The sequence below is a fragment of the Cimex lectularius genome, unplaced genomic scaffold (assembly GCF_000648675.2).
Source record: "Cimex lectularius strain Harlan isolate CLEC.00 unplaced genomic scaffold, Clec_2.1 scaffold52, whole genome shotgun sequence".
Lineage (NCBI taxonomy): Eukaryota > Metazoa > Arthropoda > Insecta > Hemiptera > Cimicidae > Cimex > Cimex lectularius.
The window spans coordinates 2,026,797-2,131,467 of NW_019392742.1; the positions used below are offsets into that span (position 1 = coordinate 2,026,797).

Sequence of the window (104,671 nt, forward strand, 5' to 3'; positions counted from 1 at the left end):
ACTCCTAGCAAGATGCCCCCATACATTTTCGATGATATTAAAATCCGGGGACCTAGCCGGCCAATCTATAATTCTGATCCTTTCTTTTCTAAAAAATTCTTTTGCAACTTTTGCCGTGTGAACTGGAGCATTATCTTGCTGAAAAATTACGTTCTCTTTAGGAACAAGTTCAAAATATTTTTTTAATTGGTTTTCTAACAAATTAACATATTGTTGGCTGTTCATTCGACCAGAAATAAACACAATATCAGTTTTGTGATCATAGCCAATACCACCCCATATCATGACGCTGCCTCCTCCCATTTGCCTCTTGGAAAATACTTTTTCTTCTTTCCGTAGGTCATGGTAATAGTGAGCCATCGGGACCGTCGAGATTGGATTTTTTTTCATCGGTGAACAGGATATCCTTCCATTCGTCTTTCCATTGCACATGTTCACGGGCAAACTCATTTCTTCTTTCTTTATGCGCCGTGCTTAGAGGTGGAATGCCTTTCATTTTCATTCTTTTGATGTGAGGAGCTGCACGAACGATCCTTTGGACTACACCAGCCCTCGCAGCAATTTGACGGGCCGTTAAAGTTGAGTTGGATGCAACCCTTAAAATTGCCCGTTTTTCCCGTGTTGTTAAGGCCGGTGGTCTTCCAGGAGATTTCTTCGTCCCATAGATTTCTGGAGACTTCAAAAAATTTAAAATTACTTTCCTACTCCTACCGGTATTTTTTGAAATACTGGAAATACAAAATCCTCGATTTTTCATTCGCTGAATATTTCTTTTAGCTGGTGTTAATGGTTTTGCTCGTCCCATCGCACTAATTATACACGAATGCAGAAACTGAACTGAATTAGCCTTGTTTACTCAGAAGGATTTGGTTTTGTTTGTAAATAAACAACAAGTGTGCTATCTTTTTGTCTCACCCTAAATCAAGTATTATTCACTAATTCTTACAAAGTATTTTTGTTTTAGTTCCTAATAGAGAAAATCGGTTCAAAATAAATTTAAAAAATTATATCAATAAAAAAATTAATTAAAAAAATTATATCAATGGTTAAAATTGATTAAGAGAAAAAATGTTGGGTGGGCTATCTTTTTGTCCCGGATCTTATTTTGTAGCGATACTCTCCAGTAATACGTCTCTTTCATCGCTCGAAATATTGTTCTCTGTTGTTCAAAGACAGGGATGATGTTCCTTCCAAAATTATTTCACTGAAGAAACTACTGATTTCTATCTTTTTTGATTAGCTTGTACGTGGATATGCTGTGGATATGAGTTAGTAACCGTTTACTCATTTCAGTCACAAACTAGTTCCATTTATTTAGAGTAGCTCCGTACAACTTTAAAAAGCATACAGTTCCATTCACCCATCCATTCTGTCCGTACAGGATTCCCCCAAATTAGTATTCTTGGTCTAATCCTTTACGTAATAAATACTGCTGACATGCCTAATCACCCAAATACGTCCTTTTTCATATTTGAGATGACAATGTAATCCTGCCCTTGCCGTTCATTCACTGCAGTCTCACCTTCCCATCCTTCAGCCTTGGCTAAAAAAATTGAGGATAAAAATAAATGCCAATATTTTAATAACACAATACGGTGAGCAATCCTTCCTTCTGTATACCTCAACCGTGTTCCTCTACCGACGACAAACTGCATTCGCTACTTAGACTATACATGGAGAGACAGAAACAAACTGTGGAAAAACCATCTATCACTCATGGCTCCAAGAGATGACATGAACAGGATGTTTGAATTTAACCAAAAATTCCGAATACATCTGGGCACCAAAAAGGAATGGGAAAGAAAGGGAAATAACTCCCTTAAAAATGGCACCATCCTTTGGTACACAGATGGATCTAGAACACAAGAAGGTACGGGGGCAGGAGTATTTGGACCCGGAACCAAATACTCAGAACCCATGGGAAAACACACCAGTATCTTCCAAGCTGAGATTCACGCAATTGAAAGATGTATCCAATTCAATCTAAATAAAGGATACAAAAACAAGAATATAGCTATCATGTCAGATAGCCAAGCAGCCATCAAAGCACTAAGCTCAAATACCATTAGTTCAAGGATGGTGCTGAACTGCAAAACCAAACTAAATATATTAGGTATGCAGAATAAAGTCAGCCTCTGCTGGGTCCCAGGACACATGGGAGTAGAAGGCAACGAGAAAGCGGACACCCTTGCAAGGAAAGGGGCTGCCACACCGCTGATAGGACCCGAACCCTTCTGTGGCATAGGAATCCACACTATTAACGAATATCTCAGACAGAAGGACAAAAAGAAAATGAGGGAACTTTGGAATTCACTTATTGGACATAGACAATCCAAGAATCTTCTAACCAATTTTGGCAAGAAAGAAATCACAGAATGTGTCAAAGGAAGCAGGAATAGACTGCGAATCCTAACAGGATTCCTGACAGGACACTGTAGATTAAATGGACATCTAAAGAAAATTGGAATAATCCAAGATGGCACATGTAGATTCTGCAAGGAAGCAGAAGAGACACCAACACACTTACTAACAGACTGCGGAGCTACATTAGCCCGCAGGAGGAAGTGTTTTGGGATGTACAATGTGACCATAGAAGAGCTTCAACCACTGAAACCGGGCCTATTAATCAAGTTTCTTGATGAAATAGGACCCACCGATGTGCTTTAGGCAGAGCACGGGGGATATAATAGCTCTTAAAGGGCGTAGTATACTATACCCTGAAATTACATCTACATCTACATCTACATCTAGACGATACATCAACAAACGTCCCACATCGAATCCGCGTACTATACTTAAACGACAAGTATTCAATATACTGTTCAAATCCATTACAGTTCGAGGTCTGCTTGACCAATTAACATTTTTCAATTAATTAATATTTTATGAAAGGTATTGGTTGAGATATAAAGTGTCACGAGCGGTATTCGAACTCACGGCCTTCGGCTAAATACGCCGCTGCTCTACCACTTGAGCTATCGTATACTTCAATTCACTCGGACAACTTCCTATCTCAACCCCACCTTTTGAATTTTCCCACCTGTGCAAACTTCTTTCTCGACTTTTAGACAGACGATCCAGTAAAATCCTAATCTACACATTACTCAAACCGACATGGACTGATTGTTTGGAAGTATGGGGCTCAATGCGGGAATCACCTGTTGTTAACAAGTTATTACAGCTTCAACAATGTTCTTACCTTCCACGCTGCAGCTAATGAGCTTGCTGCAGCTCTGTATATAAGCAGGGGCTCAACCTTCTTATTTCAAATAAATCGACTAGATTTCAACTCTCACTAATAGACCAAACCCATAGCACTAGCCTGTATTACAAGGGTACTCGCAGCATCGTCTCTCGCACTCTCAACATCCGACGTGACTGCCTGCTGCAAGTCCAGAGGCTACCGACTCCCGCTGCATCGATCATGCACTCACTTATATATATATATATATATATATATATATATATATATATATATAATGCAGGGTGGGCGACCGAGACCCGAGGGGTTAAAAGCCTAGGTAGGCCCGTACCCCATCCCTAAAAGGTCCGGGACTTGGTCGGCTCACGAGTCCTGCATAAACCTCTTGGACCTGTTTACAAACCCCAAGATTTTGGACCATTTTATCTTGGGGAGTGATTTGTCAATGTCCTCTCCTTCAAAAGTTTCAAATCTATCCCTGGCATACCTATCACATTCTGCGAGGTAGTGTCGAGCCGTTTCTTCTTTTATTTCACAGAAGCGGCAAAAGGGGTCTGGTAGGATACCCATTATGAAGAGGTGTCTTCTCAAGGGGCAATGGCCCGTTAGGATACCTATCAGCCTCCTAATTCCCCTCCTTGAGTTAGAGAATAACCATTTCGCTTCTTTTGGTTTGATTTCCTTCAGAAACTCCTTCGATTGCCTATGTCCGGGGGACAGATTCCATTCTTTAAGGAATTGTTTCATGCCCCAGCAATTAATACTCTCTTTCGCTGTGCTTATAGAGTGGGGTAATACCGGTTGTGGCCCGACAAACGCGGTATTTGAGCCTTCTTTGGCCAGGCTGTCCGCCTCTTCATTGCCATAGTGCCCCTTATGAGCTGGTATCCATATGAGGGTTACCCTATTCTCGTACCTGGTAGTAATCCTATTAATAAGTTCAACGGTTTCCTCTACCAGCCTAGATGTTGATAACTCTTTTTGTAATGACTTAAGACTGGCCTGACTGTCGGAAAAAATTCTAATATCTTTTCCCTTAATCTTGTTCCCCATGAGTGTTCTGCAGCAAACATTGATGGCCCAGACCTCCGCCTGAAAGACTGAGGTGTTATTACCAAGAGGGGAGGAGATGCTGATCCCTAATTTAGGTATATGTATTCCAGCACCGCTTCCCTTGTCCTTAATGAGTGAGCCATCGGTGAAGCAGTCTAGGCTACGATGGTCATCATCCGCACTATAGTTGTAATCACAGGGAGCACTCACTCATAACACCGATCCTTCTCAGGGCTTCCAAAAGCACCTGGTCACTAAACCAAGCTAGAGGAAGGCAGATTGTACGAAGAACAGAATTAAATAGATATGTAATGAATGTGATGACCTTTTTTGGAAGGAGCATTTTCGGGCTAATAACATCAAAAGCTGGCGCTTTCTTTAATTTTAGATGTTATATGGAAGAATGAACAGAAGGTGAAAAAGGTTTAGGATAGAGGGATAATGAAATCTGGGAGTTTAATAATCCTCAATAAGTTGTGAATAAGTACGGTCTATGATGTTGGCATGTGGGGTAACACTGTGGACAGGTAAAAAGCAAGAGCATTCGCTTTGTCCTCTTTTCACTTGGACCAACTGCCGACGACCTGGCGAAGTCGTGTAGATTTTTTGTGGTAAGGTAAGAGGGTTTTAGCTACCGCCCAGAGCTATTATCTGTTCTTAGTAATTCAATATTTCTGAATAGGTCGGAAGGGTAAGCTTGTTTTTTTGTTGTCAATTGATGTGTTATTTACTCAGTTTATATCTATCAGAAGGATAGCGAGTTTTTTCCATTCCTTACAAGATTGTCTCTTTGATCTTGTTGAGGAAGTTTGTATATAAACATTCTAATATGATTTTTTATTGACTTCTTATTTTGTAACTTTTTAATTCTTTTGAAAAGTTTTCTTAGTCTATAGTTTATCATATGAAGGATTTCATCAAATTAGTTATTTAAAAACTATATTTGTGAATTTTGGCCTGTCAAGCGCGTTTCGGCTTTTCGCCATTGTCAATGATGAGCTTGTATTCTGAAACGGGTTTACAGACCAAACAAGCGAGGACAGACAGCCCAAATTAACCTGAACGGTCAAATTACATAGTTTATAATTGGCATGTAAAAATTTCCGGTGATAAATATTTATTTGACAAGTAGCATTGAGAATTTCAATTGCTTCCATTGCTTTTGTAAACTAAATCTAGTACTTTTTCTATTGTATTTATATTGTAAAAAATGTCTTTTTCATTGATGTAACAATTGGTTGTCTCTAGTTTCCGGTGGATTTGAGCTTTTGCTGCCACCAAACGATTTGCGATTAATCGACACCGTTATTCTGTCGGATATGCCGCCCCTGCGATCGATTCCAGCGGCAACGCCTTAATCCTAAACCCCAACCCCCCCAGCAAACACAATGGCGGAAGTTGTGTCACATTGAAGGGGTGTATGATCGTCGGGGTCTATCCTCTTGTTAAATATGCCTCGGGTCGTTATGTCGCAGCTGGACGACGCGGCGTTTGAACCGTTCAGCAAGTTCCTCATCCACGAGTTCGGCTAGAAACCCAGCCGGGGAGTACACAGTTCGACAACAAAAAACCGAATCTGAATACCTATTGATTTTCTCCGCATACATCCCTCAATATCGTCCTAGACGAAGGATACGAACGTAAGAAAATGAAGAAGGTCTTGAATTTCGTCAAGGGCAAGAAGGACGACAAGAAAGACCAAAGGGCCAACCCTCAGATATCCGTGGAAATCACCAACCCGTCGGGGCAGAAGATAACGACGGACGACGAGCACATCATCGGATTGCAGCAAGGATACGGCTACAACATCGATGTCAACGGCAAAGACAAGTCCTTGTCGAAAATCCACAAAGCCGCCTGGTATGGCAACTTGGACAAGTTGAAGCTCCACTCGAAGAAAATAGACATCAACACACCAGACTATCTAAGCAGGACTTGTTTACATCTGGCGGTTGCACAAGGCCATACAGAAGTTGCATGGTATCTGTTAAACAACAACGCGTCAATTACAGCCTGCGACCACGACGGGCTCACTCCTTTCCTAAAGGTACCCTACTACAATAAGTATCCAAGTTAATTGCTTAAGGCAAAATGTACGGAGCCGGCGTTTTAATGTACCATCGTTAAATGATAGCCAAGGTCGTATATACAGCATGACCCAGACAAGTCTGTCGTGTCCTCTCCACTGGTCATCAACCACCATTCACAACCTTTGTTCTCCCCCCTTCAGCTGGGGGGAGTTCAATGACCTTCATACATGATATTCATTGGCATCGAGTTTTTTTTTTCTAGATCTCACGTTACACATGTCAATCTTTTTTCTTTAGTTTTTGCTTCATAAAGAACAGCTTAAAAAAGAAGACCATCCATTTTATATTAATTTCATTTATAATTGAATAATATATAGGTAATTCCATTAACTCTCTGATCTTTATCAAGAAATTCTGTTTACACTACAATCACTCACTATTCAACACATAATATACTTNAGAAATTCTGTTTACACTACAATCACTCACTATTCAACACATAATATACTTGCAGCATAGGTGCTTGTTTTGTAGTGTTAAGAACTTAGCTAAAATTCCAAAACTTATGAAACAAGTTGTAAATGTTTTGTAAACAATTCTGTGCCAGCTCAAATGAAATTTTATTCTATTCCACTAAAACATTTTATATAATAATTAAAACATAAGTATCCACTTGATTTTGTTAACACTTGTTGGGCAATTCAATTAAACAATTCAAAAGACGGTCATATCTATCTGTTTTTCTAAGGTTTTGTATATTTTCATGCCATGGCTAGTTCAATGTTTTATATTTTATTTTATAATGATATAACATTGTTGTTAATTTTAGAAATTATGATTTAAACTTTAAGAGTTTAAAAAGTTTGAAAAGTTTATACGTATAATTTATGTCAACCACACATTTTATTGTATAATAAAGGACCCAACAGGGGTGTCGGTGGCCACAAGGTTTATATGACCTCTGCTGTTGCGTACCCTCATAAAAAATAAATAAATAAATAAATAATAAAGGACTCAGTATCTCTCAAATGCTTCAAGCTATGGAATATGTGTTTACCAAATCTTAACAGTGGATAACTCACCTTTTTAACTCACTAGTAGTTCAGTGTTATAAAACTCTCAAAATACATCTCGATAGCACAATATATTTATTAATCTGGATAAGCTCAGCTAAGCATATGTATGTACACACACATACGTGTGTGTGAGGAGTCGAATGTATCGCTTCTCTGAGCCTGCCGGCAATTCCAGGTTTTTAAATTTACAATAAATTAACAGTAGGCCTCAAGAATCACCCACCCTGAATGTGGGCAGGACCTGGTCTTATCCATCCAACTGAAATTGAGCTCCAGGGGCTATGAACAGCTAGGTCATTTCAGCCCTTAACATAAGTAATCTCTAAATTCAAACCAATGTTAAATACATTCTTTCCTATGTACACACCATACACTACACATATTCACCTAGATAGATTGGTGGAGTGTTTGATATTCATGATCTGGTTCTTGGTATGATCTGAACAATTTTAAGGTCATCACCAAGATCTTAAAGATGTCTACAAATTGACATAATTAAGTTTTTAATAAATGGTATCAGATTCCGTTGAAGATAGACTTAGTTATATTGCCAAGGATTGTAACACTATTAATTGTCGGAATTGACAGATTGTCAATAGTGTTACAGTCCTTGACAAGTTGGGACTGATTGTGAGTATATCTTCAAAGAAATTTGAAATCATCTGTGCAAAACTTATGTCATTCTGCAGACAAATTTAAGTTTGTTTTGCCCTGATGATGGCCTTAAAATTGGTCAAAAGCTTGGCAGCAACAACTAAAATTGCTTTTTCATCAAGACCATAACATCATCCAGAGTATCCGGGGATATAAAATTTTAATAATTGTGAAGTTGTCATGAATAGATTTTAAAAACAAAACAGATGTAACAAAAAATTAAATATTTACCTACTACCTTTTGAAACCGTAACATCCATATATTTTCTTTTTTTTTATATATAACCTATAAAGTTTCTGCCTATTTAAATGTTCAGTCTGTTTATTTATTTATTTATTAAATAGCTAATTTATTTTATTTATTTATTATTAGGCTGTTCATTTTTGTTTTCTTTTTATGGATAGTTTTATTTCTTCATTATTTTTAGGGCATTCTTGATGAAGGGTAAAATAAGTAGTTTTTTCTTGCAACAAGCAGCAAGTTTCATGTAATTAATATAGTATAAAACTAAAAATATGATTTTTTTTTTTTTAATTTTGGAGAATCAAGGGCCATTGGTATAATTTTATATTTCAGGCAGTTGAATGTGGACACAAAGACTGCACGAATCTACTGATAGAATGTGGTGTTGACGTCAACTGCTGCGACAAACAGGGTAACACTGCACTTCATATAGCTGCCAGATCTGGCTTCTATAACATAGCTTCGCTTCTTCTCAAAGAAGGGGCAAACATCAATGTTTCAAACAATGTAAGCTTCGTTTTAACCTTTTCTTCTTCTTCTTTTTTTGTTTATTTACTTTTACTTGTTTTAATAGGCAGGTGAATTTGCCCTCCACATGGCAACAAACTGTGATCATAGAGAGATGGTTGAACTTCTTATACGCTATAGTGCCAATGTAGATGTACTGGACAGGGAAAGAAGAACACCGCTGATGTTGGCTGCTAGGAATGGCTTTTCAACAATCATAAAAGTCCTCATTGACAGTGGAGCTCTTTTGGATGCAGCAGATTCAAATGGTATTTCATTTAATTTTTTTTTTCCTTTTTAGTTGCATCTTTTATTTGTATTGTTACTTTAGTAGTAGAAACTATGTTATTTTATTATAACATTTGTAAAGTTTTTGTTGAGTTGTTTATTTATATAATTGTTCAATATTAAACGATTTTGGTTATATTGTATTTTATTATTATTTTCTCCCTCTAATAGTATTGCATGCAAAAGTGCTCATTTCTTTTAAACGATTACAACCTATTTGGAATTGTTACAAATAAAACAACATAAATGCTTGCATTGCATGTTTTTATTGATCACATTTTGCTTGAGTTAATGATTAATTATGTCTCTTTAAAATATAATATTCTGTACATAAAATTCAATTTTAAGATAAATTTTATTTTTATTATTTATTTTATTTACAACCTATTTTTAAATCAATTTACCGAATTTTGTGTGGTTATTAGTGACCGTTAGTGGATGATTATTCAGAAATCGTGTGATGCGGTCTGGTGTGATGTAGGCTTCAGAAAAACATTTTATTTATCGTGCCAACATTTCAATCTTTATTGAGATCATCTTCAGTGCCTGGGATTTACAAACATTGTTTAAATTTAACAAAAACATGTAGTATGAGGAAAAAAGTGAATTTATACAATGAAAAAATATTTTTTATATTCAATCAAAGTATTTCTATTCAGTCAAAATGTTTGTTTTCTGCATAAATAGAGTAGAAATACTTGATTGAATATGAAAAAAAATTTTTTTTTTTTTGCGTTGAATAAATTCACTTTTTTCCATATCCTACATGTTTTTGTTAAATTTAAACAATGTTTGTAAATCCCAGGACCTAAAGAATTTTTTTTCTGAAACCTACATCACACCAGACCGTATCACACGATTTCTGAATAATAATTACCGAATTTTCTTGAACAATATTATAATATTAATTGATTGCAGAATTTAGTAAAATATACTGTTAGTTAACTGTATTAAACTCTTTTTTTTAATATAATTCTTTCTCTGTAGTGATTCAAAGCAGAAAAACTGTTAGCTGTAGATAATTTAGCAAAAAGTAATATAGGATTTCTAAATAAAGTTTAATTGACATAACTCAAAGTTTGTGCTTTATCAGTGAACACATAGAAAATTATATTTCTATTTATTGATTTAACCATTTTGACAATAGTGATTGCAAAAAGAGCTAATTTTCTTAAGATGACTTTGAAAGCCATTTTTACCTTTTTATAGGTGATAATTTTTCCATACTTCATTTTAATTCAAAGAACGACTTTAATTAGAAAAATGCCTTTTCTTAGTAGTATTGGTTTTGAATGAGTTTAATAATCCTAGGATGGACAGCAGAAGATTATGCACAATTTGGGGGGCATCAAGATCTTGTTGATCTCTTGAAAGTGCTCAAAAATGAAGATGTGGCACTTGACCATAGTGACAAGCTGAGTGTGCAATCTTCAGATCCTTCTGAGCATGTAAACTTTGAGGTAAACTTTAAAACAAAATGAGGTCTAGCCTAAATTCTAGTTTCTTCAGTTTTATTATTTATTTCTTTTAGAATATCCCTGAACAGAGTGAAACAAATGAAGAAATACAAGATTCTCCAAAATCTTGTGTTATCCCTCCGGCCTTAGAACCTCCGAAAAGTTGGGACCTCATCCAATCAGGAGTTATAGACCAGGTAAAGTAGAATACTTTAAAAAAAACATAAAGTTATTTATGTTATTCAAACTAGGATGGAGTTGAGAGAAGAAAAGGAATGCTTACTCTTACTTTGAAAAGAGATGAATGTGGAAGTAGTGAGTTGGTATCACCATCTGCTCTAAGCCCAGCAGGTAAATTTAGTAAAATTCACTTTACACAAACATAATTCACTTTATTTGTGGTTTGCCAGGAGACTTCATCCCTACGGATATGAGATTAAGTCCTGATCCAAATAAAGAACTTGTTCCCACACCCGAAAGAAGAACTCGTTCACCATTAGAACGGGCCCATTCTCTTGATTTGTCTTCTGATCAAGATTCACCTATTCAAGTAACTCTCTTATTTAAATTGTGTTTTACAGTTTGAAGATGCTAATTATTTATCATTTGTAGGAAAGAAAAAATGAAGACTTTGAAGTGAAAATAGTACATGAAATATTAAAGGAGAAACCCAATTCTGATAATAACAACACAGTTTTATTGGATAACACGAAACCCACAGAGACATTTTTATCAGCAAATAACAATAATGAGCTTAACACAACAAAGACAGATTTAAATTTAAACAATCAAACTGTAATTGAGGATAATGTTAAAAAGTCCAATGATGAGAAGATGCCACATATGGAAACATGTCAGTCATATGACAATTTAGAGGAACGGAGTTATGAGACAGGTGTTTCAGCTTCTCTGGATAACTTAGATGACATTGATGGGAAAAGTTTAAGCATTGAAATAATTCAATCCACAGGTAATCTAGATGAAACATTATCCATATGTACCGTCCCGACAAAAAATTTATTCAGAGAATCCCATTCATTAGAGTTGTTAGAAAATAACACTGATGATAGTAAATCTTATAAAAATAAGAGACATAATAGAAATAAATCTATTACACTTTCTGGGCAGCCGCAATTTTGGAAAAGTGTTGATGTACTTCACAAGCCAGCAAGTTTTGATAAAGGGAGTATAGATGCGCAATTGGTGTGTTATGATGAAGCATTGAGGCAACTAGCAAAAGTTACCATGCCCAAACCCAAAGAACCACTAAAACTAGATCAAGAAATAAATCTGAAAATTGAGGACAAATCATCAACAATGCAAGAACGCAACCACAATAACAGCATAGATTTTGATAATGTTGAAGAAATAGCCGATATGTCGATGGAAAGTGGAATCCAATTTATCTCATATCCTGACCAAAGTAATGATAATGAACTTGATTCTCTAGAAAGAGATACTGTTTTCCCTCCACCGCCAATACACTTTCTTCAAAATGACGATAACGAAATTATAGGACTGCATTGCGAAGAAAACCATGAAATTCTTGAAGTCAGCTTACCCCCACCGATCTCTATGCTTACTCCTATTAAAGAAAATCAGCAAGAAACTGATTCAGTATCTATAAATGCAGACAGCAATGCAAGTGAAAGTTCTACAGATCAAATAATACCTTTAAATCAATACAATGAACTTCCAAGCTGTGAAAGTCCTCAATACTTAGTCGACGACGTGTTTGTGGAGGATGGTCAAATTCCTGAAAGCTATGATAAATACTTTGTTGATGTAAAAGCTTTAAACATCCAGCCAGCGATTGTAGATCTCAGCCAGGTCTTGTTTCCAGCTAACAGTCCTAGTCCTAATTCGAAACAACAAGAACAAAACAACAATTCAGCTGAAGTTCGAGATGATAAGCCATCAAGTAAGTTTCCCTCTTTAAATTTTGTCATTGGTGGTATATGTAATGTAAGCTGTAACAGAACAGCAACAGGTTTAATTAACTTGGATAAATCAGATAGCGAGTCGGAGCCTGTTACTCGACCCCTAAAGAGAAAGCGTAAGCTCCTTCTCGCTATGAGGGGTGCAGGGGTCGGCGGCTCAAAAGATACTGATAATGACATTGATGATGTTGAAGACATTGACGAAGACTCGGATGAAGAGGACCCACCATTTTGGCATAGCACGGAAAAAGGTGGCTACTTCATACGACAGAACACAGTCGTCCCAGTTTCTTTAGTGGAAGCAGATGAAGCAACTGTAACCAGGTAAATTTTATAACAACAGAAAAACAATAGTAATGGTATAAACCCCCTAAACAATGCAAAATTTACATTATTTATGTTTAGAAGCATAAACTCTTAAAAGTTATAGCAATATTACATTATTACAATATAATATATGATTATCATATTATTTTAATGCAATATATAAAGCATGCGCAGTGTTTATTTTAAAATATTGCAAGTGCGATTAATTACAGATAATTCACTAATTTCGTGGTCTGCTTGACCAACGAATATATTACAATTAATCAAGGTTTTTAGTTGAGATAAAAAAGTCAATGGCATGAGCGGGATTCGAGCCCACGATCTTCGGCTTGATACGCCGCTGCTCTACCACTTGAGCTATCGTGACCTCGATCCACTCGGACCCCAACTTCCCATCTCAACCACACCTTTTGAATTTTCCCTCCTTTTTGCTATTTTTCAAATGTGTAATCGGGTTGGATTCTCAACGGCTCGTGCCATTGACTTTTTTATCTCAACTAAAAACCTTGATTAATTGTAATATATTAATTGGTCAAGCTGGCCACGAAATTAGTGAATTTATTGATTAAAAATGAAGTATACTTCACTAAAGCTCTCCGTGGCCATTTCATTTGTTGTCGAGAATCCAACCCGATTACACGACATTTGAAAAATGGCAAAAAGGAGGGAAAATTCAAAAGGTGCAGTTGAGTTGGGAAGTTGGTGTCCGAGTGGATCGAGGTCACGATAGCTCAAGTGGTAGAGCAGCGGCGTATCAAGCCGAAGATCGTGGGTTCGAATCCCGCTCGTGCCATTGACTTTTTTATCTCAACTAAAATCCTTGATTAATTGTAATTACAGATAATATTTACATAAACTTTTAAATATTTATTTTGAATAATGGTTTATTGGCACCTTATACATTGAAGCTCAATAAAATAAGGTCCTAATAAACCATTATTCAAAATAAATATTTAATAGAAACCTTAGCATAATTAACAAAATGATTTAATAAACTTTTAAGTATATGCATATTTAGTTGCATTAAAATGACGGGTTTCTTCAATTGTTATAGATATAGTCAAAGAGTAAAAAAAGTTTAACATTTCAAAACAGTCTTGTTTTAGTTTTAATGAAACACTATTAAATTTGTGATGTTCAATTTAGTCACATATTCCAGTGATATTACGTTGGCATAATATAATACAAAGGAAAAGATTAAATTCTAGACAGAATTTGAATCATCTAGAACTTTAATATTTTAATTGCCAATCAATTATTTTTGAGATTTAAATGTAGTTTGGTTTTTATTAAAAAAGATTCCAACTGCTAGATCAGGATTTCACAACCTTGCTTCAAATAAACAATGATAGCTCCAAAACTAAAAGTTGTTACCATTGAAAACCGCATTAAATTTCCAATAAGATGGGATCAATAATAAACTTATAAAATTTCGGGAAATAAGTGTTTTAGAAGCGAGAACTTTGAAAAAAAAATTTCAAAATTGAATAATTTACCATAATAATTCTAAACTTCTACTTCCAAACCTAGAGAGCAGCAAAATTTCAGAAAACGTACTGCATTTAATATCCCTTTTAATGGTGTAATTTCTTTTTTAATTACTTTTTCAAAGATGAAGTAATTGATGGAGGAAAGGAAATAATAAACAGAATGGTAAGGTGGAAAATTTAAACAAAAATTTTTGAATGAATTTATTAAAGTTTTTTTAATTGGGTTCGAAAAAGTGCAAGTTTTCTTATTTACCAACAGGATGGGAACTTTGATTAAAGGATTATTTTATTATTATTCTCCGGAATAAAAGTTTTAAAGATTCAAAATTTTTTCTATGTAACACTATGGCTACTTTTTCTAATGAAGAATACGCTGACATACATTTTATGTACGGGTTTTGCAGGTTTAATGCGATGGCGGTGCGTCCAAAATTCTATGCGGAGGGTGGTTTCGAATCAAAATTAAAAACCGTTTAATAAATTTATTCAATTTTTTTAATTGTTATTAATCTTTCCACCTTATCAATCTTTCAACCACGTTTTTTCTTTTCCTTCGTCAATTACTTCATCTTTGAAAAAAGCAATTAAAAAAGGTGACAGACTCTCTGCTCATAGATCCCGCGGTCGTGGGTTCGATTCGCACTGTTGTCCCTGGCCCTTTTTTTCATGCTACCCTTCCCCCAGCTACATATATATATGACAAAACAAATACATACGCACTATGGCCATTTAAAAACTAGTATTTAATGATTGTGTATTGAATTCCCAAGAGTGCGGAATCATACAAACTGAACAACTAATGTTGAACTTTATAGGAGATGTACGTCATTAACATTATTCATTTGTTCCAATAAATATGCTCCTTCTTTCTTTTTCCATTTTGAATGCTTTCCTGTGTAGGTTGTTTTGTTAATATTCGTTCTGAACTGAATTTTTGTAGACTAGATTTATTTCGTTTGAATTCATTTGAGATATGATCCATTGTGTCGTTAGAATGTTTCTCTATTTTCATTGTATCAACAGAATGTTTTTTTGGTTTTATTGCGTCTAAGGAGCGCTTCTCCGATTTCACTGTATCAATGGAATGTTTCTCAGATTTGACAGTGTCAGTAGATCGTTTCTCTGATAACATCGTATCAATAGAGCGTTTCTCAGCTCTCAACGTTTCAATGGATCGTTTCTCTGTTATCAATGTATCAATTGATTGCTTCTCCATTCTCAACCCATCCATTGACGGTTGTTGTCGTTTAATTGCATCATGTGAACCTTGTTCGTTTACAGCATACAAGTCCATGTATTCATCAGAAGAATCTGAAATGGCTCTATAAAGAGGGCATCCGCATTCAGATTTTAGTGCAAATTTCTCGATATCTTCTTTCATTCTCTTTGTCAGCCTTCGGCCGAGATTGAGTTTTGGGTATTTTTCAAGAGTGTTATCAAGGAAATTCGTATTGGATTTCATTATGGAACATTTAGTTATGACAATTTTTTTAGTTGGTGCTCCACTAGCCGTACCATACTCTTCAATCTAAAAACAAATCTAATTAATCTTTGTTGTTTTGCAATAAATTTTAACATAAAACTAACACTGCTCAATGTTCCTAAACTGAGAACAACTCTTCCAAAGACTGTAAATTCTTTATTGCATATTTCCAGTTTTCGAAAGGAAATCATGAATTGCGAGTGATTATGGCCTGGTTTCAGTGAGAATGATGAGACAACACCTAATGAGCAATTATAAATGTGTAAAAACAGTTAGCTCAGATACAAAAGAAAATTTTACCTGGACCGTTAAACTGTAAATAGTTATTTTCATTTGGATAACATTCGTCATAAATTGAGTAGACGCCTAATCCTGTCTTTTTTGTGACATCGCCTGAGACACAAGCAAACCCTTTTTGAATTCTATGAAATGGACTGCCTACATAAGATTTGCCATTGAACCCCCTAACGAGATTTAAAAAATGGTCTCCCTGTTTTGGCGCCCAGTCACGGTAAACTTCAATAAGCAGTTTACCCAATTTCCTAAGACCCATTTTATCTTCAATACCGATGTGGAACAAACATCTGACCCTCTTTGGTTCCCCGTGAGGAAGAAGGTTGGGCTTAGTTATTGCAGGATTTATAATATCCCATCGTTCCAACGGCAATAGGAAATACTCTTCATTATAAAATTCTGGGTGTCGTGAAGCAAATACCACATTTTCCAAATTTCTCGCATAGTCTTTCTCAAGCTCTTTACGGCTATAGTAAGTGCCCTAAAACTCAATATTTTATTTTGCTTTTTTTTTACTATGAAAATATAATTTTCTGATACTGGTCCTAGAGTTTAAAAAAAAAAACTTATATACCTTGTTCATCAAAAGATTATAAAATAACTTATTTTCTTTTTCAATTTTCTTATTGTTATGCACTCGGCCATAAAAGTTTGTAGATCTCAATAGAGTTGGAAAACTCGAATCAACTTTTCCCTGTAATATTAACGAAATATATAACTTTTTTAAAATGTTTTTTTGAGGGAAGGAAATTGATATATACAATAGTCCTATAAATGGTGTTGATATGTTTTAACAGATTCATATTTTTACTGTCTATTTCATCAATTCTTCTTGTATCATTGTCTAAATTTCCTGCATCATAATAAAAGGCAACTGGAAGTGGTGGTGCAGAATTATTTATTTTGGATTGTGGGTTTTTTATCTGCAAAACAAAGAAAAGGTTAAATCTTTTTGAGTTTATTTGCATTCAGAACTCAATACGCTGTTATGGATAAGATTATCACCCTTAAAAGATGTTCTTTGTAAACCTTCCGTTGCTCCAAATTCCTCTTCCCATCGAAATTCATTGATATTTTTTGTCGATTCATTTTTAAAAGTTATCAGTACAATTACAACAATAACATAACAATGGTATTAGAAAATTTATGTATATTAAATAATTTAGATGTTTGTGATGTTTGTTCTTCAAGTAACTTGAAGTATTTTTATGTTGATTTAATAAAATGTAGAACGCACACATGTTTAAAAATTCTCTTTTAATATTAACTGATTTACAAAAAAAATTATAAAAATATCCCAATTTTGTTGTAACTAAAATATTATCATTGACAAATTAATAATTAATTTAATTGGGCAGAAAATTAATTGAATATATTTTAAAGTAAACACATTGGTGTTCAATAGAAATAATAATATTAAGCTTAATATGTCCTAAGCATTATAATAATTTTGGTGGCCTCAACGGTTTAGGCGTTGACTCAGCGCTCATTATTGTAAGGTAAAAGTACCAAGTTCGAATCCTACATCCGAACCTGACATACTTACAAACAGGCTTTTTTCAAAAACACTGACACCCTGAGGTTTGACATGACCTCTGCATTTTCAAACCATTGTTTAATTTTTTTTAACAAAAAAATGTAAAAGTAAAATTCTAAATTTATTATGTTAAATGTAGATTTATAGTTGCTAAAAGCACAAATTAAGTAAAAATGTGAGCAACATTAAGTGAAATATTTTTGTGTGATTGAGACTTGTTCAGAAGTTTCTTAGGGTTGCTGAGTCGTAAAATTATATTTTATTAAATTGTCAGAAAAAATAATTCTCATTTCCACAAATTTCTCCTGAAATAAAAATCCAATTTAATTATTTACAGTAAAGGGGAATATCAATTAGCTGGCCCTTCACAATCACAAGTAAGAGGTAATAACAGGTAAAATGTTAAAATTTTAACTAAGAAATTGTTGAAGTGTGAATACAATTTTTAGGAACTGGTTCAGGCAGTAGTGAAGGCGAGACAGCAAGTGCATCAGATACACCAAAACATTCCACATCTCCCTTGGTAATTCAATTACAAATACTGAAAATAATAAAAATATTTACTTATTTTAAATAATTGGATAGCCGATAAAAGGACCATTACATCCTTTCCATTGTGAAGCATTCGCTGAGAAAGAGAAACTCGAAGAAACTGCTGCCAGTCTTTTGAATAAAGCAGAACGATTGAAATATGAACTCGAAGATTGCAGGCAAGCAGAAGCGTCAAGGGATGACAAAATTTCCATTTTGCAAACTCAGGTATTTGGAAACTTTTATACACAATGCTAAATGGTTAAATTCATGGGTCATTTGGTTTACTTTAGCTGACTAGGCTGGAATGCCGGTATGCAAAAGCTCAGGAAGAGTTGTGCATGCTGAGACAAAGAGCAAGCACTGCAGAACATGAGCTCAATCATTTAAGAGAACTCTGTTCTAATGTAAATTGTGATATACACTTTTTTAAGTAATGTAGTTGAATTAAACTTTTCAAATTTTAGCTGACGAGAGATAAAGCTGAGATGTATAAGGAGTTATCGAAACAGTTCGATATTGCAAGCCTGTATACAAATGCAGATCAAACGGATGAAGTAACTGATGGAGAGTCTCCTCAGAGTCGTATGCATTTTATGATAGTAAGTATTTAATGGTTTTGATCGATTAAAACACAGTATTATCTATTAAGACAATTTTTATGAAACTTCAGAAGCATCTTGAAGAAGCTAAAAGACAAGAAGAGGAAAAAACCCAACGCCTGGTGCATCATTTGGAAGAAGTACTGCTCACAAATCAAAGTATGCTATCTGAAAGAGAAGCTCTCATTGCCCAAAACATCGCTGACGTTCAAAAGCTACAAGAAGACACAATATGTTGGAAAGAAAGGTGATGATGAGTGCAGTGTTAAAACCATTGAAAACATACATATCTGTTTTGCTGTCTTTATGAGAGTACATAAAAATTTGTTTTGAACTGCAATCAAAATATTTTTGTTAACAATCTCAAGTATGAACAACGTGAATTGCCTTAGAGGGTCTTTTTAGACCCAATAATTTTTTAAATGAAAAACTACAATAATAAGTTTTTTAATAATTTTTCAGTTAATTAATATTTATGGAAGGTATTGGTTGAGATAGAAAAGTCAGTGTCACGAGCGGGATTCGAACCCACGACCTTCAGCTTGATACGCTGCTACTCTACCTCAATAGCTCAAGTGGTAGAGTAGCGGCGTATCAAGCCGAAGGTCGTGGGTTCGAATCTCGCTCGTGACACTAACTTCCCATCTCAACCCCACCTTTTGAATTTTCCCTCCTTTTTGCCATTTTTGAAATGTTGTGTAATCAATTCGATTCTCGGCGACAAATGAAATGAGATAAAAAGAGAATCATTTTCTATCCCAACCAATACCTTACATAAAGATTAATTAATGGAAAAAAAAAGTTATTTGGTCAATTGGACCACGAACTCTAATGGATTTAATCAGTAAAATGAAGTATATCTTCACTAAAGCTCCGAGTGGATCGAAGTCCCGGTAGCTCAAGTGGTACAGCAGCGGCGTATTTGGCCGAAGGTCGTGGGTTCGAATCCCGCTCGTGACACTGACTTTTCTATCTCAACCAATACCTTCCATAAATATTAATTAATTGAAAAATTATAATTGGTCAATCAGACCACGAACTGTAATGGATGTTTTTATAATGTTCCTTTATTTATTATGTATATAGTTGACATAAATAACAATTTTCATGAGTATTTTAAATTTTATTAACATTATTTAATAGACAACGGGGTAAGGGATTAGGATGCAAGTAGTAGGGCTTAAGCCAACCCTTTTTACTACGTGAGCGAGTAAAAGTGATTTATATTAACACTTATTGTAGTTGAACAATACCAAAAAAAAATTGTACTTACAAAAATTATGATGAGGGCTGCGATATTTATGAGTAATAAAAATTACATTTTTAATTCAACTACCACAGAATACTGGTTTCTTTCAACCTAATATTCGTCATTAGAAAAGTATTATCTATCTCACCATGGATGTCTTAGCATTATGAATAATTCACTAGTTTTTGTGGTCCGCTTGACCAATTAATAGCTTTCAATTATTTAAGGTTTTTAGTTGAGATAAAAAAAGTCAGTGTCACCAGCAGGATTCGAACCCACGATCTTCGTCTTGATACGCCGCTGCTCTACCACTTGAGCTATCGTGACCTCGATCCCATCTATCGTGACCCAGGGAAAATTCAAAAGGTAGGGTTGAGATGGGAAATTAATGTCCAAGGGGATCGAGGTCACGATAGTTCAAGTGGTAGAGCAGCGGCGTATCAAGCCGAAGATCGTGGGTTCGAATCCCGCTCGTGACACTGACTTTTTTATCTCAACTAAAAACCTTAATTAATTGAAAGATATTATGAATAATTACATTTTTGTTCAACATTTTCAAATAAAATTACAGAAAAGGCCTAGTAGAGGAGTCGACCAGACAGTATATTAAAAAATAATAATTAGACAACACATGAAAAAAAAAAATGCTCAGGGTCTTAAAAGAACCTTGACAGTGGGGCGAGTGTTAAAACAAATCTTCTTATATTATAATAAATATATATTTAAATAAATTCACTTACAATATAAGTCATAATGACTGAATGTAATGGGTGATATTAAGGCCCATTACATTACATTTTGTTTTTATAATAAAACTATTATTTTCCTGTTCTGTTAATTTTCAATTGTACTAGAAAAAAATCTTTTTACGGGTATGAATTGTACAATTTAATCTTTTATATAGATATGAAGAACTGGCTGCAAAACTGGAAATGGTGGAAAACCACAAGGACCCAAGGTTAATAGAGGCTCAAGACACAATTGCAACTTTAAAGAGGACAATCACAATTCTTCAACAGGAAAAATCACTGATTAACCCAAGGCTCTTTGTAAGTAAAATGTATTCTGATTTTCCTAATTTTATTTAAAATATATAAATATATATTAGTGCTGCAAATCAGATAATATTGTATAAAATTGCTTGCAAATTTTAATTACTTTTGAAACCCAAGTTCTTTCCAATTGGCCTTTCTTCTCATTGTAGGGTGTGTTAGATGTATGAATTAGGTTCATAGTTAATCACTCTACAATTAATTAAGGTTTTTAGTTGAGATGAAAAAAAGTTAATGGCACGAGCGGGATTCGAACCCACGATCTTCGGCTAGATACGCCGCTGCTCTACCACTTGAGCTATTGTACCTCGATCCACTCGGATATCAACTTCCTATCTCAACCCCACCTTATGAGTTTTCCCTCCTTTTTGTTATTTTTTCATCTCAACTAAAAACCTTAATTAATTGTAATGTATTAATTGGTCAAGCGGAATTAGTGAAGTTAATCACTGTTTTAAAAAAACAAAATGTGAAACTAAAACATCAAGGTTTCTTTTCTAGTTCACACCGTATGATATGAAGAAATTTTGATATCCATAATTTATCATGTGTTCTATTCGTAAAATGTAAATTTTATTTTTCTCTTTTTTTGTTTTAAAATTAAAAATAGTACATTTTTTACACTGTAAATACACAATGATTTTAAATTTTGATGTAGTATATGCTACCAAATTGTTAATATTTATTACGTCTAAGAAAAAAACATAGCTTGAAGATAATCCTGTTAATGTGAGTAACTTGTTTTATTTATTCTGAAACTGAGTGTTTCGTGCAGAAAACAATGCATTTTCCATACGGCCTCTTGATATCTTCTGTGTTAAAGGAATTTTTTTTAGGTTCGGCATGTCCGATGAAGAGACTGGTGGCCCCTCACGTTATGAAACAAATTATTCCATACCCAGTGTGAATAGTGAATGGAACAATGTAGTTGAACTTTTCCACGAACTTAAAAGTTTGCTTGACAACTGCAACAGAGAAGCACAACACTCTTGGGCAATCATCGACAAAGTCAAAAGGAGTGCTTCTATTATTACATTAGAGCTTGAAGATCTGGGGAAAGAGATCAGCGATATAGGAATATGCAATAAAAGCAGTGAGACTTCTACATATATAGGAATTGAACCTTACAGCGACCATCTTTTAGGATCATTACAATGTAGAAAAAACTGTGGCAAATTGTCTTCTGGCAGAGCTATAACATCCTCAGATTCAGACCCGTCAGCCAATAATGAAAATAACAATGTGGAAAACCGAGATAAAGACAATGTAAATGAACCGAGTGAAAAATTTGAATGCAACAACAGCTGTTATTTAATTGAAACAAATGCATGTGAAAATTCAACTGATGGTCAAGCTTCTTATGACAGCGAAGGAAGTCATTTTACATCAGCCAGATACAATGGCATCTCAAATCGATTTTCTTCAAGGAAAAATTGGAGATTATCATCCCTTGCAGAATCGGATGAGGGAATTTCTATCGTCTCAAAGGAAAAAGAAGAAATTCTTAAAAATATTAAAAAACCTAAAAATGATGTTATAAACGTGAAACTGAACTGTAAAAATAATAAAATTAAAAGTTATGATGAATCAAAACCTGATTCGGAAAATTCTTCAGACAGCGTGCCAATAAAAGCGCAGCAAGTGAAACCAAATATTAAAGCAGAAATTCTTCACAATACTGACAAACTACAATCATCAGAGGGTTCTACAATTGAAGATGGCAGTGATTTTACTGTGCAAAGTGACGAAAAAAATATTGCATCACAAAATTGCTCCCAAACGACAACAACAGAAGAACAATCCGTTATTAATACATCCCGATGTAATAATAATGATAAGCCGCAATTATTAAATTCTATAAGCAATTTGACTGAAGAGGATGTTAAAGATGAAGTGAGCCAAGAATCTAAAAGCGTTGTTTCTAATGATGCAGAGTTGAAAGAAAGTAAAATAGCAGATCCAGATATTTGTGCCCAAGCAAAAAAAGAAAAAAGTACTAGTGAACAAGAGGATAATTTAAAACCTCCAGTTAACTATTTTCCAGAAAGTGATGATTATATAGAAACAATATTGTCTCCAAATTGTGAAAAGGCTATGTTTGGTCAGAAGAAACCGATAAAAAAATATTTTGAAACTGAAAACGAGTATTTGAAACCTAATAAGAATATCATTGTGAATCCTTCATATAATGATGAAAAAGAACAATACAATATACAGTTTTGTGTCCCTTTCACTGACAGAGTTTGTTATAGTGCTTTAACAAAAACTAATTGTACCAATGTTAATCCTTATTATAAAGATGATACCCAGTTATCAGGACAAACACAAAAACTTCCTCCAATTCCTCAAAGAAGAATACCTGTTAAATACTGTGAATTTTCAAATGTCAAATCTATAGAAGGGAAAAAAACTGTTGTCGGGTGTGTAAAAAGTCAAAAAAATAGTCTTAGACCTATTTACAAAGTAAAAAATATGCCAAGTGAAGTAAAATTCATTGCCACAGTATATCCTACTAGTGTAAGTATGGAAAACAATACTTCAACAACTGTGACTCGGCATAATATGCAAAGAGGATATGTTTCAACATTCAGAGTCAATCCAGAAAAAAAACCACGAATGACTCCTTATGGCACCACCATTTATTCTCATCAAACTTTAGCAAATAAACCAAATTTTAAATTGGTTACACCTAAATATCATCATCGTTCAGCACCATTTCAAAAACATCAATTGGTTAACATTAATCAACAAAAATGTATTGAATACCCACAAAATTATAATGAGAGTTGTTCACCCAGAAGAAATAGTCAAAAGCAAAGCAATGAAATAGAAACTATGCCCGTTTTAAACAGACGCTATTCTAGTGTAAAATCCAGAACTTCACCGTCTGCAAAAATCCATTCGATAAATGACGATCAATATATTTGTGAAGATGACCAACAAGTGTTTGCAAGAATAAATCCAAATGGTATGTGTGAAGTAGACAATCAAAAGATGATGGCAGGAAGAGTGACCCAAGTTGATGAGTGTGATAAATACGATCAACAGGTCATTGCAGGAAGATTGCCTCAGGCTGATTTTTGTGAAGACGAACAGGTAAAGACAGCTAAAGTGAGTCAAGATAATAATTGTAAGGAAGATGAACAGATGATAAGAGAAAGAACGAGTCAATCTGTAATTTATGAAGATGTTCAACAGGGGCCATCGACGGCTGAAAGAAGTTTTCAAGGAAAGTACAGATTTACTTCACAAGAAATGAAACGTGAAAGCGTAGTTCAAAAAGAGAGAAGCTTTTCTCCCCCTGAAATAAAGAGGAGAAAATTGTCATCAAATAAATCTGAAAAGCAATACTCAGCAAATGAGAATTGTGACCCACCGTACCCACATGAATCGAAGAAAACTTTTCAACCAAGTGATGAACAGATGATAACAGAAAGAACGAGTCAATCTGTTATTTATGAAAATGTTCAACAGGGGACGTCAACGGTTGATAGGAGTTTTCAAGGAAAGTACAGATATCTAGAAACTGATTGTGAAATCATACCATATGAAGGCAACAAATTTACTTTACAAGAGATGAGACGTGAAAGCGTAGTTCAAAAAGAGAGAAGCTTTTCTCCCCCTGAAATAAAGTTGAGAAGATTGCCATTAAATAAATCTGAAAATAATCAATACTCAGCTAATGAAAACAATTGTGACCCACCGTACCTGCATGAATCGAAGAAAAACTCTTGCGATTCTTCTGTTAGAGAAGCTTTTGATAATACTTCAGAACAACGAGTTACTGTACCTTCAGATGTTACGTTGTTTCAAGATATAAAATCAATTGCAGAGGACTGGAATGGAGAAAGCGAAAATTATATGCCAAGAAAGCAATCTAGTCGACAAAGAATAGAAAATATTGATAACGATTCAGTAATAAGAACGACGAATAATAAAAGCTGTGGAATAAATACTTCTGAGTTAGAACGACCAACAGAAGCATTATGCGACTGTAAAAGATACGGCTGTGATAAATATTGTAATTTAAAAAAGAGAGACAACAGTTCATCAATTGCAACTGAATCTCAGTTAGGTAAGGTAGCGAGTAAACCACACAGTGAAACAACAGAAAATAACCCTACCATATGTAATGTTTCCACTGAACAAAACCAGTTACAGATTAGAAAACAAAATAACTTCTTCCGAGTACAAAAGATGGTTAATTTTGCCCAACAAAAGTTTTTAACTTCAAAAAACTTAGAAGAAAGCACATGCAAAATTAATTTCTTATCTTTTCCAAACAAAATGGCTAAAGATAAAAGATCCATTTATAAACTCTCTTCAACCAGTACCACTGAATTGAGTGATTCTGAGTTAACAGATATGCCTGTTCAGCCTTACGATACCACACATGCGTCTGTATGTGATAAACAATCCCAATGTAATTCTGTCATTGCTGAAAAAAGTCAGGTACTTTTTAAGTTGAGCAGCTTGGATGCTTCATATCCTCTCAAACAGAACAAAACTGCAGGTACGCTTTGTCAAACAGAGATTCTGTCGGATAGAAAAAGTGACTCAAATCCAATAAATTCACCACCAAAAATTGAAGAGGATTTATGTCTTTATGGTAATAGTAAACGATCCACATTGAAATTAAAATCTCACTTTATGTGCCAAACGGAAAATAGACCTATTCTTGAACAAAATGAAAAAAATAAAGGAATGGTTGTAAACCCAGTTGTAGAAAGTCCAACTGTAAATTTTGAAATTTCATCAAATGACAAACTGTTAATTACTACATTTACACAGTATGAAGCAGACACAGGCAAACCAGATAACCCAGCAAATCAAATGGAAACAGTACCGTGTAAAAAAACAAAAGAAGTTAAAACAATTAGTACAGAAACCAGTACGGTATATCAATACACAAAACTTAGTAAACCCCCTGCAGTGGAGAAAGTTGACAAATGTGAAAATACTATGCTTAAGTTTAACATAAAAAGCCCAAAATTAACAAATTCATTGACAATTTACGATAAACGTATTAAAAAAGACCATTTAAAAAGTCAAGAGCATCACACAAGCAAAATTAATAGTGAAGTCAAATCTAATAACAATCCTATAGTGTCAAATGTATCTATTAAACACCAAGAGACTAATACAGATAAAACTTTTGGCTGCAATGAACTTAATAAAGTTTGCACTAATAAAGAAAATTCAGAAAAAGTAGGAAGAGCTTGTACATATGTTAACACTTCTACTAGCATGGAAGATGATCTTTTAGAAAGGTATACTTCCTATGGAAAACCTAAATATTTATCTAATTCAAATGTTTTTCTAATCAAGAATTTGTCGAAAAGATGTCGACCCAAAGAATCATTATTAAATCAACGTATGAGAAAAAGTACTATGTACAGACTGAAAGATTCAATAGCAAGTAAATGTAAACACAAACGTAAACATAAACACAAACAGAAACGCAGGCGTAAATCCAAATGTACTTCTTTAAATACAATTGAATTGCTTTGTACCGACAATAATGTAAATGATATCAATAATGATTGTAATTTGGAAAATATCAATCGGTTCATGACAAACTCAGTCTGTTGTCCTATAAACATTGGAAATTCGAATGGTGGCAATTTACCACATTTTACCAATCAAGAACTACCGTCAGATTGTGTAAATACTGAAAATAAGTTTAATATACCACATAGCTTTAAGAACTATGTTTCCACATACATAAACCAAAATATTTTGCCAATGTTATTATCCAACAATTTAATAAATCTTGACCAAATAAATCAGAAAGTAGTCCAAGATGCTAGAGAAACTTTAATGAATAAGTTATTTCCTGAAGATTGTGAGGATAAAAAAAATGTCAATTTGCATGACACAACAGATAATCAGTCATTAAACAATAATGGAACTTCACTAAACCCTGATATTGATTCCAATAAACAAAATAAATCACAGTCAAATTCATTGCCGTCAGAAACATCAGATATTGTACATAATACTGATTCCAAAGCAACTGTGAATTTTGTGGTTATGAAAGACACAAAAGAAGGATATGCTGCAGATTTAGTAAGTAGTACTTCTTTCTCATTGAAAAAGAATGTTAAACAAAGCAAAAGTGCAACATCCATGTCTGTTAGTTCAAAACACAGCTCAGACATTATCAAAGTTACATCACACCAAAATTTAAAATCTGCCTCTGGTTTACAATCTGAAAATGAGTCGAAACATGGTAGAATTGAAAAGAAGAATGTGAAGCCCAGTTCACACGATAGCATAACTCCCAAACCTAATGCCAAATTAATAAACTACAACAAACTTAAGAAAATAATTGCAGAATATTCAAGTCGAAATGTCTGCAAGGGTGATTCCACCAAAAAATTCCCATCTGATCATGCTCGAGAAAGAAAGCATTCTGTAACACCAGGTCATATCAAATTAGGTGAAACGGATAGTATTACAAAAAAATATGGTTTTCAAAGGAGTGAGAGTAACAACTCTAGAAAGGTGAATACAATTGGTAAAAACCTGTCAAAGCAGAAGTCGACGTCAATAGAGAATACATTTAATAAATTCCATAGCTCTAAATCTCAGTTCTCGTATAGAAAGCCGATCAAAGAACTGCCTGCCGAATTATCCATGTACAAGCCACAAAATGATGCAAAACTAAATAAATCATCAATGACGCAACATTTCAACAAATCTTCCCTAAATAATTACAAAGAAAAAACATTACAAGCAAACAAAAGTGGTAAAATTTGTGGTAACAATGGAAAGACTGTAAATCAAAAGCAGGATAGTACAAAACAAAAATCTAAAAATTATTGCAATCCTCATCTAAAAGATTATAACTCCCTATCCTTCAGGGATTATATTTCTAAACAGCAAACAATCTGTGAAGCAGAAGTAGCTAACATGCTGAAAATTATGTCTAAAAGAAATGGTAAAGTTTTAAATAAACATGATTTAAAAGGAAATAGCAGATTTTGGATTTCAAATTGTCATGTCAAACTACTGAAATCTATTAAAAAACTGTACTCAAATGATTTCAATTCTGACCATAGTACAGCAGAATTGAAGAAAAAATTATTTTCCAAAGATGCTAAAGAAATTCTAAGGAAGATTGGAAAGGGTAAAACTGATAGATCAGATCAAACTGAGGCTTGTAGCAAGCAAAAGGGTGGAAATAGATACAGTCAAACTTCCAAAGAAAATGACTTTACTCTTCTGGCAATGAACAAGAGAGGTAAATACAATAGTTTTCTAAAACCTAACATTCATACAAAAAAGCTATTGAAGGAAAATTGTATTCAAAATTATGAAAATAAAAATACTAATCCTTATGAAGATACCGATCAACTTAAAAGAACTGATTCTATAAAAAAGTTAAAAATGTGTATTGAACAAATAGAAAATAAACTACCGCACTTTATCATCGAGAAAAAACATAAAGTGAGTGAAAATAAAATACAGAGAAAAAGGGATAAGACCTTGCAAACACATTCTGTTTCATTGAACACCACTAAAATACAAACAGTTTGTACTTGTATTCAGAACTATGAAATGCATGAAAGTGACATTCCCAATAATAAAACAAAGTTAGAAGCAAATCCTTTGAGTAAGCGTGAAAACATAGTTGAATCTTCAACAGAGGACAAAGTTGGAATAATTCAAACTGATAATCTTAACCATGACGAGAGTTTTAACTTTTTTGAAGATTCAATCAATGCCAAGAAAGTCACTTCAGATAATAAAATAATTAAATGCAACAAATCAGATATCAAGGGTAACACTTATATGTTGAAAACTGCAGAAGTGCAAACACAAGTTGGCGAAATTGCAGTACACCAAATAACAACAATTGAAAATTACGATGTTGATCAAAAAATGAAACCTATACTTATAGAAGAATTGGAAATGCTTGACCAATCAAATATTTCAACATCCAGGCAAAGAATAAGGCCCCCTCTAACAGCACAAGATTTTGAATTAAGCGAAAAAATGCCCTTAACTAAGTCATTTTCTTGGATAAATAATCTGAGAGGGTTCGATTCAAAAGAGAAATTAACCAGCAAAAAACTTTCGGAAGTGCTTTGCAACGTGGAATCTAAAACTATAGAAGAGGAACTGAATCAACAAATAGAAAAAACTAATTTAGCAACGAGATCCGAGAGCCCAGCAAAAGCAAAGCTTATTACAAGACAAAGAAGTAAAACAACCTGCAACATTAATGAATCAAGTTTAAAATTCAATAAAGAGGAATCAAAATTAATGCGAGATGAAAGAGAAAGACTGGAAATAAAAGAAAGTAATGAAAAACAGCAGAGTCGTCAATCTTCATCAATTGAAAATCAACTTGCCTTCCTGCGTCAAAGAAGAGAAGACTACATCGAGAAAATAAACAGTGCTCTTAAAAACTGCGAAGAAAATGCTAAAGTAACATACGATTTTAATGAAAAATTTCAAGGAAGACAGTCAGACTGCATAAAAAGTACATATAAAACCAGTTTTGATACAATTCTTTTAAATGAGTCAAAGGACAGTGTGACTCCAATTATCCCTGAACAGAAATTAACCCTGTTAACTTTACCGCATTTAGAAACTCAAGAAGAGACTTCATCTTTCATGGAAACGTCTCAAAAGACGGATAAAAAAGAAACTTCTAACACCTCTGTTAATTCAATTAAAGATATGGGGTCATCAACAAAAATAAATAGAGAAAAGCCTAGTTCTGAAAACATTAAAATTGTAGAAATTAGGGAGGTTGATGATTCAAATTACCATCTTGCAAAGGATTCTTTTAGTGTTAACATATTAGCAGAAATTGTACAAGAGCAAAGCGATAAAGCTTTAAATGAAGCTGACCAAAGTGACAAACATGTTGAAAATAAAAACAATGATGAGCAAAACAGTGAAAATGTTGAATATCGTACAAGTCAAAATGAAACAATCAATTATTCCCAAATTCTTATCAGTGGTGAACAGAGTAGGGAAAACATCCAAAAACCGTTACTGAATGAAGAAAATAATATCTGGCAAAATCAGAAAAACATAATCGAACAAATAAAAAACCTTAGTAGCAAACATTCGCAAAACCTGGTAAGTCAGAATGAACTAAAAGAAGAATGTATCCAAAACCAAGGAAGCAAAGATGAAAATATTAAAACTTCACAAGATATGATAAATCAGAGTGTAGTAGGTTCCAGTCAGTTGAATATGCATGAACAAAATAGCAATAAAAACCTAATAAGCGATAATGAACAAAATGAAGAAAACATGCAAAAACAAACCAATAATGAAACAAATATGCACAACCAGGAATGCAAAGTGGAAGACCAAAACAAAACTATTGAAAATCAAACTTGTGAACATACGCAGAGTAGAAAATATACCGAAAATGAAATAAACAAGACTGATCAAAGTTCCAAAGTTGGTTTTCTTAGTCCTAATACACAAAAAAATGAAACTGAGGTAGCCAAACAAATTGATCAAACTAACTGCCGTGATAGCAAACATGATTTACAAACTGCAGATAACAAAAATCAAAATGTTAGCCAGAAAGTTGAAACAAGCCAAGCTAATGTAAGTGATAACTCAAATCGCACAAACTTTTTAAGTTTTCAAGAATTCCAACGAGAAATTAGTGAAATGAAAAAACGAGTACAAAGAACAATGAGCCAAGATAGGGAAAATAAACCACTTACATGCAAATCGGATGATCATGAAAATCCCTTACCAAGTGGTAAGACTATTGAAAATGATGTCCCAGAATCATTAGATTCTATTCAATTTTGGAAACAGAGTCAAAATAAAAACTTTGCTAATAATAAAGTTAAAAAGCCTTTAACAAGCAGTAGTAATGATGATTTAAATACAACCAAAGCCAAAAATTGTGATAAAGTCATAACTGAAGATACCAAAAGCAAGGAAACTGATCACCAACCTGTTATAATGACTCCTTCAGAGTTTAAATCAAGAACCGAAAGAAAAAAATTATCAAATACTTATAAATCATGTAGAAAAGATGAAATTATAAACAGTGATCCGATGACTAGCCAAGGGGTTAAGAAAACCGAGAGCTCGCTACAAACAAGCAATTTTACTTTTCCATTAGTTTCACAATTACCTTTTGAGCATGAAAAACAGGACAGTGAAGAAGAAAGAAAAAACACTGACAAAATAAATTCTGTAAATTCACAACCACTGATTGAAATTCGTAGAATTAACTCGAAAAATATTTTAACAGAATTAGATATGTATCACAATAGCATAGCCAAGTGGCAAATGACACCAAGTATTGAAGAAATTATGAAAAACTCTAAAGGCACAGGATCTACTTCGAGAAAACGGGTTGATAAGTCAGCACTGAAAGAGCGAACAAAGGAAGGGAAAATAATCAAACGGAAAACAAATAAATTGAAAAGTGATGGTCAAAAACAAATCGTATCTAAATTAAATGCACAACAAAAAGAAAAAGTTCACGAAAAGGCTAGAAAAGGGTTTACCATGCCTATAGATTCTAGAAAAGATTGCAACAGCTTACCGATTAAGTGTGATTCCTATAAAGTTCTCATAGTTACTAATGCGAAGCACAAAGAGCCCGGTACAAGCATTGTTCATGAGACTAGAGTTAAAGGAAAACATAAGGTTGAGGTAGCACAAAAAGGAACTGTAAAACCTCATTCAAAGCTGACAAAACATGAAGACAGAAAGCTCTTGTCACCATCGCCTGCCAGGGCAAAATCTACAGACCGATCTACTCCAAAAGGTGATTGCAGTCGTGGACTATCTCAGCAAACACCTCCAAAACTAATGCCTTTCGAGCTCTATAAAATAAATCAATTTTTAACTCTTGATAACAACAAGAAAAATTTGTCAAAAACTTCAGTAGATTCTTATTTGAAGTTATTACGACAACTGTCTACCACTATTGAAGATCTTATTACTCTTATGAAACTCGCATTTAAAAAAGAAAATGTAAAACTAATCAATAAATTCTATTCGAGGTCCAAAAACCAATATATCAAAGAAAAATCAAAGCAGCTGTATAAGCATTTAGTGACTGCGGACACTAAAAAAATTACAAAACAAAAAATGTGCGGTGACTATGTAAGTTAATACATTATTTATAAATTCATCATTTATCATTATAGTCCTTGTACTAAGACAAAAAAAGGACATGCACAAAATACTATGTGCTGAGATAGAAAGGTCGATGTTGCTCGCTAAGGTATTTAGAGCATTGGGTACAGTTCTGAAGACAGTGGGTTCGAATCCGATTTGTGTCAATGGCTTTTTTATCTAAAATTTCGTGTTTAAAAATTAATTTGTATATAATGAATGTGACTGATAAAAAAAGACCTAAGACAATTTTATAAAAGAAATTATTTATTCATTATTCATATATAATTTCTTCTTTTGACTCTCTTGTTAGGAAATTGGAATAACAATTGGCCAAATTTTTCCACAATTTGTCTTATTTATATTTTCCATTGTTCTGACCATTGCCTGTTATTACCAATTTGACACAAATCGCAATATTTATTGTGAAATAGTTTTTGGGCACGAAACCAACTATATCACAGATGGTAAGAGTGTTACCTTGTTATAGGTCATAATTCATCATTTAACTGATCCAATTGCAGTATTAAGTGTTTAACATATAAAAATATTGTATAGTATGGTCTGCAAAGTGACCTGCAGCTTGAACAGTCACAATCATCTTGGTCTACCTAATCTCACCGATTTTACCCATCAGATATGTGCATTTTACTATCTTTGAGGATAAAACAGACCAACTACTGAAGAGGGGAACGCGGTAGCTGAGTGGTTAAGACGTCAGACTCTTGGCTAGTAGATCCTGCGGTCGTGGATTCAATCCCCACCGTCGCCTCTGGGCTTTTTCTGATCCCTAAGGGGACCGGTGGCTGCAATTGAACGAAATTGACATGGCACTCATCAATGGAAGGGGCAGGATCAGATCTCAGCGACCCTGAATTTGGTCCCAACCCCCTTCAAAAATGAGTTTCTTCTATGGAAGAACACCAGCACACCATGGGCTCAAATTTAGACTTGTGTAGCGAGCCCCCAAAAAATGGAGCCAGGGCTAAAGTACAATAAGCTGTACAGCTGCAGTGCTCATGAGGAACTCCTCCAGTAAAAAAAAAAAAAAAAAAAAAAACAACTGAAGATTGTTAGATATTAAAATATCTCTGTCTTACAATGATAATAAATCCAGTATGAATAGGAGGGCTAGGATGATTGAAGACAAGCTAAAATACAATTTAATATAACAGTACATAACTTATTTAAAATTTCATATGAATTAAATTTGAGTTTTAGAATTAAGTTTTATCGTTTAAATTCTAGGATGCTGCAACTAGCACTTCATCACCAAAGACAATGTCTCTACCTGCTAAGAATGAATCACAGAAAATTAGTGATTCAGCACTTAGGGTGACAAAGACTACACTTGAGTATGTGTATAAAGAGCTAACAATGTTGAAGACACAAATCAACCAAACAATGTTTGTTGAAGTTCGGAACCAAATAGCAAGCAATAAATCTCTCAGTAAATCTGAGGTGAGATTATATAATTTTGCCATCGCTGAGTTTAAAAAAAAAATTTTAAAACCATTGAGTTGTTTCTTTTTCTAGAATGAAAAAATGGTTCAAGCCATTGACTTAGAGTTGAATAAAATAAAATCACTGGGAAATCAAATTGATATGCTTTCACGTGACCTGAAGGTACTTTTGCTTGGAACACCTTTAAATTTTTAACTTTTTAAAACAAATTTCAATAAATTTCGATGCAATGCGATTTCAGCAACGGATAGAGATGGAAGGAGATTTGGATGAATTTCATACAAGGCTTGAAAAAAGTTATGTTTCCAAGTTTGAACACGAATGCACAAAACTCAGTCAGGATGAGGCGATGAAGAAATTGAAACACGAGGCAATAATAGAGACTAAAACCCAACTAAACGATAAGCTAAATGAAATCAACAATCTTATTCAGCATCAGGTATGAGCTAAGCAACAATTTATTTAATTTGATTTTTTTTTAAACAGAATTTCATTTTTAGATCCAAGAGCAATCGCGTCAAGAAAAAGCAAGGAGCACCAGTGAAGTGTCATTGAGGAAAAAATTAGAACATATTGGCGAAGTCTTGCAGACGGAACTGAATAATATTCAAGCAGTTTTGGCAGGTTTGTTCTAGAATATGATCTATAATCATGATATAAACTAAATATTTATCTGCTTTAATTTTAACATAGGAAATCAAGTCGATCTGAAAGAAAATAATGAAAAAATTAAGGAAGACAGTAAAAATAAGTACGTGCACAGGAAAAGAAATATGTTCGAGAAGACTTGTTCACTTGATGAGAGGTGAATATCTACATAAGATAACTGAAATAATCATAATAAATACAGTACTCAAACTGTTTGTTAGTTGAACATCTATCGAAGTTTAATAATTAGTATATTAAAAATGCCCATAAGGGCAAAGTCAAATTGTAAATACAACTTCACTAATTTCGTGGTCCGCTTGACCAATTAATATATTACAATTAATTAAGGTTTTTAGTTGAAAAAGTCAATGGCACGAGCGGGATTTGAACCCACGATCTTCGGCTAGATACGCCGCTGCTCTACCACTTGAGTTATCGTGACCTCGATCCACTCGGACACCAACTTCCCATCTCAACCCCACCTTTTGAATTTTCCCTCCTTTTTGCCATTTTTCAAATGTCGTGTAATCAGATTGGATTCTTGGCGACAAATGAGAATCCAATCCGATTACACGACATTTGAAAAATGGCAAAAAGGAGGGAAGATTCAAAAGGTAGGGTTGAGATAGGAAGTTGGTGTCCAAGTGGATCGAGGTCACGATAGCTCAAGTGGTAGAGCAGCGGCGTATCAAGCCGAAGATCGTGGGTTCGAATCCCGCTCGTGCCATTGACTTTTTTATCTCAACTAAAAACCTTAATTAATTGTAAATACATTTCTCTGACAATGATAAATATTTTAGATACCAAAATTGTTAAGTACTATTAAAAAAAAAGTCTAGTTAAATCAACAACCATTTACTTTAAGCTTTATGATTTAAATAAAACTTTTATTGGTAAAATAAAAAAAGTTTATTAATATTTACACAATTTGAATCGAACAATAATGCAAACCCAAAACTTTACATTTACAAACTTCTATAAATTTCAGAATTGAGAAAGGCCCCTTTAAGCCATTAGAAACATCTCCAAAGCATGGAATTGGTAACTATATCTAAATAAATAATAAAAACAGCATGCATATTTGAACAACCAATTATACAAAAATGACTTTCAGGAGGGAATGTTGTAAAAGCCAAACAGTCACTAGAGGAAAAAATGAATGAAGATCTAAAAGAGAAATATTTGAAAAAGAAGTGATGTACCAACTATGCAAATGTGTGAATCGTGAAACAATAATTTTTTTTGTTTTCGCCCATGTACACTTTTTTTTTTCTTTTGATGTTTCAAGCAGTAAATAAAATATATAAAACCAATTATCATAAATTCAACAGTTCAATTATAAGATAATCAATATTTATATTTTAATCGTATACTTAGTAGAATAATTATGAAATAGTTTTAGTGTGAAATTAGTAATTTATTGTGAGATAAAAATTTCCGAGTTCACTTTTTGACTAATAAGTGAACTTAACAGTACATTTGATTTAAGCCGTTAAATTTTTAGATGGCGCAAGAAATAATCCAACAGGCTGATTCCTCGTACTTTGTAACAATGTTTCATAGTCTGGAGTAATGATAATCATTTAAATTTTTGTTGAACCGATTAAAAAGAAAATCTAATTATGGCAATATTTTTGACATTCACTTAGTAATTCTTATTAGGCAATAGTTTAAGACTAATGTAGTTTTTGACATTAGGGTTAGATCAATATCACCATTTTACTTCAATTTCATGTATAGTAACTATTAATCAAATGTTTAACATGCTACAATGGTAAAAATACTATAAAAATAATCTAAGTAGATAATATGAAACTGTATTTAACTCTATGAAACTAAATTACATTTTTTTTAAATAGATGTGATTGAATTCAGTGATATGTGTTAAATATTATTATTACTTTTAAGTACTAACACAGGACTTTAAAAATGTCTTCTAGTAATATGCACATAGTATAGTTCCTTTTTGTAAATAAATAGATGATAACGGGTCGTTTTTATATTTGTATTGCAAGATATAAATTCTTAAGTCAAATCCTGTTTCTGATAGTTGTGGATTGTGTTTAACAATAATTTAAAATATTCTACAGTATTGTAGGACCACTGTTTATACATATTAGAGTTATAGCACAATTTATTTATATAGTATTTTGTTAAATATAGAAACAAAATTTTTATTTTATATATTAAAAACTCCATTGTTTTTCTGAATAGAAAGGGGTTTCATGTATTGATGAGCACATTGTGATCTTGTTTGTTAATATTATTTAAGAAATATTAAGTATTCCATTTTTCTGAAACAATTTTGATATAGCTTTTGTTAAACTGCGTTAAGTTGGAAATGTGTGGCCTACTAATTTTGGCCTTGTCCTTTATTAGCGTTCAATTTGTTTATTTTTGCTTGACGTCTTCCAACTTTAGTATTTGAAATTATATTCGAGAAAATGTTTTCAAGTGACGTATATGCTCAATTTTGTGAATTGTTCAAAATGGTGTTGCTAATTTATTTTCCATTATACTTTTTTATTATAATATTTTATTTCAACTGAAATTTTTAACTGCTATTAATTTGGGATATATTGTTAAATATAAATAGGGAATATCTATTTTAAATATTTTTATATGTTTAAGAAGGCACAAAGATTAGAGCATTATATAAATGAAAGTTATATAAATTTTAAATCTATTTTATTTTTTTATTTTTTAGATGCCAATTCTGACATGAATGAAACAATGAATCGTCCTTTAAAACAGTTTAAATGTAAGTTTACTGGAAAAGTCGTTTTATATTACAAATAACTAAGTTACAAAATTAGAAAAAAAAAGATTTTTCTGATTAGGATTTACATTTTATATTTTATGATGTATAAAAGAAATTAAATACAAAATGTTTTGTGCTCAAATTGATAATTCATATCACCATAACCACACATAGATTTTAGTTTAACAGCATTAAGAATTAAATTTAAACAAGTGTACATAATGAAAACCTCTTAATCTTCCCTATTAATTATAATGGCTAAGATACATATTTTTAAGAAAAATGTTTTAAATATTTCCAATGTGAATCGAATCAGTATTGTTACTAGCCAAAGACAAATTATGTTAATAAATAAAATTTATTATCTAGTTACGTAATACACAGTAGTGAACTGCAATAGTCAATGGCAAAGCTAAAAGTATTTTACCTCCATAAAATTGTTAATCATGTTTTGAAATATATTTTGTAAATAGCATGTTGATTATGAAGTTGTAGCTCAGTCGTACATGCAATACAGAATGTTGTAGTTAAATAAATCTCCAATTAGTAAATACAGTTATTGTTCAAACCCTTTTCCAGTTATTACCAGGCTAGCGTTTTGCAAAGCCACTGAAATAAGTGTCTAAATATTACTATTACTTCTTTATAAGTAAAAGTGTTGAAACTTTTCAAATAATATAAGCTAGGCAAAGTCAACAAATTTGTCTTGTCCCAGAACGTCAATGACTCATCATTGAGCCACAAGGAACCATACACCATGGGGTGGACCTTTCTCCTAAGCGTTTCCATATGAAATTATGCCCATCTGAATATCTTAGGCCAATTCTCTCTCACCTCACTGTAAAGAGAACTCTCCCCAATCTTTCAATATCCAATTCACGCGTTCCCGTGCAAGTTTGCATTTGCTGCGGTTTTGTAGAGCCTGATGATGGATGACAATTCTAATCTTGAATTTATTGGTTACAATTATTACAAAAATATATTGATGCCCTACCCAAAGATAAACAATACTTTTTTCTTTTTGTTTTAAATTAAAGGGCCTCCGACTCCTACAGCTTGGTCATTACAGCCCCAAGATTTATAATCAATTTATTAATATTACTTTTTAAATTAAAAATTGAGTCTTTTTGTGTAATTATTCTTATTATTGTTAAATTCGATGTTTTCATAGAAGTAAGCCAATTTAAGTAAAAGTGTATTTACAAGCATATATGCTACGCTATGCTATGTTAAACCAGCACGACCGATCCGTCATGTGGGGTTTTAATCTATACAAGCCTTAAGGGCCTTGCAAAGAAATTACATATTAGGATTTTCTTCTTTTCAAGAAAGTCAAACCAAACTTTAAAAAAATTAAAATTAAAAAAGAGAAAAGTTTTTGGTCTGTGAATTCTTAAATTCACCGACATGAAAAGTTTTTGGACTGTGAATTCTTAAATTCACTGACATATCCGCAATATTAAAGAAGAGAGAAACCAGAAAAAATAACGAGATCAAGATGATTGGAGAGAAATAAAGAAGACATCACTTTGCTGACTTCACCGCACTTTTTCCAAACTTAAGTTAAAAGCAAGAAAATTCGACAATTTGAGAGCCAAATTTTGGTAATGTGGACCAAAATGATTTTGAATTTTGAGCCTTATTCAGTTCAAATACCATGTGACAAATTTGAATTCAGTTTTATTTCCACCCATGCAATGAATTTTTCAATAAAACTTTTAACCTTGATTCACAATGCATTATTTAAATCTACTTTACATAGCTAGGAATTACATCGAACAATAGTTTTAGGAAAGTGTAACAGAACTTCTTTAAAACCAAAAGACACTTTTAATTATAATAAAACTATGACACAACAGTAAATTTTGCTGGATGCAGTAAGTACCACGATCTTTATTTTAATAGTGATCTTTGAACTTCAGTATTTTTTACAATTTTTTCCAACTAGAATCATCCTCATTTATAAAAAAAAATATTCAACTTGAGATCAATTATTTTAGTTTTTGTACCACAAGTAACATATTTTAAAAGATTTTGCCAGCAATGCAGTAAATGTTATTGTACAATAACCTTAATAAATTACAATTTCTCTTCAGGACTGAAATACACAGAGAGAGAGAGAGAGAGAGAGAGAGAGAGAGAGAGAGAGAGAGAGAGAGAGAGAGAGAGAGATAGATAGAGAGAGAGAGAGCTTAGCTAATAAATAAAATTCAATTGGCATAAAAGAAAGATAGATTAACACTTTCATTCAAATCATTGTTTACTAGTTTACACAAAAAACCATATAGCATGCTTAATATAAAAAACTTACAATCCAAATTTTTTTTGTTATTACAGTACATGTAAATATTACATAAATAAACCATATGGCTTGACCAGACAAGAACGTTCAAAGTCAATTTATCTTTTAACAGTTTTTTTATCAATAAGTTGATAAAGAATGCAAGCACTGGAAAATGTAATCAACTGTGTTTCCGTTTTTTTCTCAAATTATAAAATTTGTACATTTATATATTTAACTTTGTTTTCATAAAATATATAAGTAATAAATATATATTCATTGGAGATCCCTTCTAAATTAATTTTAAAATAACCTGTAGGTTTTCTAAATACATTTATTAGATTGTATAAGCATTTAAATATATTTAAACATAATTTTTAAGATTAATTAAGGTTTTTAGTTGAGATAAAAAAGTCAATGGCACAAGCGGGATTCGAACCCACGATCTTCGGCTTGATACACCGCTGCTCTACCACTTGAGCTATTGTGACCTCGATCCACTCGGACACTAACTTCCCATCTCAACCCCACCTTTTGAATTTTCCCTACTTTTTGCCATTTTTCTTTTTTATCTCAACTAAAAACCTTAATTAATTGTAATATATTAATTGGTCAAGCGGACCACGAAATTAGTGAATTTAATTATTTTTAAGTATTGTTTGTAGTATATCTAACCAACATTTAAGAAAACATTAAAAATAAGAAAATGACATCAAATATAACAACAATATATTTTATATCTAAATAAATGGAATAAAACATCTAACTTAACTTTTGTGGTTCATGCATGGCTAGAAATGTTTCCTTCACCAAAGCTATATTGTACTCATGATTTTCAATTTGGTTTTTGTTTTTTAGTTGTAGGTTTTTGAAAAAAGGAAAGGATCATGGTAGTATTGATTAGTGTTTTATGTAGAATATATAGTACTGTAAAAGTGATGTTCTTTGATGATGGGATCATTCAATACTATAGCTATTACTGCCATACAGTACATTTGAACATAAATGAGCAACAGGCAATCAGTTCAACAAAAATAAATAAATAACTTTCATTGTTAAAAGTACAGTTAAATTACTCTATTAAATAACAATGTTTATTTATTCCGTGAGAAAGTAAAGTTTGTTAGAAAAGACTCCGTATGTCTAAAGCAAAATAAAGTGGACAAAAGTATAAATTGAAAGCTCCATATATTTCCTTAAGGCATTTCATCAAGTTTATTATGTTATTTCTGCAAGTATTGATATCAATTTTTATTAACCTTTTAGGTTGTAATGGCTGGAAAAAAGTTAAAGAAGAGTGGCCAAAAGCTAATTCCTAGCTTAAATTCACAGACAAATTTAAATTCATCAGATACAGAATTGAATCAAGAATGGACCAATGTCATGTCACTTTATACAGAGCTTCAAAGGTTGATGCAAACATGTAACCTTAATTCAGATACATTACACAAAAAAAAGAAAATACCTAACACACTAGAATCTGGTGGTTTAAACCATGAACTTGGTAATTCAAGAAGTAAAAGTACAAAAAGTGGAGTAAAATTGAGTAGAAATATAGTCAGAAAAAATAAAGTTGTATGTAAACATCAATTGAAAACATTTCAAAAATTGAGCTCTACTGACACATTTTGTAATAAAAGCAAATGTGATATTGCAAAATCAAATGCCCATGTAATTAAACCAAGGGAAATTCAGGCAAATACATCTTCTGAGAACGTATGCGAAAATAATCAAAAAGAAAATAAAGAGCAAAACCCACAGATCTCTATAAAAGAAGAAAGAAATATTCTTGAAGATACTAATCCTAACAAATTAGAAAATAATCCAGAAAAGCCATGTCCAATAGGAAGAAAAGAAGAAGTCAATTTTTTTTCTAAGGTAGATAATAATAATATGAATATTGAACATATTAAGCAATTCTGTCTAGCTAGTGGAGGTTTAGAGACCCAAATGAGAAAATTGGGAGGTCGTAATAATAACTCTTTTGGAATAAAATTTTCTAAAGGTGTCATTCAACAACTTTATAATAAGATATATTATTACAATGATGTTATAAAAAGTGATAATGAAAATGTGACATCTGTACGTTTCAATCTCTCGTACGAATCTTGCTTAAATAATACTTTGAAGAACGAGGAATCCCTAATTGAAAATAAGAGACTATGTATTTCCTGTCGTAAATCTAAGTCTATGGGAGATCTACTTCCATTAATCGAACAAAAAGCACCATTAAGGCTAACCACTGGTTGCAATAATAGTTTTTCCAGTGGAAACATTCAATTCTATTCCCTTGTGAACAAAGAATTTGAAGCAAACATTGGAAAATTGATTCAACAAATAAATTATGACTGCAATAGTAGAGAAGAGAACAACCCTGAACTTTTACAAACGTTGATATCCCCGTGTTGGAATCACGAAGTCTATACTGTGGATTCGTATGATCATTTGAATATGGGAATAAATGAGATTTGTGTGCAGACTGCAATGGGTTCCTATTCAAACAGTAGGTATAATAAAGATGATCCTTGTATTGACTCATATGGTAATTACATATGTCCTCAGTCAAGTAGTATTGAACCCAAATCGACTGATTCACAGAAAATATTAACTTCACCTAAACGTGTATATCAAACCAAAGATTACAGAGGGAATTCTCGTGCACAAAAAGTACCTTATAAGTCACGAAGTGTATCCCCTTCACAAGTACATAAAAAAACTGTTTATGCCACTGATGAGACGTATGGGACTCAAAACATCCAAACTAATCAAAGAAATGAAGAGCAAAATATCCTTTATGATGATCAAAATGTAATTTATCAACCTCAAGAGCCTTATCCTGGTGTCAATATGGATTTTTCACCACCTAGAAATCAACCTAACGCCATGTATCAACCAGAATATGACCAACAAATTTATTATCCACAACAAGGTTACCCAATAGATGATGGATATAGGAGGACTACCGATGGAAGTGACAATGTTACGATACTATATAAACCAGATGATCCTAAGAATTTGGTTTATGAACCAGGAGATGTTTACCAAGCAAATAATAAAAATCAAACATACAGTTATGGAGAACCTCAAGCATATCCAAATAATAAATACGCACAAGGAAATGCCCAAGAGATACCAGCAACCTATAATGTAACTGATTTACCAGAGAAACAACAACAAGATGAATCGACCTGTCGTTCTGAAGCCAAATGTACTTGCTGTAAATTTTGTGAATGCTATAAACGTCAAAATAATGAAGAATATGATTCACATGATTACAATAAAAACTCAATTAAAAGTGAAAAATCAACTAAAAGTAAGAGTGCTACTGCTAGTGCAAAAGAACATGTTGACTGGGATTATCCAGATGCAGAAAATCTAGAAAATAGTTATAAATCAATTAAAAGCGAAAAGTATGATGATTTTCTGCAAGACACATATGGTGATTCCCCTGACAATGCATCAAAAGAAAGTTCTAAGCATCCTAAATCAGGAACACATTCTGATGAAAAAAATTCAACTGATGGTTTATTAGATACCTATACATACGAGCAAGGAACAGAAGCTGACGAACCTTACGATGAAACATTACTTAAGGAAGAAAGTTTGGCCAGCAGTCATAAAAGCATTCCTAGCAAACATAGTGAAAACCAAAAAGACATTACTCCAACACATCATAAAATGACACAGAATGAACATGATTATAATGGAGATGATATAAATCCTGAAGATATGGAAGATGTGGGCGATATGGAAGAAGAAGATGAGGATGGATGTGAAACCAAAGGTGAAGCATGCGATATTTTTCCATTAGGAAAAAAAAAAGAAAAGAAGAAGAAGAAGGAGAAAAAGAAAAGTGTACGTGAACCACCACCATCAGAATCCAAACGAAATTTTATTTATGAACCAAAACCACGAAACACACCTGCAATGATAGGACCTTTTGTTGTCCCTAAGCCTTGTATTCCAAGCATTCCAGCACCTTGCTATTTTCCTCCATGTTGTCCCGTCCCTTGTACACCATGTCCACCTAAATGTCCCCCTGTCGTTTGTCCTCCAAAATGTCCCCCAAAATGTCCTCCTCCTCCTTGTCCCTCTCCGAACCAAACAGCATTAACTAGAACAACACAATTTCAACTTCCAAGTGGATCGTCAAATGGTAAAAATACTTTTTTGAACAGGAGCAAGCTTAATTCAATATGTGCTTACAATGTTGTTGGTACTAAACCAAAGTTGACATTGGGCAATGTAAAAGTTATGAAAAAATTCGAACCAAGAAAAAATGCAGCAGACAATAGCACTAATGCAAAAAAAGGCATAACGTGTGAAACAGTTGTAACTTCTAAAGGCCGTGTTACTGTGTGTAAATGGGATAATGAAGAGCTAAATGATCCACATGATGAAGAAAATTTGTATAGCAACAATCATGTAAAAAATTACAAAGTTCGGCCCAGTAAGTCAGACAGTATGTTAGCACAAGCTAAAAATCATAATTTCAAATGTTTAACCTATGAAATAAAAGATCCTATAACTAAAATAAACAAAAAATCTAAAATTTGTTTTGAAAACGGACATGACATTGTAAACTATCTATCTAAAGGGGTTCAAACTCAGTTAGTATTACCTTTAAAATTGACTAAAAATTCCCCAGTGCACAATGAGCCAAAACATCGGTTCAGTTGTAAAAATAATAAGCCACAAATAAATAAAAATACATCCCCGATACGTAAATCCATAGAGCCACAGAAAAAGGAGAAAACATGGTATTCACATCACAGAATGGATTCAGTTGAAACTCAAACTAATAGATCCTACAATCCACAAAAAAATCGTTCTTTTCCACTACCAGCAAAAACAATTAGGAAAAGATATATCTATGTACCTAAATATATTCGTAACAAAGGAAATTTAAATGAAATAATGAACATGGAAAACAAGTCACATTCTTTGAATTCTGACAAAATGAAGCCGAATGTAGACTACCTTACTGATATAAATAAAATCAACATAGATGGGAATATTGAAAGGATACCTCGAACAGTGTCTACTGGAATGAATACTGACATTTCTAAAATAACACGAACTGTATGCACATACACCAATGAGAATGACTGTGCTAATAAAAAATCCTCTAATCCTAGTGTAGGATTGAATTTAAGAGAAAGTAATTCAGTTTACAAAATAAATATCACAACATCTGCTATTAAAGAAAAGGAATCAAATATTCCTGTAAAAAAAAACAAGAGTAGTATGCAAATGCAAAGAATAAATTCACAAATGAACAAAGAGAAAGAAAAATATGTGGTTAAGATGTGTGGTACTGATCCTATTACCAAGGTATCGAAGGGCACCCAAATGTATTTTCAAAAAATTGATAAAGTTCCTAGTAAGACGTTAATACCGAATGTTGTTTTTGAACCACCGGCTGAACAAAGAGAAAATGAAAATCCTTTACTAAACACAATCAATGGAATAAACAACTATATTTTAGATTATCTTAAACCTAAAGGAGTCAATGAAAATAAAGGAGATCAAAAGTCTAGAAGTAAATCGATGCATAAAATACAATTTGAATGTTCGCTAAATGACAGTGGCAAGCCGCATTGTTATGCTGTCCATAGAAACCTAAGTCCAACTTCAGAAATAACTCTTCCATCTGTCGTTACTCCAGAACATACAATTAAAAATCAAATTAATAAAAATGAAGCCAATAAAAAATTTGGAAACATCATTTGCCAACATTTTATACATAAAGACCTAAATGAGAATTTTATTCATCCAAATAGCAATGAAAACATCGTTAATCTAATTAATGATCTCAACACTAGAAAAGACTCTAAGAAAAGTTTAAAAGATGACGTTTTGTTAGAAACAAATATTATTGATGGCAAAAAAGATGACGTTTTGTTAGAAACAAATACTATTGATGGCAAAAAAGATGACGTTTTGTTAGAAACAAATACTACTGATGGCAAATTAAAAGAAAATAATGCAACAAGTCTATGTAAACCACACGACACTGTTAAATTCTGCTGTCCCGGGTGTTCAAGTGACTATCAATGTTGTAAAGAAACAACCCAACACAATAAAAATGAAGAAAAAAACACTGATGAAGATTCTGCAAAACTAAAAGAGAAAAAATTAAGCAGTGGCATGGATAATATCTGTGTTAACGTTGATGATATAACAAAAAAGCAATTGTCCTTGTACACAGCTTGTTGTTCTAAAAATAAAAAAGAAGAAAATAGACCATCAGTAGATAGCACACTATACAAAAATGGCCAGAAGTTTAGATTAGGGAACAAGGCAACAAATACATGTAGTGGATGTTCTATTTTGCCAGCAAAAAAAGTTAACCGTGGTTGTTCAGCTTTTGACGTTTCACCAAAGACTAATACTTCAACAAGTATGTCTCAAAATGACATGTTTCCAAAAGAAAACGTACAACCTATTAATGAGAATAAGCCAAATAATAAAATTTTTGATACTTTAGACTTCACTGATGGTTTAACACACCTCTTTTTGAAATACCTTAATCAAAATGCAAGGCGATTGGTTTTTGACAGGATTAATCAAGATAACTCTATTTCTTCAATAGAAGACATAATGGAAAACATTCTTAATTCAGCTTTTGTAGTTAAAACAAAAGTACAAAAATCTAAAAAACTAAAAAAAGAGAGCAATGCCTACAAAAGAAAGCGGAAATTACTTAAAATAAAAGCGAAATTAAAACAACAAAAAAGTAGGAACACCAGCAAAGAGAGTACAGATTTTAATCAATCAATACAATCAATCAAACAAAGTAGTGCAGAATTAAATAAGGAACACAGAATTAAATTAGCCGAATGCAACTCTCACCAGTCTTCAAACAATAAAGAGGTGGTCGCTAAGATTTTGACAAAGAATGAATCACCAAAAGAAAATAAAAGCGATTTCATACAAAATGTTTCCAAGCAACAAGCATTGTGTGAAACCGAAATAATTAAAACTCTTAGTGAAATGACTATTAGATCAAGTAAAAAAACAATCCAAAGCAACGTCAGCCAGCCGAATTCTTCAACTAATAAATTTTCTAATAATCGCAGAAGTCAAATTAAATTAATTACATCCTTACAACAGCTATATGGAAAACATTTATCCTCTGATCAAAAAAAGAGAGAAAAGTCAAAAATTTCTAGTTCAAATGATAAAACATTAAAGGAAAAAATAAAAAGAGAAGATACTGAGCATGAAGCTGCAAAATTAGAAAATACACCTAAACCAGAAACATCTAATTTAAATACCAATGCAACAAATCTTTCAGAAAATATTAATATGTATTATTCATCCCAAAAAGAGTGTTTGTCAATGGATCAGAACAGCGTAACTGATTATGACAAAAAACAAATAGAAACTTTCAGTTTCAATAGTCAAAACGTGAGTAATAATGAGAAATTACCAGACAGAGGACAAAGTGATTATATTAGTGAACATATTTTTGGCAGAACTAAACCAAACTATTTTTTCAACAATATTTTAGATCATTTATTATCATCAAATAAGCCATCACTGAATGAATTTAATAGAGATGAATCTAGCGATAACTGCCAGTTTAGCATTGCGGATGGCAAAACTTGTGATGAAGACATCCAATTGTCAATCCAAAAATTAGAATCTTATGGAGAAACTGCAGACTTAAAGAGTAAAGTAAGTATAGAAACTGAAAAAGGCGATAAAGGAATATCAATTGAAAACAACAAAACTCAAACAAACGTCATCAGCCATGACAATGTTCCTGTACACAATGTTGGCCATAAGGACTGGCATAGTCCACAAATGCCTGGTGCATTTAAAAAAAATGAAACACTAACAACTTTTACGGAAAGAAACATATGTTCCCAAAGATACCTGACAGATACAACAAAGACCTGCCAGGATGACATTAGAAAAATTGACGTATTGGTTAAAAAACAAAAAACCGAAGGATTAGAACATAGGAAAAACAAGCATGATGAAAAAATACAGATTAATACCAATTTTGCTGAGGTATCAAATGAAAATGATTATTTTATAAACAAGACACATAATATTGTGGATGCTAAGATTCAATATGTCAGAAATGTTAATGCTGGGCATAAAAACTGGTGCAATAACATAACTACTAAAAAAAGGGATGAAGATTTGGATCAAAAGCCAGCTGTAGTTACAGAGAAAAAGACACTAAATAATAATGAATCAATGGCCCCAACATTAAGCCAAGAAAATATTAAGTCATCCAAATCCATTATCTCAAATGATAATAAAACTAAAGAAAGTGACACACAAAGTGGTATCCAGTCAAGCTCAAAACCCCAAAAATCTTCTCCCACAACGCCTTTCAATCATTCAAAAGAAGTGCCAGTTAATTCTAAAATTTCTATTGAAGACAAGTTAACTATAAAAATAGACAATTTGGAAAAAGATATTCTCAACAGTAGTTACCTTCAATTAGGTGCAAATAGCACACTTGTTAACCCTGGTAATAACGACAACACACAAACAAGCTCCTACAAGCAAAGCAACACATTATCAGAAAACACTTCTCAAAAAAAAGTTACCGATAGAGAATCCCCTTTATCTGAAAAGAGGCAGTTAGACCGACCATCAGAATCATCTTTTCAGAACAGAACATCTCCTCCTTTGCAAAATGATTATGATTCAGAATTATACCTGACACCTTGGGTTTTAGGTGTCCCATATAATACTGCCAAACCATATAAAAATGAAGATTTAAATGATAAAGATGCAATGACAAATATAAATGTAACCAAGTATCATGATAAAAATAGTATTCAGAACACAGATATCGTCAATACGGGTGATTGTACAACTGGAATGACTGGGTTCACGAATACTAATAAAAACGACATCAAGCAATCAAACATTGTACATGAAACCACAAAAATAACCGAAATCATATACAATGACAGAGACAAAACTAAACACACAAACATTGAAGAAGCAGATAAACATGAAATGGCAAAAATAAATGAACTCAAAGATAATGATAAGTTCTCCAAGCAAACAAATAATAGCAATGAAAAAGATGACTATGAAATATCAACAATAGGCAAAGTAAAAACTACTAATATTGTTACTAATAACAGTGGTAGTAATACAGATATGCTTAATATAACAGAAGTGAACACAAACACTGGCAAAGATAACACAAAGGAAAAAACAATTGCCAATGATACTGATGAATATAAGACAGCAGGAATGACTGAAAACAAACTAACAGCTAAAGAAGAATTTTTAAATATTGATAACGTATCAGATAAAATGGAGTCTAAATATCCTAGTACTGATAAAATTACAATACATTCAACTGACATAATGAATTTTCATCAAGGTGTTACTGAAAATGAAAATTCTACAACTAAAAATAACAATTCAACAAGCGATACAAATCAAGACCACTTAAAAACCAATGAAATAGAGAATGATTTGAAAGAAACAAACCAGAGTTACAATCATGAAATTGATTGTGAAATTTGCAATCAGTATAAGAATGACCTCAAATTTACATTTAAGCACAATAAAGATCAGTCTGGAAAAGATTCAATTAAATCACCGGATATTCAGCCCTGTATTCCAGAAGAAAAATTAATGCTAAAACAGCCTTCATCAGTCGGCAGCTATGAACGGTTAGGAGATAAAAGTAACCACTTCCTCGAGCAAATTACAGCTGCTCTAGAAGCAGAATGTAAAAAACAAGCAGAACAAAACTCTAACAAATACAAGCACAAATTCAAAGAATTTCACTATAATAGGAAACGCCAAGAAAATGACAAACAAGAAAATGTGTTGCTTAAAACATTTAATAAAAACAGACTTAATCCACACCAAAATAAAACAAACGACACTTTGAAACAACTAAATATTGATGTTTTGCACAGACAAGAAAACAACACAATTATTAATCAGGTAATTACTTCAACTAAAAAGACACCTCAAATATTCATAAAAGAAAATAAAGACTTAGTTGCTTGTGAGCCCAAGTCACAAATAAAGGAAAAACAATTAAAAAATAAAAATGATTCCAAAAATGAACATCATTGCAACCAACTTGCATGCTTGGTTTGTAGTAGAGAAGAAAATGAGATTTTATGTTTTCGGCCTTCAACAAGTAAAGCACCAACCAAACCTGGTCAAGATTTTTTTGTTTCGTCTAATCAATTGAACTCCCTGAAACAAAATATGCAAGATGTCCAAGGTGAATCAAAGCGTCAATGTAAGAGTACAAAATTAGAAAGTGAACTCACTAATATGGCTCAAGATCGATTTGTTCATAGTCATACACCAACAGTAAAAATTGAAATAAAAAACAACACAAAAGAACAATGTAGAACTGAAAACGATTATGGTACTTACTACGCTCAACCTATCGCAAAATGGCAAGTCACTCCAAGTATTGAAAGCATTTTAAAATGTACTCAAGGGCCAAGCCAGCACAAATCAAAGAAGAATGACAAATTGAATGGTATGGAGAAAAATACAAAAATTAGAGATGAGCAAATTGCAAAAAGAAAATCTTCAAAAAAGAAAACTGAACAACTTTTAGATAACATTAAATTAGAGAAAAGGAAAAAGAGCCATAAAATTTCTAATGACCAGGACTCTTTTTTTCCTATATTTGAGTCAGAATCATATAAAAATTTTGTAAGTACAATGGTAGGAAGTGGTCATCAACCTAAATCAAATGAATTAAATATGCCAAAGTTGAGTTCTAAGAAAACTAAAAATCCAATTTATTCTACAATAACAAAGACCAAGACTCCTTCATGTTCATACAGTACTAGTTCAGCCAGCAGAATTCAGCCAAGAGCAGAAGGAGATTCATTTCAACAGACAAGCACTTACGTGACATTCCCATGCTTTACAATAAATGATCTATTTTCATTTTCATTGGATTCGACAGAAAAAAGTCATTTGTCTAAGACAGCCATCGACACATATTTGAAATCACTGCATGAGCTGTCAAGTACACTAGATGATCAGTTGAAACTAATGAAGTTTGCTTTAGACGAAGAAAACCTAAAGCTCATAAGCCATTTTCATGCTAATTCTTCTTCTGGATATAGCAAAGAAAGATCGCGGCAATTGTACATGCATCTAGTTAGTGTTGACAAATCTACAAAACAAAGAAATCAAGATTGTGTAAGATCTACTATATTTTTAACGGTTACAAAACAAGTTTAATAATAGTAATTTAGCATTATAACTAATAACATTGTAAAAAATAACATAATGGTTTATTTTAGGATGGTGTCTCTTCACCAAGATTAGCTGATTTTAGCCAGGCACAATATTCAAAATATGATTCCAACTCTCAGAAAAGCAATTCAAAATACAAAGTTAGCAAAAGTACTATGCTTTATGTCCAAAAAGAGCTGTCTACTTTAAAATCTCAAATTGATCAAACTCCATATTTACATCTCCGTGAAGAGATCATTTCAAATAAATCACTTACAGACATTGAGGTTAAATTTGCAATTTTTCAAGTTTTGATTATATATTTTTTAATTTTATATGCAATTTCAGCATAAATACCTGATTAAGTCAATAGATGAGCAACTAGAAAAACTCAAGTCTATTGAGAAAGAGATAGATGATCTTATTCATGAGTTGAAGGTAATTAGTAATAATTTTTTACTGATGAAACAGAACATTACAATCAATGAAATTTAGTTTACAGGTTAATTAATTTTTTATTTCCACAACTTCAGCTTTTCTCCCTCTTTACCCTAACACAATTATGCTGTAACAAATTTTTTGTGAGCAGATTTATGGTTGTCATATTCATCATAGTTTAATCTACAACTCCTCCTTTCACTCAGTGGTTTATTGTTTACTAATTACTAATTTATATAAGCTCAAATCTGCACAAGTATGTACATAATGCTGGGTGATTATGTACATACAATAAACTACCTTGTGTTACCCTCTCAATATTTTATCTAGGCTTTCTAGTAATTGGATTTTTTTTTTTTTTTAACTAATTGTTTTAATGCTGTTTTAATACAGTTTTAGCATGTAGAAGGACATTTACACTCTAATTTTGACAGCTGGTTTACTTTCAGAGAAACTGCAATTGTAGTGAACTCAACAGATATTTTTTTTATCTTCTTAGATTAAAAATTGTTCTAACTTTTCTATTATTTTTCAGCATAGTATAGAGGGCGATAAAGATTATTCGTTAAGTAATGGACCAGCAGAAAAAAATGTATTCCTTCAATATATTTAATAAACTATAAAATAGATTTAAATTATTACACTGTGATATTTGCAGAATTGTTTAAAAGTAGAAAGTAGTAAAAATGAAATTACTTTTCAAGAAAGACTTAAACACATTGAAGAGATTTTACAAAACGAACTTATTCGAATTCAAACAGCCCTCAAAGGTATATTAATATTAGATGAACATTTAGTATATTTTTTCCAAAAGGTAGATTGGGGATGAGGCCAGGAAGACAGAAACAACATTTATTTTCTTGTCGAGCTTTTGGCAGAATATATCGCCTTCATCAGGACTTTGAAAAAAATCAAAAATTTTTTTTTCGAAGTCCTGATGAAGGCGATATATTCCGCTGAAAGCTCGACAAGAAAATAAATGTTGTTTCTGTCTTCCTGGCCTCATCCCCAATCTACCTTTTGGAAAGAAAAAAATATATTTAAACTGAGAAGGCTGATCAATCACCAAAGAAAATATGAACATTTAGTGGTTTTGTTTTTCATTTATGAACTTATTTGCTTTATGTGTTTTACTTTTTTTCCAGAGAATGAAGAACTAACAGAAAGTTCGAGCAAAGAAACTAAGAATTATTTAAAGATAACCACTGGAGCTCGCAAAAGGTACAGATATCCGCAAATAATTGATTTTTACAATTCTAATAAATCTTATCGCATTAGGCACAGAGAGAGAGCAGCAAAAGATAGATCAAATGCAAAAAAAGGTACAAAGTTCAAGTATTAAATGACAATTCTTTATAATAACGCTTGTTACCAAATTCTAGAGAGTTTCATTGAAAAATTTAGACGGCGGTTTTCTGATAAAACGAAAAATTCTCTCAATACAAGAAAAAAGTAAATACGTATTAATGTCCACCAGATCTAGAAATGCCCATTATGTATATCATATTCAATAAAAAATTATATCAACACCTAATAAGTTTTAACTGTTATGTAGTACAATAGAAAAATTAAGTAATGAAAAACCTACTTTAATTTTATTTGTGTGGTGTTTAATGTTTAATTTTATTAACAACTGGAAAATTAATTGAAGGGGCATTTGCTCTAAAATTAATAAACTCCCAATCATTTAAAACAATATTTAATTTGATAACTCTTGCATACCATAATTAAAATTAATTAAATGTCTGATTAACAGTTGTAAAAGAGAAGTATAATAATTGGTGCAATAACTAACAATAAATTGAAATTGAATTTTCTAGCCTTTTTTAATATCCCAACTCTTGTACACTACCGAGTGTGTACTTCTTTTTAAATTAGACCATGATTTCTTATGTCGTCTTAATTATTTTGGCAACCATGATTTTTGAAAATAATTAAGACGACATAAGAAATCATGGTCTAATTAAAAAGAAGTTCACACTCGGTAGTGTACAAGAGTTGGGATTTTAAAAAAAGCTTTATTAAAAAAAGTACAACAGATATTGGTACCCTGACAGGTCTTGAATGTAAGATGGTCCAGATAATCACTCAAAAACCCCAATTTAGTTTCAAACAAGATGAGCTTAATTAAATATGAACAAATATACGAATAAATATATGACTATCATAGCAGATAGCAAAGTAATCAGGATGATTTGGTGATTTGATCATTTTCAAAAGCGAACTAAACAGATTATTAAAATATAAAATCGACCCCCTCTGTTAATTACACAATTAGAAAAGAGACCCTTGCATGAAAAGGACTGGCACACATTTCACCTATCATGTGATAAACATACACAGTATACAAAGTCTATAAATCATAAGAGATGAGGACCAACTGAAATTGCTATGCATTGGATGTAGGCAATAAAAATCTCCTAGCAAAACATGTTGAAATATTAAAAGTAATAAATGGAAGTAGGAAGCAACTCAGAATTGTAACAGGTTTTTATAACTGACAGATGAAACTCCAAAACTTGTAACTGTGGATTCTGCTGGAAAAACCGTTGTTTTTTTTTTTTTTTACATAACCATTGATGTTAGTGGTTAGGGTAGGATAATCAAATTTATAGATGACCTGAAGTATGAGACAAAGGTTCTGTAGCTCTTCAAGAGCGCAGAATATAAGTATATACTTACTGAAGGCTTAATAGACTAAGTTTGTAAATTTTAATTTGAACTTCACCCCACAGTGATTGGTTTAAATCGATTGAGTGTTTATAATTTAAAATGGATTTTCAAGCATCATGTGTAATGTTTTTATTTATTTTTATATTCATGAACATTTATAAAACAGACACTTACATGAAATATCACAAATCTACATAAAAATCCGTTTTAACACACTCTACCATTACAGTTTCGATGTTTAGTATGAGACAAGAGTTTATGAACAATCGGTGCAGCATTAACTGTTTAAAATTGAGATTTTGCAAAACATTCATTATGAACCAATAGAGCAAATAAAAAAGAAAAAACAAGGTAAGTGGAAAAATGATTATCTAGCTTAAAAATTTCTGGAATATAACAAGATAAAAACATTTCATAAGCAATGAAAAAGTTAGATCTTCATACTTTGTCAAACATAATGTAAAAAAATAACAAATACCTAGAGTTCAAAAATTGTATCACCTTATTTTATTGCATTTTTATCTTTGTTTGTTGCAATTATCAGATGAAATTTAATCCTTTTTTTAATGAAACTTAATCCTGCAGTATTTTAGTAGTTAGTTGTCACTAAATCAAAGTTTAAATAGTTTTCTATCTACAGTATTACATGTTATTTTTTTAAGTCATGTTAAATATATAATGTGGAAGTTTAGAGGCCAACAAACAGCTGAGGTTATCGCTGGCCTGACATCTTGTAAAATTCCATTCTTGAAGCTTAAGTTAAAATTTATAAACATAAGTACATAGATGTTAAGTAAAGTAATTTTATCCATTACTGTATACTATAAAATTTTAATTCTTTATAAATAAATACAAAATCAATTTGTTGTAAGCAAACTATGTATTTTATAAAATCCACTTCCGCTTTTTTCAAGGTTTCCTCCTCTGCTCTATCTCAAAATAATGGATCTCTTGAAGAAAGACGAATTGACACAATTACTTTCACAGATGAACATCGAGGTAAATAATGAATGGAGTAATGTTCTTGAGCTCCACCAAGAACTCCAAAAATTGCTGAACAGCTGTAACACAGAAGCACGACATTCTTGGGCAATTATCGATAAAGTAAGAAGAAGTGCTTCGACGGTCACACTTGAGCTGAGCGATTTAGAAAAGGAGTTGAGCAATGACATTACACTATCGACAAATTATAGATTCACCTCCGATGTCGATTCGTCAAATTCACATCCAAAATCTGATTTGAAATATGTCAAAACTTCTTCTTGCCACACGTCCCTTCTATCACTGTTTCATCTACCCATGCCAGAAAGTGATACTTTAACAAAAAATGTTGAAGGACTTGCTGAAGCAGATTTGAGACAAATGCAATTTCAGTTTGAACAGGAGGGTAATTTCGAACAATGCAAATCCAGCGACGGCCCCTGTAAAAACTGTATGGAAAGCTTTATGGAAGATGGTAAGAGCCATGAAGTTAATACAAAAAATTTAGATGGAGTTTTAACAAATGACAGTAATAGCATTTGGTTGACAGATGAAAGCAAAAACAGCTGCCAAAAAAGCACAGCTATCAGTATCATAAAAGATGATTTTTTAAAATGTGAAAATGAATACATTCATCAGCTCAGACGACAATACCTTGAAAAAAGAGACAATGATACAATGTTGGATAAAAATAGACTGTTTTACAAAATGGCAAACAATTATAAACCTATTGGGTACAATTCAATAGGAATAGAGAGTTCTCAGACAAATTCCAATAATGTTGAAAGTGACACAACTAACAATACTGTACATTTATATAAAGAGCATACATTGTACAAAGTTTGTTTGCCACCAGAGATAATCGATTCCCCCCAAACAAACAATCTATTTTTAAGGAACTGTAAATCACTAAATGATCTGTATAGTTCAAGTGATGAAGTATTTGAACAGACATCTACCACTGTACTCAATGTAGAACAAATCAGAGAAAAAAGAAGTTACGAATGCCCAAAATGGTTTGAAATTCCAAAGTGTATAAGCGAAATATGTGTCCAATCAGCAAGATGCTACTTTCCAGGGAAAACTTGTAAATTGGGCAATGTTAGCGGTTTAACAAAACCAAAACTCAAAAAATCAGAAGGTAAATGTTGCATAAGGTGTAAAAAATCGATACAAGATATCAATCGTGTAAAATGGGAAAATGAAACTGAAGTTCGCTACATTGGGGAGAAAGATTACAATTTGTTCAATTCTTTCCATTCGGTTTTGCCATTTAATAATATACAGAAGAATTGCTACAGATGTAAGAAAGCAATGCCAGATGCAGAACCGCAAAGTTCATTTCCTGAATGCCAACAACCGGGAAAAAATGTAGAGGACCAAGATTGTGCCAATTCCCCTAAAAACCAAGAGTTACCACCAATACAACTGCCAAAAACACAAGATCAATGTTGCTACGTTGAACAAAATCATCTGTTAGGTAATAATGCTGATAAGGAACTGAAGGATCAGTTTTGCCAGACAGACACTATTTGTGATGTTTGTCAAGAAAAAAAACAATGTATGTACACCTTAATAAATAAAGAAAAACCTGATGCCACAAAAAATAGTGTTGCTTGTCAAAATGATGAAACTGAACGCCAACAAAATAATACACATCTTTCTACAGCAGCATCTGGCATCATAAATGATTTAAAAGATTTATCTGCTTCTAAACTTTGTAGCTGCCCATCTGAGTTAATCAAGATTAAAGCGTTTCCTATTCCATTTGAAAAAGACTTTAAACCTTCTAAGGAAGATTCTAAACCGGGCGAATTGTGTGTAAGTGTATTAAATGCTAGCACAAATAAATATAACCAAAAATCCTTAGGAATAAGCAAAAAAGAAGCTTTAAGGGATAAATGCGTTTCAGACAGAGAAAAAAATACCAGGGTATGTGAGGGTGAAAAAAAAGACATACAACCTACAAATCCAACATCATTTGCTGAAAAAAACAAATCGCTCTGTACTGATGGTACAACAATGTATAATCCATATTTAGATAAGGATAAAATAAACAAAAAATGTGAACAGCCCAGACAAGAAAATATTCAAAGATCACCCAGTTCTGACAATGTTCCTGCAACTTTTCATGGAAGACCACATGATTTGTATAAATTCAACAATAGTTGTTACCAGCAATCGCCTTATGGCAAAGTTCCCAACGTTTTAACAGTAGATATGGATAAATTAACTAGAACAGATGTATTTACAAACCCTATTTATTCAATTAAATATGACAATTGCAATACAGAAGATGGAGACATGATTCATGACACAACTAGCATAAAATGTACATTTGAATCAGAACCTATTACAGAACGAACTGGCCCAGAAATTTGTTGCGATAATATAGAGAATGTAAGAAACATAGAGGAATGTGGATTTAAAAGAAAGCAAGATATGGGAGACTGTGGAAAGTTGCTTGGAGACCAACATGAAGATAAAAAGAAAAAAACAAATAAAACCGGAAAAGGCAAAATTAAACAAAAAAATATACAAAATCCAAAAGTTAATGTATGTTCCGTAAAACCTAAAACGCAAAAATATTCAAACTTAGCAAGTGACAAGGGAAACACATGTATTTCTGGTACAGACAATAAAAAAAATGTTGAAGAATGGCCACCCGAACCTATGCCATGTAATGAAACAAAGTTACAGAAATTATGTAAATGTCCTTGTAGGCCAAAAACATATGTCTCCCCAGCAAAATTTGATATGAATTCCATATGCCTTAAAGATGATCCCACTGTTCCAATATTGGAAAATATTCCCGACAGTACAAAATTATATGATGGGTGCCAATGCCAGAAGGAAAACCAAGATATAACAGAAAAACAGTTTTATTTTGAAAACCAAGATGAAAGTTTATTACTTCAAAATGAAAATATGAATGAATATGAATGTGGGAGTACAAAAACATCCCCCCATTCAGGTGAAGAAACTAAACAAGAATGTCCCAGTTACTTTCCCTCGCCATGTGGAGTAAAAATAAACTCAGGATATGAAAACATATGTAATCTAAAGAAAAATTCGGTTTGCAATGCAAGTGATACACGTAAACCAATTCAACTAAAACAAAGCTGTAATGCTGGTGTAAATGGTAAAGATTTTGATGAAGGCCTAAAACATGAAATGGAAAATGAACAAAAAATTACACCCTTTACTGATGAAAGTACTGATTTTACTAAATGCAATTTTATAAGGCCAACCGATGGTTGCACAGGTGGTAAAAATATTGAAAAAAATGATATATGTGACCAAGTGAGCGAAGATGTGAATGAACCTTACAATGTAAAACCAACATGTATTTTATCTGGTAACAACGCTGAATTGGAATCACCATATGATCTTGATGGGGTAAATGATAAAGGGAATGAGAATTCCACTGATAGTAAAAATGATAAAAGGAAGAGGAATTCTGTTAACCGACTAAACGATAACACTAAATGTAATTATTTTAATCGAGCGAAAGATAATTATCTAAGCAAAATGTCATACAGAAGTGTGTCAGCAAATCAGAGCACCACATGCAAGTACAATGCTCAAATGTCGGAAGACGGTCCAAACAGAAAATATAATTGCTCATCTTGGAACATTGGACAGCTATGTAGAAGTGGCCAGTTTCCTGCAAACCAAAAATGTACAATTGGAGGGCAATTTGGAACTAGTGATTATCTAAGGCAATCATGCTGGCAAAAAAGTGAAGAATGTGACAAAATTGCTCAGCTGCAGGAGTGTCTTAAGTTTAGAATTAATTCTGTTTGTAAACAGTCACAACAGCGCAAGAAGAAATGTAACTGTAAACAGCTTAGAAACAATTCAAACTGTCCAGATCCAAAAAAGTTAGCTTATCGTTATTGTAAATGTAAAAGAAATTCCAAAAATGCTAAACAAATTCAACATTGCAAATTTTCACCACCAAATGATAGTTTTTTTAAAACAAATGGAAGTAAAAAAGTTTTTGTTTCAAAGACTTTCTGTGCACACAATGATATGAAAGTTTATGCTACTACTTGCTTTACAGATAATTCATCTATACAACAATTGCAGAATATTATAGAGAAATCACAAAATGAAAGAAATAATGATCATGACACGGCCCAACCAATCAATGATCAAAATAATGACCCCGGTCCAAGTAATAATGAAATAGACAATGTGAACAGCTTGAGTAAATTTCCATTTTATAACGAAACTTTATCTCAGTCTGAAAATTATGAATGTTCCAACAAAATAGTTAAAAGGGTTTTACATATTTCTAAATGTGGTGGTTCAAAAATAAAATCCAATTTTACTTCCAAATTAACCAAATATAAACGTCATTCTTATTTGAAAAACATTAAGCATATTAGAACTAGAAAGACAACTTTTTTACGGACAAATATTCCTATCCAAGGAAATATTAAATTGAGTAAGTCAAAACAAATGGGAACAAGTCAAAGCATTGTAAATAATGAGTCAGTTGCTAATGTCGGTAATGATCTTTGGCAAAACTCCAACACTAAGAAAAAGGACACATTAAGTTATGTAGCATTAACACCATTCCACACAAATAAAGGACAATATGCCAATTCAAAATCATGTCTTTGTTTAACTAGTTTCTGTAATAGTTTCTCAAAAAAACAGCCACCAATGTGGCAAACGGGTTGTATGCCTAATAATGTATCACAACTTTCAGTTTACAAAAAAGACAATTGCCCAAAACCAACAATAATTTGCATGCAACCCACAACAAATTATTCTTCTACTTGTAATTGTCAATGCAATAAAAATATATGTCCATTCAAATATGGAGCAAACATGACAGGAAATAACTGTGACCAAACAAAGCCATATGACTTTGCAAGGAAAGAAGACGGTGGGAAAATTACACAGAAAAGACAATTTGGAAAAAGGACAGAAGTATGTGGTGATAAATCAGAGCAATATATCGTTAAGCAGAATTGTGAAGATCAGATTATAGGACAAGAAATCTCCCCCAATGGAAATCGAAATTACAATCTAACGGCAAAAGCGTCAGGTCGGTACAACAAAACGAATGCCAAACAAGGTTATGGTAACTCAAGAAATAATGGGGCATTTTCTACATGTCCGACTGAATCCCGTTCAACAGAAGATCAGTACATATGCCCAGATAAGATGCGCCAGAATAATAATTTTTCATCACCAAGAGGAAAACGTGGTCCTTACAGTACCACAGTCCGTGCTGATAAAAAAGGTGAACAAACCCAAAACAATTTTTGCAACAACCCTTGTCCAAATAAACCTACTAGTGGAGCATGTCCATACCAAGGCGGTCAAGTATGTCCAGTTTACAATTTTGGGCAGAATCGCGATGAACAAAATTTTCAAGTATGTACAGACAGCTCTGGACAACAAATGATTATGGATGAATGTGGTCGACCAATTCCATATCCCAAAGATGATGGCTGCAACGCCCTCGCAAAACAGAAAAAAAAGAAAAATGTATGTCCCTCAAGCTGTGTAAAAGATATTTCTACTCCAATGCCGGTTAACTGCATCGAAAATCGTTCGAATAAACTTAGGCAATTAATGAAAAAAATTAAATCCTGCCCACCTAAGCCTTCAGGTTGCTTTACTTCTTGCCCATTAAGCCCAAAGTGTGCACAGACAAATCCTTGTAGTAAAATGCCAACCACCACATGTCAACCTCTGTCTCAGCTATTTAAAAAGAGATTTGCTTGTGTCAAACCACCATCAAACAAAACTATGTGTCCATTTTATCCACCAATTCCTGGTAGGCAATTAATGGTGGCATCTGGTCAGTGTGGTAGAATAAGTCAAAATTGCCTCAATTCCTTAAAAACATGTGAAAATTTTGGATTTTCAAATTATAGAAACAAAATATGTAACACTGCGACTATTTTTAATGACAAAAGTGATACAGTCGATTCGGCTAATATTTGTAATGTATTAGCATTATGTGAAAATGTTTTTGGAGACTCAGATGAGAGATTTAAATATGTTTTTTCAAATAAAAGAAACCCAAAAATAAATAAGAGCAACCCAAAAATAAATATGTCAGTTACGAATAGTGATGTATCTCCAGCATCTAAGTCATCTGCTGAACACAGTCCACTTAGAATGGTCTCAAAGATTGTACGAAAGACAAAAACACAACTGTGTCAAACAGAAATTAGCATTCCTAAAGAAGCTGGTCAGTCAATATCAAATCCTCTTGACTCTCTTGTGAAGAGTGATCGTGAGAAGCCGCAAAATTTTGTAGTTAAATCGGATGATATTAATTTGTCTGAATTTAACAAATTCGATTCAATTAACAAACAGACATTTGATGAACTACCAAATAGTAATTCTACAGATATTCAATTGAGCGAATCACCAGATTATAACTTCAAAATTTCATTTCAAATACAAAAGCAATGTATGAATAACATTGCCAATGCTGATGAGGAAACAAAAAAAATAGATAATAAGCTTAAATCTGTTATTGAATCAATCGAGAATAAAATGAGCATAAATAGATCAGATAAAATGAAAGAGGAAAATTTATATCTGAATTGCAAAAATTTAAACGTTAGGAAAAACATTTCAACTTTTTGTTCACAAACTGATGACTATAAGTTATCACTAAGTGACTTGCATTCAAAAAAAGCCAGGAGATTAAAGGAACATCGAAAAACTTCTTCTAGTGTTAAAAGTAAAAAAAGGCATACTGACAAAGTAAATATTAGGACCAATAGCAGTATAAATAGTACTTTTACACAAAATGAAGGAACGTATAAATTTTCTGAAAATTTTTTGGTAATGCCTTGTAGCTATTCAGGTGTTAAAAACAACAAACAACAACAAGAATGTGAACTCAATGTTTCCTCTTTTCAACTGAAAACACAGTGCAAGGATGATCTGTCAGATATCTCCGAGGAAATGTCCAGAACAAGCTTTGCATGTGATTGTTTGCCTACAGAAAATAGAAATAAAAATGCAGTCAATAAAACACCAAGTAAATGTTTTTGTAAAGAAGTGCAAACTGAAATAAATTTTCTTAGTGCAGATAGTAATTTGAGTAAATCTAAAAGTACCTGCGCACAAACAGATGCTTGTGAGTGTTTTGCGAGAGATGCATGTGAACTCCTTGATATAATAACATCATCGCTCTCCAAACAAAACAAACTAGTATCAACAATGAATGACAAAAATGCTCAATGTAATACATTGTCATCATCAGACTCTTCAAGTCAACAAACAACATCATCAGATACAAGCACAAGTCAACATAAAATTAGTAATAATTTAAATACAAATGGTAATTCAACTGAAGAAAACAGCCAACAAAATCAACAATCATTAGCTTTTAATTGTACATCACACTGTACATTCACTAAAAATCATGAATTTCCTTCTGAAAATTGCAATTCAAAACCATTCTTTATGTCAAATGGACATAAATGTGAGCTTGCTGTACAAACTTCCCTCACTGACCAAGTCTCAGTCGTGCCGTCAGCAGTTACACTATTTAATAGTCCTATTACCAGTGGCAACCATTGCACATTTTACACTAAACAATGTGTGGCAGAAAGTTCCAAACAACTAGTTACACAAGAACAATTGAAGTCATTTAAACCTGACTCTACTATTTTACCAAATACACACAATTTAGAACCCAATGTTACTAGTGATTCTGGATCTGATGCTAAGAATGAAAAAAGTCCTTCTTTTCCTGAGAAAGTATCTATTGTCAGTGAAACCAATTTTGCGGCATGGACTCTACCAGACTTAAGAACAGTAAAAAATGACTTACCAAGTAAACCTATTTCCAGAAAAACCAAATATCAAAATGAATCTTTTTTCAGTCCTGCCAAAAAAAAGAAAATAGAAGTTTTAACTTCAGATTCAGTAAATTCAGGAAAAGATAGATATTACACATCTTCCTTTGCAAAATGGTCCTTACCCGATCATAGGACTTTCACGTCTCAATCTACTTTTAATATACCCATAATTGATTTTGAAGCTTCAGAGAATATGGCAGGTCATGTAAGTAAATCATGTCCTCACTACCAAACTGGTACTACATCACTGAATGAAAAAGAAAATTCCTCTGATGAAAATGAAAATGAAATAGCTGAAGAATTAAGCTCTGAACATGAAAATAATGTCAATGCTAACGATCTTCCTGAAAGTGAGAGTAAAGTAACACAAGGCACCAATACAGCAGGCAAGAACATTTTTGAAGGAAATAATGATTATCAACTGATGCCACTTCTTATTGAGAATTGTTCTCCTGCCTCAAAATATAATCAAGATTCAAGTCAAACAGACAGCTTAGACCAAGATGAAATTATCACAGGGTTAAAACATTGTAAGCAACATTGTTCAGAATTGAAGTTGATATCATGTGGTTGTCTTCCCTTTGACCCGAAAGAAGGTTTATATACTAAATCAGAAAACAATAAAGTATGTGAAAATGAAAATTATGCCCATATGAATCATGGCATTTGTTCTAAACAAAAACTACCTGGTCGAAATTCAGACAAAAGATCTAAACTAAAGTTGCTAGAAACTGCAAAAGTAATAGATTCTAAAGATAGAAAACGCAAGAAAAAAATGTTAACAGATACAATCTATCATTCTTTAGATAGAAATATTCATAAGAAGAGAAACCATGACAGTATTGAAAAGCAAAAAGTTTATTTGTTAAATATGAACAAAGATAGATTGTATCCATATCTAATGCCATTAAAAGCAAAGAGAACAAAAAAAATCTCAAACAACCCAAATACATGTTTGTTTCCAAATGAGCAAATTGAGAAAATGGTATACGTTCAACAATTGGCTTTCAACGAACAGATAAAAAATACAGGCATTCCTTCATATATTTCCAAAAAAAACCACAAACAGTGGATACGATATCAGGCTAAAAACACACCAACAAAATCAACAATAATGAATTTGGACAAAAATGTGTTGGCCCTTAAAAAAAAATGCTTGAAAGAAAGGTTGGCACGGCTGACACAAACAGACAGTGAAATTAAAAAAAATAACAAAAGAGGACACTTAAATAAAATACGGTTTGAATGCGAAAAAGAAGATTGTGATCACACAATTGGCCGAAAACAAAATTTCAGTACGGATAGCATTCAGTGTTGCATTGAAATTAAAGGTAATCCAAAATATCCAGAATCCATAGAGAATAGTTCAGTATCCAAAGTCCCTATCCAGTCACACAGTACTCAATACGAGCCAATAGAATTGTCCAAGGAATGCAAAGACAAAATCACAAAAGATGTTTCAACAAGTATTTCTAAAGGACAGCTAACACAAGCATGTACAAAACCATGCATAAAAATGACAAGTTCAATAAGCTTGCATAAGACCAAGCTAAAGAGAGCAGAAAGTGACATAACACAGGTCACCCATAATTCCCATCACAACAATTCTTTGAAGTACTTAGTAGATCATAATAGTAGAAACAATGTAGGTCATAATACATCCAGTGATACTGAAACTATGAAAACCATCCTTGAGAAAAAAATACGTTCACATTCTACTGTTAGAGCAAAAAGTGCAGAACACCTAGACAAGAAAGGTAAGACTGAACACAATAAACTTTTAAATGCCAACATTAGCAAAAAGAGTTGTATAGTTCTAGAAAGGGTAAAGGATGGCAATGTATTAACCAATAATAAAAAAGTTGAAAATTCAGTTAAATACAGCAAAATGATTCAAACCACCTCAGATTTTGCCAATAAAGAGATAAACAAAAGTAGTTCAAATATTAAAAGAACTGGTGAAGTAAGTTTGCAAACGGACACTGATTGGCAAGAAAATTATCGCAAAAAAAAGGAAGAAGAAGAAGAGAATCAAAAAAGTTGCTCTACTCAAAAAAATAAAGCACATATTTCAAAGAGTAATGCATCAAATCAGGTAGATAAAGCATTAGATTTAAGAAAAAATAAGTTCCCCAAGGAATCTAAACATTGCTCGAGTGAATCTTGCCCAGCAAATTTTTACAATCAGAGTTCTTACTTAGAAGAAATTAAAAAAAGACTAGACAGTCTCAATTGGTTGGAATCAAATCCAACAGGCCAAGAAAAAGACCCAACGAAAACAATGATGGATTTCCTTTTCAACCTTATTTCTCCACCTTTACCACAAAAGGGATTAAAAAAGAATGAAAATTTAAATTCAAAATGTAATGACAGTACTAATCTAGACAGAAGTAAGGATAAAAAGAATGTTGAATCCCTGAAGGGTAACAACGAATATCAAATCAAAGATTATAAAACATCATTAAACCAAGTAAAAAATTCCAAAGTTAAATTAAATTCAGGACCTTCTACTCTCTATAAAGCTTCCATTCAAATGAAAGAAACCAGAAATATTAAAACATCTAATAATATAAATAAAATAAACGACAAAATAAAATTACTACCAAAAAAGAATGGTGAAAGTTCTTTTAAATTAAAAGGATTCAGGACAGACATAAATTTAGAAAACAAATCAAATTTGAGCAGTAAAGGAAAATCGATTATTAAGTCAGATAAAAGCAAAGACCATAAGTTCAAAAATCATAAAACACCTATAAATATTGAACAACTACCAAACTGTGGGATTCAAAACAGTCAAATGACAGACTTTTCAACAGACATGAAGCCATGTGGAAATAATGTTTTCAAGATTATCTCTGTATTACCAGAAGAAGGAAGGACTGTAAACACCAGCAATATTGAGTTTCCTGAAACAGGTTCTTTTAATGGTAAATCAGCTCATTTATTGTCACAGCGTAATGATGAAGTAAGATTGTTGTCACGTAATGTAGTAAATAGAGGAGTATCAACATACAACAACAAATTGCCTCAGAAAGAAGATATTGTGGCAGCCATTGATTCGAGTCCAACTGAAAATATATTGAAAACGAAAATATACAATCCAATACTTGGTAGATATACTGAAATATTTAGAACTATACAAGTAGATAACAACAAAGTCAAACCAAACGCCCCGCCTCATTGGATATATGACATTACAGACAACACAATTAAACTAGTGAAAAATGAACTCTCAAATAAGACAAGATCACTTTCTCTTCCTCATACAACTGTCAACAATAATGATCTTAATAGAAGCAAACGAAGCTTAAGTTGTTCTCACAGGCTTAGAGAGAAACATAAAATAGAAAGTTTTAATAATTTCAAAATTATTAATATAAGCAAAGACTCCATTGCTTATGAAAAACAGCCTCAATTAAAAAATCCACAAAGTGAAAACATATCCAATAAAAGTACCAAAGATCTCCATAATAGGTCGGATAAATCCATAAAGTATAAAAGTGGAAATCAACAAAATAGTAATAAAGCATGTATAAAAAAAGTGGACTCATTTACTTGCATTGAAGAGAATAGCGCAAATGGTAGCATCAGTAGGAGATATATTTTAGACAATATAAATCCTCAGGAAGTTGAAGAAGAGAACAAAAGCTTTTACCGGAACCATAACAGTATATCTCGATTGGCAGAGCCTGATTTCAACTTCAGAGATTGCTATGAGAGAGAGCAATTAAGTAGAATTGACGGTGGTTTCGCTATTTGGAGAATGGAGGCCACGTATGAGCAATTAAATGAAAAAAGCGAAAATATTTTTGACAAAATTGCTCATAATTATTGTAAAAGAAATGAAGAATGCACAAAAGATACAAATTCAACTTCTGACAAAAGAGTAAATCATGATCAAAGCCAAAATTTTAATAAAAAAAGTGAAACTATTTTTAAGAAAATTGTACATGATAGTTGTAATAGAATTCACGAATATGCAGAAGATTCAGATTCAACTTCTCGCAACAGTGTAAGTCATGGTCACAGCCAGAGTTCAGATAAAAACGGTAAAATTAAATACGATAAAATTGTACATAATTGCTGTATTGGGACACAAGACTGTACAGAAAATACAGATTCAATTACTGATGAAACTGTAGATCACAATCTAAGCCATAGTTCTAATAAAAAAAGTGAAAATCTTTTTGAGAAAATAGTAAATGCTAGTTGTAATAAAACTCAAGAATGTACAGAAGTCTCAGATTCAACTTCTGGTAAAAGTGTAAATAATAATCAAAGCCAAAGTTCAAACAGAAACTATGAAAATATTTATGAGAAAATTGCACATGATAGTGGTAATAGAACTCAAGAACTTATAGAAGATACAGATTCAGCTTCTGGCAAAAGTGTAAATCATGATAAAAGCAAAAGTTCTAATAAGAAAAATAAAAATATTTATGAGAAAATTGTACATGATAGTTTTAATATAACTCAAGAATGTACAGAAAATACAGATTCAACTTCTAGCAAAAGTGTAAGTCTGGATAAAAGCAAAAGTTCTAATAAGAAAAGTAAAAATATTTATGAGAAAACTGTACATGACAGTTTTAATAGAATTCAAGAATGCGCAGAAGATACAGATTCAACTTCTGGCAAAAGTGTAAATCATGTTCAAAGCCAAGGCTCTAATAAGAAAAGTAAAAATATTTTTGACAAAATTGTACATGATAGTTGTCATGTAGCTCAAGAATGCTCAGAAGATATGGATTCAACTTCTGGCAAAAGCGTAAGTCAAGATCAAAGCCAAGGCTCTAATAAGAAAAGTGAAAATATTTTTGACAAAATTGTACACGATGGTTGTAATGCAGCTCAAGAATGTTCAGAAGATGCAGATTCAACTTCTAGCAAAAGTGTAAATCATGATCAAAGCCAAAGTTCTAATAAGAAAAGTGTCAATATTTATGAGCAAATTTTACATGATGGTTTCAATAGAACACAAGAATATACAGAAGATTCAGATTCAACTTCTCGCAAAAGTATAAATCATGATCAAAAAATCCAAAGTTTTAACAAAAAAAGTGAAAATATTTTTAAGAAAATTTTACATGATGATAATAATAGAACTGAAAAATGTACAGAAGTCACAGATTCAACTTCTGGCCAAAATGTAAATCAAATCAATCACGATCAAAGCCAAAGTTTTAATAAAAAAAGTGAAAATATTTTTGAAAAAATTGTACATTGTTGTAATAAAACTCACGACTGTATGGAGGACAGAGCTTCAATTTATGGTAGAAATGAAAGTTGCAATAAAAACCAAAATTCTAATAAAGCCAGTGAAAATACTACTGAAAGTTATTCTGAACAAGGTACTTGTACAAAAACACCTACTGTTACATGTGAAATGAATTTTAGGACTTTAAGCAGTAGCAGTAATAATGAACTGTTAGTTATTAAACCAGCCGAAAAATGGCAAATGACGCCAAGTATGGTCAGTATAATGAAAAAACCAAGCCAAGGACCATTTCAAGATGGGAATGTCGTTCGAAGAAAAACAAATCTGAAACATGGTTTGAATACTACTAGCCAAAACAATGTACGAATTAAACAAAAAAGATTGAAAAAACTAGCGACTAATAAAAAAACAGACAAATCAAATAAAAATATTTTGATAAATATGAAATCAAAAAGTAAAAATCGCACTGGTAAAAATATGCTATTGAAAAATCAGTTAGTCACAATTTCAAGGAATGAAGAATTAGCAATCTCGAGAACAAAAGAAAACACAGAATATCCACAAAAAGAAAAATACTGTTTCTCAGTTCCACCATATTCTAATTGTCCAAATGTTTTGCAATATGCAGATACAGCAAATGTAGAAGGGGACTATTTTTCAAAGTGCAGAGGGTTAGACCAGTTTTTCAATAAAGTTCTAGAAATCGGTTGCTCGCCAATAGATAGAAAAAGCCAGACAAAACCAATATTGGGAAACTATTTAAAGGCTTTGAATAAACTCTCATATAAACTAAGTAAACATATACGCTCAATGAAACTTGCCTTGGAACAAGAAAATCAGTTGGAAATTATTAAAGGATTTTCAGCAATAAACCCATGTTTGACCAGCTCTAATGGCTCATGTCTGCCGAGAAAATGTTATGTAAGTATAATTCAACACACATATATTAGCTAATGTATAACTACAATGGATTACGATATAATATTTATTAACATTATTTTGATTAAAGCTTAAAGAAGCTAAGAATTCTAAGAAAAGGCTCACATTATTTAACATTCACAAGGAGCTTTCAAATTTAAAATATAAAATTAATCACGTATATGCGCATTTTCTGAAATTGAAAACTTGCCTTTTTCATGTATTTAAGAAAAGAGATGAGGTAAAGTATTATTTTCTTAAAATATATCATTTTGTTAAGTCTGTTAAAATCAGCTAGTAATTATTACCTTAAAACATTTTCAGCAAGAGAAGATCTTAAAAATGGTTGAAGTTGAATTGTCCAAACTTAGATCAATTGAAAAACAAATTGTTTATTTTTTGGAAGATATAAAGGCAAATTTAAATGCATTATTTTTTATCTATCATATTTTAATTAAATCTAATTGCAAATTTTTAGAACCAGTTAACCAAACAAATTCATTATGTTCCCCATCGTGCTATTTGTGACAATAATGACAAATGTCTAAAAGAAGAAATGTTGGTAAAAGCAAAACTGGAGAAACTTGCCAAAACTAAAACCCGCCTCAATGAGAAATTGCAAAAAATCAACACACTCATTGTAACCCAAGTGAGTCACATACTATAAAAATCCTGATAAACAATATGAGAAATAATTATTATTATTTAAAGATGTGGAACGAGTCAAACCCAGAAAAGATGAAGACTAGTGAGATCATATTAAAAAAAAAGCTGGAACACATTGGAGCAGCCTTGAGAACTGAACTGGCAAATATTAGCAAAGTTTTAAAGGTGCAGCAAATTTTAAATAGATATTTTCTTGTTTAAGCAGTTAAAGCACATAAGTTATCAGGGGATGGTGGTGCAGAGTGATTAAGGTTTCAGACCCGTATTTGCCACACTAGTGGTTCTGGGATCGAATCCCAGAAGTGCCCGTGGCTTTTTAATTAATAATAGTATGAAAAAAGTGTCACGTCCACAACACCCAATAGGTAATTGGACACTAGGCCCTCTGAATTTTTTTTTTTTTAATTTAACCAAAGTTATGAAAAAACAACATAGTAGAGAATTTGCGATAGATTAAAAATATAATAATTAGATATTGTACAATTGATATTGATTTACTAAAATTAATAAATAAAAAAATCTTTCTTAATTAGTTAATTAATTATAGTTAATCTTTATTGATGAATAATCATGATGGAACATAGTTTCATAAAGCTAACAAGTCTTTTTAAACTTATATAATCACTGTTATGAGGCAAAACAATTAAATTAAAGTTTACTTAGTTCAATTCAATCATTTTTTGCACCTGCAACAAATAGCAAATTGAAAATCAGTGTAAAACATAATTAATTAGTTTGAACTTTTTAATTTCATTTCAGTTTAATTATAGTTATCTTATTAGAGAGATATGTATTGACAGCTGCATTAATGTATTATTATATAATTTATTACACTTAATTCCTGTATTACTAAATTCTATAATTTTTAATTTGTCATAAATTATAAATCAAATTTTCAGGAGGACAAAGGCAATTTGAGGAACCGTGCAATTGACTAATAATCAGTTTTGAAGAGAGACAAAAAAAACCCGTAATTGTTAACGTTATTGTTTGTGTAAAATAAATACAGAAATATACCCTCAGTTATATCCAATTTAGTTACCTATCTTGTAACAAGTATATAATATACTCTCAAAGACATTTTTAGTGCTTTAATCTAAAAAAATACATTCATTCTCAACACAAACCAGGATCTTTAATGCTGTTGATACATGAGAGCTCTGGTGATCTGACCCATCGAAGCTGCAAGCATCTTTTAACCATGATTTTTATTGCATTCTTAGCATCAGAGGGACAGATCACAATGGTTAAGTCCAGAGGTTGGGATGTCCAAACATCGGCCGCCTTTTTATTACCCACCAGACCTATGTGTCCAGGTCCCACCAGGACCCAGACAACAACCACCGTTTAGCCAAGATGCTCCAGTTGGAAATCTCTCCAACAAAAACACTATGAGAAGGTCGACAGAAAATCTGTCACAGACAGCAGTAACTGCGCTGAGAGAATCGGTGCAGGCTAGGTAGGCAGAGCCATTATCGTCCCAAATCACACCAAGCATGTGCCAAATCACATGTACTTCTGCTGTATAAACACTACAGTGCAGCGGGAGCAACCACAAAGTGAACGTACACTCTGTAAATATGAGCCAAAAACCAGTGTACCTACACCTAAGCTCCATGAACTTAGCTTGGTAAAGGTGCAGTAGAGACCTGGCTAACACAGTGAAATCTTCCTGGACGAGTATAGCCAGGAGGACCCAGGCAGAGTCGGTCGGTTGCTCTGTTCAAGTACTGTTCCAAGTGTCATCTCTGCCCTCCCTAAGGCTTTGCCGAAGTGTATTCCTAGAGGCTGTGTCTGGGTGTGAGGTCACTCATTTATTCTACTGTGGCATCTAAGGATGTACCGGTTTGGCAAGGAACCTTCATGCTAGGATGAACTGCTCCCTCTGAAATCCAGCTCGCAGAATATCATTCTCGAGGAAGCAGGCATGATCAATTGCAGAACTATGCCTATGGAATACTGCATGATACTGACTGTAAACCACTTTTGTCTCAAGAAACCAGGTCAAACGACCATTTAACATGGACGCCAGTAGTTTACTCAGGAAAGGTCAGGGATATCTAACTCATGGCCAGACTCGGGTCCCTGCTCCAAGGACAGGAATGACACTGCCAACAGTTGGGATAGGTTGAAGTAGTATGTAGTTGAAGAATTCCAACAGGCTATGCTTCACACCCTGGGGAAAGTGTCATAGCATTTTACATGGGATACCATCACGACCAGGCTTTGAATTTCTGGCGCACTCCAGTACACCATCCAATTCTTCAATAGTTAGTGGAAAATTATACATTTCCCTCTTCTCACCATCAAAGTCAATTCGTATTTATTCTGCAAAAGCTGTCGGAGTAAGCTGCGGAACTTGACACAAGTGCGAAGTATTCTGCCAATTCGTCATCAACATCTGACGCCTCAGTCACGTTACCATGTTTCCATACTTAGTATTGGCACGAATGGAATCCTAGTTCGTCCAGGGAAAGCCCATCTTTCACCAGGCTTCCCCAATTGAGGTAAGAGAATTGAAACTCTCCACATATTTTGCTAGAGATTCTCTTTTGGCTTGGGACAGTATACCTGGCCTCTCTTCTCTTTTAACTTTGTTCAAAATCAAATTTTCTTCCATCGGGCGCCTTCTGAAGTGGAAAAAACCCCACTTCTTTGTGTGTTCAAGCTCATCAATCCTCGCTCCACTATGATACATGATGTGTACAGGTCTGAGAGACCAATTTTTACATATTTTTCAATTTATATATGTAAATTATAAAATCCTTTTTAAAAATGCATAACTATTTTTTTAAAATTTTTTACTTGTATATTTGTTAAAACATAAATACATGCAAGTACATAAATGTACTTATTNCGAGAGCTATACAAGCTCAATTTTTAACAAAAGAAATATATTTTTATTTTATTTTATAAAAGTAGGAGTGTTCAAAGCCCCACCCTGTGGTTAATTAAGCGATAAGCAACTGTGACATTCTAGGGTTAAGTCTAGAAACGTAACACCTTTTGACTCTTTCACATCTCTTTTTGACGCTTTCTAAGGCAATGCCTTAGTTTAAAAAAATAAATAAATAAAACATAAAAAATAAATAGATAAATAAATTTCTTCACTATTGAAATCCTTCCTTTTCTTTTTATAGAAGAAAATTGTCTTTTTGGTAAGCCCAATTTTGAAGATGATTCGTAGTATTAATTAGTATTTTTCATTTTGTTTTCACATTTATTATTCATTCTTCTCTTCTTTTCTCATTTTCTTTTCTTCTTTCTTTCTTTTTCTTTCTTCATTCTCCCGACAGACAAATTGTTACCCATAACTATGTTCATGGTTGATAATTTGCTTTTATAACTAAATAAACATTAAAATCTAACTATTATTTCATTTAAAAAAGTTGACGCCTGACAAATAATGTTGCTATTTTGAGTATTTTCTTATAGAAATATTTTATAAATTTTAATGGTACATGCATCGTTCCTCTTCTTTCAATTGGGGTCTGTTTGCCACTAAAAATGTTTTTAGCTGTTTTTAAATAACAGCCGTTTCAATCAGTTATTCCCATAAAGACTTCTCAAAAATCGGAAAAATTTTAGTGATCAAAAATTGAGTAATTTTAATTCAAACAAAAATTTACATTGAGAGGCCTCTAGAGGGCTAAAATGAAATTTCATATTAGTTTAAAAAAAAGGTTTTTATTTATTTTTATTTAAAAAATACGTCGTTTTTAGAAATTTTTTAGTTATTGATCAACTTTGATGGCTTTTGCTTGTTGTTTAGTGCAATCTACTTAAAAATGTTAAATTAACATGATCAAGTAGCAGGACAAAATAAAAATATTAAAAAATAGAAAATTTCAACTTTCAAAATTTTTTTGGCGAAACCAGGGCCTAATCAAAAGAAGTGGCGTATTCGTGTCCGATGTGTGTATTTTCGAGTGTGGAATCACTAAAAAAAGTCTGGTCCAAATTCGTGACCCACCAACCAGTCGTCCCCTTGTTAGTGAATGGTATGTAAAAGCAGGAAAGAAAAACATTTTTTGCATTGTATAAATTCACTTTTCACCATCCTAAATGTATTTCTCAAATGTAAACAATGTTTGTAAATCCCAGGCCCTGAAGATGATCTCAATACAGATCGAAACGTTGGCACGATAAAGAAAATGTTTTTCTGAAACCTACATCACACCCGACCGCATCTCACGATTTCTGAATAACTATCGATTAACGGTCACTAATTTCTATACATTAAAAATTTACAAACATTTGTTTACAACATTAAAATTTATGGCTTCTACCATAATGCATTTATGAGATTAGCTTAAGAGTGTGGACGAGATCTACCACCCAGAAGTAGAATGGATGGGCGACTAGCTAAACTCATAAATTCGTTAATCTTTGTTTTTGAATCTATAATTTTTAACTTTGTATTTATATTTATTGACCGTGTAAATCATTAGAAATAGTTTCAAACTCCTGATGAAGGGGATAAATTCCTCCAAATCTTGACGAAGGCATTGAGTATTTTCTTCAAATTTTCCTTACACATGTGTGCACAAAATATCCAGAATACATAATATTTCTTAACAATGGGTATAATTATTAATTAAAATATTTTATTATCCCATTTAAAAGGTCCCTCTAGGTTCTAATCACATAATCTCATCCCTACCAAGTCTATATCGTTCGCTCTCTTACGTTTTTTTCTCTCTCAATCCTTTCACCTATTGTATTTGCTCAATTTACTCAATCAATCTATTTCTCGTACTTGTTATGTTCAATGATTTGTCTGAATTATATAATGTGGGAAATTTAAGGTCCAACAAACAGCTGAGGTCATCGCCGACCGTCTGCGTTTTGTAGTTCTTTTCCTGGTATTTCACGCGCATTTTTCAGCCTGCAGTCAATAAATCGACATAATCCCAACACCCTATACAAACATAGAAGACGTCACATTCTCTCCCTCAGCGTACTCGATGTCTCCGGTTGCGGTTAAACAACCCCCTTTCTTTCACGCTAATAATTTACTTTCGTTTCAATAAATAAGCGTAAACACAACAAACGTATTAAATTTATAAACAACATATCTGACAAAATACTTTCCTAGTAATGGCTGTTGATACCATTTAAACATGTAAACAGTTCATTTTCAAAAAGACTAGTTTGCTGGAAGAATTTTAACCGGGGCAGAGACAAAATAGGACTGAACTACTAAAGTGAACTATGTCCTCGACCTCTCTTAAATTACATAAGAGGCATAGGCGACAGTGATTAGAATGAAAAGGTCTATAATTTAAAAACAAAATTTCGCTTCTGGCGTTTAAAATCAATCAAAGATGAGTCGGTCTTAAAGGAAATTTGACATCGCCTTCAAAAAACTTAAATCTGTAAACATATTTAAGATGTCTTTTCAGAGGATCTTCGGAAGAGGTCAAAACAGAGAAAACTTCCTTACGGTTACTTCTTGTATCCAGCAGGTCGATAATCTAGTTCATCGTTATATTTAAGATGGTTTTACTCTGATGATGACGTTAAAATAGTATAACTTCTGATTTTTACTTCTTGAAGGTGGGATAATAGGTCATCTCAAAAAAACCACGACCAGTTTTTATCCACAACGTTTCGGATTTATTTTAATCCTTCCTCAGGTGTTAACGCAATGGTTAAAACAGTGGTCGTCAGTCATTAATATTTTATAACAGTTTATTTTAAAAAAGAGCCAGTCTTTCAAACTCCGAACAAACGTTTCTATATTTTTCCAAACAAAAATATATGTATATATGTACACAATAAATCCGAAACGTTGTGGATAAAAACTGGTTGTGGTTTTTTTGAGATGACCTATTATCCCACCTTCAAGAAAGAAAAATCATAAATTAAACTGTTGAGGTCGAAATATAAGAACACATCCTTAAAATAGTTGAAAGCTTGGCAGCAACAATTGGATTTTCTTTTATCTTCAAGACTATACTTAACCTAATATCAACTTAACAAGCTCATAGGATCTCTTGGACCTAGTTTAAATTGAATTTCAATTTGGGGTTAATTTTATGATATTGGTTACTGTCCATAATTCTGCATTTATTGTTCCATCTATTTCTAGCTTAATAATTAACTTTTGTAAATTGCATGACCCTGTTTCGACGGAATTATCATAAAAATTCTAAATGTACGTCATAAATTGCCCATATTCCACTGCAATCACCCAAATCCTGAATTTTTTTTTTTTTTTTTTTTGGCGTTATGAACTATGCATATTAGCCATGTGACAAATTCGTATATGTGTGTTCAAATTTGGGGAAAAAAGGGCCAGGGGCAACGGTGGGAATCGAACGCACGACCGCGGCGTGAGAGTCTCTCATGCTAACCACTCGGCTACCGCGGTCCCCAACACGTTGACGTTGAATAAAAAGTTAGTCTGGTTAATAAAAAGTTAAACGTATCAAGTCGATAAAAACATACTTGAAGCGACATCATTTTATATTAAACTTGAAATTTTACCGTTATATATGAAGAGACATGTTATTTTATAGGCCTTTAGACCAACTTCGATATGTGGTTGTAAAATGATGATGTTGACAAGTGAATCAGAACAACAGACAGTACAAATTCGATTATGAGTTTTAACACTTACACAATAGTATGCAAAAAGTACAGTTGTAAACTTAGACTTGGACTTGACTAGAAATAATGTACTCCGACTTGTCCAGCGCGTCCACTACGGCGAAATGTGTGGTGTTTAATGACGGTTAGTTAATGATTATTTGGAGATCGTGAGATGCGGTCTGGTGTGACGTAGGTTTTATAAAAAATTTTCTTTATCGTGCCAACGTTTCGATCTTGACTGAGATCATCTTCAGTGCCTGGGATTTATAAACATTGTTTAAATTATACAAATACATGTAGGATTTGAAAAAAGTGAATTTATTCAATGGTACAAATTTTTGACTCAAGCAAAGTGTTTGTTTTCTGTGTAGCTGTGTCATTATCAACAATATCTCACCGGCACTCTCAACACGACACCCAATAATGACACATCAATACAGAAAACAAATACTTTGAGTGAGTATAAATTCTTTGATTGAGTTTAAAATTCCTAGCATTGTGTGGTGATTAGTGACCGTTAATCGATATTTATTTAGAAATCGTGAGATGCGGTCTGGTGTGATGTAGGTTTCAGAAAAACATTTTCTTTATCGTNAAACACAGCATCAATTACAGAACAGATACATGCAAACTCAGTCGCAGCTACGCCAATATCATTAATCAAATACAATACAAATAACATACATACATCATTACATTACATTCCACACATCAAATATTTTTCACATAGTCTAATTTCCCAACAATTTAGCTTTCCTTTTCCTATTTTATCCCTTTCTATATAATCCTGAAAGGATAATCTGACCGAACTATTACCAACGCATTATTTCCCTTCGTCGGCTCTTTTCACCTCAAAGAAGCCGACGCCTTATACAAAAATGTCTTTTCTATACCGAGATCCTTCCCCACCCCTTCAAAATCCAACGTATATAAACACAAAATAGCAAAATCTCACTGGCACTCTCGACACGACCCACAAGAATGGCACAATTACACAGAAGACAAATACTTTGATTGAATATATAAAAAAATATATTTTGCATTGTATAAATTCACCAAATGTAAACAATGTTTTTTAAATCCCAGGCTCTGAAGATGATCTCAATAAAGATCGAAACGTTGGCACGATAAAGAAATTTTTTTCTGAAGCCTACATCACACCAGACCGCATCTCACGATTTCTAAATAAATATTCCTAGCATTGTATAAATTCACTTTTTTCACATCCTACATGTATAATTTAAACAATGTTTATAAATCCCAGGCCAAAAGAATGTAGCATTTATTCGACAGAACTCTACGCGATATCAAATGCCCTTAGTTATATTGGGTCAGTAAATGGAGAAAAAAATTTTATACTCACAGATTCGCTTAGTTCAATTCAAAAACTAGGACAAAAGAAATGGAAATTTAACGATAACCATGTGATTTTGGAGATACTAAAAAAGATACATCTAGGTCAAAATAAAATAGTCACAATAACTTGGATAAGGGCACAGGCAGGTTTAGCGTTTAATGAACGGGCAGATGCATTAGCCAAACAGGCCGCAGAAGGTACTCGCTTTTTAAAGTACACTTCGAGGATTTGATCCCAATTATTAGAGAATTCGCTCGGCAAGAATGGCAGATGAAATATCAAGAATCGACGAAAGGTGAATTTTACAAGCAGATTCAGCTAAATGTTTGTAGAGAAAGTTGGTTCAAAAAGGACAATGTAGGGAAAACATTCGGTAAAACCATAAATACGTTAAAGTGTAACCATGCAGTGTGTAAACAATATTTAGCAAAATTAGGTTTAATTCCATCAGCACTCCGCGAGTACTGCATGGAAGAAGAATCGATGGAGCATATATTTATGAAATGTGTAAAATACAGAGAGTCAAGAAACGAATTATTTGATGCGCTAGGGAAAATTGTGGATGACTTTTGACTACAGGGCGTTATTATGTTCAGGGAGTATAAATGTGTATATCTTGTTATTTAATTATTTAACTAAAATTCATCACAATGTATAAAGGGAAGCATTAGGAGAATCGGGTGGTGGTGGGGCTGTGGCCGCTGCTCCGGGCGGTACTTCGATGACTGCCAGTGCTCTGGGTTGTGTTTCTACCCCTGACTGGTGAAGGATGTGAATGGCATGGTACACATGCACATTCTTCGAAAACAGTCAGCCACGGTTTATAAAACAAGCAAAATACAGTAAGAAAAAAGGAGAGATTGCTAGCTTTCATGGGGTGCAATGCTGGGGGTCGATGAATTCACATGGTTTATGGCTATAAAGCCAATACCAAAAAAAAAAATTCCAGGCCCTGAAGATGATCTCAATAAAGAGCGAAACGTTGGCACGAGAAAATATTTTTCTAAAACTTACATCACACCAGACCGCAACTCACGTTCTCCACATAACTATAGCGAAATACCGAAATGCGTTTAACGGACCAGCTCAGTGAGGATAAAATCGGATAACAATATGTTAATATAAATTCATTATAGATATAATAAAAATTAATTTCCCCCAGATTAAGTAAAGAAAGTCTCCATCCTTATCAACTTGAAGTTTGTCAAATTCTTAGTGTTCTTAACAAACAACGTGTTTTGTATGTTAGTTTTTTCTTGTTGTTTCTGTTGTACACTGTGTAACAGATTCGTAACAGGAACAAGGGTACGAACTCATCTTTGGAATAAAAGAAGAAAAAAAGAAGCCAGATAACATATTAATGGAGGATACAAACGCAGATAATGAGTGTCATATATGAAATTCCTTTGTAGACTAATGCCCAAATCATTTATAAATCTTATCTTGTTCCGTTTCATTTTGCGGTGATATGCATAGATTTTTCTTCCATTAATTTTTTTTTTAATTTAAACTCTGCGAAAGAGGTCAAAGATGAACCAAGGATAAGGATGTTTATCGGCTAGAGTCTAATATTTTGTACTTTTCCTCTCCTCCGGACGTAAAATGAGATTTTGCAGTACGGCCAACATTTGGAGGAGTGGGATGCGAACAAAGAGACCAGTTCTAGTGGCCGAACAGAAAAAAAAAGAAACAAAATCGACGTTCAACAGAAAACAAAAAAAACAAAGTTTGGCACCAGTGCCAACAAATGTAAAGCTTTACAAATCTCCGTTTTACGTAACTGTATGACGCGTTGTCGGTAGGGCGTTGTCTTTTTTGATAACCCAACGGATTTCAGTTCACAAATTGGATATATAACGATAAGAGTGAAAATAAAATTACTCGGTCATGTTGATAGGATATAAAAATAGTCATATTTCGTTTAAATAGTGTTTAAATAACTACATACAATCCCTTTTTGTCTAGGTTATCACAAAACCTCTTGACTATGGAATTTTTACATTCACACTATTAATCCTTGTTTGTCTCTTTCTTTGTATGATTTATACGATATATTCAATTATTTCTTCTGCCTTTAGTCCAATTATATAACTTAGTCGTATTTGCATTTATTTGTGATTATGTAATTAAATGCCAGAAGATGAAAATCTTGATGCGCGGCCTTCTTAGACCGTTAATGGAAAAAATGACTTTATACAAAGTATGTAGCTGACGAAATGGGTAATTTGATTTTAAATGATGCCGTCAAATTTTCGTATGAGCCATGATCAGGTAGATCATATTAAATATTCGTTGATTATCTGCTTACATTTGGACTCCGAATGTACCTTCATAGAAAACCAGTTGTACGGAACATCTGGCCAATACTAGTTTCACGTAATTTGCCGGTTCAAAGAGGGTCTTCAGTGAAAAGTATTCTAATCGAAGATTCGATAGAAAGTGTTTGAAGTTTGTTTAGTACTTTGATCTAGACGCCAGGACGATTAATTATGATCTTTAAATTAAATAAAGTTTATGTATTAAAAGCAAAATCACCGCTTTGATCAATGATAACCATGCTAAACAAGATAACACGCATATATTTGGAGTTTACCAGCAAATTTTACTTGAAATGGAATGAGTTTGCGATCGCCACTCCCTCCTTATAACCCTATCGTTATAATCTTGACTTGCTGATTTTTTAAATTTTTAATGAGTGAATTATTGGGAGATAAATCATAAGGGCAGATTTTTATTCTTTTCGATCCAAAACTTAGACAATAGATTTCACGTTTATATTTAAGTGTTATATTCCGTGGTCCGATTGACCTTCAGTTAATTAATCTTTATGTAAGGTATTAGTTGAAATGAAAAAGTTAGCGTCACGAGCGGGATTCGAACCCACGACCTTCGGCAAAATACGCCGCTGCTCTACCACTTGAGCTATCGTGACTTCGATCCACTTGGCCACTAACTTTCCATCTCAACCCCACCTTTTGAATTTTCCTTCCTTTTTGCCATTTTTGAAATGTCGTGTAATCAGGATTCGATTCTCGTCGACAAATGAAATGGCCACGGAGAGCTTTAGTGAAGATATACTTCGTTTTACTTATTAAATCCATTATATTTCGTGGTCCGCTTGATCAAATAAGTTCTTTCAATTAATTAATTGAAAGATATCTGTACAACGTTTTTCCAAAAGACTCGTACGGAGATGATTGATGCAAAGTGGAACATTTTATAAAGATCTTGCCAAGTGTAGGCACTGGCAAGACTAGAAGATGAAATGGAAGGAGCTTTTTGCCTCTCCCTGTTTATAGTCAGGACGTCGAGCGATGTGGCGACTTTGGTTTTTCATTGATAGAAGTTTTTTATAAGAATCTGAAATTAGGTTGCGGAAAATTTATCTCGCGGTTAAAGTGGCTGAAGATAATGGGCCATTTTTTATTTTTTCAATAAATGCATGGAAGAGTAAATATCAGGTTTGATATTAATTATTGAATAGAACTGTTTTAATGCTGAAAAACGGTAGAACGTAGTAATGATAACATACCAATAAATTGTAAAATGGAATTACCCCTTGTAAATAATTGACGAACACAATTTCGAAGTAAAAAACGTAAATTTAAAACGTGAAAAAATTAATTAATTTATAAAGTGATATATGACTTTTTAATGGGTGTGTATTAAAAGCACACAAACTTATGTTTGTCCTGGAAGAAAAGAGAAAAGAGCAAAGAGAAGAGAAGAGAGAGAGAGATAGATAGAGAGAGAGAGAGAGAGAGAGAGGAGAGAGAAAGGAGAGAGAGAGAGAGAGAGAGAGAGAGAGAGAGAAAGTGTGTGAGTGAAAGGGGAAGGCAGGAAAAGACAGAAAGGAGAAAAAGGGGAAGCTATCAATATAAAGATTATTTATTTCATTATCACAAAAAAATTGATTACCGTCTTTACTGTGTTGAGTCTTTATTTATAAATTTCTCCTTTTTCGTGTTTTCTACGCTTATCTTGCTCTTAATTTAATTTTTTTTATTGCTGTGAATTTGGTCCTAGTGGGTGGAACATTCGACAGGAAATTCAAGCATTCACTCACGAATGTTTGTTTCCGATGAGTTCATCGACACAAAAATCGATAATCCCATAATCGTTTAATCATGGAATTTCCTGAGTTTTATCTAGTCAGGATTTTTTATCCGGTTCAATTCAGAATAATCAGTGTGAAGGAAAGATTAATTAGTGAAACGATGGAAGAGACGATGGAATGGCCACGGAATTTTGATCAATTTTGTCTTCGGAATTAGTTTAAATAAAATGTCTCTTTGTGGAAATTATTGCAGATAAGTGTTTGAAGTTCGCCAGCCATGATATCTGACCTAATTGTCATCTGTATGAACTTCACCCATCCAAGAAAAAAATCTTTACTAGTTTTTTCTGTATTTTGTTAAGCGTCAACAATGATATGGACGATTTTTTCACTTGTTGATCAAACGTGCTACCCGGGCAAAGTTTGTCTTTCAAGGCCGACTAAGAACGGAACATAAATCCAGAAAGTTGGAACAAACAACAACAAACAACGTTTGTATAAACAGTAAGTAAAAAATCAAATTATTGATTTATATATCTTATCTAGTGGGTGTTTAATTTTCTGAAGACTTTAAACGCCGAGTGGAAAATTTTTAAACACTATAAAAAATCTTGGGTTTATCAAAACCTCCTCGTTTAACTCATTCTAGACATATACGATAATTATGTTTAAAAAACACCCCTAGTAAAACATAACTATCTTAGATAATATCTGAAAACTTCTAATTCAATATATATAATTCAATTATATGCCACCAGATGAAGTTTTTGGATTTTGTTTTTAAACTTTTGCGTGCTCACGGAGATCAATAAAACCCGCAATTTTGTAGATAATTATGAGCGAAAATAATGAGAAAACGTGAAATGAAGAATAACAATAAAATACTTATATAAATTAATTGTAGAAAACTGATAAATATGAAAGAATGAATGCTATCAAATCACTACCTACTGCTCAGAAAGGAAGTCGTGGGGGCATTCCACTAATGACACTTTATGGGATTTTAGGGATGGGTTCTATTGGACAAGGCCAGGGTGATGGGGGAGATTATTGTCGAACTTGGTAATCTTAATTTTGGGGAGTTAATTTTTGGATAAATGGGATTTTAAGGTCGTTTGGAGGGAGGTATTGGAGACATAATTGGGAGCATTTTTGGCTGATTTGAGGACTTTTGACAAAGGATTGGAGACTTTGGATATTGGAAGGTTTGGAAGGTTAAGCAGTTCCGCAGTTTTATACCTTACGGCATAATTGGGAGCATTTATGACTTGAGGACTTTTGACAAAGGATTGGAGACGTTGGATGTTGGAAGGTTTAGCAGTTCCGCACAGCTTTATACCTTAGGTTCAAATTTGTTGTAGCAGCGTTTTATAGATTGTAAGTTTGTTTTCCATCGATAGCTTGGATTGCCGTCCTGTTCGTAAGTTTGTAGAGCAGACCGTAGTGTCTGTTTAGGTCTTGAGGTCTTGTCGTTTCAGTCGTGCATGCTGATTCCTTGTCAAGCGCGAGTCTAGTTGGAACCTAATGAACGCAGTCGGATTTGAGGAAAGAAACATTACTGTAGTACAGTGTTAAACTTGCTTCGGAGTCTAAACGTGACATGGTCGCACTTGGCTTTATTTATCTTCCTTTTCCATTGTCCACATCAATCTGCTACATATGCAATACGTCTGTACAGATTTTCCGAAGCAACCGCAGCATGAGGGTTAGAGGACCGAGCAGGAGGTTAGTACCGCTGTGACTTCGGCAAGAGATGCAAGGAAGGTGGTAGGTTTAGTGTGAACATCTTCAGTTTAAAGGATATAGAGGAATGGTCTGAGCACACTGCCCTGCGGTACTCCCGCGGCCAGAGGACGGTATTCAGAGATATCTGATCATTATCGAACCCGACAGAACCGTTCTGTTAGATAAGAGCGGAGGATTAAATAAAGGGCGTTTGGAAGGATTCGCTTTAATTTGTGCAGGATACCCTAGTGCCACAGATGATTACATTTAAATGATATATTGTTTGGACTGTATATGATGACAAAAGTTCGAGTGAATTTGCAATTTTTCTTATTTAAGTACAATATCCTAAACGTATTTATTGTATGATGATCAGGTAAAATGGTTACATTACACTTATCACTTCGGTTTGCAACATAACAAATATTTATGAGCTAATTTTTTTTTTTTTGCTTTGTTTTGGAACATTCAGCAAGAGTACGGACCTATGAAATATCAAATTCCATTTTTTAACCTGACTTGAAATTCATAAAGCAATAAATAAATAACAAGTAACGAGAGAAATAAAGATTGATCGACACAATAAGTACTAAGAATAATAAAAAATTCGGTGCGAAAACAACAACAGCAAAGGATAACAACAACATAAATAAATAAAGGAGCAGACCTACCAAATAACGAATTACATTTTGACAAAACTAACAATTTGAAGACACAAACTAATAAATAAATAACAAGTAACAGATGCAATAATTAACTATCAACTAACTACAATAAATACTACAGATCAAACGCTCGGGAAGCTAATAGCCGTCCTTTGAGGAGGGGATCTCTGCCGGCTGCAGAAAGCCATCCCCGGGGAGGCTCTCGTCCACAGTTTTACACAATTTAAAAGGCTACTGTTCTTCATAAAACGGGTGTTTCAGGAGGATGTGGATAAAAACCATTTACAAAAGATGACGCATTGTCCTATGGAAAAGTCCACATCCCCCCACATCCCGGGTGCCCAGCGCGTTTAGAGAGCCCTACCCGAAGACAGCTCCGCATCCGGGCTGAACCCCAAGGGGATTGAACCGACCTCTACCTTAACGATTTCACGTTTACACGTTGATGCTACTATTTTGTAAGAAGGAATATATGACCTGGTATACGTCCACTCTGTTAAGAGCAAGTAGGCTCTCCCAGCTGACCGGTTTGTTGATTTATTTTATGTTGTACAGATTTTCAAGGAAGTCTATTCTGGTAGACTCGTATTCTAGACACTCTAAAATCAAATGCTTGATAGTTTCTGGTTAATCACAGGTGGCACAGTTTGGGGACGCTCTACGATTTATTTTGTGCAAATAAGCCCCGCAAATGTAGCAAATGATAAAAAATTGAATAAAATCTAACAAACAAATTATGTTTACAACAATTAACCATGTCAAGGTCCATTACTTCTACCAGAAGAACTGAAACGAATATTTACAAGAATGTACCAAATGTTTAAAGATTATTAGCAGAAGTAGCTTTTTCCAGGTGAGTACGAACCTGTAATGGAAATTAAATCTTTATAAAAATGCGTACATAACCATTTCTAGCACAGTTGGAACGTGTATTTTGTTGGTTTGTATTTTCCACTTGACTGGGTGATAACAAGTGATAATGGTTTTATTTGTTTAATTAAATAGTGGTTAAATATTTAATTTTATTTATGTCTGTATTGAAGAAGTTTCACGCTTATTCGCAATAGTTTTTCCCTGTCCCTGGTTTGATTTTTGTTAAGAATTGTTTTTGACAACTTAAAGAAGAAGTTCACTAGTTTTCGTGGTCCGCTTGACCAATTAATATCCATAATTAATTAGCATTGATTATATGATATTAATTAGTCAAGCGGACCAATAAAACTAGTGAATTTAATAGGAAGTATAACTTCACTAAAGCTCTCCGTGGTGATTTCATTTGTCGCCGAGAATCAAATAGATTACACGACATTTGAAAAATGGCAAAAAGGAGGGAAAATTCGAAAAGTGGGGGTTGAGATTGGAAGTTAGTGTCCGAGAGGATCGAAGTCACGATAGCTCAAGTGGTAGAGCAGCCGATGGTCGTGGGTTCCAATTCAGCTCGTGACGCTGACTTTTTTTTATCTCAACTACAGTTACAATTTATTAAAGAATAAGGTTAAACCTAATCATTCATAAACATTGAATTAAACGAATAAAATCTAACTGGCTACTAATTTCGATATATGTTAGTCATTTAAGGGAGATAATAAATATCAGCCAGATCGGTGATCAAATCGTTGACTATGTCTGAATATTATTATTATACGATCTGTTGTTTCCCTTATCATTTGCCATTGTTAGCTTCGCTAAGAAATGCAAAGGTTAAATTCCAAGCTGTAATTCCTACTCCTGGGAAAGGAAAAGCCTCGAAGAATTACACAGCCACACTTTGGAATCTGACAAAAATTCTAACGATGAGCTCTAGATAATAATGTCGGTAACACAATAGATCAATATTGCTTGTGGTGCGTAAGGTCATAAAGACTCCTTTAACCTTAACCTTCATGCTGCAGGCTCATCGTATATACGCACCCTACCTTACGGTAATATACAACAATAAATAACTATTTTTTTAATAATTTAAAATATTCTTTTTAGGACGCATCAGAGGATCTAAACTTTACAAGCCAGCTGTGAAGGTCAGAGCATTTCTGATTTTACCATGTTGTCAATTGTGTTGGCTCTGAATTATTATGCATTTCACATTCTTATGTTAACCTAACTGTGCAATAACGAACTATCTACTCTCATAAAAAATACATCAATGTCAAATCGATGGTATAAGGCTTTCCTTTATTTATATCAAAACTATTTTTTATAATATGAAAGGACATCGAAAATTGTGAAATTTAAATATCCTGGTAAGAGCTAAAATTTAATTTTATTTTCACACGTGTGTCCGGCGTGTTCAAGGTAAATCAGAAAAACCTGGAATAGATTCAAGGTGTTATGCAATTGTTATGCCCATATCTTTGAACCAACGACAAATCCTTGTATTTTTTGAGAAAAGGGAAAAGAAAACCCATTACAAACATCATATTCTGATCTTTCATAAAGATTGAGAACGTAAGATTTTATAGCTTATAATTCAAATAATCAAACACAATTAAAATATGATCATTTCATAAAAGTTATGATCAAATCAATAATTACTATCAATTTTTGTACTGTTGTTTATTACCAATATATTGCAACATAACAAGTATAAAAAAATTATAATAAAGTTTTTAAAATGATCGTATTATTTATTCACTTTGATTATTTAAATCTTAAGATATAAAAATTTGCGTGCTCATTGCAACACCCAGAACATAATGTTTGCGATGCGTTTTCTCCTTTTTTCGTTAAAAATAAAAGGATTTGTCGTTCGTTAAGTGCTATGATTCACAGATATGTGCATATCAATTGCATAACACCTTGAACCCATTCTAGGATTTTTCTGATCTACTTTGTACACGCTAGAAACACGTGTGAAAATAAAATTACACATTATCTCTTAAAAATACCACCCTTTTCGATATATTATAAAACATAAATAAAACATAAAATTGTAACATAATGTTATAAAAACAACCATGAATGAAATAGTTGAAAATCATCGTGTGATTCATAACAACCATTAACCGATCTTACCCTAACAATCTCTAAAAAATTATGCGCTTCTTAAACACTTATTTGTACGTTTTTTGATAAAAGAGTGGTGTATTTATTGTTCTATTTGTTAATATTTTGCATGGCCATGCTCTGACTACTTTGGTTTGGGACGTGTTCAATTTTGAAGAGGTTAGGTTAGGTTATTTAGGGTAGGTAGAGTTATGGTCAGGGGTTAGGGACGTTTGTTTCCGTGAAAGTATGCGAGTTTTTTACTTTTTTTAAATAATATTTGCATAAATAAGTAATATTATTAATATTAATGAAGGAATACACTTATTTGCAAAGTTGTCTTGTAAAATTGAAATCCTGCGCTTAAACAAGCCTTAAAAACGTTGGTTTTTCCTGGTATTTGAAAACAAATCTATATCTCTTTTGATAAGTATTATAATACAAGTAGAGATGTTTCTACATCACCCATCGTTACAAGAAATGCGCGGAGGTACTATAATAAACCCACTAACAGCAACCGGTGATCACATTTACTCACTTTATTTTCAGGCAAAGATGGAATAAAAACTTAAGTTCCTTTATGAGGCTTAACTGCTCAATGAACAGGGATAATTAATGGACAATCTGAAAGTAATACAATGTAAATTTTTCATAAAGTTCAAACGGTTCAAAAGTGGACTTTGTTGAAGATATAGATGTATTAGTGTAATATAAACACTGCGCCTTTAAGAGCTGTTGTATCCTCCCTTCTGTGTCTTTAGCACACCGGTGAGTCCTATTTCATCAGTGGTTCTTCTACGTAAGCATCATACTTTGTTAATAGGTGTATCGGTGTCTCCTCTGCCTCTTCAGAATCTGCACGTGCAGTCTGGTGTTATACCAATCTTTTTCAAATGTCCGTTTAGTTCGCAGTGTCCTGTTAAGGATCCTGTGGGTTAGAGGTTTTTTCATATTTCCTTTGATACATTCTATTACTTCTTTCTTTCCGAAATTTGTTAGGAGGTTCTTGGATTGTTGGTGTCCAATGAGTGAGTTCCATTGTTCCCTCTTTCTTCTTATCCTTCTGTCTGAGGTACTCATTGAAGACTTTGTTGAAAATAGTTTATCAATCAGGGAAAGCTTTCTATTATTTGAAACTATAGATCAATATACATTATGTACAGATAATTTTTTTAGTTGAGATAAAAAAGTCAATGTCACGAGCGGGATTCGAACCCACGACCTTCGGCTAGATACGCCGCTACTCTACCACCTGAGCTATCGTGACTTCGATCCACTCGGACACTAACTTCCCATCTCAACCCCACCTTTTGAATTTTCCCTCCTTTTCGCCATTTTTCAAAAGGTGGGGTTGAGATGGAAAGTTAGTGTCCGAGTGGATCGAAGTCACGATAGCTCAGGTGGTAGAGTATCGGCGTATTTAGCCGAAGATCGTGGGTTCGAATTCCGCTCGTGACATTGACTTTTTTATCTCAACTGAAAATCCTTAATTAATTGAAAGATATTAATTGGACCACGAAAACTAATGAATTGATTATGTACAAGTTGTACGTAAAAAAATCCCAAAAATATTACAGAACCTTCTTGAAGATGTCAGTACTATTTGAATTGCATTTCTTTAAATAAATATTAATTTAAAAATTAAACATTCAGCGTTTTAATTAAAACCCATTGAACATTGAATTCCATTCCGATAAAGTTATAAGAAGGAGCGATTTCTAAATAAGAAGGTGCATTCAACAAGCAATTTTTTGTAATTATTGCAATTGAGTGATATCAGCTATGTTAGTTTATGTCAATGTTAGCTATGTTCAACAAAGATTTAAATTGTTCGCTAATTACAAATAAATTAGACCGATTGGAATATCCTGATCGGCTTATTCTCGCTGGATCCTTCGATCAGCAGTGTTTCGCAGTTTGTGTCATAACTGATTGTTTTCGTTTGTTATACTTTTCTGTTTTAATTGACCGAGATTCCAAATTTTTAGGTATTTCACCAATATATTTATGTGAGGATTCGTCGTTTGATTGTACGTCACTGATTCGAACAATTATCCTTGTTATCTTTTCGACCAAACTATCTAATGAATTTATCCTTCGTCTTGATCATTTTATATCTTATTGTTCCATGTGTTACATCAGTCTCGTTTGTAGTCATTTTTCTTTCACTGCACCTTGAGTTATTTGTGTTGAGCGGGTACGAGTTCCAGCTACTTTTAGTATGTAATTTCTGGTATAAATTTCTGTATAATACAATTACTGGTTATTTGCATTCAGTTAATTTTCAGTTGCATTCAGTTCAATGCTGCGATTTGATGTTTCTCTTCCTATTGTTTATTTATGCATTGATTTATGTTCACAAATGAACGAGCATATCCATTATTACCTCGCTAATACAAATCTGAACTGAGTAAACAAGACCAGTTTTGTAGCTCGTTACATTTATTTTTGTGGTGATTGTGACCGTTAATCGATGATTATTCAGAGATCGTGAGATGCGGTCTGGTGTGATGTAGGTTTCAGAAAAACATTTTCTTTATCGTGCCAACGTTTCGATCTATATTGACATCTTCTTCAGGCACTCTCAACACGACACGCAAGAATGGCACAATTACACAGAAAACAAACACTTTGAGCTCTGAAGATGATCTCAGTATAGATCGAAACATTGGCACGATAAAGAAAATGTTTTTCTGAAACCTACATCACACCAGACCGCATCTCACGATCTCTGCATAATCAGTTATATTTATTGTTTAAATTAATTAAAGTTCTAATATCCCTATTTCATTTTTAATCAATACTTTTTCTCTTTTTTTACGATATATTATTTTGCGATTTTTGCTTCGCCTTTGAACACGCGTTGTACGTGACAAGGTAAAATGGCCATCCTGATCTCAAAACTTGGTCCTTTGCCACTGAAGCACGATTTTAAAATAGAAAGAAGCCAAGGACTCTGAATGGTAGTTCACACTGGGGCCAAAAGTTTTTCAACAAAGTATATCAAAAAGACCATATTTTCTTTACATGGGTGAAAGGAAGAGCCGTGTCTTCACAAAATTCTGAAGAGGACGGATAAGTCACACAGACTCTTTATCACGGTGTTTTCATAATATTAATCTTTTCATGACGAATGTCGTTAATTAAATCGCAACTCTCCTCGCCCTTGAAGTTGGTTGTGAACGTTGTACGGTAAAATCTGCGAGTTCTTGCAAAGTAATTTGTTACACAGTCTTGCCTAAAGTTTTAAATTAAATGGTTTGTTATAGCTGCTGCTCATTTATTTCTTTTTTTCTGGAATAAAAGTAAGAATCGTCTTTTCCACATGTGACTGGTCAAAGACCTGCATAGAAATTACTTCCCCAATGAGATAAGCATGAGAGAAGTAAATATATATTCAAAACTTAACAATTAACTAATTGTAAGTTATATTTCTCCAAATATTCAATGTGTTGTATAGTTTTCCATGGTTTTAAACATTGACGATTAACGTCTTATTTTTGTTTGTTGAAAATTTTAAAAACCGAAGGATAATTCAAAATAAATCAGTTTCAATTCAATTACTTTTCCTTGATGGCTCGGATTCGTAAATTATATGAGATAAAATATCCTAATGAATACTACTCTTTTAAAATAATGTTTTAAACATTAAGTAAAGTTAGTTAGAGAACAAAGAACGTTACTTCAATAACGCTTTTCTCAACTTGGTCTTCATGCTCAGGAATTTTGGTTTAAAATTTAACAACCTATACATTGACTTCTGTTTCAAAAATAATTTTTTTATATATTACCAACTCCACGATTCATATCTTTTTATATCATATCTTTTTTTTATTGGCCTTATGATCTTGCATATTAGCCATAGTACGAATTCTTGTGTGTTCAATTTGGGGGTTATCGGGAAAAAAGGGCCAGTGGCGACGGTGGGAATCGAACCCACGACCGCGGCGTGAGAGTCTCTCATGCTAACCACTCGGCTACCGCGGTCCCCCATATCTTGTCTATTGATAGGTTGAAAAATTCCAAGATCTCCGTGGTTGAAAATTTTTATTCAATTTAGTAAATTACTGGCGTTTCGGAACATCAGAAACTAAACATACAGAAATCTCATGGTATAATTCACAATCTTAAGTTACACCCATCAGTAATTTCCAATTTTTTAAATAAAAGTATTTATAAAAGGGGCGGAAATATAATACATATGTATCATTGGCATAGTCCAGGTATAAATACTTTATTTAAAAAATTGGAAATTGCTGATGGGTGTGCCTTAAGGTTGTGAATTATACCATGAGATTTCTCTATGTTTAGTTTCTGATGATGGGCCTGCAGTCCGAAACGTCAATATAATTTACTAAATTAAAGTTTTCAACCACGGAGATCTTGGAATTTTTCAACCTATCAATAGAAAATAATTTTTTACTAAACGCTCTACTAGGTTGACAATGATTTCTGTCTCACTTATTTAAATTTATAAAACTTGTTATAAATTGTTTGTCATTTATTTTGAATTTTATAAGCGTAGAGAATTATCATGTAAGATCTTACCAATGGATAACATTAAACTTCATATTTTTGTTTGTATTTTAAATGCAGATAGTACTTACGGATATGGATTTATTACTCTTTATATTTTTTTAACAGATTATCATAAAGATCTTACTTATGGATAAGTTTTCCAAATATACTTACTTTCGGTAGGCATAAACAGAAATTAACCTATAACGTCTTTCCTCTTGATAGATATTTCATAAACTTTTAATTTCGAATTTGTTTAAGCAGAGATTTTTTTTTAACGAGGGTTCGCAACAGCAGAGGTATTATCGGTATGTGTAAGTATGCAGGGCCGCTGGATTCGAACTCGGGACCTTTACCTTGCAGTGATGAGCGCCGTGTCAACGCCTAAACAGTTGCGGCCACCGACGCCCCCCATTGATTATTCTTTTATCATTTATATTAATCCATATAGTAGTCATAATTGACCGTATTAATTAAAATTTATCCATTATATTTCTTATTTTTGGTTTTCATAAACAGAGATTAATCTGAAAAATGCACATACATTTCTTGCTTTTGGTTTTCAAACCAAAATTATTCTATAAGATATCTCCTGTGCATAAGTATTGAGTAAAAGTTGTACTTTCGAATTGTATAAAAAGTGATTAACCTGAAAAACAAACTTTTGGTTTTCATAAACATAAACTATCCTTTAAGCTCTGGCTAAGTGTTCCTTACTTATTTACTGAATGTTGTAATATTCTGAAAATTTATATAATAGAATATGGATATTTTCTGTGAAATCTCGTACTTAAATTATCAGGGATTTCCTAGATGAATATAATGCAAACCATTTTATATTAATGTTTAATTATTTAGAGATCGTGAGATGCGGTCTGATGTGATGTGGGTTTAGAAAAACATTTTTTTTGACGTGCCAACGTTTCGATCTATATTGAGATCATTTTCAGTATATTCAGATTCATTTTCAGGGCTCAGTAGTGACTAACTTGACTAACACTCTCAACACGACACACACTGAAAACACACTTTGAGCCCTGAAGATGATCTCAATAAAGATCGAAACGTTGTCACCATAAAGAAAATGTTTTTATAAATCCACATCACACCAGACCCCATCCACGATCTCTAAATAATCGATAACTATCGGTCTCTAAACTTCACACATTAATGTTCAAATTGTATTTGGAAATACGTAATTAGAAATTAAATTTTGTACTTTATGTGGCAAGTTGAAAATTTTGTGGCCTTTGCTATGAAAACGACCAAGTTCAGAACATGACTTAAGTGATTTTTTTCAGGTATCCTTTGCGCTTCTATTATTGGATAAAAAAATGAGTTTGCATTAAGGAAATGACTTTACTATAAATGAGATTTAAAAAAAAGGTTTGTGTTGGAGGAAGTGATCGTAAACCGACCTCGAGAAGAAATTCGGACAGGTGCCGTTCTCTCTTCCTAGAGTTGTCGGAGCTAACTACCTTGACCACCATCAATCAAATTATCCGATTCCTTCAAATGCTCCCCACTTTTGCCAATTTGCTTTTGCAATTTCCCGGCATCCGATCTCGAGTGGGACACACTTGATTTTAATACGATCTCCTACGGAATCGAGGCTTAGTCCGTGGAGGAAAGTCGCCCCTACCATCGCCAGGCGGGGAAGCAATGGTCAACTTTTTTGTGACCCAGTGTTCGTAGGCGCCGACAGACCTGCCAAAACCCTTCACACGTCTATGCGTGCACCCTTCTCGTTCCAGTCGCCGCTAGATTTCCGACGCGCAGCTTCTCGCCATCGCTTCAATCAGGCAAAATGAGGAACGCGAACCTGATCAACTTCGGATCACAGTTTTCCCTCAGTGAGTAGATCATGAATTAATTACCCATACATAAATTTTTTCCCTTTCGCGGAAGAATTCACCCTTTAATAACTAAGACGAAAATAAGGCTAATTACAAACTACTATATCCCAACATCTCAGGTTTAGTGATATAAAAAAGAATCACCAAAAATTTTTGTATATCAAAACTTTGACTTAAAATTGTTTTTTTTTCTCTAGTGTCCCACATGTGAGAATTTAGCTTACTTAAAATAAATGAACATATAAACAAATTTCCCATGCGGTCTATTCTTCTCAGCTTCTTAGCTCTGTATATATCAACCACCTTTTATAGTTCACTAGGATCAACAATAAATACAAAACAGAGAAATGTTATAAATGTGATAATAAATTTTGGAGGGAAATCGTAACTTTTTTCGGGGGAGGTTTTCGACTGTTAGATCACTTGTTAGAAATTAATTTTCCACTTTCTGACCCCCACAAATGAAACTCGCAAAGATTAAATCTCGAACTTTAAAATAAAAACAGCGTTTCTACATATTTCATAATATTTTAACTGTAAATTCATCAGACATTTTTGGATTAACTGTGAATTGTAGATTATTTTTAAATTGGGCTGGTTTAACTGTTGATGTACCGATTAGTTTAAACGAATCGTTCGTTTTTTGACCCGGAACTAAAATATTGGAAAAATAAGAAAAAATGTTGAAAAAATTGAATGAAATTTTTTTACACTATGTAGTATTTAGTGACCGTACTTAATGATTATTTAAAGATTGCATCTCACAATCTGTAAATAATCATTTTTACAATAAAAAAACACTTTCTCAACTTTTTAGCTGTTTTTAAAACATCAATCACTAAAGTTTCGTATTAGAATTAACTGAACATTTTAAACATAAAAGTAAATTTCAAGCCTTTTAAGTCATTTAAACTATTATGAACTAAACATTCAAAATCAATATATCACCAATTTTGTCTGTTATTTTCAACTGTTAAAACATTTGTTTCGATTAGTTTTAAAGTTTTGGATATAAGTTTTGGGGCGTCGGTGGCCGCAAGGTTTAGTCTTTGACACGACGCTCGTCACTGTAAGGTAAAGTCCCGGGTTCGAATCCGGCGGCCCTGCATTCGAACCCGACATACTTACAAATGGGCTTTTTTTCAAAAACACCGGCACCCTGAGGGTTTATATGACCTCTGCTGTTGAGAATCCTCGTAAAAAAAAAAAAAATTTGGATCCCAAATTGGAAATGTGAAATTTAAATAATTATATCGTACACAAAAATGCATTATCCAGTTTAAAGATAAAAAATATAAATTTTTAAATTTTTATGTCCAGTTTGCCTTTGACCGTATAACAACAATTCATACTATATAGGATACAGATAATTTTCTAAAACTGATTTTTTTTGTTATGTCTTATATACCTCTAGTATCGATTAGTATAACAGAAATCTATATACCTAGCCTATCTAAAACATTCCAAACAGAATCTTTGAGAAATTCGAATAACATAATGAAAAATCTTTTGGGTATTAAAATTAGTCTATTTATTTAAAAAAAAACTTTATTAACTTATTTAATGGTTGTGAAAACAAAGAAAGAACAATCCTAACATATATGTATTATACCAAATTTGTAAAATTAAAGTAGGTAATAATCTATTTAGAAGGTGTTAGGATGGTAGGCAGTACAGACAAAAATTATGGTCGACATTTGAATAAAATGCAAAGTTTAATATGCAGGCATTATATTAAAAAATCCTTGAAATTTACCATTTTTTGGTATTCCTATCAATCCGCCACTTTTTAGCTATCGATCCTTTTCTTACAAAATAAGTTAATATTTGGACTGGTAAAAACGCCAAAGACTATTGCTTAATAGTGCTTTAGTCGTACGCATAAATTTACAGGAATTCATAGAAGTCATGGTCAAATTTAACGAATTGTTAGAAAATCTTCAGACTTCGGTTGTAAAGTGAAAAAAATTCAATAGTTTCAAATTTTGAACAATTGTAATTGGCGGGAAACTTTTTTAAAAATTCTTCGATTTATAGAGGATCTTCAAATTTGGAAACTTTCTGACATATTAAAAAAAATTGGATAGAAAATACATTCAGTCAGTAACTGTCTAATAATAAACTGTCTTTACTTGAATTTTTTGAGTTTCTTAATCTTATTCTATTTTGTATGAAAAAATAATTCTCTATTGCTATCTTACAATAATTTTACGTAGTAGCAGAATTGTCACTTTGTTAGTTGGTCCATTTCCCGGTCATTCTTGCCTATTCTCGATGCAATCCAAATTTTACCTACTTCAGTGACCGATCCGTTATTTTTTCAGTCGTGCTTTTTTTCTAAATTTTGAAAATGACAAAGCATACCAGGTGATCGCAGACGTATGTCCAACAAAAAAATATTTATTGTTGACTTAAACTATTTTGGCAAAGTTTATCCAAATATTTGTTTATAACAGTATAAAGAAGCGGCGATTTCTGAACTTGCCAGGAACAAATCAAGGCTAGAACTTGAACAACCTTGAACCTTAAGTCGTCTTTTGTAAATTTACACTAATTTTTATTTAGAAATCGTGAGATGCGGTCTGGTGTGATGTAGGTTTCAGAAAAACATTATTTATTGACATCATCTTCAGGGCCAGATGATCTCAATAAAGATCGAAACGTTGGCACGATAAAGAAAATGTTTAGAAGAAATGATAGCTTCATCCGTCATCAGACTCGGCGAAACCGTAGCATTACGGGAAATGAGATAAGAAATCTGCTAAGACAATTCCGAAAAGTTTCGTTTTTCTCCAGGACTGTAAGAAGAAGGCTCAATGAAAATAGCCTCGTGGACCTCTTATAACCACAGCTCAGAAAATGCCCAACGCTTCATTTCAACAAGATCATGCTGAATGGCTCCGCAGATGACATTCCATGATGGGTCTTTGATGTTTTGGAGTGGCATTTACTTGGATGCCCGCACAGAATTGGTCGTCGTTTGCGATGAAAATCTATAAGTTCACAAATGTATATACAATACATAAGCCATAAAGTGCGTATTGTGGATGACTACCTAAATAAGACTGGAATTGAGTGCTTGGTGTGGCCAGCTTGACGTCCAGGTTTGAACACAATCGAACACATTTAGGACCGCTTAAGCAACGAGTACGTCTGCGAACCCCAAGTCCTAAAACTCTAGAACAGTTGGAAACTGCTGTTATTAATGAGAAAGAATCCATCAGGATTTTACCAGAAATCTTTTCCAAGGAATACAAAGGCGTTTAACTGACGAGACAGAAGTGGAAATGCTCCGTATTTAAGGAGACAACAAGTTTTTTTTTACATCTTTGTTTGTTTTAAATTTTCCTTTTTTTCTCTTTTTTTTGTTGACCTTGACTCATTAATTTATAGACTTAGGTAATAAACATTTCCTTTTTAAATGCCTTATTTTTACAACAAAACCTATTTTTGTTATGCAAAATATGAATAAACCTAAATACCATAAAATTTAATGGTGGTGCATTAATTTTGTCCATCAGTGTATTTATATGATAAAATACAGTTTATTGCAAAATTCACACTGATTAAACGTCATTAAATGTTTTAAAACTATTAATATTTAATACAGATAAGATTGTGTACTCTATTAAAAGGCCAATAAATAAAACTATCACTGTCGTTTTCAAGAAATTTATAAAACAGCGTAATATAATAATTACTGTTTGTTAAAGTGATACCAAGGAGGAATTGATGACAAAGAATTAAAATTATTAAGGAACATATATTTAAAATTTATCGATATCTAAGGTTTATTAAAACCTATTAGTTAAAATAACAATTTTTAAGTCTTAAAGTAAATCCTTGTATCTAAAAGAATTACATTTTTTCTTTTTATTGAAGAAACTATTTATGTATCAATTGTACATACTTAATTACATGTAATTCATCATAACTGGGATGTCTTTCATTTTGAATAATGTTCGCACAGTGAACGTTTTCTACGATATTTTTAATTATATTTTAAGATTATAAAATTGCATTTTGTCCACTATGTTTAGTGATCTGATTGACCAAATTACTTCTTTCAATTAACATTTTTATGTAAGGTTTTGGTCGAAATGAAAATGTTCGAATCCCGCTCGTGACACCAACTTTTTCATTTCAACCGAAACCTTACAAAAAATTCAAAACTTTACGATTGCAAATCCTTAAAGATAGTTAAGTAAGATAAACCATAAAGTATTCCCTATGAAAAATCCTTTCAGTACTGTGTAGTTTCATGGCTGAAAACTTGGTGAGTGCTTGTTCAGAAATCGTGAGATGCAGTCTGGTGTGACGTAGGTTTCAGGAAAACATTTTCTTTATCGTGCCAACGTTTCGATCTTTATTGAGATCTTCAGGGCCTTGTGTTGCCTGCATTTCAACAAAAAGCTTCTCTGATTGATAGCCGATGCGAGTTTCTTCTCATTGTTGGCGATGTCCTTCAGAATACTTTTTGCTTCGTGTCCATATGTAGTTGAAATTTGTTCATAGAATCCCTTGTTCTTCGTTCTTCTCGTGTAGAAATATGTGGTGATTAGTGACGGTTAGTCGAAGATTATTCAGAAATCGTGAGATGCGGTCTGGTGTGATGTAGGTTTCTTTATCGTGCCAACGTTTCGATCTTTATTGAGATCATCTTCAGGGCCTTGTGTTGTCTGCGTTTCATTTGCATTGGTGCATGCTTTAAGTTTCAGTAGTTTTTTCACCTTCATCAGCACTACGCACTTTTTGTCAACTTCTTAGCGTCACGATCCATTTTAAATTTTGAAGAAGAAACACTCAAGTCAGACACGCTCTTCATTTTATCTGTGTCATCGAAATGAAATATTTGTGGAGAAAATGACAAGACACGTTATAATCGTAATTTTCATCGATAAGACACTTACGAGCAACGTACTGGAGAAAATAACGCTTTTTTTTACTTACTTTTCCTCTATTGATTTTTTTTTAGCTGAAATGTTTCAATTTAAATTATCAAATTAAATCAATATAAAAAATTACCAGCCAGTTAAACATTTCATTAAAAAGAACAGTTTCAACATTAATCGTCTTTTTATTATAGACAATAGATATCAGACATATAATGACATATTATAATTTATTTGACGTAATATATGGATCACCTTATAAATTAACGTTCAATCATGATAAGAATTGCAATCTCTTCAAATTATCGCTCTCTTAAAGCACATGAGAATAGGGCAGAACTGGATTTAGTATTTTCAAAAATTACACGTGCGCTTATCCAACATGCCGAGGTCTCGACTACCCGGTCGGAAAGGAGGTAAAGTTCAAGTTAATTTACTTAGAATAAATTTTCCAAAATACATATCTATTATGATAAAATCGATCAATTTAGAGTTAAATCATGTTCCCTGACACTATTTTCTAAGTTTGAACGATCGTTTTACATAATGCACGTTATAAATTTTAAACCATTTTATCAAATACAAAGCGAATTCGTATTTCATCTAAGTAGGAAAAAATGTAATTTTTGTTTTTTGTCGAGCGCCTTGAGAGATAAAGTTTAATAAAGAAATGATTCTTCAGTCACTTCGAAGAACATATGTTTAATTAATATGATATATTTGAACGAATACACACTAAAAGTCTGATTGAGCTGCAGTTCAATTTCCTTAATAATACGCTTAGTCAATTTAATTAATATTTCTAACTCAAGATGTTGTGTCTTCGTAGGCAAGCGAATCAAATTGACTTTCATCCGCCTAACTCAAATAAATTAAATAGCATTTATATACATATATTTTTTTATACAAAACTGCCATTTTGGTATGCTTAAAGAGTTAAACATATGGATCTATTAATTATTCTTTTTATGTAAGGTTTGGGTTGAGATAAAAAAGTAAGTATCACCAATTGAGCTATCGTGACTTCAATACATTCTGACACCAATTTCCCATCTGAACTTACTACCTTTTTTGAATTTTCCCTCTTTTTGCCATTTTTCAAATCGTGTAATCAGGATTGGATTCTCAACGACTTATCAAGTGGCCACGGGGAGCTATCAGTGAAGTGATACTTCTTTTACTTATTAAATATTAATCTATTTATGTTTTAGTGGTCAATTGACCAAGTTACTTCTTTCAATTAATTATTCTTGTTATGTCAGGTTTTTGAGATTAAAAAGTAAGTGTGACGAGTGGGATTCGAACCCACGACCTTCGGCTGAATATGGCGCTGCTCTATCACTTCAGCTATCGTCACTTCGGTCCTCTCGGACACCAACTCTCCGTCCCAACCTTCAACCATTCGAATTTTCCCTCTTTTTGCCATTTTCAAATGTCAACTGAGAATCGCATCCTGATTACACGACATTTGAAAATGTTAAAAAGCAGGAAAATTCGAATGGTTGTAGGTTGGGATGGAGAATTGGTGTCCGAGAGGATCTAAGTCACGATAGCTCAAGTGGTAGAGCAGCGGCGTATTGAGCCGAAGGTCGTGGGTTCGAATCCCGCTCGTGATCCTGACTTTTTTTATCTCAACCGCAACCTTACATAAAAAGAATAATTAATTGAAAGAAGTAACTTGGTCAATTGACCACTAAAACACAAACGGATTTGGATTTATTTTAATATTTAAAGAATTTCGTCTAGACAATGTATTTCTTTCACGATATAGTACGTTTGGATTAAATTAGTAAGTAAATATTTTATTGTTTTATATGCGATTGCATTTTTACACGGGTTTCGTACTAATATACAGGTAGATTAGCAACTATTTTTAGTAAATTTAACATTAAAATTCTACGTAAAAAGTTTTACTTACACTACGATTTTCTTTAGCATTTTATACTTATATTTGTGTTTGTTTGTGTGGTTGTTTTTATCATCTAAATACATTTATGTACTTTCACACCGACGGGTTGTCACTCCCCGATATGCTGCTCAGAGTTCACCTACCCCGTTATGTGGCTGTGTTGCTATGGTCTATCTTCCTTAATCCAGATGTCTAGGAGATCGTTGCTTCCCAACCAACAAGGGCTGTCGACAGGTCTTATCAGCACCCAACACATGCAATTATATACTATAAATATAATCTAGCTTAAAACTATCTAAATTCCATAATACATTCGCACAAATAAATATATTCATAATGGTGCACTCGATATTCCTACATCGACCTACACAATCAATAATCTGATCTAAATTAGCGTCGATAAGGTCTTCTATAAATATTCCGTCTTCTACCCTAAACACTGCTTGCAGGAGCGATGGTAACGCTTTATTTCACCATCACCCCTCACTACTCACGCTATTAAATACACGCACTCAAATAAAACATCTATACACCATTTTACCAAAAACCCCACGTCCTGCCAGAAAGCGGAACAGGGGACCCAGAATTCCGCTACTGTGTCGGAGAATCATTCTTAAATTCTGCAGCATGCCTACACGCTCTCTATAAAGAGCCAATGACAAAGTTTTATTATGTGGGACACATCGAGAAACCTTTCTCTGCATAAGGGGCAGCTTCGCGTGCTTTGGCCCAGGAACAGCTGCCCGAGTGTCAACCAGGACTACCTCTCGCAAAAGCCTCACTGACGAACCCGCGCACTGAAGCTGCCATCTTCCTTTATCATGTTCTTTACACGGTTATAACCGACCACGGAAATAACTAACATCACGACCGGCCAATGAACATCATGACCCCCCTCCCAACACAAACGCCCCTACTGACAACCGATGGACATATAAGCTCTACTGGGGACCAAGTGACAGACAGTTCTTCACTGAAGATGGTGCAATTCCGAACACGTTTGAGTAAAACAAACCAAATACAGCTCAACAAACCCTCGAGTGAAGACGTCCCAACAAGTGACCCAGTGCCGGCGTTCATCATGAGTTCTTAATACAATGTAAATTCGTAATTATTCTTAAATAAAGCAACTTTATTATTATTACTGTATTACATAAAACAAGCTTCTTACACTATCTACGGCACATATGCAAGTAAATATCGGGAGATTCCTCGCAGAAAATGAGACTAATGAGAAAAGCAAGCTTTGGAAGTTGAAAAAAAAATTACGCTTATTTTATGAAAGCATAAAAACATTCTTAAATTATCTATACTTTTCATCTGTACATTATTGTTGAATGTGTACAGACTTGGTATATAACAGTTGTTAACATATATAACAGTTTTTTTAAATTATTTATTAGTTTAAAAAAATAAGGAGTCTGGGAAATTGTGCAATATTCCTCAAGGCTCATCACAGACAGTAATGATGTATTTCATAAAACAATCGATATCCATTTTTTGTACAATAAACGAGGCATTAATTAATATAACCCGAGATCATTTCTCCGTCCTTCGCCTAAAACGGTGATAAAATTGAAATTGTTATTGCGTCATGTTGAAAGGGGAACTACGGCACAAAAATAAACTCCACCCCGAGGCGTTCATTCCTTTCGAGCGAATTTTCGGACTTGACAAATTATATATAACAAAGAATCGGAAGTGTGCGATAATTAGACATTCAACACAACCTTACTTGAACAGGCGAGAAAGACTAAATTGACCTTTCCATTGCCAAGGCCGCCAGCTAACGTTACTTCAAGTTTCAAAATGACTTTCCAAGTGTATTTAGCATAACAGGTATATTTTATAGGGCGAGGAAAATTTTTCCCACAATATTTAGCCTTAAAGAGTAAAAAGTATGATGTATATATTAATGAAATAATATAGGAATATTGGAGTTTTCTTGTATTACCAACCAACACGATATAATTATAAATAAGTGTGGTAATTAGTGTCCGTTGGTCGAGGATTAATCAGAAATCGTGAGATGCGGTCTGGTGTAGGTTTCAGAAAAGCATTTTCTTTATCGTGCCAACGTTTCGATCTTTATTGAGATCATCTTCAGGGCTCAAAGTGTTTGTTCTCTGCGTAAGTGTGCCATTCTTGCATGTCGTGTTGAGAGTGCTTACTGTTTTATTATGAACTAATTTTCAGAAACATTACGTACATAGAAATGATGAAGATAGGATGAGTATGTCTATTCACCTTTATAGAAGATAGTTCTACTCATTCGTACTCACAGTTGGTTGTTTTCAACAATCGAATTTCAAGCATAAAACGCTCATCATCAGGTTGAAGGAGTTACAAGCAATTCTTTCGCAATTAATTGTAAAAGTGAACCGGCCGATCCACTGCCACAAGACGTTCCAATGAGAAGCAGGTTTTTGTGTTGAGAGTATAAGACGACACGCAAGAATGGCACACTTACAAAGATCGAAACGTTGGCACGATAAAGAAAATGTTTTTCTGAAACCTACATCACACCAGACCGCATCTCACGATTTCTGAATAATGCTAAATAAGACATTTTTAACCCTGAAACATAAATAATATGAGAATTAATTGTATATTTATGATAAATTTTTTTGACCTTGTGTTTCTACGTCAGCTATGGAAATAGATGTCAGCCAAGAGGGCTGCAACGGCATCAAGGGGAGCAACCAAAAGGCCAAACTTATCTAACGATTTTCCTTTTAACCATATTATTTGATTTTACATTATGATGCCTTTTGGAGGTGTGGATAAAAACAATTTGTTTCGAAACGACCATGGGAAAAGTGAACCCCCTAGACGCTCGGAGCTAAACTCGTTCACAAACCCGACCTCCGACACCCACGGGACATCAACCGACCCATCCAAGAGCATCCACCGAATACCACCCCTAGTGCATGACCTCGGATATCCCTTCTATGCCATACCATTAACCCGCAGTGATAAACCAAGTCCAGAAGACATTTATATTATTTTTGTCTTTTAAGAGGAGCAAGATTTTATACAATGTGTGGTGATTAGTGACCGTTAGCCGATGATTATTCAGAAATCGTGAGATGCAGTCTGGTGTGTTGTAGGTTTCAAAAAAACATTTTCTTTATTGTGCCAACGTTGTTACGCAGAAAACAAACACTTTGAGTGAGTAGAAATACTTTGATTGATTTAAAAAAAATATTTTTTGCATTGTATAAATTCAATTTTTTCCACATCCTACATGTATTTGTTAAATTTAAACAATGTTTGTAAATCCCAGGCCCTGAAGATGATCTCAATAAAGGTCGAAACGTTGGCACGATACAGAAAATGTTTGTCAGAGACCTATCACACCAGACCGCATCTCACGATTTCTGAATAATCATTTTATACAATGTTGTGCAAATTTAGTGCACCACTCAAATATAGTTTAAAATTAACTCCATTATCTTTCTATATCAGTTACAGGTAATTAAGAGCTATCGTAGTAAAAATACACAGTAAATAGTAGTAGCTGAAAAATGGCGAAAAGGAGGGAAAATTCAAAAAGTGGGGTTAAGGTGGGAAGTCAGTGTCCGAGCGGAGCGAAGTCATGATAGCTCAAGTGGTAGAGTAGCGGCGTATTTAGCCGAAGGTCGTGGGTTCGAATCCCGCTTGTGAAACTGACGTTTTTTATCTTAACCATTACTTTCCATAAATATTAATTAATTAAAAAAGTAAATAGTACTTTGTTTACTTCTTTTATATACTTTTGTACTGATGAATCCCATTGAACAAAATGTAGCATATACCTTCCATTCTGCTACGCCTAATTATCGCTGTCAGTTAATCTTTTCGTTGTTAATTTCATTTCACAGTATTATTTTTCTTAAAGCTTACTATACGGCGCCAATCAGGCATTTCAGTGAGTTGAGAGTGTCAGTATCAAACGTTATTTTAGGAAGGAGACTGCGCGAAGTCGTCAGGAGACAGTATTCATCACTCTACAATAAGAAGGGCTCTTCGGCTCTTCACAGATACAGGGCTTCACAATACAATACCAGGACAGGGCAATTTCTAGACAAGTGAGACGATAGATTCATCCGTCATCGGGGTCTACGAAACCGCAGCATTACGAGAAATGACATAAGAGAACAGTGTCATGGCGCCGAGTGACGATCTCGTGAAAAATGTGGTTCAAGTTTTGTCGTGTATAGATTATAAACAAACACTAATTTCGGAATTGATAGACAAAGCCAAATTCGCTTACTCTGATCTAGTGAAATTAGCGAATGAAATCGAAGATAGCTTAAAAAAATACTATTCGAATTCGCTAACCTGTATTCACGGGTTCCGGCCCAGGCTCGCTCCTACTTTTTTAAACCCTCAGGGTACCGGTGTTTTTTTTTGAAAAAAAAAGCCCATTTATAAGTATGTCGGGTTTGAATGCAGGGCCGCTGGATTTGAACCCGGGACCTTTGCCTTTCAGTGTCAACGCCTAAACCGTTGCAGCTACCGACGCCCCCTCGCTCCTATTTTAGTGCTGTTACTGATATAGGTACGCACGTCCTCCACCCTCTCAAACAAAGATTACAACTTAATAATTAAGTCTAAAAAGGAAACAAATACAATCACAAGGAACTAATTAAAACAGAACATTAAAACACAAGGAGATAATTAAAAAATCGTTAAATCCATGTGAATTAGGAGTAGAAATTAATAAATTTCGACATGCTACAAGAGGTGTTCTAATAGTCAAATCCAGCAACAAGAAAGACAGAAAAAACACAGGAAGAAAAAACAAAATGTAAAGAAACACTGGTAGGCTAAAAAAAAATGTGGCCTGGGTTAATAATACCGAATAATAAATAAATTAAATAAA

The 104,671-nt window shown here is 33.1% G+C and overlaps 4 protein-coding genes and 2 long non-coding RNA genes across 16 annotated transcripts; 5 read left to right on the forward strand and 1 right to left on the reverse strand.

The window, feature by feature from the left end:
• Positions 1-5,520: 5,520 nt before the first annotated feature.
• LOC106665161 (ankycorbin-like) lies at positions 5,521-37,565 on the forward strand. 7 transcript variants are annotated; one of them, XM_024227118.1, is made up of 23 exons: positions 5,522-6,302; positions 8,593-8,766; positions 8,834-9,035; positions 10,366-10,514; positions 10,586-10,708; positions 10,763-10,862; positions 10,922-11,061; positions 11,124-12,432; positions 12,526-12,775; positions 17,920-17,966; positions 18,032-18,105; positions 18,168-18,341; positions 18,407-18,520; positions 18,581-18,715; positions 18,766-18,962; positions 20,869-21,013; positions 33,386-33,598; positions 33,674-33,763; positions 33,843-34,040; positions 34,102-34,225; positions 34,295-34,406; positions 35,238-35,290; positions 35,364-37,565. In XM_024227118.1, exons 1-23 carry the CDS (start codon positions 5,904-5,906, stop codon positions 35,444-35,446), a joined length of 4,605 nt encoding a protein of 1,534 aa, XP_024082886.1. In that variant the 5' UTR covers positions 5,522-5,903; the 3' UTR covers positions 35,447-37,565. The 7 variants fall into 7 exon arrangements, with proteins under 7 accessions (XP_024082885.1, XP_024082887.1, XP_024082886.1 ...); XM_024227120.1 differs by having other exon boundaries at positions 12,646-12,775; XM_024227117.1 differs by having other exon boundaries at positions 5,521-6,302; positions 11,124-12,775.
• Positions 14,972-17,278, reverse strand: LOC106665166 (peptidyl-prolyl cis-trans isomerase cyp11-like). Its single transcript, XM_014391402.2, has 6 exons — positions 17,051-17,278; positions 16,807-16,968; positions 16,620-16,739; positions 16,052-16,526; positions 15,856-15,992; positions 14,972-15,796 (listed from the first exon to the last, which is right to left on the reverse strand). The coding sequence occupies exons 1-6, from the start codon at positions 17,132-17,134 to the stop codon at positions 15,107-15,109; spliced, it is 1,668 nt and encodes a 555-aa protein (XP_014246888.1). The 5' UTR covers positions 17,135-17,278; the 3' UTR covers positions 14,972-15,106.
• A 5,648-nt stretch (positions 37,566-43,213) lies between the features above and the next one.
• On the forward strand, positions 43,214-52,477 carry LOC106665162 (putative uncharacterized protein DDB_G0282133). 4 transcript variants are annotated; one of them, XM_014391391.2, is made up of 9 exons: positions 43,214-45,184; positions 45,227-50,490; positions 50,571-50,789; positions 50,851-50,940; positions 51,476-51,532; positions 51,599-51,710; positions 52,086-52,161; positions 52,219-52,262; positions 52,323-52,477. In XM_014391391.2, exons 1-9 carry the CDS (start codon positions 43,219-43,221, stop codon positions 52,394-52,396), a joined length of 7,902 nt encoding a protein of 2,633 aa, XP_014246877.2. In that variant the 5' UTR covers positions 43,214-43,218; the 3' UTR covers positions 52,397-52,477. The 4 variants fall into 4 exon arrangements, 3 of the variants coding, with proteins under 3 accessions (XP_014246877.2, XP_014246875.2, XP_014246876.2); XM_014391389.2 differs by having other exon boundaries at positions 43,214-50,490; XM_014391390.2 differs by having other exon boundaries at positions 43,214-50,466.
• A 1,277-nt stretch (positions 52,478-53,754) lies between these two features.
• Positions 53,755-70,205, forward strand: LOC106665167. 2 transcript variants are annotated; one of them, XM_024227110.1, is made up of 7 exons: positions 53,755-53,964; positions 54,528-68,583; positions 68,672-68,821; positions 68,905-68,994; positions 69,059-69,229; positions 69,292-69,411; positions 70,146-70,205. In XM_024227110.1, the coding sequence occupies exons 2-7, from the start codon at positions 54,556-54,558 to the stop codon at positions 70,182-70,184; spliced, it is 14,598 nt and encodes a 4,865-aa protein (XP_024082878.1). In that variant the 5' UTR covers positions 53,755-53,964; positions 54,528-54,555; the 3' UTR covers positions 70,185-70,205. The 2 variants fall into 2 exon arrangements, with proteins under 2 accessions (XP_024082878.1, XP_014246889.2); XM_014391403.2 differs by lacking the exon at positions 53,755-53,964 and having other exon boundaries at positions 54,481-68,583.
• A 15,050-nt stretch (positions 70,206-85,255) lies between these two features.
• On the forward strand, positions 85,256-85,807 carry LOC112126974. Its single transcript, XR_002910329.1, has 2 exons — positions 85,256-85,569; positions 85,625-85,807. It is a non-coding gene; the product is annotated as an uncharacterized LOC112126974 (long non-coding RNA).
• Positions 85,808-88,699: 2,892 nt separating this feature from the next.
• LOC112126975 lies at positions 88,700-91,440 on the forward strand. Its single transcript, XR_002910330.1, has 3 exons — positions 88,700-88,848; positions 91,274-91,326; positions 91,412-91,440. It is a non-coding gene; the product is annotated as an uncharacterized LOC112126975 (long non-coding RNA).
• Positions 91,441-104,671: the final 13,231 nt, after the last annotated feature.

Bases quoted from the DNA above. Each gene is read 5' to 3' on its own strand.
- LOC106665166 (XM_014391402.2), bottom strand. From the start codon at position 17,134: ATGAATCGACAAAAAATATCAATGAATTTCGATGGGAAGAGGAATTTG. The intron at 16,527-16,619 runs GTATATAAGTTT...ATTGAGTTTTAG, and splicing joins ATAATCTTTTGATGAACAAG to GGCACTTACTATAGCCGTAA. The intron at 15,797-15,855 runs GTTAGTTTTATG...ATTTGTTTTTAG, and splicing joins GTTTAGGAACATTGAGCAGT to ATTGAAGAGTATGGTACGGC.
- LOC106665161 (XM_014391382.2), top strand. The intron at 33,599-33,673 runs GTGAGATTATAT...TTCTTTTTCTAG, and splicing joins AATCTCTCAGTAAATCTGAG to AATGAAAAAATGGTTCAAGC. The intron at 33,764-33,842 runs GTACTTTTGCTT...ATGCGATTTCAG, and splicing joins TGCTTTCACGTGACCTGAAG to CAACGGATAGAGATGGAAGG.
- LOC106665162 (XM_014391389.2), top strand. From the start codon at position 43,219: ATGATAGGACCTTTTGTTGTCCCTAAGCCTTGTATTCCAAGCATTCCA. The intron at 50,491-50,570 runs GTTACAAAACAA...GGTTTATTTTAG, and splicing joins GATCTACTATATTTTTAACG to GATGGTGTCTCTTCACCAAG. The intron at 52,162-52,218 runs GTACAGATATCC...TTATCGCATTAG, and splicing joins ACCACTGGAGCTCGCAAAAG to GCACAGAGAGAGAGCAGCAA.
- LOC106665167 (XM_024227110.1), top strand. From the start codon at position 54,556: ATGGATCTCTTGAAGAAAGACGAATTGACACAATTACTTTCACAGATG. The intron at 68,822-68,904 runs GTAAAGTATTAT...AAACATTTTCAG, and splicing joins TATTTAAGAAAAGAGATGAG to CAAGAGAAGATCTTAAAAAT. The intron at 69,230-69,291 runs GTGAGTCACATA...TATTATTTAAAG, and splicing joins ACACACTCATTGTAACCCAA to ATGTGGAACGAGTCAAACCC.